The following is a 123,545-nucleotide window of genomic DNA, read 5'->3' as shown; positions in this document are numbered from 1 at the left end:
TCCCCAGCTGGCCGGGGTGAGTGGGGAGGCCACAGCCAATGGTGTCTATGAAGAAGAATGAAGACCCCGGCCTGCTGCTGCCCCCTCCCCCACCAAGCCCAAGCAGGGTGCACCTGCCCCAGGTCATAGAGCACAGGCAGGGAGCCGAGGGGGTGGGTAGTAGGCATCCTGGGGGTCTCCAAGGACAAACTGTCTATTGTGGTCTTGTGGGTGGTGGGGGCCCCTCAGGGCCTGAATGAGGGTGAGGAGGCAGGGGCAGGTGTGGGAGCAGGTGTCCACTGTCATCCCACAGCATTACCCGGCAGGAGGGAGGGGTAGGGCGGGGAGTGCCCCCCAAACATGCCCTGGAACCGGCCTGGCTGGTCAGACACCTGTCCCCGGCTGCTGCTTGTCAGGACCCATCACAGGCCTGAACCAGGCCCTGGGTGAGGGGGGTGGAGGGACCCTCCTGGGGTGGAATTCCAGTCCTACCCCTTCAGGCTGGGGACACTGGGCAAGTCACTTCATTTCTCTGAACCTGTTTCCTTATCCACAAATTGGGGCTACAACCCCCTTCTGTGAATTTTCCAGGCACACGTGAGGCATGGGGCCTGGGGGGTCTCTGGGAAATGTTTTGGGGGCTCAGGCTACTAACAGATCCCCCCCCCCACACAAAGATTGTATCATTCTTCCATTTCATTGTTTCTCTCAAGAAACATTTACTGGGCACCTACTATGTGCCAGAATCATGCCAGGCCCTGGGGACCAGCAAGGCTCCTGTTGCAGGAAGAAGGCAGACAACCCATGGGAAAAGAATGAGCCTGAAAATTCCAGACAGTGGTACAGGCAATGAAGAATTAAACGAAGGTGCTAGAGGGGGACAAGGGCAGGAGGTCAGGGAGACATCTTTGCGGAGGTGACACAGAGCGACCTGGAGGCGGGGCCGCAGCAGCTGGGAAGAGTTGGAGAGTGGGCTCCCAGCAGCTGCCACCGCCAGGCAGACCTCCTTCCTCCTTCCCCCCCAGGGCTGAGTTGGCTCTGCATTTACAGAGGAGCTGCAAGGAGGCCCCTCCGTGAGGGCGTCTGGCCTGGGGGGACCCTCCTGCCCTGTTCCCAGGGGCTGAGGCCAGGGGGCAGGTCAAGGGCCAGGCTGGAGGAAATGGGGCCAAGCCCCTAGGGCAGCAGACTCTCCGGGGACGGCTAATATCGCGAGTGCCAGTGACGAGACCCAGTCCAGGGTGGCAGGGGCCGGGGGTCTGGGCCTCCATAAACAGCCACGGCTCGTAAAGCAGATCAAAGCTGCCTGTCCGAGCCCTGGCCACTTCCTGCAGGGCCCAGAGCCCCCAGCTCATGGGAACGGGCCTCTCGGACTCGCTCTGGGGTCTCTGTGGGGCTGGTGGCAGCTCCCTGAGCCTGCCCAAGCCCTCTTTTTCTCACCTACCTCACAAGGGGGCTTAGTGGAACCTCTGGACATGTCCTTTCGTCCTCCAGTTTTGACAAGAGTTTGGCTTCTGGAACCGCAGATCTGGGAGTTCTAATCCCAGTGCCGCCACTGGGTGACCTCAAACAGTGACCCTCACCCCATCCCACCAGACTGTCCTCAGCCCTCAAATGGGGCTAATGACGGTATCTGCTGTGGAGTTATATTATCTAATTTATAATTTGTAATTAGCGTTGATTGCTTATCTAATGATAATTCGGTATCCGCAGGCAGCGGGACTGACAGGTCTGACGAGCAGAAAGTCCCAGTCCAGGCACCTCGGCAGCTCCTTCTGCACAGGTCTGGGCAAGGAGATGCCCTGGAGGTGAGGATTTCTAGGCCAGGTGGAGGTTGGTCCAGCCCAAAGCCTGAAGTCCAAGGCCCTGGGGGGAAGCAGCCCTTCCCAGGCCTCAGGGCCCTGGGGTGGGGGGCTCCAGGACCAGAAGGCCAACACGGCCTCCCTCTGCCCTGTGCAGCCCTCCCCATCACACTCTCAGACGGGGCCACACCGCATAAAACTGCTCTATACTCCCCCTCCCACGGACAGGACTGCCTTTCTTGGGTCTTAACATGCGCTGTATAAAATACAGACGGACCCGGTCTGTCTCCCCCACAATTATCAGCTTCCTAAGGGCCGGGCTGTTATTGTTTTTTTTTTTTCTTCTGTTTTGTTCCTAGCTGCACCCCACCCACCCCCGGGGGTTCCTAAAACAGTAGGTGCTTAATAAGTATTTGTGGAATGCTTGAATGAGTGCTCACCCAGCTCCGGGAAGTATGCTCTATTGTTATGTCAATATACGAAGGAGGAAAGTGAAATCCAGCAAGGCAGTAAATTGGTGAGTTGCCCAAGATCTCAGACAGCTGGGGAGTGGGAAAGTCAGGGCCGTGGTAACAGCAGTATTGGCAGCTAAGGCACATTGAGCACCTACTATGTGCCAGGCACTGTGATGGGTGTTGGAATAGAAGTGGAAGTAAAAAGCCAGGCACATAGGAAGTGCTTTCTAGGGGCCACTCTCGGAATTCTCAGTGGGATTGTCCATAGAGGAGGGGACCGGTACACCCATTTCACAGATGAGGAAACTGAGGCTGAGAGGGATTAAATAACTAACCTATTCCAAACAACAAGCCCGGTTTGCTGGGCTGTGTTCTGGACCCTGGCTTTACATTCAGCATCTCTCAACTTTACCACGTCATCTATTATACTTTCCAACAAAGAAACCGCACTCTGAGAAGCAACTCAGTGTCTGTGGTAAGATGGCATGAGGGAGCTTGAGCTCATTTCCAGGCTCTGTTCCAGGACCTGTCTGCAGTGGGAGGCGAGCAGGCCCAAACAGAGAGGCCCATTACACACTTGATGCCTCAAAGCCAGAGGACCCTCCCTGGTACTTTAGTTCCCCCAAGTCTCTATAGGGTCAGGGGCTCCCCCGACCCTAGAATAGAATGGGCAGGTAGCTTCTTTCCCATTCATACTTGGGTCTCCCATGGTCTCTGGGCAGGGAAGTGGGGGGAGGCTGAAAAAGTAGTGGCAACTGTGCTGTGTGACCTCAGGCAAGCTGCTGTGCCTCTCGGAGCTACCAGTCTCTATTAAATCCATGGAGTCTCAGCGTGCTGAGAAGGCTCCAGGCTGGGATCTGAAGCCAGGCTCTGGGGAGGAGTGAGGATTACTCATAGGTCTGGCACCCGAAGGCACCTGCTCTCTGCCTGGAAGGACCAGGGAGAGATGATACTCACCTTCACCCCTGCCCTAGGCCTGTTTCTCCCTGTTTCCTGTTAGTGCTCTGCAAGCCCTCAAGAGATGGGGCCCAGTCCTGTCCACTGGTCCCAGCTAACCTCTTCTGGCCTGCCCTTCATCACTAGGAAAGAAAAATGAAGCACAAGGAGGCCACATTCTGCAGACCCCGAGTCCTTAGCCGTACCTGTCCTGAATCTTCTTTACTCCCCCTTCTCCCGTGGCTGCTTACCCTGTGATCCTTTCTGTCATTCTATCCCTGCAAGTCAGCCAGTGTCCCAGCTCTTAGAGAGTGGGAAAGCGAGGTTCAGAGAGGTACCTGGACTGGTCCTGAGTCCAAGGAAGCCAGGACATCCTTCCCAGAGGGCCGCACGGGGATCTCTCTGAAGGCCGGCCTTCCCTGTCATGCCCCTGCCTAGGGTAATAAGGCTTCTGCTAAGGGAGCAGGCACAGTGTGCACTGTCCCCCCATTTTACAGGAGAGGGAGCTGGGCTTCAGAGGAAGACAGCCACCTGCCTGAGGTCACATGGCCAGGAGATGGCAGAGCCTGTGACTACAGAGGGGGAGGGTCTTGTCCAAGGCCATGCAGGCCCCTATAGGGCCTAGATTCCCACCGAGGCTGGTCTGGTGCTGAAGAGCCTTCCCATGGCCCCAGTGGGGTGGGGGTGGGGGCACCGCCTGGCATTTCGTATTGGTTTGGGCAGGACTTGGGCAAGACCTGAGTGAGAAGCTGTGGGGAGACTTCCCATGGCCCCTCCTCGCTCTCAGACAATAACCCGGACTGAGGGGCCAAGCCCCCACCTTCCGCCAGCATGCAGTTGGGGGGCAGAGGCTGGAGGCTAATGTCCTGGCTTCCAGGTCTTTCTCCCTCATTGTCTGTCCTTGCCCCTGTCCCCCCACCCCACCCCAAAGTACCTGCATCCTTGGGAGTCTTCTTCTTCTTTTTAAAGATTTTACTTATTTGAGAGAGAGAGAGAGTACACTTGTGGGAGGGAGGAACAGAGGCAGAGGGAGAAGCAGGCTCCCCACTGAGCAAGGAGCCTGATGTGGGACTTGATCCCAGGACACTGGGATCATGACCTGAGCTGACGGCAGACACTCAACCAACTGAGCCACCCAGAAACCCTGAGTGTCCCTTTCTTGCCATTCAATGAGTAGACTCGCCAAAGTCCAGGCCCTCAGAGAGCACAAGGTCATGACCTTGGAGAATCACTTCCCCCTTCTGAGCCTCAGTTTCCTCTTCTGTCAAGTGGAGTCATTGCAAGGGTAGAATGGGGAATGCCAGCTCAGCACTTTGGGAACTCCACTGCCCCGAGGGAGGGAGTCATCAAGGTCCTGACACTGACCTGATTCGGTTTCCCAGATGGGGAGCTGAGGCAGTAGAGGTCAGGGGACCCACACAAGGACACAGCCAGCGGAGGGCTCCCCCCTGCCATTTCCTAAGAAGTGGCTGTGCAATGTCAGGAAGGCATGTGATAGTGTCGGACACCCCGAGTTCAAATCCTGGCCCCGCCACTCACTGTGTGGCCTCAGGCAGGTTACCCTTCCTCTCTGAGGCTCAGTTTTCTCTTCTGCAAAATGGGAGAAAACTAACCTGGCGGCAGGACTTTTGAGCTAATTCAGCATGTGAACCCCTAATGGCAGAGCCTGGCACCCAGTAGACCTTCAGTTCGTGGTAGGTCTTCCCAGAGGAGAGGCTGTGCTGGGCCGTCTTGGCTCCATGGCTGGAGAGGGTCAGGAGTCCGGCTAGTGTGGCTGGCCACTGACCTTCTGCTCTATGTAAACAGGATCCAGCCCTTCTGCTTCTCCCCCGCCCCTGGTGCTGGTGAGCTGACTGTGGCCACTGCCCTTTCTTTATGCTTTCGGGTACTTGGCCCTGCTGGCCTTTCCTGCCACACCCCAACCATGCTCGCTCACTAGCGCTGTTCTCCAACCGGGCCCCTTTTGCTCCTCTGTTCTCCCAGCTCACTCCAGCCTCAGGGCCTTTGCACCTATAGGTCTCTCTCCCTGAATTCTCTTTTCCCCATATTTCCTCCTTTTTTTTTTTTTTAAGATTTTTTATTTATTCATCTTACTGACAGAGATCACAAGTAGGCAGAGAGGCAAGCAGAGAGAGAGGAAGGGAAGCAGGCTCCCTGCTGAGCAGAGAGCCCGATGAGATGAGATGACGCAGAGCTCAATCCCAGGACCCCGAGATCATGACCTGAGCCAAAGGCAGAGGCTTTAACCCACTGAGCCACCCAGGCGCCCCCATATTTCCCCTTCTTTAATAGAGATTTTATTTTTAAGTTCTATCATTAGAAACTAAAATAGGACCTAGAATACTTTAGACATTTAATAGATATCTGTCCCATAAATAAATGAATTTTAATTTCTGATCTAATGTAACAGTCTTTGTTTTCCAATAGAGCCACTCAACCCATTTTTTATTTACGTGGGTATGTTTGGTCTCTTTTCTTCCTCTCTTCTGCTTCCTGTTGACTGGCTGACTGACAGACTAAGACTGAATGAATGTAGCCGAATCCCGTGATTGCTGGGACAGGCTGGAGACGGGGGCTTCTCCAAGCTGCCCTGGGCAATCCAAGGTAGGAGGAACATGGGACTGACCTGGGGAGACCCTACATTCTTTTTTTTTTAAAGATTTTATTTATTTATTTATTTATTTAAGTAATCTTTTTGCCCAACGTGGGGCTGGAACTTACAACTCCAGGGTCAAGAGTCGCGTGCTCTACCGACCGAGCCAGCCAGGCGCCCCAGGGACCCCTCATTCTTGCAAGTATTTATTCCACAGCTCTCTGTCCCCCAGATAAGGGCTTATCTTTGTCTCAACCAGCGTCCCTCACCCCTTCCCTCCCACCGCCACCCCCACTTCCCTGCAGGAAGTGCCAAGCTTATGAGTCTGGATTCTGGAGCCAGACCTGCCTTCTCGTCCCAGGTGCCCTGATCCCCGGTGGTGGGGTCCGACTTGCCCCCCACATGTCAGGTGGCGCCGGTGGTATTCACTTCCTGCCGTGACGGCGTTGAGAGGACCGATGGGCACGATGCAGGGCCGAGGGCTTTGCACGGCACCTGGCTCGGAGTGCGTGCTGGGTAAGCGTCAGAGGTGACTGCACCATTGTGTTCTCGTACCTCAGTTTCCTTCCATTGTACAGGAGGCCCTTGTCACTTCCTGGTGGGCACCTCAGGTTCCCGCCTCAAAGTCTGGAGCTAGAGGACTGTTTGGTCCCCCGTCCCCTGTCCTTCTGCCCCAGCCCCAGAGAGGGTCGTTTTCCAGGTCTCGCGGGGTTCCCCAGAGGCCTGCCTGACCACGGGAAGGTGGGGAGAGGAGTCAACACCAACATGTGGAGAGCAGTTCATTCCCACCCCATGGTCACACCAGTGTCATCTCCATCGCACAGATGGAGTAACTGAGACCTGCCGGCTCATTAAATCCCCAGACACGGCCTGTGCACCTACTGTGCGCGGGCTGTGCTGGGCCCTCTCCCATAGGGCTCACAGCCCAGTGGGGAGGACGGAGGACAGAAAAAGCAACACACCCTGCAGGATTTAAATCAATGGTCTTGCCCTGCTCCTAAAAGTTTCCCAGAGAATCTTCCAGCATTCCTGAAGGGGTGGGGGGCACCAGTCCCTTTGCACAAAGGAGAAAGTGAGGCCAGAGAGAGGCCTTCCCAGGCAGAACCGCCAGCTCTGGGTGGGGCAGCCTTCCTGCCTCTGCACCAGCTGGTGCCCCGAGGGAATGTTCTTCCTCAGCCACTGGCTCACGCTGCTCAGGCGCCACTTCCTCAGGGACCCTTCCAGGCTGGGAGGTCGAGGTCAGGCCCTGACACTCTTGCTCAGGGCCCAAGGCTTTCCTCTCCTATAACCCCTTCCCTGCCCACTCCCACTGCTCTCCCGGCTTTACCTGACACGGAGTAGGTGCGCCATCCACAGGTGAACCGGCCCCTGCAGGGGCCCCTCGTCAGGGAGACACTATGCCCCCATGCCCCTCCCCTGCTGCTGCAGGTGCACATTGCCGGGAACATGTCTCCTCCTCGTCCACGGCTGCACTTCTGCATTTCGTCTGAGCGATGACTGCATTGCTGACGAGCATCGTCTTCTCTAGAACACGAGCTTCCCAAGGATGCGGAGCCCTGCCCGTGCCCTGCGCCGTGTGCGCCTGCACCAAGTACAGGACCTGGCCCACAGCAGGGGTTAATCACTCTCTGCAGAAAGAAGGAAGGGAGGGAGGAAAGAAGACAGGGAGGGGTTGCAGTTTACTTATCCAGCTTTTCATTCGTTTATTCAGCAAATGCTTACTGGGCTCTGACTGCAGGCTAGTTTGGGGACAGAGCATGACCAACACAGACACAATTCCTGCCCTGGGGACCCTGACTTTCTGGTGGCTGCAAACAATTGTGATGTTGGTGGTGGAAAGCGCTATGGGGAAAGGGAGAGCGGGAAGGGCTGCAGACAGGGTGTCTGGGCTCCTGGGAGGGGGCTTCTGGGAGGAGAGGGCAACTGGCAGAGGCAGGGGCAGGTCCCGGGTTCCCCGCCCCCAGCTGGCAGATGCGGGGCTGTCGTAACTGTGGGCAGCCCGGGTTGCCAAATGCCACCACAGCTGCGTCACTGAGAGCCGGGAGGGCTGGGTGGGGGGAGGCGGAGGCGGGGGCGGGGACTAGGTGGGCGGGGCCCCCACGCCGAGCGCGCTTCAGGCCCAAGTCACGCAGAGCTGGGGCAAAGCCCGCCGGATGTCCACTGTTAGTCACTCTGCGTATTGCGGCTGCATGGACCATTGTCAACATACCTGAGTGTCGCGTTCCCGCTCCGAGAAAGAAAACGTGGCAGAAACCACGGAAGACCCTGTGCGTGCCTTGCCCCCCTTCCAGAGCTGACTTCATCCCGAATTTGGCGTGCATGACCTCGTGTGTGATTTCATCATGTTACTTTCCTGGGTTTGCTCGGCGTGTCCCTGGGCAAGGCACTTACGCCCTCTGGGCCTGGGCTTGCTCCTCCGTGTGATGGGAGCAACCACACGCGCCCTCAGAGGACCCGTGAGAATCCAACCCGCTCCTCCGTGTCAAGTGATCAGATGAGAGCCTGGTGCATCGGAACTCATTCTTGTGGTGGAACACCAAGGCCGGGGGGATGCAGACAAGAATGTACCCTTTAAACAGGCTCCCTTGGGGCGCCTGGGTGGCTCAGTGGGTTAAGCTGCTGCCTTCGGCTCAGGTCATGATCTCAGAGTCTTGGGATCAAGCCCCGCATCGGGCTCTCTGCTCAGCGGGGAGTCTGCTTCCTCCTCTCTCTCTGCCTGCCTCTCTGCCTGCTTGTGATCTTTCTGTCAAATAAATAAATAAAATCTTTAAACAAGCTCTCTTGTGGGGGTGCCCGCCGCTGGCTGCTGTGGTGGTGTGAGGTGCCAAGGCTCTCATTCTGGTTCATTCTGCTCCACTCCCTGTGGGGTCCACTTCCCCCATCAGCCTGGAAAACCCAGGGTGCAAGCCTGCCTTGTTCTCTTCTGTCACCCCAGCTCCCAGCCCAAAGTCTGGAGACTCCCAGGATCGGTTTGTGGAGTGAATGAAGGGGACTCAGTTTCCTCATCTGTAGAATGGTTCTCATTGGAATGAGAAAGTGCCTGATGCACAGTAGGTGCTTTGTAAACTCTTTATTTCCTCCTTTCCCAACTGTACCCCCTCTTCTCCTCCCCCTGGGGCTAGTGCTGGAGCCCACTGCCCTTGGGGCAGCCATGATGCCAACTGATCCTGGCTTTCATGCATTCATTTCGGCATGCATGCATTCAACAGTTGTGTGTGTGTGTGTGTGTGTGTGTGTGTGTGTGCACCTGTTGTGCTCCAGACTCTGCTCTAGGATCTGGGGATTCAGAAATGAATCAAACAGGCAAAAATCTTCATCTTCCTGGAGGTGACATTCTGTCAGGGAACATAGCCATTGGACAAGAGTGTGACCCAAGCTAAGATTCGCTGGGGCTGGGCAGGGAGAACCAGGGGGAGGCTCCTGCTTAACCCAGTCTGGAGGTCTGGGGAAGGTGGTGAGCCCAGACCAGAGGGTGAGAAGTTAGCCAGTTGAAGGGTACAGAGGCTGTTCCAGATGGACAGACTGTGCAGAGGGTGAGGTGGGCCTGGCGATTTGGGGACCTGTCTGTGGCTTGGCCTGGATGGAGGGGAGGGGAGCGGGGGTGGGACCTTATCCTGACAGGTGGGTGGTGATCTGGGAGAGGCTTGGCTGGATGTAGGCTTCACAAGTTTTGCTCTGGCTGCAGCATGGGGCCTGGACTGGAGAGGGGAGGCTGGAGGTGGGAAGATGAGAAGGGAGGCTGGAGTTCTGTCCACCCATCAGAGGAGAGGAGGCAGGCAGGCTCAGATGTGCTGGCCCGCATCCGAGTTTCCCTGGAAATAAGCCTGGGTTGTGGCTGCTGATGAGGCTTCCCCTGTCCTCCCAGGGGCCTGGATCAGGCGTCAGCACACCTCTACCACGAGGACAATTGGACAATGGCCCTTGGGCCTCTGATGCTAACCCCCGTGACTGGCCAGAACTTTCGGGGAAAGGACCCCACCCCCCAACTCCGTAAGCATGACGTCCTACCAGCATGTTCACTGCACAGTTGCCACCAGCCCAAGATGGAAACAACCCAAGGATGCATCACCCAAGGCCTCATCAAATTCACCAGGATCCATCCAGACAGAATATTCTGGAGCCCTGGGAGAGGCAAGATGGTACAGAGCTTTGGAGCATAGACCTGGGAGCCTGACAGCCTGGGCCTAAATCCTAGCTCTTCCAGTCACTGCTGTGGTACTAGGCAGGTGCCTTGCTGCTCTGTGCCTCAGTTTCCCCACTTACAAAATAGGGACGATGAGAAGAACAGAGCTCTTAAGATCAGCCTTATGGCTGATTAATTAATCCACGTGAAGCATTTGGAATTGTGCCCGGGACATAGTAGGTCAGAGGTACAGAAATCTTTGGTGCTATTATTATTAACATGATGATTAGCGGCAGTCATGTTAGAAATACACATAAATCCAAGGGAGAGAAAAGGAAGGGGCAGGACAGAACGTAAAGTGGGCTGCTACTTGTATAAGAAGGCAAGAAGAGTAAGTAGATGGTGTGTGTGCAAACACTTGCACCATTGCAGGAGACCCAAGACACTGGCCACATTGAATTCTCTGGTCAGAGGGAGTAGATACCTGGGAGGAGGGGGTTAGGGACCCGGACTTTTCACTCCACACCTTTCTACCCTCTATGCTGGTGTGTGTGTGTGTGTGTGTGTTTCCCCTGTGAGCTTGGTTCAAAACCAAACACCAGAAAGCAATTCTGCAAGAGGTTTTCTTCGGGAAGGCCCCAGATCCCCCCACCCCCATCCTCCCCAGCCCGCCCCCGCATCCTGGCCTGTGTGTGGCCCAGTCTCGACACTGCTGGTTTTCAGAGCTCTAGGCCTTGGAGCAGGTCCGAGCTGGAGTGCCCTGCAAGAAAAGGGGCTCCTTGGAGACCCCCAGAGCAGCCTCGGCTCCGGGTGGCGCGGGGTGTGGGGGCTGGGGGGGGTCCCGACCGACTGATGAGAACTCCAAATGCTCCCCAGCCCGGGCTGCTAATCACTTCCAGATTGGCCGGGTCAGGGCCAGGGCCGCCGCCGCCTGGCTCCATAAACAGCCCGTTGCTCCAGATGGTGGCTGGCTCCAGCCTGGCGAGCAGGTTCACGGGGGACTGGTGGGGGGGTGGCAGCAGGTGGAGGACCCCCACCCCGTCTCAGTGGGGCGGGGAGGCTCCAAGCAGCCGGCCTCGGCTGCCGCTCATCCATGCTATTCTGAGTCAGGGACGCAGGGCGGGAAGGGGCTGCAGAGCTTGAACCCATTGCTCAGAGGAGAGAAACTGAAGTACAGAAGGGTCAAGGGACGGTTCAAGGTTGGCGGTAGACAGAGGGAGGGGCTCCTGAGGTTGAAGCTGGGTTTGCTTTGTCTCTGTGAATCTGGCATACCGTGGGGGCATGGTGAAGACCCAAGGAGGGAAGGGAGGTCGGGAGGGAGGGAAGGAGACCAGGAGGCATGTTGCTTCCTACGTTCAAATTCTGGTTCTGGATATTACTCCCTGAGCAAATAAACTATTTTTGTTCTCTGGGCCTTAGTTTCTTCATCTGTAGAATGGGGATGGCTGGAGTTCAGAGTTCAGCAGATTGTTGGAAGGGTCAGGGATATGGCTCCTGGGAACTGCCAGGCTGTGTACGGGCTGCAGACATTGGCTCAGTATCCCTCCCCTTCTCGGTGATAGGCCTTTGATTCCTGCTTCTGAGAGCACAGTGGCCTCCTCCAGGAAGCTGCCCGGACAAACCCTTTGTGCCAAGCACTGTGCCCTTCCCATGGCCGCTCTCAAGTAATCTCCCCGCGGGGAGCCCTGCTCTGACCCCTCTGCAGACGAGGGGCTGGAGGGTCAGGATCTCCCTGTGCCATCGTCTCCGCCTTCTCGTCCTGTCAGTGAGGACACAGGGCATCACGGAGGCAGCGGGACACGGTGAGGACCTCACTGCTGGGAAGAGGAGAGCTAGGTGTGCGCTAGAGCTGTTTCTCCTAGTCACAGGGTGCCCATCCCAAGTCAGGAGACCCGGACGCTTCTCCTGGCCCTGCCCCCTGACCCGAGAGCCCACATTGTGGACAGGAGGTGAGGACCCAGGCTGGCTGTTGCCTTGGTTGGTTCTGGGTTGTGATCCCCCAGAGAAGGGGAGGATCCCTGGCCTGACCCCGTGTCCCCACACCAGCCTGGAGCCCTGGCTGGGCAGTAGCCCCGTCCCAGGGGAGCAGGCTGCAGGACAAGTCCGGGGGATGATCTCCTGGTGATGATGCCTCCCTGCTCCGTGGAGCAAGGACCCAGATCCCCAACCACTGAGCGCCCGTCTCTCACTCTCTTAACCTATGCTCAGCCCAGGACACCCTCTGTGCGGCTTGGCTGAGCAAGTGACCAAGCAATCATACTTTACGGGCCTGGCACTCTTGGGAGCAGTGAACTTACGGTAACTTTAGAACTCACATAAGCCACTGCAGGAGGGCCTCCTGTTATGCCCATTTTACAGATGCGGAAATGAGGCTCAGAGAGGTAGAGAGCCTTGCTCAGGATCACACAGCTGAGCTGTCCTTCGAACCCAGGCCTTCCAGCTCCAGAGCACACTCTCTTAACCACAAGTCCCCACTCCGAGGGCAGAAAGGGGCCTGCTGCGAGCTGGGCCCCTGGCAGGTAGTAGGTGCTTTTCCTTGCCTCCCTTCCCCCTCCCGCCCCATCGTCTAGTGCCTGGATTCAGATTTCAGCCCAGCCTCGAGGTCAGCAGCCCGTTCTGCCCTGAACAGGGAGGAATGTTCGTGGTGGCCTCGGCCCGGGTCCGAGAAGAAAGGCAGCCTTGTGGGCGAAAGGTGAGCCGCTGGGTGGGCGCGGGCGTGTTTACCCAGGGCTGGGCGTGCGGCTCAGGGTGGCGTCGCTGTCAGCCGCGCCGGCTGCCCCGGGCCTGTGCTGGCCTCCAGATGTGGGCTGGCTCCAGCCGGCCGGGCCCCCCCACCCCATGCACAGAGGGGCTTTATCAAAAGCGGCTGTGAGGAGGCCCGGGAGGCCGCCTGTCTCCAGCCTGCTGGCTCCGAGCCCTGGACCTGCAGAAGCCAGGCCAGCCGCACACGGGCTTTTGTGCCCGGGGTCTCTGTCCGTGCCACCGCCCGGCCAATCTGCTGTCCTTGGACCTGGGGGGAGCCCAGGCCAGGGGTGTAGCCCCCTTTCCCAGGAAACCAAAGCTCCAGGAAGAATCCAGAGGGATGGCGGTTCAAGAACACTTCTTTTCCATGCATTTTTCTGCATCCCTAAAGGGAAAGGTAACCCACACAGAGTAAAAAAGTGCAAAACTCAGGAAAACTCGAGGGGCGCTCAGGGAGCAGCCAAGGGGAAGGCACTCGTGGGAAGGCTAAATGGCAGAGCAGGATGGCGGTCCCCTTAGCGGGGGGTGAGTCACGAGGACGGCTGTTATCCCTCGTGGTATTTCCTTTCTTGGGGTGGGAGTGGGGCCGTCATTCTTCATGCTTTCTTTGGTGGCCGGAACTACTTTGCATTAACAAATAACAATAAATGGAGAACAAACTACTTTGCATTAACAAATAATAAATGGAGAACACATCGGACAAACAAAGACCCTTTACTTGGAGCTGTCTTCTGATACCTTCTAGAGCTTGCCCAAGAGCCCACAAACAGATCCACGCACATTCCCTTTCCGATTTCATTTTCATTTTCCTAGTAGTTTTCCAATAGGCACTGCCGGGTGCCTGGTGCTTGCACTTAACAGCCTGTCCGAGGCTGCCCACAGCCTCGGGCCTTTTCCCAGCTGTGTAGTATTCCACTGGGGTTGGGCTTGCAGTCATTCTGAGGGACCATGCCGTGGTGAATCCCTCCCGAACTTGCACCTGTGTTTGGGGGCTTGGGAGTGTATTCTGGAAGCTCAACTCTTAGGAGGAGAGCTAGAGGGTAAATGCATTCAGTGTTCTGAGAGCTACGGCTGACTGGTCCTCACTGCCGTGGTCCTCTATGGTCTCACCAGCAGTGCAGCCCCACACAAGGAAACTGAGGCACAGAGAGTCAGCTCTTCTTAAGGGCAGGCAGAAATAGCTTCCTGTGAGTCTCTCCCAAAAAACACACCAAAACACCCCTCTCTTGGTTTTGTTTCTTCCTGATTGCACAAGAGAAGCATGTCCTTTGCAGAAACTTCAGGAAGTACAGAAAAATCACAGCTAGAAAATAAGGCTCTGGCCCTCTCTGCCGCCCACTACCAGCCTCTCTGGTGCACTATCACAGTCCCTCCCCTCCCCCCCTTCTCCCTGCTTCCAGCCTCGTTCCCCCTCTGTCCCTTACGGGCTAATAGGGATGTTTTGCACCCCTTCGCCGGGGGACATGTGGCAGTGCTGGGGACATTGTGGGTTGTCACACAGGCAGAGGGGCATGCTACCGGCATCTGGTGGGGGAGGCCACCACTAAACACCGTCCAGTGCCCAGGCTGGCCCCGGGACAGACAAGCATCCGGCTCCAATGTCAACAGTGCCCAGGCCGAGAATCCCGAGTCTGGTGCCGTCTGTCCTGTGCGCAGATCTTCCACGGCTCCCACCTCATACAGAGGACAGCTGAGTCCTCCCAGCGGCCACGAGGCCCTGTAGCTCATGCCCCATCGCATCCCTGCCCTCTCTCTCTGGGCTCCAGGACAAGCTCCTCCCAGGGAACCTCCATGCCCCCCACCCCTGTCTCTGTCAAGTGTCACTTCCTCTGGGAGGCCTCCCTGACCTCCCTATTTAATATCTGCCCCTCCCTGATCCTTTCCGCCTTCTTTCTCCCTGGCACTAGGCTGTGATGTCTTACGGGCTTGTCAGCCAGGCTCCCCACCCAGAAGACCAGCTCCAGGAGGGAAGGAGGGGGAGGGCTGGTCTGATGCAGAGTGGCCCCTGGGCACCCCGGGGGGACTCAGCAGAGGCTCATGGATAGGACAGCGGACCCTGCAAAGTCCTGATGTCTGGGCAGCAGCTGGGGACAGAGGATACGGATGCTGAAAGTTGGCCCCTGGGGTGGAGGCCCAGAGGGACTCGTAGGCCCCCAAGGCCAAGGCTAGTATTTCTTCCACCTGGCAGCCCACCTGAGTCCCTCCCAGCAGCTGTGCCCTTGGTCCTCCAGGCCCACCTCACCCAGGTCCTGCCCTCATTACACCAAAGCTTCTCTCACCAGGGACAGCAGGAAAGACGGAGGGGACTCCAACATTAATGGAGCACCAACTGTATGCCCCACTTGGACTAGGCAGCATGGGGATTGTATCTCAGTGATTTCCTGGAGGCCAGGGGTGGTGACTTAACCATCTCCCTGTCCTCGGGGCCTAGCACTATGACATTTATGGAGCACCTACTGTGTACCAGTGACTATACCGAATGTACCTTCCTGCGGGAGAGAGAAATACTGGACCGCGGATTTAGGGAGGGAGAAAGCCAGTGCACTTTTCTATGGCCGCTTCTAGTTAAATTTTCCTTTTTAACAGAAAGCAATCTTTTTCTAAATAAATAAAGAAATCTCAAGTAAAAAAAAGACAACCCTACCACCTACTGATGCTGGGAGGAAATTCAAGAGGCCTTGGAGCCCAGAGGGGCTGCCTGGGGAGCCAGGGAGAGTCCTCCAGGAGGAAATGAGTTGTAGCAGAGGCCCCAGGAGGTGTGGGCAGGAAGAAGCCCGTGGGAGGCTGCTGCTCAGGACTCGGGGAGGCAGCCGGGCGGCTGGGGTGCTGATGGTCCGGCCCCTTGCTGCGTGTCCCTGAGTCCAGTGTTTCTTGGTGGAGCTCATCGCAGCCTCGTTCCTGCGACTGGGTTTCTGTCCCTCCGGGGCACTCCTGCACTGGGACTCTGTGAGGGCAGAGCCCACTCTGTCTCACCCACCTGTTTGTCCCTAGGGCCCAGAGCTCACAGCAGGCACCAAAACACACATCCTTCCAGAAGCTCAGAATGTGTTTTTTTTTTGGAAATCAGTCTTTGCAGGTGTCATAAGTTTAAGGACCTTGAGACAAGATCCTACTGGATCAGGGGTGGGCCCTACCTCAGGGACTGGGGTCCTAACGAGGACACACAGACACATAGAAGGTCATGTAGAGACGAAGGCAGAGACCAGAGGGATGTGTCTATGAGCCAAGGGACCGCGGGAGCCCCCGGGAGCTGGGACAGGCAAGGCTTCTGTCCTGGAGCCCCCGAGCAGGCACGGCTCTGTCGACCTGGGTTTCTCTTGTTTTAAGGCACCAAGTTTGGGGGACCTGGTTATGGTTGCCTCTGGACACTCACAAAGTTTGCTCACACAGACGAGCCCGTGAGTGAAGGAACACTCTAAAAGCAGCTTGGGTGGTTGCTCCTGGCCAGTTTTGTGTGGTGAGGTGACTGTCCTCGTCCCCGGTGACTGGGTTTGCTTCCTGGGGTGCCTGCTCAGGCTGTGGGGCTGGGGAAGCTGGAGGCGGCCCAGCGAGGGAGGGTGTGAGCATGGGGAGCTGCTGAGCTGACATGGAAATCAGGTCGTGTAGACATCACCTCTCCCCCATCCCCAGAAGCCCACGTACATACCCCGTGTGGACCCCCAACTTCTGAGGGCCTCACCCCTCCTGAGGCCTTTCAGATTTGCTACAGCAGGTGCTTATTCTCAAATATGGACTCTCTTCAGAATGTGCACCCAAGTCACTCTCCTCAACTCCAGGTAGAGCCCAGAGCCAGGCTGTCAGGAGGGAATTTCTCCACCTGCCCACCCTTGGTCCTTCTGCTGTGCCTCTGGAGGTGAGATGACTTGTGGAGAGACAAAGCTGGTCCTGGGCTGGCGGGGCACCTGGCCCGTAGGTGCTTACTAAGACAGTGGGCCCGGCGTCCTGCTCTCCCAGAACCCAGCCTTAAATCCTAAAGGGAGTTAGCCCTTCCCAGCCTCGGACCCCTTCAGAGCCCCAGTCCCTGGCCTGTGCCCTGTCCAGTGGCCCCACAAAGCCACTCCACTCCCAAGGAGCTCAGTATCTTTAGAAGGACCATAAGACGCCTGAAATCAAAGCAGGCCGCAGACATGGAAGGTTTTGAAGTTGGTTCAGGGCAGGCGGGGCTGAGGAGCCCCCGGCGGTCTTGGCCCCTCTCTGGGAATTGGGGTAAAGGGGGCCCCTGGCAGGAAAATGGTGGCCAAGTACAAGGGGGCATTTGTCATTTTAGCAATCATCTGAATTCTAGCAAAGACCTATCGTACCAAGTTTTAGAGAAGACAATGGGGAAAACTCAACTGGAAAATGACCCTATTCTGGTGTTGGAGACAGGGAGGGAGCCAGCGGTTGGGCTGGGAAGCAAGGATCTTCGTCCCTCCCCTGCCACTGACTTGCTGTGTGACGTCAGGCAATTTGCCTAATCTTTCTGTGCCTCAATTTCCTCACCTGCCAAATGGGAGATCATCATGTCTCTCTTGAAAGGCTGCGGTGGGGGGGACCTTCCTGATTCTGTGTGACCTGCTGGCCCAGCCCTGGGTATGGTTGGCGCTCGGGCATGGACGCTGTCACTGTCATTTGTCCTAATGACACAAACATCAGCTTCTCCTGAACCGAGGGCCTCCTACACACTGGGCCCTCGGCAGGCATCGTCCCACCGAATCCTCCCATAGTCGCAGGGGTGGGCGGAGGCATCGTGTGCACCCCCTGGCCGCCACTGGGGACCAGAGAGGAAGGACTCCTGCCCGGGGCACGCAGCAGGTGGAGCTCCAGGCTGCGACCCCGAGCCCTGTCCTCCGGTGGCACCGTCGGTCCTCCTCATCACTTCCCTTCAGGAAATCTGGGGAGCTAACGGAAGCAGAGAAAAGCCCCTCATGTTCCCATGGGCTGGAGCGGGGCCTCTCCACCTTGCACTCTGGACATTCCGAGCTGGGTCATCCCCTGTTGTGGGGCTCCCCCACGAGGGGTCTTCAGCAGCGGCCTCTGGCTTCTGCCCACCAGAGGCCGGCAGCTCCCAGGAGCTGTGACTGCTAAAAGCGTCCCCAGGTGCGGCCACAGGTCCCAGAGAGGAGGCAGCCTGCTAGCAGCAGGCCAGGAGTAAGGGTGTTAAGTGTTGGAGTGTTTCCTCCCTGTCTCCACGCACGCACGCATGCACGCACGCACACAGACACACTCACAGTAGATGAGCTTTCAGCCAAGTCTTACATTTTCCTATAAAAATACAGCTGGGTGACAATCACGCATGCCTTTGGCTTTGGCAAATCCATCTTCTTGTTGGGGGGGTTAAAGATGGAGAGTGGGATGGTACGTGAAGGTTGGGGTGACTCTGGCGCCCATGAGCATGAGCAGGGTGGGGGTGTGTGCCTGTCCGCTGGCCTGGGTCGTGGGCCTCTTGCTGTGCCGAGCAAACCAGAAGTTCAAAATCTAGGCTTTCAACCCACATGCTCCTAGATCCCCTGCGAGGTGTGGCCAAGAGCCGAGTGGATTCTGGGGTGGAGGGATGGTGGGGGGCGGGGTTGGGGGGGGGTGTTTGCAGCCTCTTACTGGGACCTCTCTCAGGGGTCACTGTGACCACACCTGGCGGGGGGGTGCTCTTCTCCCTGACCCTACATTCCCACTGTGGGGTTTTCAGGAACTTGGGCTAGCAGGTGCCGCGTGGAACCAAGTGCTCAGTCAGCAGAGCCTGTTCTGTGATTTACCTGAGCAGAGCTTTGGCTGGGGGTGCAGAGACCCCTTTCCCCCGACAGCCCACAAGATTTGTCCCCGGCTGGAGGCTGGGGTCGGACTCTCTCTCTTGTCAGCCGGAGTGTCAGGGGCCTCAGCCCAGTGGATCTGGTTCCGGGCTGGGGGTGACCAAGGGCTTGGCGTTTCTCTCCTAGGGCTGAACTCCCGGGTGTGACGGGGGGCCACTCAGAGCTCCCAGTCACAGTCTGCAGCCAGGCTGAGGCACCAAGGCTCAGGGACTAGCAAACTGCTCAAGGTCACCCAGCATGCTCTCCTCTCTCAGCACCTCGGGGCCCCGGGGGGAGGCTGGGGTCCAAGGGGCACCAGGAGCGGCAGGAGACAGCGGACTTCCTCTGACAATCATGAAGGTCTCGATTTCACCTTCCATAAAATGGGTTTGGTAAACAGTCCCTGCCTTAGGGCTGGGGGAAGAGAGTTTTGTGATGTGCCCAGCACACAGAAGATGCTTGTCAGGATCTGACTGTTCCTTAGTCCCTGGGTCACCTGAGCACTGCCCCAGACTCCGTCCCCTCAGGCGCCCAGAGGGAAAAGCTCTGGATGAAGCCAGTTTGGGTTCAGATCCCAGGCCTGGGGGGCTGCCCCATACTAGCAACTTCACTTCTCTGTCTCAAGGTCCTCATCTGTAAAATGGGGACACCAACAACATCATAGCACAGTGGAAAAGAAAAGGGATACTGAGGGTTGGGGTGGGATGTATTTAGTCCGCGCTGAATAAACAGACCTCACCCCTGGCCGAGCGGCGACAAGCATCCTGGTGGGGTGGGGGGTAGGCAGTTAAGGCCGTGGGACAGGTTGGAGGTCAACCTGGTCAGAGTGACTCTCACTTTGTGGCTCAGAGCTGTGTGATCTTGGGCTAGTCACTCAGCCTCTCGGGGCCTTGGTTTCATCCTGTTAACATCAGAAGACCCCAGGGCCATGCAGCAGAGGGCCGAGTGGAGCCTGGTCTAGTCCCAGCTATGCTGTGGCTGGTGCTGGGCTGTACCCATAAGGAGAGGTGCGGGACGCCAATGGCTCTGGGCCCCCCACCCCGGAAGGCTTATGCCTGCAGGAAGGGGACCTGGGCCTAGTTTGAAAGCACGAGCAACTTTCCATCCAAGCTGCTCCTGGGAAGCTCACACTTGGGCCTTAAACTCCATTTCTTTGCTGCCCACTGTGGCATCTGTCCCCCGCCCCAGCATCTGTCCCTACCCCAGGTCTTCACTTAGCTTTGGACACACCAGCCTCCTTGATCCCTCTGTCGGGAGTTGCAGGCCGTGTAGCGTACCCAGTGCTGAATGACTTCTCCCTGCGTCCCCAGACTGACCCCCGGGGACAGAAAAAGGCAACTCCAGCTTCCTGGGCTGGGCCCAGGTCTGGGGGTCTCTGCTCCTCTCCCCTCCCCTCTGCACCCACGCCGTGGGCTCACTATCTGATCACTCTGCTTTCCTTGAGTCTAAAAGGCCATGGAAAAAGACTGGAGAGATGAACAATGTGAAAAGATGTGCGCCCTTGAGTCAGGGACGTGTGGTGTCCAGCATCCAAGCACTCCTCACCCAGTCCCCTGGGACTGCCTGTGGCAGCCCCATGCTCTCCTCCCACCTTCCCCACCCTAGTCCATCTCTGTCACCTCCCTGTCCCCTGCTTTCCAAGCTCACCCTCCACGGTCCATCCTCCACACGCAGCTAGAGGGACTCTGTGAAAACCCGAGTCACATCTTGTTCCTCCTTTGCAGTTTCTGGCTCCCTCAGAGAAAAAGGCAAATCTTGACAAGGTCCTGCATGACGTGCCTCTTGTCACCAGACCTCCTCCTCTCCCTGATCCCCTCCCTCCCTCTGCTCCAGCCACACCAGCCTCCTGGCTGTTTCTCTAACAAATCAGGCATGCTCCTGCCTCAGGGCCCTTGCACTGGCTGCTTCCTCTTCCCAGGATTTTCTTCCCCCAGGTATCCACATGACTCACTCTTCTTCAGGTCTTTGTTCAAATGCCACCTTCTCAAATAGCAGGTCTTTCCTGCCCCAGCCAATCACCCCCATCCACCTACCCTGCTTAATGTTCCTCCACAGCACTTATCACCAACCAATATTCTACATAATTGAATTTTTACTTGTTTGTTTCTTCCTACCCGGTTCCATGGTCCCCACTCCCAGAATGTCAGTTTCACGAAGACAAGTGTTTCCAGCCTGTTTTGTTCTCTGCTACATTCCCTGGGCTGGGGCAGAGCTTGGCACACTGTAGGTTTTCATTAAATACTTGTTGAATGAATAAATTTGGAGGACACGTCCCTGGGTTATCTGGGAAGCTTTAGGGAGATCTGCGATTGGGAATCCCCCTGTAAACTGTGGAGGGCAATATTCCCGAGACACTACGGCTGGGTCAACATGTTCTCAGCTGGGGTTTGTGGGAAGGGGGCAGCTCAGGGTCCTGGTGTTTACAGTCAGGTTCCCAGAGATGGGCCCCGATCAGGGGCCAAGGAAAGAAAGGGAGACAAGGGGACTCCTGGGTCTGGCTTTAGGCCTCTGACCACAGTGTCAAGTTTGTGGAGAGAAAGATCAGGAAGGCAGTGGGTTCAGCGTGGCAGGAAGTGGCCGGCCCAGTCTTCTGGCCTGAATTATCTGGGAAGAAAAATAATCACATTCCAAGGAACCCATGGCTTGGGCGCCGGAGCCACTTGTGGGGGTGGGGTGAGGAGGTGAGGGGTAGGGCTGGCCTGGGTAGGTGGTGGCCCTGCCTGAGGCTCAGAGAGGTCAAAGAGTCAGGTCAGGGTGACCCCAGATGGCTAGGATTTATACTAGGCCACAGGAGGTGCCCCCAGATTGTGAATGGCTGGGACATGGCAGCCAGGGGGAGGGGAGACCAACTGCTGTAGGCTGGGGTGCAGCTGGGGAACCCTGCAGCAGGCTAAGCTGCCACTCCACACCAGGCAGTGTCCACTCCCATCCCCCAGACCCTGGTGGGAGCAACCGGGTCTATAGAGGGGGCTACTGCCCTTACAAGCCACCAATAGGGCCTGAAAAACCTGATGGCCCTTCCTAGGATGGTCCCAAGGCCTGGACCCAGGGAGAATGCCTGAAGTTGGTAATAATAGTAATGATAAGAGCTTGTATTGTGTTCCAGACACTTTCCTGTACTGTCTCATTTTACCCTCTCATCACCTCATGAGGAGGTCACCCCGTTGCCATTGCAGGTCCCTAAGGACCTGTGGGGTCTGCCTCCATCTCAGTCCTACCGCCCAGATCCTCACACACTCTCTTCCAGCCACTCTGGCTTCCTTGCTGTTCTGTCGTCCCATCAAACTCATGCCAGCCTCAGGATCTTTGCACCTGCTGTTCCCTCTGCCAGTTCTTTCTCTAATCAGCACTCAGCTCAGACCTTAGAGGTCTTCTCTGACCACACATCTAAAGCAGTTCCCTGTCCTTCCTCCTATCACATGAGCTCACTGTACTATTTTTATTGACCCAATTCAGTTGTTAAATTATCTAATATATTCATTATTTCCTTACTCTGCGTCTCCCATTTCCAGTATGACAGCAGTGTGAGGGCAAAGGACTCTTCCGGCCTCTCCTCTTCCGCACACCCAGTGTCTGGTGGAGAAGCAGCCCTGCCAGCACGCACTGAACGAACAAGCGGACAGACGTGGCTGCTCTCTGTGCGTCACTCATGACTGGGCGCGCCAGTGAAACTACATTTTTAGGAAAGGTCCCATTTCACCCAGGCTGGATTCAACGAAGATGGGTGGGGAGTGCTGCTGTGGCCCCCAAATCACCGCCTTTCTCTGAGGACAGGGCGATGCTCCTGGAGCCTCCTGCCCACTCTGGCCCAGGGAAGTCCGATGTCAGCTCAGCTGCTCCTCCCTACCTCGTGCCCCTTGACAAGTCCACGTGGACTCTGAGCCAGTCGTAGAGCATAGAAAAAAGGGCTCAGGCTACTGATGGGAGGATGTCTGGGGCTGTGGAGGGAGCCGGACAGCCAGAGGGAGAACTGGAATATCATTCCCAGCTGGGCCAGGGCATGTGTGGGAGAGGCCTGGGATTGAGCTGATGAAACCAGAGCAGGAGCCGCTGAACTGGGTCTGTTCATTTATTCCTTCATTCTTCACTGGGCATCGCCTCCCTATGCCCAGCGCAGGGCCTACCACGGCAAATCCGTGTCTACTTCTCCATCCGTTCAGGCACTGTGGACTTTTAAGGTGATGATGCGACATACATCTTCCTACCCCAGGGCCTTTGCTCTTGCTGTTTCTTTCACCTGGAACTGTCTGCCCTTCCAGGTTCTGGGCATGCCAGGCCCTTCACATACTTGGGAGTCATTTCCTCAGAGAGGCCCTTTCTGCCCAGTGCTGCTGCCCTTCTGTCCCCTCCATTTACTTGGGTATGTACTTAATGCTTCGAAAATGACATTGTCTGTTGTCCATCTCCCTCAATCAAACATCAGCTCCACGAAGGCGGGGATCTTTGTTTTGCTCCCTGCTGTGTCCCCAGCGGAGTGGTCAGCACAGACAAAGCACTTAGTAAATGCTTGTTGGATGAATGAACGAATGAACCAGTGAATGAAAGCTCTTCTGGAAAAGCTCAGGGATGGGGGTGGTTCCTAACCCAGAGGACTGGGGTGACCTGCAAACTGGGGCCTGGAGGGAGCCTGGGGGGCAGGTGCGGAAACAGAGGGACATGGTGTTATCTCAAAATACCTTCCTCCAAGGCAGCATTAAAAGTTAGCTCAGAGGTGGCAACTGGTGATTAAAAGTACAAAGTGGGGGGGCACCTGGGTGGCTCAGTGGGTTAAAGCCTCTGCCTCTGGCTCAGGTCATGGTCCCAGGGTCCTGGGACCGAGCCCCACATCGGGCTCTCTGCTCCACAGGGAGCCTGCTTCCTCCTCCTCTCTCTCTCTCTGCCTGTGTCTCTGCCTACTTGTGATCTCTGTCTGTCAAATAAATAAATAAATAAATAAATCTTTATTTAAAAAAAAAAAGTAAAAAGGGGGGAATAAAGCCTTTAATCCATTGCCATCACAGAAATTGAGATATTTTACTAAATCTGGATGTCTGGGTTCTCTCTTGAAAAATCAAAAGATGTGGCCATCCTGAGCCCACACTCCAGGGGCGAATAGGTCAGGCTTCCAGCTCACAGCAGCCCCTGACGGGCCCTTGAGGCTTTCGGGTTTGTGACCAGAGGCTACAGGAGTGTAGCTGGCGAGCACTAGGGGTAGAGCTCCTCCAGGTACAGGGGAGGAGGTTGCACACCCTCTCCCCGGGTTTCCCGCAAAGCCCCTTCTGGCAAATGCGCAGAGCCCAGCTCAGAAGTGGTTCCTCCCTGACACATCTGTCCCTGGGGCTGGACGGGGACCCGAGGTGTGGCCCGCAGAGCTCGGGGCGGCGGTCCGCGGCGCACGGGCGCCCTCTGCTGGCCACATCAGGAGTACAGGTCTGAGCCAGGATGGGGCACCAGGGGCCTGGAGACCTGGGAAATTTGTTTGTTCAGTGTTCAGTAGCTAACTCACGTTTCCTGGGGGTTTGCTGTGTGCTGACTGTGAGAATCTCACTACACATAAGACTTCTGGTAAGCCTGTAGGGCGGATACAGAGAGGTTAGGGAGCCAGCCGAGGGCCACACAGCGGGCCGACAGATGAGCCGGGGCTGGCCCACCCGACTCCTGGCCCCGGCCCTGCCCTGGGGTCCAGTGAAGCAGACATCATGAAAATCTCACCTCCACTCTCATTTCCACCGGTTCACCATTTCCAAGCTTCATTGGGAGCTGCCAAACTCAGCCGCGCCCTCCACCCACTCAGCCGCCCACCCTACCGCCCAAAGGTCATTTAGTGAGTTCACGGCAGAGGTGGCTGAGGCGTCACAGGCCACGAGACACACAACGCCCCCGCCCTGACCCATCGTCAGTGGCCTGGAGAGGAAGGCGCAGCTCTGGGGAGCCATTCACGTGCTTACTTAATGCGCTCTAACTTCAGTGAGGGAAAGAGGAATAACCATCAAATCAGATGGTTAGAGATTAGTGACTGCCAAGCACAAAACACAGTCGGGTGATGTGGACAGAGAGGGATAGGGTCTGGGAAGGCCTCTCTGGGGAGGACACACAGGAGCTGCTGGCCCGGACTGGGGAGCCAGCCGCACAGAGAAGAGGGGAGGGCACTCTAGGCTGGGTTTCTGTGTGGGGACGGGGGGCACAGCTGAGAGCCCAGGACGCTGGCAGTGGCTTGGGCTGGGAAGGTAGTGGTGCATGTGAGAACTGGCTTCTGGAAGGAAGTTTCTTAGTGCACCCACTCCCTGGCTTGGGGTCTGTGCTTCTCTGAGCACCGCCAGGGGGCAGGGCACATCAGAACCCCCCCCACCCCCCACCCCCCCGCCTGGCCCACGCAGCCAGCCCCGGGTGGGGTCAGGAAGCTGGGCCGCTGGCCACGTGCCTGTCTTCATCCCTATTCACTTACAGGATGGGTGGACAGGCCTTGAGCAGGGACTGAAAAGGTCCCCAGCTGACCACAAGGGAAGGGTTTCCAATTTGACCTCCTCATACCACAGGGCCCTTGATGGCTGGTGAAGGGGGCCACCCATCAGCCAACCTGCCAAGTACACCAGACCCATTGGCTCATGCTTCAGATGACTGTCTCGGACAGTGAGAACTCCTTTATGTAAGACTCTCAGAAATCAGTCGGAAAAAGGAACAAAGAGGACACGGGGGCGGGGGAGGAAAAAACAGGACTTTCCAACTTGAGAAGACACAGCCTCACACATGAGAACATGCACATGAAACTACGGGATAGCCTCTCGGTTCCGAGATGGGAGGCGGGTGAGAACTGGCCCGTGCCAGGGAGCAGCCGGGGACCTCACGGTATGATCAGAGAGGCTGGGAGGGGGACACCTGTCCCACATTGTAGATGGAAGGCGGGGTGAGTTGATATGTCGTTGGGAGACAGCTTGAAAATGACAGAAAGTGCCCCTGTCCGTGGATGGAGAAGCCCACTCCCAGCACTGGGCTCCACAGATGGGCACCTACACACACACACGCCTGTGCGCGCGCGCGAACACACACACACACACACACACACAACCACACCCATGCGTGCACTAAAAACATCAGAGACACCTTTGTGTCCACCAGGGCCATGTCACCCGGGTGAGGGCACGCCGTGGACTGGGTGTTCAGAACTACACGGCTGTTTTCCCTGCAGCCGCCCCGTGGGGATCTTGAGAGACCCTGTTTGGAAGGAAACATCCAGGGGGAGAGCACAGGGGGAGAGCGGTTACGCGAAACACAATGGTGGGGAGGAGCTACGGGGAGAGGACGAGGGAGCACGGGTCTGCACATGCGAACTGGACCTCAGAGGGACCCACAGCCCAGGTGCTGGCCTGGAGAGGATGGGGTCGGACGCGGGAGAGAATCTCACTTCCTTTCTAGTCCCTGTTTGAAGTTCATTCTAGGCCCAGGTACTCTCTTTCGTTGAGATGGAAGTGGGAGTCTCCAGCTCAGGTGTGCGGAGTGTCCTTCACAGGCGATGCCATGTGCTGTCTGTCCTTTGCCACCAGCGCGGCCGCCTCCTCTGTCCTTATCACAATGGACAGTACACCGCTTTGCACCAACTAAACGCTTTCATACCTTAACACTTCTGGATTGGGGCATTCCTTAGAAGCAGTAGGGTCTTTCAGAAAAAAAATATTTAATTATTTGACAGAGAGAGCGACAGAAAGAGCGCGCGTGCGCGTGCACAAGGAGGATGAGCAGAGAGAGGGAGAAGCAGGTGCCCCACTGAACAGGGAGCTGGATGCGGGACTCGATCCCAGGACCCTGGGACCATGACCTGAGCCAAAGGCAGACACTTAACGACTATGCCATCCAGGCACCCCAATCAGTAGGGTCTTACACTTATACCTTACAGCATTTTTTCTTGGTGGGACATAAAATAATGGTACATCTCAGTGGACTGCATTTGGCACAGTTAAACCTGGGTCTGTGTCCTATGGGTCCTACAGCAACTCTGATTTCTTAGAACCTTTCACCTGTGCCACAGGTGGTGCTGCCCCTGCTCCAAGGACCCATGGTATGTCGGGGGGGGGCAAAGGTCACCATGATCTTGGGAGGGCCAAGGTGGAGCTGGTGACACGAGCCGTAGGTACGCAGAGCTCCCCCGTGGCCTGCCAGCTGTCTCGGAATTGTGTGCTACACACGGAATAAAAAGGTCAGTCAACACACTAGTGCTGGGAGATTCCGCAAAGAAGTCTGCATTCACGGTTTGTCTTGCCAATCAAGGAGCTGCCATTCACGGAGCCCACATCCCTGGCACACGTACCTGTCTCCACCCACCTGCGAGCCATCAGGCACATACCTCAACTCCACCGTGTGGCCTGCGCCTTCTTGTTCACAGTGAGACATCTGGTGGCCGCAGTGAGGTTGGCTCTGGCACGAAGACCTCCCTCCTCCAAGGTCACCTCCAGCCAATGTGAGGCGGCTTGGACTACAAGCATAAGCAGGTCACCTCATGTCACCCCAAGAAAGCCTTCAAGGTATGTCCAATGATCGTGTGCACAGCTCGGAACTGCGCAGTCTGCATAGCCCCCGCCCGGCACAGGATGACTCGCAGGCTGGAAAGAAGATCTGCTTTCACAAGCTGCGCATTGTGTTCCTCGTCCTTAGATTTCCTCCTCTGCTGAGTAAGGAAGGGGCAATCCCTAATGCTCTGTCCCAAGGGCTTCTGATGATGCAGTAACACAGAGCTGGCACAAGACGGGGAGGGAAACGTCGCTGAGCGTCCACAAGCTCCCTGGGGACCAGGAGGGAGCACAAAGGGCCAGAGGCCAAGCAGGGAGCCCGGATGGCCGGGGTGGATGGAGCAGCAGCACACGGAGTCTGCGCCATTTACTCGACACCATCACAACTAAAGGCACCAGGGCCCCAGCGCTGCCCCCAACCAGAAGGCTCCAGGAACTTTCCCAGCCTGGCCGAGCAGAAGCTCAAGAGCCCTGCCCTCATCCCACGATCGAGGTCCAAGGTCATAGGTAGTAGAGACCCACCAGTCTGCTGCTGGTGTTATCAGGGGCATGCTTCCTCTCAGATCACTCTGAAGACCTCCATGCACCCCCACACCCTGCAGGTCTACACGGTGAAGAACAAGAGGGTCTTCCCTCAAGAGCAAAGACCTGGTGCGCTGGTGGGGCCCGGAGGCGTGTGAGCGGAGGCCACCCGAAGCAGCGTGCTCAGCCCCTCAGCTAAGTGCTGCTTCTCTGCCCTAAATTCAGGCCCGACATGCAGACCACCTGTAAACCCACCAGCAACAGTGAGGGGCAAATCACATGGCTGGGGGGCATAACCACAGATCAGACTCCGTTATCACAAGATGGTTCTGGGCCAATCTCCACAAGCTCAGAGGTCAGTTCTCTGTCACGCACCAAGAAGCTGAGAAGTGCACACTCCAGCATTTCAGATGGCTCGTTCGTCTCTCTGGAGGTCACACGCACAAGAGGGCTGCCACCTTTAGATTTGCCTTGGGGGTTTTCCAGCAGCATTTTGAAATAATTCTAGAACTTCCCCTGTCCTTTCCCTCCCTCAGGGAAGCTAGGACTGAGTGCGGAGAGCCACAGCTGGAGGGCAGGAATTCACTCCGGAGGCCTCCTAGGGACCCACCTGGCAGAATTTCAGGCAGTGCCTTCTCCGAATGGCCTGGTAGAAATAATCTGGCTGTACCCGGATACCAGGTTCTGACATCTGAGCTGGCCCCAACAGCCACAAAAGAATGGCCTGGCTCCTGCCACAGGACACCAAGGTCATGCCTGCTGCTGGTTGGGACCACAGCAGAAGTTCAAATCCTGGATAAAAACAGCCACAGACACATGTCCACCCCATACACAGTAGGCAATAGATAAACTGTCCACTGTCAGGCAAAAATTTTGTCTCAAACACCAAAAATCCACGTGAAAGTCCTATTTTTCCCTTCCCAATAGACTCCTAAATCCAGCTCTAAGTAGGTACTAGAGGGGACTTAGTAGTTGGGAGTCTACAAAGCTACTTAAAGCAAAGACACCCCCCCCACGCCGCCCCCCTTTGCGCCATCACCTCGCCGGATGGGGGTTGGCAAACTGTGGTGCACAGGCCAAACCTGGCCCACTGACGGTCTGTGCACAGACCCTTGGTGAAGAACTATTTTTATAGAGGAACATTTACAGCAGATTTGATAAACCAGGAATACTAACTTTGAATTCCAGTAAGCAAAATGTTATCCTCTAAAGAAAGAATTCCATTCTTCTCATTGGTTGAGCTGTAACGTTAGAAAAGAACTATACTCAGTTACTCGATTTTTGAATTCCATCAATAAACAATTTTGTGGAAATCCGTTTTCTCACTATATAAATATTTACACAGTACCTTCAGTTTTGCCTCTTGGCCCACAAAGCCCAAGTACTTACTGACTTAGGCCCTTGGAGGAAGGAGGTTTGCTGACCCCTGGTTTAGGACATCAATTTGAACCCCAAAGCATCGAAGACATCAAATTCTGTTCCTTAATTATATGCCAAGAGGAAGAAGGGCACAGCTTCTTAAATATTAACGCACACTTTTTTTTTTATTATATTAAAATCAGGCAATGGTCTGACAATAAAAAGGCTGCGTATGGAATACTGTTATGTTCAACTTTACTTACAGGATGTTAAATCCTTAGAACTAAGGTATCCCCCAGAAAAAGATTAATGGAAACATCGATTGCTTTTCAGACTTGATAGTTGCTGCTTCAAAAGGTGGTTTTATATAAACACTAAATTAAAAAAAAAAAAAAACCCTTTAGAACACAATGAATCGCTTTTATTTCGGTATGCATCCACATCTCAGCATTTAGTGGTCCTGAACAGAAAAGTGGAAAAATGCAGCAATTTGCCAGGAAGTCAAGCCCGCCAATTTTGGGGATCTGCTGTGCACACCGAGTTCTTTCTTAATCCCTGCTGAGGACTGTGAGAAGCAGCAGCACCAAAACCAAAGTATGCACCGAATTCAAGGTTCTTTTTTGTTCCAGTTGTCAGATTCCAAACTAGACCCCAGTGGATGGTAAGATGACCACATGAGAACCCTGTTTAAAACTTCTTCAATTTTTAAAAGCAAAAGCAATTACAGGAAAAGAAAACAATTCATTCAGAGGGATCATGTGTGCTTACAAGTGTCTTCTGTGGCCTTTCTCCAAGTTTAACCACCAAGCACTTCGAGAGCTGGCAGGTCTGAGTACCCCTGGTGACTGTTCTTTTCACTTTATCAAAACCTGAGCTAAAAAACCACATCAGCTGACGATGGCAGCAGAGGGTGGCAGGGCTGAGGACCCAGTATTCATTCCCAGGCTGGTGGAGAGTGAGTACATATGGTTCCAAAACTAAACGAGGGAAGTCAGAGACTCTTTTCCAACCTTACCTGATGGCTTCTGGCCAAAGCAAGGAAGTGTCGTGTAAAGTGTTGGGTGGTGATGGTGCAAAAAGGGTCTTAAGGAGGAGAAGGAAAAAAGCAGCACCCCTCGATTAAGGTGGGGGAGAAGATATGGGGAAAGCCCTGAATTCCTCACCAAAGGCCAATTTCAGAGGGGAGCAGAGGGGGTTACAATCTATGCTTCGGCCAAGGGCGGTCACGGGAAGTAGAGAAAGGATGATGGCTTGGAGGGGTAAGGGCATCATTTAAGACTTAAAAAAAAGAAACCAGGGGGCAGCTGGAGCACCCCCGCACACCTAGCAGTAGTCCCACAGGCTGCGACCTGAAACCTTCATGCCTACTCTAGCAAGCCACCCCAGGCTGGACGAGCTATTGCAGGGTCGGAGGGAGGGAGGCAAGGGGAGGAGAAGGGGAGAAGGCAGAGACCCCAGGCCATGAAATCAGCAGCAAGGTGATTGTGTGATGTGTCATTTCACAGTTGAGTTAGATGTGCCCCACCGGCTAGGATGGGAATCAATTTAAATATACTTTCTTGATCCCAGAAGTTCAACTATGTGGACAGTGGTTACACTTGACAGGATGATTTGTTATAGCACAACTTATATATTTCAAATGGACAAAAAATTAGTATCGTTTACAGTATCTTAAGATAAATTGCCTTTGAATGGGAGCTTCCTTTCCAGTACTTTGAGGTCTACAAGACGTATCTAGAAAATGTACTACTGTGGAAAATGACTGCTTAAATCGAATGGGGGAGTGGGGAGGGCCTGTGGTTTTTCTTTTTGATTAATTGCTGTAACACTGTCCTTCAGGCGGCTGAGGGAGTTTCATGTTTTCTTTAGACATCATTAGGCGCCGGAGCTCTTGCAGGACAACTTTGATGCTATATGAATTCTGCCATTTTGCTAGCACTGATATGGCTCTTGGGTCCACCTACAAAAAGGCAAACAAAAAACTGTCAGGCTCTCAAACAAACGAATCACTATGGAGTAAGGCGGCAGATAGGATTCAATGCATTTTTCAAGTTGAACACGTCCATCACCTAATGGTATCTGATGGGCAGAATGAGCTGCATGATGCCCTCCCCCCAGGTCAGTTTGTGTTTCCCTGTTTGTGTCCCAAACAACCCTCACTGTTTGGGAGAAGGAAAACAATGGTTAAGTAAAGCCACCCTCAGAGAAAAGGGCCCTGACACTCGGCAAGAGTCCAGCTGGTTCTAAACAGTGACCTGCTCTCCTGGACCGGCTGCTGCCACTGCTCAGGGCTGGCCCCTTCTCGACTCCACATCCAGATGGTGGATACTACCGATGCACAGGGCAGTAAGGAGCAAAGGCAAGCGGTGGCCCAGATCCACACTCTCGTGACAAGGATCTGCCTCCGAGTCACACTCTCTCAAGTTAGTGCAGCAATTCCCAAAAGAAGTCTCCCAAAGCATGGGTCGAGTTCTGGGTTCAGGACTTTTGTGGAACTCAGATGCAAGAAACTGAACACACAGCAACAAGGTTCATCTCTTTTTTCTTTCAAGTCTTCTCAATATCTCACAACAAAGGCTTAGCTCACGTGATGCTAATGTGTGAAACCCTTACAATGCTTGCTGATCCCCCCTCTGAATAAGACAGCAGGTCTCAAAGGCTCAAAGCCTTTGGCAAGAAACCTGTGGGGGAAGAATTGACTAACATCACTCTTGATTTTGTAGTATTTACTGTTGCCATTACTGCCTTCTTCGGACAACTGAGACTGCTTTTCCATTTATAGTAGTCAAAATAAATTTAAAAAGCAAGGCCATTAAAGGGGAAAACCAGCCTATACCATAAATAAGGCTCAGGAAGTCCAAGTATGACCCTGGGCAGGACTCCGCACCTCTGTCCCTCAGGCCCCTCCTCCCCACCTCAGGAGGGCCCGTCATGAAGACAGAATGAGCTCCTCTCCCAAGCGAGCAGCAGGGGGTTGGCCGGGAGTGAGTGTGGCATAAAACGATGATTTAAATACAGTTGGGGGACAGGCCCTCACCCCGAGTCTGCCTCTGTTCATACTGCAGTACATTTCAGCATCAAACAACCACAAAATATAGGGGCTCAGGGCCACAGCGCCCCTGACGCTTAAGCACAAAGCATTTCTCAACCAAAAGGAACAAGTGTGGGCAGGAAAAACAACTTACCACTCCATTAGAACTATTAACTCCATTCATATTAATTTTTGTTACAAATCTTACAAAGGGGGGTGCTTCTGGGTATTTAGGTCCACATTCTATTTTAAGGCTGTATATTCGGTTTTCATAAATTGTCTGGAAAAAAAAGGTACAGAGACGTCAGGCAATTACAAACCATGAATTCAAAAAGGCAGATCTTTTGAAACCCCATTTCTCCCTGTCTGCAGAACTGGCGCATCTGCTTCCTTTGTACAGAGTCTACCCGTTCGTTACCTGTGAAGTTAGCAGGAACTAGTTCCCACACTAGTGTCTATGAACTCTTGGGGGATACAAAGACGATTTAAAACTGTATCACTGAAGTTTCAAGTTTAAGTCCAATCAGGTGGACTTGTTTTTGCATTATTTCTCTACTTTGCAGACCTGTCCTGTGCTCTGGGCAACGGTGTGTAAGGGGCCCTCCTTACTCTGGGAAGCCACACCAAACGTTTACTCACGCCAAGGTCATCCGCCAATGCATTAACTAGCGCCAAGTGCAAAGCACAGGCCAGGTGGCTCTTTAGAGGAACTTCAGTGTGAAACACAGGCAGGGGGTGCGGGTGCACATGCGGGAGCCGCTTTCCCACCTCCTCGTCCCTCTGGGGCCGTGTGCTGCACCATCTCCCCCCGCAGGCTTTACATCCGCCTGCGAGGCTACAGGCATGTCGTGGGTGAGGTGGGGAGCCACGGATGCCAGGCCCGCAGAGGAAAAGACCATCCTTCAAACGCCAACCGGGGCTCTGTCGAGAAACACCAGGAAGTCCAATCCGCCACGGCAATGAACCTTCTCCCTGTAACTTCCACCCGATGAGCAGCAAAACGCACTGTCACCAGCAGGTTGTTCCGTCTGCCTAGAGCACCTGCCCCACCTGAGCCGCCACATCCATTGAGACGCAGTTCAGCCATCATACGGGACAGGTGAGTCCCCCACTTTCTGTCCTATATGAAGTGGCTATGTTATTAGTTACATGTCTAAAGACCACCCTGAAAGGTGAGGTGTCTGATTAGTCTGGCCCCCTCGCAGGCAGAGGCCACGCACCCTCCAGTGGGTCCCGTTCTCGGGCACCAGGACTCCCGCTTTCCTCAGTGCCTCCTGCACAAGTAATGGCTCCCACGTCAACAGCGCCATCTAGCGTCTTTGGGGGAATAAATTACAGAAGACGCGACTGAAATCCTTGAAAACATTACGTCTAAACGGTGGTCTATGCCTAAGAAAAAGACAGGAACGTATTTTAAGATTCAGAAGGCATTCATCCTTCACATCCACAAACCTTTCACATCCACTTAACAGGGACTCCAAACTGTGACAAATCTAAACTCAGTTTGGATTTCCACCCACCCTCAACCTGCTCTTCCTCTCTTCTTCCTTTATAAATGGCACTACCACCTAGCAGTTAGTTAAAGCAAAACACAGGAGCCAGTCACAACCCCCTTTTCTCTTACCCCCCACCTTCTAATCAAAAGAAGTCTCAGCTTCCACCTCCAAGAGCGATCCCACACCCACCCACGTCCCTCCACCACGCCCCTCCCCTCAGTCACCCCAGGTCGCTGCTCTCGCTGCCCCCCTACATCTGTTCTCCACTACAGCAGCCTGACCGATCTCTCAATACCAAGAACTTGGGCGCCTGGGCGGCTCAGTGGGTTAAGCCTCTGCCTTCGGCTCAGGTCATGATCTCAGGGTCCTGGGATCGAGTCCCGCATCGGGCTCTCTGCTCAGCCGGGAGCCTGCTTCCCTCTCTCTCTGCCTGCCTCTCTGCCTACTTGTGATCTCTGTCAAATAAATAAATAAAATCTTAAAAAAAAAATACCAAGAACTTAACCCCTCCGATGGTGGCTAGTGACCCGAGAAGGAAGCCCACGTCCTTGGATCAGACCCTGCGCAGCCCTGCCTTCCTCTCTTTTCATTCTTCCTCCTCTCCATCTAGCCCCCAACTTCTATACCGTGGGGCCCTGATACCAGTTGCCGTTCTGTGTCCACCCCGCAGCTCTCTGGCTCAAGGACACCTTCTTCTCAGATGTCCTCCTGATCACCCACCTGAAGTCTCCTGTCAGACCTCCCCCAACAAACTGAGAACAAGGAGGGCAGAGGCCTCAACAGGATTCTCAAATGCTCCTTGACTCACATATGGCTCTTCACTAGTTTATAAAATGAACAGTCTGTTGCAACTAAGGTGCTCCCTCAGAAGACCAAAATTCACTCAGTTAATACAAGAAGGAAGCGACAGGGATCTATGGAAAATATGATAAAAGGTCTATCCTCAGCATCTAGCACAGTCTCCATCAGCAACTCTGCACTTGGTCATATCTGCTGACTGCATGGATCCCAAGTTCATCCCTGGACATCCATCTTACATTCATGCTCAATGGTTTTGTCACATAAATCAGACAGAACTCCTTATATAAAATAGTCCCTGGGGGTATGGGCTTGTGGTAAATATCAAAATCAGTAAGTCTTTTTAAAAATATTCGATATCACATTTTGGAGGTTCTGATGCAGCAATGAATTCACCTGCCGGGATGTTCTGTGGCTTATCGGTCTCGAAAAAATTTCACTCATCATTCTAAGTTACAAAAGCATCAAAATGGTTAAGCATTAAGGTGAGCAGCTTGGTGACAGGATTCTGATTAGTACATATATTAATGTATGTTATTATTAATGTACTTACTACTTTGACTATTATTAATGTACTTATTACTTTTGACACTATGAAGTCTAATTTTATTTTTTTTTATTTTATTTTTTTAAAGATTTTATTTATTTATTTGACAGAGAGTGAGCACAAGTAGGCAGAGCAGCAGGCAGAGGGAGAGAGAGGGAGAAGCAGGCTCCCCATCGAGCAGGGAGCCCGATGCGGGGCTCGATCCCAGGACCCTGGGATCATGACCTGAGCCGAAGGCAGACGCTTAGTGACTGAGCCACCCAGGCGCCCCTGAGGTCTAATTTTAAAATGTGCCTCTATGACTAAGTTCTTAGAAAGCAAAAAGGAAATACTAAATTTTTGACCACTGATGTTCAGTTGACAAATTCACAGGAACATAGTAAGAAATGCCTCAAGTCAAGCAAACATAAAGATACCTTAAGGATCATTAAAAAGGACAAAGCAAGACTTTTGTAGAAAGTGGGAAAATGGTTCTGGTTTTTTGTTTTGTTTGGTTTACTAGTGCTCCAGAGACCTGCTAATAAGGTTTCCCTGAAGAAAGGAATTGTGCCTGGAGAAGAACGGCTAGAACATTCTGTGGATGAGGGACACTGCTCAAGATTCATTATTTGATCATGAAACACTGTCCACTTTGTTGACACGGCTAGAGCTTCATGGGGCAGTTTGGCAGCGCCTATCAAAATGTGAAACAGGCATGCTTAAATCAGAAAGGCTATTTTGAGGAATTTCCTACAGCAGACTTGTATTTCTGCATAAAAATGTGAAGCATTAAAAAAAAAGCATTGTTTGCAATAGCAAAAATAACTATAAACAATTTAAATGTCCACCTGCAAGGGACTGACTGAGCAAACATGGCACATTCATAAAACTGGATACTTCGTAGCCTTTTCAAAGGCTGAGGCCCAGATACACACAGGGAAAGACCGACAAAGACGGACAAGACATGGGTCTTGGTACAACCAGCCAGTTGCAGAATATGTACAACCTATAAGAGCAGAGAGACAGACACCCCCTTCTAACTGAGGCTATGCAAATGTGCACACACGATGTTTCATCCGCTGGACACTACAGGCCCGGAGCCTAATGATGACAAACACTTCCTGGGCCTAAAATATACACATGAGAGAATCCCAGCTGAATCATGATGAAAAACGTCAGATAAATTCCAATACAGACACTCTACAAAATACCTGACCAGTGTGCTTCAAAACTGTCAAAGGCAAGAAAAACCTGAAATTGTCACAGCCACAAAGAGCCCAGGATACGACAACAAAATATAATGTAGTATCCTGGATAGGATTCTGGAACAGAAAATAGACACAAGGTAAAAACTGAGAACATCTAAATCAGATACGGACTTTAGTTAATAGTAAGGCATTAATATGGGGCCACTGGTGACAAAGGTACTATCCCAATAGAAGATGCTAACAACACGGGAAACTGGGGGAGAGGTACACACGGAACTTTCCAGACTACCTTTCCGTCTTTTCTAGAAATCTGAAAGTATTATGAAATAAATGTAGTTTTAAAATGTAGGATATGAGCAAAGGAAAAAAGGTACTGGTTGCAAAAACGAGAAAATCACAAACTCTCAGTATATAAAAAGGTGACTCAGGTCAACCAGATGACCGCTCCTCAAGCGACATCTTCCACAGGTGTGCGTAACTTAGGTGTGCTGTCCAAGGTTGGCACGTGCTGTGTGAGAAGGAGGGGTGAGCCCCTTAAAAAGTGAGAAAGTCTATATGGCTCTGGATGAAGACGGAAGAAAATGCATGGGAAGAGCCATCCAGGAGGTGGACCCGATGCGGCTCACAGTCCACCTGGAGAGCGGGCATCTGGCAGGCAGGGATAAGCCAGGACACGAGACACAGCACTAGGCATTTTAACAGCAAATTTAACATAGGGAATTGGTTAAACAGGTGTCACTGGGCTGAAAACACCCACTGCTGATGCCAGGGGGAAGGACCATTGCCAGAGTGGTGGAGAAAGAACAGGCGAACAAGCAGAAGCAAGTCCCTTCTCTTTGCCGCTCGGGCACTCTGCTGTGTCCCTGACTGCAGGAACCTAATAGGGCACCAGCTGGCAAAGGAAAAATGTAGTTCACAGAGTCCCAGCCCTAGCATCCAACAGCAGAGCTGAGGAAGTTGGGTGTGGAGCTTAAGTGGCTTAAGCTCCCCCCCTTAAGTGGCTTCTGCAACCCCCCCTCCAGTGACAAGACACAATTTTCCTCTGTACCGAGCCTCTCCCTCTTGCCAGTCAGGGTATCCTGCTGAATGAGCTACCAGACCTGTCTTCAGGCAACATTAACTATTCATTTCTCCAAGTCAATGCTTGTGCCACTCAGAATGTTCTAGAACCTGACAACTAAATGTCCAGTTAACCACCCAATCCTCATATAAAATTCAAAGGAGAAAGGAAGTACTTATTCCTTTCCATTTGCTTTCTGTTCCTGTCACGTCAGCCTGCATATGCCCCCTCATCTAGGCCATGAGAGCTGCTCTGGTTTCCAGCGTCTTTCAGTGTCCCCAACATTGTCACTGCCTCCTGGGACAGCTTCTCCCGGTGCTCGGCTCTGATGGCTGTGCCCCCCATGTCCTCCCAGCGCCAGGGCTAAGTTATTATTTCCTGCAGTGTTATCTCTGTGGTCCCACAGTGTGCCTGCCTGCTTTTTTAGTCCAACACTAATTTGATCAACTTCCTATATTAAATTCTCTCTGTTGAAATACCTAGCATCGTTTCTCTTTTCCTGACTAACACAAAGAGTTAAGGGGAACAGAGGGAACTTCTTACTTTACATACTCTATATTGTTTGAGACTTTATGAGGATATATTCATGTACCAGATCTGCCACATAAAGCTGTTTAAAAAGACAGATCAAGATGCAGTGACATGGAAAGACATCCACCATCTGTGAAGTGAAAAAAATGAAGGTGCAAAACATTGTGTACGGCAAGGTCTCATTTTTATTGCAAAGGCTATGTGCTTATGTTTATGTCCCCAAAGCAAAAGCCAGTAGAAACACACTCATTCTGTGGGGAGTATAATGAAATGGGGGAAGGATCACTTTCCTTTTACCTCACACATTCCTGTAATTATGTTTTGTTCTTAAGCATGCGTATAGTATTTTTAGATAAGTATGTGTAAAAACACACCCAGGCTCTAACTCACACCTAAAAACATTATCTTGGACAACCCAGAGACACAAACATTGTTTCTCAACCAAGGCAATTTCTGCCTCGGTTTCTCCCTTGAGGGATGTGGGAATTAGGAAACATCTGGAGACATTAATGACTGTCACAGCTCAGGGAGGGAGGTGCTACTGGCATCTGGTGAGCAGGGACCAGGGGTCTTGCAAATCCCACAATGCACAGGATGGCCCCACAACAAAGAATGATCCAGCTCAAGATGTCAGTGGTGCTGAAGCGGAGACACTACTCTGTAACCTGGCTCTTCTTAGCACCTCTGTGGTCAGAGCAGAAATAATCCACGTTAAATGCTGCAGACAGCTGGATTTGCCTGGATTTTGCAAAGGGCACTTGGATGAGAAACTTACTTCTAGGTTTGGAGAGCTTGTCTTCTTAAAAAAAAAAAAATTTTCTTCAAAAACTAACACACATATGGTAAAAAATAAGTTTCCTTTCCACCCTCGTCCCAGCCAGCTAGATCCCTTCTGAAGGCAACTGTCGTCCCCAACTTCTTTCCTATTCCCCCAAAAGTACTGTAAACACAAAGAAGCATGAATGTATGTATGACCCTCTTCTCCCCCACCCCCCAAACTCCGGGGGCAGCATTTCCTATACTACTTTGTACCTTTTTTCACTTAAATATCATGGAAATTATTCCATTTCAGCACACACTAAGCTGTCTCTTTTCAGCAGCAAAACAGTACACACGATGGTCTCCTGAAAGACACTGACGTGGTTTCCGGTATTCCAAATGCACAAACAGCCATTTGGGCAACACATTAAAAAAAGCTGAGTAAATTCCGAGAATTGCTGGGTCACTTTTGATGGAGGATTTTCTTTTGAGTTATACAGTTATACAAAAATCCAATAGGCAGATGAGTTATTAAGTGTTCTATTTAGATATTTTAATAATTATGTTGCTATTTCAGAGGCCCAGCATATGCCTTGTAGGCTAGTCGTTAAGCGGACTGGTCACAGGAAGCACCTAGAAGCAGACAGTTCTTTTTACGACTTTGTTTTTAACCTTGGGGAGCCAGAGCAAGCGTAACTACAAGGGTGAAAAACCAGTCAGCGGCAAGCACTGGTGAGGGTGTGGAGAAGCAGACACCCCCATGGACTGCTGGTGGAAATGGAAATGGTACAGGCGCTTGGGAAAACAGCCTGGCAGTTATTTAAAATGTTAAACATAAAGTTACCATATGATCCAGACGGTTCCACTCCTAGGTATACACCCAAGAGAAATGAAACCTTATGTCCACACAAAATCCTGCATACACATATTCACAGCAGCATTATTCATAATAGGCAAAAAAAAAAAAAAGGAAAACAAATCCAAATGTCTATCAGCTAGTTTATGGATGAAGAAAATACGGTCCGTCTACTCAATGGAATACTATTCAGCCGTAGAAAGGAATAAACAACTGGTAAGTGCTAGGACATGTATGAACCCTGAAAACAGTAAAAACTACCACAAAAGACCACATGTTGTGTGATTCCATTTATAGGAAATATCCAGAACAGACAGATTCATAGGGACAGAGAGTAAATGAGAGGTTGTCAAAGGTGAGGGAGTGGGATGAGGGACAGATTGGGAGTAACTGCCAATGGGGAAGGAGGTTTCTCTCTGAGGTAGTGAAAATGTTCTGAAATCAGTGACAGTTGCACAATTCTGAATATAATAAAATCCACTGAACGGTACACTTCACAAGTGCAATCTATAGTAAGTAAATTCTACAATACATGAATTCCATCTCGGTGAAGCTACCACACACACACACACACACACACACACACACTACAACACATACATGTATGTGTGTGTATATATGCCCACACATGTAAATATACAGAATGTATGGACAGCCCCTTGCATACTGTGACCACTCACTAAAAGGGAGAGCCCTGCGGAAAGAGTTAAAATGAAACTCAGGGTAATCCAAGGTGTTGTAGGTAGAACAGAGTATTTTCAATGGAGTTTGGTGGTTCGTTTGTTTAGGGGTATGGTTCAGTGGTATTTAGTATTCACAGTGTTGTACACTGCTTCGTTGTTAATTTGTTAGAACCTGAACATCGATCTGCTAATGAACACATCTACTGAACAACTACCCGATGCTGTGTCATTTCCAGGTGCGAGGGAGAGTCAAGGGAAGAGGGTTCTCATCCTCAAGCCACCTAACCCGTTCTTAGGCAGAGAAGAAAGGCAGTGAAGGAGGCCATCAGCAAACAGCGGGCTTTCAGAGACGGCAAGAAACGATCTCCATGAAGAAACAGAAAGCTTTCTAGATCGAGTTTTCCCCAGTATTTAATAGATCCAGAAATCCTGGTTTTCAGAGATTTTTTTTTTTAAGATAAAGAAATGAATAAAAATAGTAAATTGGATTTTTTTTTAAAACCCAGAAAATAAAACCACAGGGTCAAAGATGATTCAAGAAGTAACATTAAACAGCAAAGCCAGTCATTCACTGTGAGCGTTTATGACGGTCCACGATGAACAGTAGATTTCCTAACAGTTAATGAGCATGACCTTCCTCCTTGTTTCAGACGGCGCCACATCCCACTTGTCTACTGCCCCCGGAGCTGGTGCAGGGCCTGTGCACGCAGTGAAAAGAGTGCATGGCCGCCATCATCTTTAAGCACAAGCACACACAGGAGAGGTCCTGCTACATTCAGGCAGAATCTCCCATAGTCTGACACAAGCGTCATATTATGGGAATCCATTTCCTTACTCCTACCTCATATTACTACTTAACATTCTGGGTAATTCTATAATGGGAACAAATGAAAATTCGAAGTCTAAACAGAAAAGAGATAATGCAGCATAAGGTTAAGAGCACAGGGTATGGAGTCTGAACTCCTTTGGGAATTATCAGGTATGTGACTTTGGGCAAGTGACTTGACTTCTCTGAGTCTGTTTCCTCACCTGTAAAATGGGATGTGACAACACAATAGTAATACTAATGCTACTAACAATAGGTTCTCGAACAATAGGTTCTTGTGACAATTCAATGACTTTTCTTGGGGGTTTTACTATGTACACTAAAAAGTTAGCTAGCACTATGAAGTCTGGGAACCCTCACAGATCACGAAGCTCTAAAAGAGAGGTCAATTTTCTCCTCCCCGTTGTCTCTGTCTTCCATGCAAAGGCCTCTGGGTCTCACGGTGCCTGCAGGAGACCAGGGCCAACCAGGCAGGCAACAAGCCTTTGCTGAACAGCTGATGAATTAGGACATGGGCGCGTGGCAGACCGGGAAACTGCGAATGAAAACCATAGCCATGAAGGCTTTCCGAAGTTCGTTTGGACACGGTCTTCGGAACGCTGGCTGTATCTGAAACCTGTTATTGGATAAGCCCACGAATTTGTTCTGCAGTGCACGTGAGGGTACAATGACCTCACAGCTCCCTGCCTCCACTGCCATGGAAATTCACACTAGGAGTCTAAACAGGTTTTTGCTTACCATGTAGAGGGATTAAACAGCATCAGAGGAGGTTCAAATATATAAACTGAAACTGGTCAGAACAGAATAGCCACATTTCAGAAAATATACCATTGGTGAGTTTTTTCCGTGATAAGGCTAATATTTCTTAAAAGGAGGCACAGTGAATTTAAGACATTGACATTTATAGCCGTAGCTCGACGCTTACTCTTGGAGGCCCAATTATCATCCCTGTCCATCTTGTAAGTGTCATGTCTTCGTCATCTTCTAGACCCCAGCTAACTGTGCCATCTCCTACTCCTTTCTGGCCTTCTTCCAGTTCTTCCAACAGTCGAAAATTGCGAGGGACTTTTACTCCTAAAATAAATGGAAAGAAATTCAAGATACTAGCAACTCCAGGGGAACCTATAAGCCTAGATCTAGCTGCTCGTTATTACTATGTGGAAATAAAGATACTGACATGCAAAAAAAAACCTGGCTCAAAGTTGTCGTCCCGTAAACTTGCTTACAGAGCTTCCGGGACCGAGCAGCGTGCCGACGAGGAAGGGTCGTGGTTTTGTTTAAGGTGAAGTGACCACTAAGCCAAGCCTAGAAAGACCATGCCCCCTCCCCCACCAGGTCCCGCAGCTTCGATAAACTTCATCAAGAGCTTGTGTCAATATGTTGATCAATTTGGGTCCACAACAGATGAAAACCACCAACACCGGTTTCATGAGTAGCAACTGCCTCAGAAGAGAAAAGGCTCCTGCTTTTGTTTCATTCTTATTACATGTTTTTGAGGCTAAGGGTGTGTGCATTTGTTGGAATGATGCTCAAACTACCTCAGGAGGAACAACCAGCCGCGATAGCCACAATGAAATAAACACAGTATTCTCTTGATCAGCTAAGAGTCAACTGAAGGCGCCAAGGGTAACATTTTCAATTATTCAAGCCATGGTTTCTCTCTTATGAAAAAGCCCAAAGAGAGCAGTTGGTTCTCTGATTTACTTGTTTCTAAAAATTCCAAAGCCTGGCAAGTAGCTCGTGGAAGAAATCACACAAACACATCTCACAGGTTCAAGCTACTATACCTGAGTTCAGATTAAGGCTTGAGCCATTTCTGGGTGTTTTCCAGAACAGAACCGAGGCATTGGGGACAGACAGGGACGAGGCTGTGCAAGAGCAGGGAAAGCAACTCTCTTCTTGAGCTTGGGCTCCGAGCAACCCTCCCAGGAATGTTCTCCCAGCCAGTCCTGCCTGCCTCTCTCTCCCCTCTTCCACCTGCCTCCCTGGCAGTTGAACTATAACCTCTGGGGGGAAAAAACTCAAATTCAGACAAATTATATGCTCTCTTTTGCCCTGAATGCTGAGCCTCCGTCTGGCCAGACTCCCTGAGGTGAGCAGCACTTATCACGTAGCCGTGGAGAAAAACTCACTGGAGGGACTGCAGACTGGGAGGTGGTTCCCAGGATCTATCAGTGTTTCCCAAGGTGGGGCTCCTGCTATTATTCGTTCAACTGGAGTAAATACCAGAGCACCTGCTCTGTGTCGGGCACTTTTCTAGGCAATGGGGACTAAGCAGTGAAAAAACAAAAATGCCTGCCCCCAATGGAGCTTACATGCTAGTGGGGACATATAATCACAGAACAGAAATACAGATCAGAGACGATGACAGCTGGTGGAGTTCTGGAGCAGGGAGCAGTAGCTCCATTTTTAAACGGGGAGATCAAGGAAGGCCTTACTGTGACCAGGTGTCCTGAGGTCCTGTCCCTAACCTGCGTGAAGGCGCATGACCTACGCAGAGCTGAGGGGAGAGGCTTCCAATGAAGAAACAGCAAGTGCTCAGACCCGCAGGTAAGACCTTGACTGGGATGTCACAGAACAGCAAGATCCCAATTCGGCTAGCAGCGGGCCAGTGAGAGGGAGGAGCAGGGGATGGGTAAGGACTCCAATTACTGATCTGAGAAGACGGTGGGGTTCCGAACAGAGGAGTGGTGGGATCTGACTTGCTTTTTAAAAATAGGATCTCTCTGACTGCTGTGTACAGAGAGAGGTGAAGGGAGCTTCGGCCTACTGTAAAAACCCTGGCAAAAGAACATACTGGCTTGGGCTGGTGAAGGTGGTGAGAAGGAGTGCAATTCCAGATATTCGGGAGGTACACACCGTTAAGACTTGTGGCCAGACTGCCTGAGAAGCACGAAAGCAGAGCAGTCAACTACTCTGGCTTCCCGGCTTTTGTCTGAGCAAGTGGAAGGGTGGAGTTGCCAGTGGTAGTTACATGAGAGGATTTTAGGTGGTGATAACTGAACACTTCACTTGACAGTTCTGTATTCATTTTTTTTTTTAAAGATTTTATTTATTTGACAGACAGAGATCACAAGTAGGCAGAGAGGCAGGCAGAGAGAGAGAGAAGCAGGTTCCCTGCCGAGCAGAGAGCCCGATGCGGGACTCGATCCCAGGACCCTGAGATCATGACCTGAGCTGAAGGCAGAGGCTTTAACCCACTGAGCCACCCAGGCACCCCTAATTTTTTTTTTTTTTAAAGATTTTATTTGACAAAGAGAGACACAGTGACAGAGGGAACACAAGCAGGGGGAGTGGGAGACAGAGAAATAGGTTTCCTGCTGAGCAGGGAGCCCAATGTGGGGCTCAACCCCAGGACCCTGGGATCATGACCTGAGCCGAAGGCAGAGGTTTTTTTTTTTTTTTTTAGATTTTATTTATTTATTTGACAGACACAGACAAGTAGGCAGAGAGGCAGAGAGAGAGGAGGAAGCAGGCTCCCGGCTGAGCAGAGAGCCTGATGCGGGGCTCGATCCCAGGACCCTGGGATCATGACCTGAGCCAAAGGCAGAGGCTTTAACCCACTGAGCCACCCAGGTGCCCCTCTGTATTCATTTTTAAGAATAATTTAAGGTATCTACGGCCATACCACGCTGAACGCGCCCGATCTCATCTGATCTCGGAAGCTAAGCAGGGTCGGGCCTGGTTAGTACTTGGATGGGAAAATAATTTAAGGCCAAGTAATACTATACTAACTTCCCATGTACAATGATGGTATGGTAAAAAAAAAATTTCCTTTTAGCATAAATGTAAGCAAACGAGTCGGCTGACTGAAGGTAAGAGTAAATGACACGGACAGTACTTTAAAGGAAACAGAATAAACGGGAATGCATATTTGAACGGCTCATTTGTAAAGCACTGGCATAATCTAAATAGTCAACTGGATTATTCGGCTATACTGGCTTGCGTTCCTCAGCAAACACGAAACTAAAGGATGTTTGTGACGTTATAAACAAAACACCAGACAATACAATGTCTTTCGTCCAGAGAGAGAGTTAACTCTGAATCTTTACTAATCCTAAGTAATTTGCCTGAGCAGTGGAGCAGGGAGGGGCATCACTGTGGAGAGCTATGGCTATTACCACTGTTTAATGTAAGCCTGCACTAACGGAAATGAGTACCGAAGGAACACAATCATACAGAGAGGAAGACTGATAAATGTCAGATGGTGTAACAGGTGAATTGTGTCCTTGCCCATTCATAAGCTGAAGCCCTAACTGCTATCACCTCAGAATGTGACAGTATTTGGAAATAAGGCCTTTAAAGATGTGATTAAGTTAAAATGAGACCACTGGGGCTCCTGGTTGGCTCAGAAGGTAGAGCATGTGACTCTTGATCTTGGGGTTGTGATTTCGAGCTCCATGTAGGAGGCGGAGTTTACACACACACACACACACACACACACACACACATATATGTATTTTTAAAATCTCTTAAAAATATATAAACAAAAGGGGCTTCTGAGTGGCTCAGTTGGTTGACTGTCTGACTCTTAATTTTGGCTAGGGTCATGATCTTGGGGTCCTGGGATCGAGCGCTATGTCGGGCTCCTCGCTGGGTAGGGAGCTTGTTTGGGATTCTCTCTCCCTCTGACCACCCCCCAAACCCCAACCCTGTGCGTATACTTTCTAAAACAAAACAAAACAATACACACACATAAATGAAAAATAAAATGAGTCCATTAGGATGAGCCCTAATCCAATCTGACTGGTGTCCTTATAAGAGGAAATTTAGACAAAGAAACAACGGATGCAAGAGTGCACGGAGACAGAGTGTGTGAGGACACAGGAGGAGGACAGTCCTCTGCAAGCAAAGGGAAGAAATAAACCTGTTGACACCTTGAGCTTGGACTTCTAGCCTTCAGAGCCATGAGCACATAAATTCCTGTTGTGTAATCCATCCAGTGTGTGGTACTGTTACAGCAGCCCTAGGAAACTAATGCAGATGCTAGGTGACATTTTAAGCAGCTTAACAAAGTTGAAAAGGTTAGAGACGGAGAAGGTAACAATGGTTATCTCTAGGTGCAAGGATTATGGGTGATTCCAACCCCTTTCCTATATTTTCTTTTTAAAATCATTTTATTTTTTTCATCATGATAAGTGTACTCTTTAATCCCCACCCCCTACCTTTTCTGTATTTTCTGATTTCTTTTACCATGATCTCATTATGTGCAAAACAAAACACTCAGGAAATATGCCAACTATACTCTAGACAAGGTCCTATGTCTGGGCTTTCACATTGACTGTTCCCTCTGCCTGGGACATGCTTCCCCCAGATACCTATCAAGCTCCCTTACCTTCTCAGGCCCTCATTCATATGAATAGGAATCTGACTTAATGGTTTTTTAAGTGACTAGTTTTAAGTAAGTGGTCCATATTTTTTAATATTATTAAAACCTGTTCAAGACAAATGCACAATGGCAAAGTACAACAGTTACCATAGCTGAGCCCTTTGAACAGAAGCTGTGTGTGTGATTTCTATTTCAAGCTGCTCTTTTTGGAAAGATGAAAAATGTGCCTTCTTGTGTCAGTTATTTAAATCAGGCTGGATTAACTATTCCTGATAAGACTACCTCTCTTATAAACTTAAGCAAAATGTTGAGGCTGGAAATATTACCTCTTCATTAACAAGCAGATCTGATACGGGAATCCTAATCCAAAGATCACAAGCTCATTGTATTAGTTTCAAATAGTAAATTCAAGTTATATTCTTCTGATGTTTGATTTCTACTTGTGAAATAGGGAAAAAATATTCTATTATTTAATTCTGTACTTCCAACAGTCATTTCTACCGGATTAGACATTCAGTTAAAGCCCATGTACACAACTGAACCAAAGAAATAAAGGGTTCCACTTATCTTAGGTTCACATCTGGAACAATTCAGAGCACCACACAGGACAAAGCAATGCACAGTTCTCGCAGTAGTGACATTATAGGATCATTAAATTTGATTCAAGTTATAAAACAGGATTCAGAAACAGTTTAAGGGGTGCGCGGGTGGTTCAGTTGGTTAAGCATCCAACTCGATCTCAGCTCAGGTCTGATCTCAGGGTCATGAGTTCAAGCCCAGTGTTGGGCCCCATGCTGGGCATGGAGCCTATTTAAAGAAAAAAAAAAAGTTAAAAATAAATCAAAAACTCTGGAATGGCTAATTATCTATTAGGTTGTCAAAAAACATTCCAAGTGGGAGTTGGAACATACATATAAATATTGGAATAATTGTACCATATACTGATGAATTACAATAAGCATTCATTCCATTTGAACAGCAGTTCTCAAGTTTTTCTGGTCTCAAGACCCCTTTATACTCTCTTAAAAATTATTGAAGACTTCAAAGAGCCTTTGTCTATGTGGGTTATAGCTACTGATATTTGCCAAATCAGAAGTCAAAACTGACACATTTAAAAAATATTTAATTCATTTAAAACTAATTACAACAGGGGCGCCTGGGTGGCTCAGTGGGTTAAGCCTCTGCCTTCAGCTCAGGTCATGGTCTCAGGGTTCTGGGATCGAGCCCCACATCGGGCTCTCTGCTCAGCAGGGAGCCTGTTTCCTTCTCTCTCTGTCTGCCTCTCTGCCTACTTGTGATCTTTCTCTCTGTGTCAAATAAATAAATAAAATCTTAAAAAAATATAAACAAATAAATGTTTAAAAAAAAATAAAACTACAACAAATCATCATGTGTTCAGATAAATAACCTATCTTATGAGATAACTAGTTTCCAAAGAACAAAAGAAAATTAGTGAGAAGAGTAGGATAGCTTTACAAATTTTCTTTAATGTCCGGCTTAAAATAGGGAGTGTTAAGAACCGAGGTAAGCTGGAGAATATATATCCTATTCAAAGGGGACAGTCAGGTGTGCCTGGGTGGCTCAGTGGGTTAAGCCTCTGCCTTCGGCTCAGGTCATGATCTCGGGGTCCTGGGATCGAGCCCCACATCTGGCTCTCTGTTTGGCGGAGAGCCTGCTTTCCCCTCTCTCTCTCTGCCTGCTTGTGATCTCTCTCTCTCTCTGTCAAATAAATAAACAAAATCTTAAAATAAATAAATAAATAAATAAAGGCGACAGTCACTCCTTTGGTCTGACCAAGTATCTGTGGGTCAATTTCTGCTTAGGAACCATCACTATGTGTGGGGACACCTAATTGTTCTCAAGAATCTCTTTGATCCCTAACATCCTAGATTTAGCTCAGAGAGTTCTTAAAAACTTTTTTGTCAGAAGGGTAAGATTGATAACCACTATGCTAATCTGGCATGGGGTGGTTAAGTACTCTGCTAACCTTTATTTAGCTAAATACTGAAGAATTTAAATCCACAAACTCAACAGCTGGGAACTGTCACTCTGAATTCATTTTTACTAAGACTTAAATTTTTTTTTTTAAGATTTTATTTATTTGAGAGAGAGAGAGAATGAGAGAGAGAGTGAGCATGAGAAGGGCGAGGGTCAGAGGGAGAAGCAGACTCCCTGCCAAGCAGGGAGCCTGATGTGGGACTCGATCCTAGGACTCCAGGATCATGACCTAAGCCAAAGGCAGTCGCTTAACCAACTGAGCCACCCAGGCGCCCCTAAGACATAAACTTTTATTTTCACTCAAAAACGGACTAAAAGCAGAGTTTGGAGAATAAGAACAGCTAGCAGAAATCAGGAATTATAAAATTATGGAGTGGTTCATTCAGTTTTTTCTGATATTTACACAGGAGTGGCTAATGAGCACCTAGTTAAGTGGTTTACTGAACTCTATTTGGTAAGGCACTATTCTGGGGTTAACCATGTTTAATGTGTGTAAAACTGAGCTCACTCCACACTTTTGAGCAAAAAAAATCCACACGTTTCAGGCCTGCAAATAAAGTTTGCTAGGAGGGGTGACCGCCTGGGCGACTAGTCAGTTAAGTGTCTGCCCTTGGCTCAGGTTGTGATCCCAGGATCCTGGGACTGAGCCCTAATTCAGGCTTCCTGCTCAGTGGGGAGCTGACTTCTCCCTCTCCCCTCCACTGTTCTCTCTCTCTCTCAAATAAATAAATAAGATCTTTAAAAGAAAAAAAAGTTTGCTAGGCTTTTTACCTGCTTGTCAACATTTTCCTATAAATTTGTCGGTAGCATAAACGTTTACAACTTCTTTCTGTGCAATAATACCCAACACTTATCCAATACCATGCTAGACCTTCGAGGGGCTAGGAAAGAAATAAAAACAGAAGTCTCACAGCTGAAGTATAAAGTCTCACTATGAAAACAAAATACACACGCAAAAAGGGATACACATACAACGCTCAGTAAAACAGAAAAGTCTCAGAACTGGATGACAGAAATACCGCCTATCACAAGGCAATGAAAGGGTCCAGGACCCCTCCGAATTTGATGAAAGCTGGAGGTGGGGCCTTGCTACCAAGAGGGACCAGACTTTATCCCCAGGGTCTCGATGCTCCAAGTAGGCCAAGAGATAAGGTGAATATCCTGCGTAAGGCTCAGGGTGGGCAGGGAAGGAGAGGCCAGGTTAGGAGTATGCAACCAGCGACGTCTCAGGATGCAAAGCCAGAAGCACCTGCTTAGAGCAAATATTATGGCAGAACATCTTATCAAGGCGCCAGGCGGTGGGAAACTGAAGGAACGTTAAGAGGGGCGCCTGGCTTAGTTGGTTAAGTGTCTGCCTTCGGCTCAGGTCATGATCCCAGGATCCTGGGATTGAGCCCCACGTCAGGGTCCCTGCTCTGTGGGGAGCCTGCTTCTCCCTCTCCCTCTGCCTGAGGTTCCCTCGGCTTGTGTGCACTCCTGCTCTCTCTCTGTCAAAAAAAAAAAAAAAAAAAGGAATGTTAAGAGACTTAAGGCAGCACATATCAATTTGCATGACTGTGGCAGTGGTTCCCATTCTTACCATGTGAGAAAAAACTGCTGGCCTGTACACAGCAGGCTTAACATAAGTATTTGTTGAAAAACCCCAAATTGGAGGTAGGGGGGAGAGGATAAAAAGGTATGCAAACTCCATTTGGTAAAAAAATAAGCACAGGGGTGCCTGAGTGGCTCAATCAGTTAAGTGCCTGACTCTCGTGGAGCCTGCTTAAGATTCCCTCTCTCTCTCTTTCTCTCTCTCTCACTCTGCCCTTCCCCCCCCAAAAAACAGCACAAGGTCACTCATGCTTCCTTGTATGAAATAATGATCTTTACATGTCACAAACACACAGTCATGAGGACACCCACCCGGTCTACCATTCCATTATTTATTTTTAAAGATTCTATTTTTAAATAATCTCTATACCCAACGTTAAGGCTTGAACTTGCAAACCCAAGATCAAGAGTTGCTCGCTGTACTGGCTGAGCCAGCCAGGTGCCCCATTATCATTCCAATTTTCAAATGCTCGTCAGAGCAATGGCTAAGTTATCTCCCACACAAAACAACCAGAGTGCATGCTAGAAAAAATTCTGTAATCTCTCCACAAAGGATTAAGAGCAAGACCTGGGAATCAAGTCCCAGCTCCACAGTCTCCTAGCAATCTAGCTGTGTGACTCTACCAGCTACCTCGAGGCTCAGGGAAACAGGGATGCCATCACTCCCTGACGCTATGGGTGTCAAGAAGAACTGACGGGAGATAAAACCTGTAAAGCGCTGTGTGTAATTCCTGGCAGAGTAACTTTTCTATCGCATCCCTTTCATTAGCACATTGTATCATCCATCGTAAAATAAAACCCCCAACCCCTCGCCTGATCCCATACTCTCCCCAGCTACCATCTCATTTCTTTGTTCCTTCTTAGCAAAAAACCTCAAAGGGTTTTTTCTTGTCTGCCATTCTGCACCTTACCTGCACCTGTCCTAATCATCCTTTCTGTCTAGTCACTCACCAAAACTGCTCTGGTCAGGGGCACGAGAGGACCCTCTAGCAAAATCCTGGGGCAGATTTTCAGCCCCAATTCCCACTTCCTAGCGCTCCAGTGGCAATTTCAGGGGCTTCTCCGAGCCTCAGATTCTCTTTCTATCTCACTGACTCCTTCGTCTCACCTCTTTAACCTCCAAATACTGACGGCCTGGCCTCAGGGCATAGCCCCCAGACCTTCCCCTTTCTGTCTCTTCCATTCCCCCATCCCCAGGCTATTTTACCAAAACCAAGGAGGCCGGTAGTAACTTTACAATTTACATTTCCAATTAACTGCCTCCCTGACCTCTCACTAGTTTAGATGCCTACAACCTAAAACACTTCCAAACAGAACCTTGTATTCCTTAAAAAAAAAAAAAAAAAAAAAAAATCTCCCAAAACCACCCACTCCTCTATCTCAGTATATATGGCACAAACATTTACCGGATTGCTCTGGTCAAGTACCTTGGGGTCAAGATGAGAAATCTTTCCCTTACCCCCCCATACTCAGTCCATTTCCAAATACATTCCAAATATGGTCATTTTTGCCATGTCCACTGTGATCCCTGTAGTCCGTGCCCCCCTCAGCGTCCTAACTGGTTGCCCAGCCTATTGGCCAATACCTACAGTCTCGTCTCCGCGGTGAGCTTTTTTAAAGTAAGTTTGCTCCTGTCACTCACCCAGCCCTCCACTGGCCCACCCAGCACACACTGGAGCAACACCTGCGTCTCCAGCCTTTCCTGTCACCCACTCCCTTGCTCCTTGTCCTCCCTCGGCCATACGCCCCTTCTTTCAGTTCCCACATGAGCTGGCAACCTCACTTTCTGCCTCCCCTGGGATTCTCTGGATGGCCGGTGGGGTGGTTCTCTTACTCCTCACTAAGGCTGGACTTCCCATTCCCTTATCTTGCTTTGCTTTTCTTCATCGCATTGGCTACCACTTGACATTTTTAATACATTCATTTCTAATTATTAGTTGTCTATTGTCTCTCCCAACTGAACATAAATAAGTTCCATGAGAGTGAAACTCCGCTTCTTCTGTTCACTGCCAAAGCTTCAACCCCACGAGGAGTGCTTTGCCAGCCTCTGTGCTCAAGCGCTTGCAGACTGAATGAATGGGTGGCTGGGTGTTAGCGAAGGATCTTATTTTGGAATGAATAACACTCCATGTCACAGAATTCTAACTCTGGTTTATTTCTGAAAATACAGCATGGAAACATTCATAGCGCTATTAAAAGAAAGCCATAGTGTTAGAAAGATTATGGAAGTATGGATTAAGTAGCCGAAGGAAAGTTATACACTGAATTCTGAATATCTTGGGAAGAAGCAGAAATCTTAATTTAGAAGCCAGGCAAAGGTCTTCTTGGAGCGCTCCTCCCCCACATCCCTTTACCCTCATGCAATGTCTGTGCTGGACCTTTTCTTTTTTCTTTACATTTTATTTTCTTTCATTTTTATTGTCTGACTCACTCTCAGAGCTTCTCGAGCTAGAGCTGTGACTCATTCAGTCCTGCCTCCCCAGAATCTGATGTGTTACCTGGCATACAATGGTGCTCAATAAATGTTTCCTGACAGGAGACACAGCACTAGCTCTTCCTTTCCTACTGTAAACTCTAACATGGTCTACTGTGGCCAAAACACTGAACACTGATACCACGTAACTGAGAAACCTAATGTCTTTTATTTTTTTATTTTGAGATCATTAAAAACTGATAACTAATTTTATTTTTTAGTCAAGTATGATAGAGACTTTTAGGGAAATCTACATTTTTTTAAATGACGGAAAACTGTTTTGTTTTTTTTTTAATCCAAATCACACAAGCCAAAGGATTCTTCACTACAAGATGACCTTTGTTTCATAAAATATATATGAAAGCATGTTACTGATATTCTACACCGTTTAGAAACTATATACAAAGTTAACACATCAATATTTTCTCCAAAGCAAGTGCATTTAACTCCACATGGTTTGACTACACCCTAGTGCTAGAACTTCAGGGGCTATCCAGGGACACAAATCCAAATACTGGTGGAGTTCCGGGGCGCCTGGGGCTGGCTCAGTAGGAGGACTGTGTGACTCTTGACCTTGGGGTTACAAATACGAGCCTGACACCGGGTGCAGCGATTACTTAAAAATAAAATCTTTTAAAAAATATGTATTACTGGAGTTCAGAGATCCTATAGACCTCGTATCAGTTACAAGTTAGGACTTCATCCCATCCTGAATGGAGAGCATAAGCTTAAAATGATGATACATTAATTTTAACAAAAGATCTCCGTGAATATACTTAAAAATTAAATCCACACATGTCAAAGAACAGAAGCGTAATAGGTCAGAAAAACTTAAGAATACTCCTTGTATGTTTAGTTCCTATGGCACTTTAATCCACTAAATCAACCTGAATATTTGTGCGTGAATCTTACACCAAAGGCAGCTAGAGAAGCAGCTTCAAGAGACAATACAGAGGATGGAGAAACGAACTCTTGTTAATCTTGGTAAACTATTAAAAATTTAATGATGGAAATGTTACGATAACTTCACCAAGGTGCTAAGATATCACAGTAGTCCAATATTTTTTAAAAGAAAATATTCGTCCTATGTAATTTCAGAATTCTTTCCAGAAAGATTTTTCCTGGATCTGTGTCAGTATCAAGAGTCAGCCAGTTACTCTCCTGGCTAAGTATAAGCTGAAAAGTTAGCAGCTGCAGGATATTACAAAGAAAATATGACAACCAGGTTGAAAAAGCATGAATATTTGATAGGGTTTTACACCATGTCATAGTAAAACACTTAATGCAGTAATTGGAGACACAGCAACAGAGTAAAGTATTTGTGGTACAAAATGGAGGTGAAGCCCTTTAAAACACCTTTTGGGAAAGTCATAGCCACAAAGCAGCAGCTCCTATAGCACCCCATCCTGGAAAACCCCGGCCTGGCTGAGCCTCACAGGTTTTCTCTTGAAAAGAAAGTTGCAGTTAAAACTGGTCTGGTTGCCCATTTAAGGAAGACTGTGAACTAGGAGTCTGGTGCTACTCCTGTTTTGGAAAATAAGGAGGCCTGAACTGTGATGCACCAGCTTCAATGTTTCTGAAAAGTAGCTATAAAGTCAGGAGCAGGTAACTTTTATTCCTGAGCAACTGCCAAGGGCAGTCTGGCTGCATAGTTAGTGCCTGCCCAGAGAAGCAGAATTGTTCTCTCCTCTACAGCAGTCATCCTCCAAGTATGGTCCCCACACTTGCAGCCTACACATCCCCTGAGAACTTACTAGAAATGTAAATTCGCATGCCCCATCCCAGAACACAACACACTACACAACTACAGACCCTGGAACCCTAAGGGTGAAACCCAGCGACTAAGCAAGCAATCCCAGAGATTCAGACACTAGTTTAAGAGCTGCTGATCTAGGGGAAGAGTGGCAATCTGTCTTTACAGCCCAGACGATGGGACAACAAAGAGCTGGGACAAAATGTGAGATGCTGGGTTTTTCTGACACTAGGGTGACCAAGGACAAGGACCAGATTTTCTCTGACGGGGGCAGAGACAAAGAATAAGATGTGGGAACTGGTATCAGGACAGTTAGGGAAGGAGAGGACAGAGTTAAGTCTAGCTAAAGTCCCTCTAGAAATACCACCTAGTCAGGACAAGAGCTTTCCTTATTGAAAGGCTGAAGAGTCACTCTTGCTTCTGCCTTATCAGATACATTGTTTCTCTAAATATGTCAAATTTATATATTTGGCTACATCAAGGTGAGACCTTGGATTAATTCATTGCAAAACTCAACAGATATTTACAGAGCAGGTCAGGGACTGTGCTGGGTGCTACCACATAGTAGTGGAGGACAGGAAAAAATCCCGCCCTTGTGGAAAAGCACAGAAAATACGCAAGAGAGCAAATAAGAAGGCTTCAGATAAGGGGAGTGCTTTAGAAGAGAACAGAAAAGAGATGTGATAATGACTGAGAAGACTATATTGAATGGGGTGGTCAGGGATGTCCCTTCTGCAGAGCAGAGACCTGAAGAACGGGAGGGAGATCATTCCCAAAAGGGTTAGAGCAGGAGCAGAGGTGTGCGAGATACCACGTGAGGTCTGGGGGCAGGCCCCAGAGGGCCTTCAGGGCCCCAGAGAAGAGAATGATCTGATTCAAAGTGCAAGGAGATTTGATTCTAAGGGCTTTCTGCAGTGGAGGGGCAGTTTCTGTTTTCAGTCTGCAAAACATCATTGTGCTTCCTCTAGAGAATGAACTGGAAAAGGGTAAGACTGGAAGCTGGCTTCTGCAGTCTTTCAGAGAGATGGTTCTGGTCCGGCAGGAATGACACTAGTGGAGAGGCAAAGGAGGATTTAGCATCTTTTGTTGGGTTTTACCTACCAGACTTGTGATGGATGGATGTGAGGATGAGCAAAGGACCCTTTCTAAGCACCTCGACTATCCACCTGTGAAAGAACTAATTGGCCAAGTTGGAAATGTCGACAGACCTGCCAGAGGCTGAAGGAAGGTGAGATGCCTGGCTGGAGAGAAGGCAGTGGGGGTTGGAAGAATAATAATGTGGCCAAGAGCACATGCCCTGGGGCAGAACTGTGCTGCACCCTAGCTCCACAAGTCACCGGGTCTGTGCCTCAGTTTCTCGCCTTCACGGCAGGTACCTGTCTCCAAGCACTGCTGTGAGGGGCGGGATCACTGAATTGAGTTGAATACACTGACTAGCGCATAGTAGGCCCTAGAAGTACACTTTAAAAACAAGTTGGGGGTGCCTGGGTGGCTCAGTCAGCTGGGTTTCCAACTCCTGATTTCAGTTCAGATAGTCATCTCTGGGATGTGAGATCAGGCCCACATCAGGCTCTGTGCTGGGCGTGGAGGCTGCTTAGGATTCTTTCTCTCCCTCTGCCCTTCTCCACCCTCTTTAAAAAAAAAAAAAAAAAAAAAGTCTGACGAGCTTGCACGTAAATGAAGATAAGGCCCTACTCCGTAAATGACAGGAGGGGCCCCAAGCCTATCGAGTACTGACTTCCTTACAAATGGACTTCACTATCACTGGACAGCAGGTTACCCAGAATGAGACAAACAGTGGCCGGGGCTGCTATAAAAAGGGTCCCTGTGACAGCTGGCAGACTCCTCTCATTAAAGCCCTTTCTCTCACCAAGATTAAACACTGCAATACCTACGAAGAACCGATCCCCCAAACCCATGCCTTTCCAGTTCTTTCCTAAGGCGCTGGAGCAGGCTGGAGAGGGAGCTGGAGCCAGACCCCCTGGGCTCTAGTCCGAGTGCCGCCACTCAGCCACCCATCTCCCTCAGTAATACTGTGGGGACAAAACTGACTCCGGTTAGCTCACTGGGTTGTGGGGAGTTGGATGAGATGACATAACAGGTCAGTCAAATTACCGGGAAACTTCACAGTGTTTACTTCACCAAATATACTGTTCTGTACTTCACTGGGGCCTTTCAGAATCAAACAGAGGATTCCTGACTTTACATTTTGTATTCCACTTTTATCAAAGTACTGTGGCTACAATTCAGGTGAGAGAGAAGGGGTGGGAGAAAGAGAATGCGGTGGAGTGAAAAGCATGGTCTGAAAGCTACCACGAAAGAGAAAATCAAAATCATCAAAAGGAACCTTAGGAATCCCTGAAGAGGGCAACAGGTGGTATGGACCGACCTCCGTCCCCGGAGCTGGCAGCTCTAGCGGAGCACTGAAGAGGAGGCAGCTCTCCGGCACGGAGGCCCGCGTTGTACAAAAGGCAGCTGGCTACAATCAGCACAAGACACTCACATGGTGAGACACACAGGAACAAGACCAACTTTCCAGACTACAGGTTCTTATCACCGGTCTCCAGCTCTCTGGAACACCCTTGAATGGAATGGAAAACTGCTGAACCTCCACTGCGGCAGGTTCAATTTGCACATGCCGACTGTGGACATGAGGCCACTCCAGTGAATGCAAATTTAAAGTCAGGCCCAGTCAGGGCGGCTTCTTTTTTTTTTTTTTTTTTTTTTTTAGGGTGGCTTCTTATGGCACTCAGGTCTCTGGTTAACTGTCAGGGAAGCCTGTGGGGTACTGGGAGAGGGGAAGGGCCTGGCAACCAAGGGCTTGAGGTCCTGCAATCCTGGCCAAGGCGGGAGGAAGTTACCCATCACAGCACCAGCATCCTGATGGATTCTCGTGGGCTTCTCCCAGTCCACTCTCTAGGGATCTATGCAGAGTTCATGCACTGCAGAACCAAGGGAGGTGGCAAGGTGTTGTACCCAAGTGTTGAAAGTAGTGACCATTTAAAAACAACAACAACAAAAAACCCCAACAACAACGAAGGCCAACCCTTTATAGGAATTCAGACTTCAGAGCTGTTTCCTGGCAACTAGGGGCACAGGTTAAGAAAGTGGTTTGTTCTAAACCTGACTAAGAAAGGCTTCAGGGTCCCTGACCAACCTGAAAGACTTCTCAGGGTTAGAAAGCAGAGGCTTGAATATTTGTTTCAATTTAACCCAATTAAGGCCCTTCTGCTTCCACTCTAGGCACTCTGCACTCCTTTATTACACAGGGGCACAGGTCAGATCCGCTCACTCCCCTCTTTTTCTCTCTTTCTTTTTTTTTAAGTAGCTTCATGCCCAACACGGGGCTCGCACTCACAACCCTGAGTTTGAGTGTGGCAGGCTCTACCAACTGAGCCAGCCAGGCACCTTGTCATTCCCCTGTCATTTTCAGACTCATTCATTCAATAAATATTTAGAATGTGTACTTTATACCAGCGAACTTGATGGCTTCCCTTCACACTTAATAAAATCCAAAGCCGTATCTCCCTACCTCATCTCCTTAACAAGCCTCTCGTGCACAGTAAGGACTTTAATCTGTTCTTTCAACACACTAAGCTTGGTCTTGCCACAGGCCTTTGCACTCACTGTCCCTACCTCCCCTGCCTATGATACACACTGCAAGTTTGGCTCCTTCCATCATTTACATCAGTTCAAATGCCATCTTCTCAGAGAAGCCTTCCCTGATCACCACTCCACACACTCTTTATCACATCACACAAATTTCTTCATAGCACTAATTTCTACCTGAAATTGGCTTAATGATTTACTCCTTTAATGGCTTTCTTACTGACTAGAATGTAAGCTCTTCAAGGACAGGGGCTCTGTCCATCTTGTCCACTATTTGCCATGGGACAAAACAGACCCTCAATAAATATCTGTTGAATAAACAAAGGACTTTCTGGAAGCCCACTATTTAGAGAGCACCTTAAAGCCGGTTCTATGTTATCTAAACCATGCCAAGTGCTCTTGACACTAGACAGCAGCTGATGGTGTTTTATCTGACCACATTAGCATTTATGAAGCATTCATCCATTGGCAGGGCTTCAAGAAGTTAGAATTAAGTAGCTGTTACAACAGATTGTAGGCAGCCAATCTCAAGTGACTGCAAACAGGGCTGAGTTGCAGTATGACCATAATGCTGGCTGCCACAGGCACACTGTACCCTCACTTCACAGCAACCTGGCAGGGGTGCTATTATGGTGAGAAGTTTCCCACAGCAGTCTGGCCTGACTCAGACTCTCTCCTCTGGGTCAGTATCTTAAAACATGAATTGACTCAGCACTATTCTGGCTAAAACCAAAATCTAGGAAAAGGATATGTGGTTTCCTCTATCCCTCATGGGGGACCCCACTGCTTGTGACAGGTCACTTTGGTCTGATCCCCTACAGCCAATTCTACTGCCACTCTAACAAACGGCTGGCTCCCTGGGATATGGCAGGAGCAACATCCTGGAAAGATGGGACTCCCTTCACTCTGTTCCCTTTAGGTCACCAAGCCTCCCCCAACAGTGCTGATGCTGTGGCCTTAACCAGCCAGAGGATTTCAGCACCTAGGCTGGTGGCCCTGTTGGCTTCCTTCATCAGCGGTCACCCATCGTCACCCTATCTGTGAGGACCTCCTTGGCCAACATCACTGCAAGGCACCTCAGGGTTCAGCCTCCTCGCCATAAGGAGGACACTTAGTCTTCCCCCAAAACTTGCACTTCCAGAATCTCTCCTGCCTTATTGGCCCCTCCGGGGGATCTCCCCCAGCCCATCTTTACCCCAGCCCCCTCAAGAAGGCCATCTAAGTTCATCCCCTGATGCCCATTTGTGGAATATTAACTCTTGAAACAGACCCTTCAGGATTTGATCCTCTGGCCCATCTTAGGAGTGCAGTAAGGAAATCAAGTTTCAAAAAAAAAAAAAAAAAAAAAATATGCTGCTTCCCTTAACCTACGAGGGACTGGAAGAACTTCCCTCTCCCAAAGTATAGCTCCCTTATTCCCTCTTCCGCATCCTGGAGATGGGGGTTTGCTCAGCTTTCCTGCCCCAAAGTCATCCAGAGTTCTCATTTCATTTGTTCCTCTCCCCATGCCCATCCACTCGAGGGGGATCTTCTGAGCTGAACCCACATATCTTTTACCAATATCCGAAGGAATGCTAGGGAGTGACAATCTCCTTAAAACAGACACTTCTAGGCTATGCTTCCTTCATCCAACAGAGGAGATTTTTCTCCTCTAAAAGAAAAATCTCTGAAACAGGACCTTTTCGCACTCTCACTTCTTGGAGCTTCTATCAGTTGACCCTCCCGCTCCAGACACACACCTTCAGGGCTCCTAGCTCACCAGTTCTTCACCTAATATCGAAAGCTTCCACTACTACTCCACTCAGAGCTTGCCTCCTAAAACCCAACATGTTTATTCAAATAAAAGCCTGATAATGACGAGGTCATTTCCTCTTGGAATCTAAGAGATCGTTTTCTCCCTTCTCACTTATCCTGCAGAGATGCCCTTAATCCCTCTTCCCCAAAAAACAGCCACCCAAGACGCCCCCTTTCCAATCAGCATAGAGATTTCTTCAGCTAACCCCATCCCCCAAACTAACGCTGAAGCCGTCCCCTTAACCAATGGAGGATCCTCGGTCACCCCTTGAGATCCTGTTTTCTTCTCCCATCCATCCTAAGGGGTTCTCTGAAGTCCCCGCCAAACGGACATCCTGAGGCTCCCCCCTGGCTCGGACCTCTAGCATCCAGTAAAGGACTCTCATCCGTTTTGGGGACCCTTCTCATCCCCCTAAGAGACCACTTGAACTCCCCCGAGCAGCCAGCCTCGGTATCCCCAGGAGTGCCTCTAGACTCGCCTCTCGCTAGCTCCGGCCCCTCCGTAGTGCCTTGGGGCCCAGTCCTTCCTCACAACCCGGCCCTCACACCGCCCGGGGGAGCCTGTGGGCCCCACCGCGCCGCCCACAGGACCCTCCGGCCCCCGCCCGTGCTTCCGGCCACCGCCTGCTCCTCCTCCCCACTCAGGCCGCCCGCCTCGCCACCGCGGAGCCAAGCGGACAGAGGCAGCGCAGAGGCCCTGGTCCCGCTGCAAGGACCTTTGCGGGTCCTCGGTCCCTGGCCCAGGCCCGCGCCCCCTTGGCCAGCCGGGCCGGCTCCCCAGCTCACCCGAGCCCGTGGTGGCTGCCATCTTGCGTCGCTGTCGCTCGAAGGCCGGCCCCTTCTTCACCCCCCCAACCCGTCCCCTGCCCCCTTCTGCGCAGGCGCGCACGCGTGCGCACTTGCCGCCTCTGACGCCCGCTCAGCGGACCCCGCGACCCGTTGCCGGGAAGGTTTTTTTTCCTGCTTTTTCAGAGGAAGGAAACATGATTTGCGTGCGGGAGGGCCCAGCAATCTTCATGTCCCTCCAGGCTGGGATGCGAAGGAGATACTGAGGTGCTTGATGAGAAAGGCAGGGGTGATCAGACTTGGAAGGACGCTGTTGTGAAAGACACAGAAGAAAAGAAACATTAAAAAATATCTCCTGTTTCGCTTCGGCCATTTTCCTATCTAGTTGGATCCTCACAGTATCTCTACCAGGTAGGGATTAATGTGAAAAATGAAACTGAGATGGGGGGCGAGGTTCAGCGATTTATCTAAACTTAGCTGTTAAATGGCTGAGTCAGAATTTGAACCCACTCCAGATGCTTCCGAGCCAGAGAAGGTTTGTTCTGGGGCATTAAGATGCCAGGGAAAGCATTCACTCATTCATTCATTCACTCATCAATCCATTTATTCATCCAAAGAAATACTAAGACCTACTGTATGCCACATGCTGTGCTAGGTCCTGGGAATGGATATATATACATCAATGAAGTCTGCTCTTACAGGCTTACGTTATAGTTGGAGATAGAGAGCTAGTTAACAAAGAAGTAGGAAAGAATATGACTGTGATAGGATAGAGAGTAAACCAGGGAAGGGGCAACGGGGTGGTCAGGGAGGGCCTCCTAAAGTGGTCCCATTTCAAGAGAGACTGCATGATTAGGAGGTAGACGGAACAGCATGTGCAAAGGTCTTACAGACACATATTTGCAAATATATGTTAAATCCAAGAAGGGACTGCTCCTTTATCATAAATGGTCTAAGAAGCCCTGATACGGATGTAGAAACAAGCTGAGAGAGGTGAAGGGACTACCTCCAGGTCACATAGCTGAACACTGGCAGAGGAAGGATGGGGACTTTGAGTACAGAGGAAAAAGGAAATGGGAAGCCCTCATCCAGCACACCCAGTGCATCACCTTGTCTGACAGTAGCGCCTCCTAAGCATTTCTCAGCTCAATCTATTTCTCCCACTTAGGATAGGCTGCTCTTGTCTCCTACTTGGGTGATCCCAGCAGCCTTTATTCTTGCCCCCATAGTCCAATCTCTCTATGGCAGCCAAAATTTGCTCAAAACAGCCTTCAGTCAAATCTTTCAGTGGCTCCCCATTTCCTTTCGATAAAATACAGACTCTCCAAGTTGCATGGCCATAGAATTAACATCCAACAAAGACAATGATCAGATTGAAAGGAGACCTTGTATAATCTTGCCAGAACAATGGGACTCTTCAGGGCAAACCACGGTGGACAGCCCCCCAACCAAAGGCCATGGACCTAGGGCCATGACCAGTGAGGCCACTGAGATATCTAGGGCTTTCACTTAAGCCTCATTTAAGGAAACTTATCCTTAGGTCTCAGCTCTGCACCTGTATGATCCTGCAAGTGAATGCTTTCCTAAAATTTGCACCCTGGGTGCCTCTTTCCCCTGTCCTTGGCATAGCCTGTACCTCTGGGACTTGCCTGTACCTCTCCTTTGCTGACCCTTTTCAAGTCCTCTGCAGTACATGCCCTCTCCCTCCTCAGGGCTTTTGCCTGCTATTCCCACTCTTCAGTTCTCAGATCCAGCATCACCCCCTCTGGGAAGCTTTCCCTGATTTCTCCAGATCCAATTTAGTTATAATTGACTCTCCAAGTGCCACATGTGTCTCCTTCCCAGCATTGGCACCAGGGAATCATCGGTAATCTGTGTATCACATGATTCAAGTTTATCTTTGAAAAACACAGAAAATATTTGCCCTGGAATTTGGATCATTGTAAAGCATAGGGTGACAACTGGGAAGCATTTGGACTCCTAAAGTAAGACTCACCTCTGGAGTGAAATTTTCTGGATTCCAGGGCTCTTTCACCCTTCCCTTTGCTGTGTGATTCAAGCAAGAGATTTGAATCTCTCTTGGCATCTGTACCCCCTCCTGAAAAGATGAGTGATAGTAGCCACCTCAAAGGGTTGCTGGAGAGATAAAACGCTTTGGTAAAACCCTTTAGCACAGAGGGAGGAGGGACACTAGAAACAGCTGATATTTACCAAACCCTCATATCCAGTTTTTAATCCTCACAACTGGATGCAGCAAATTCTAGGGATATCCCCATTGTAGAGATGAGTAAACAGACTCGGAGCTAACTGGAGGAGTAAGGATGAAAATGCAAGCCACTTATCCACGATGCTCGTAAACGTTTACTCGGATAGATTCCTTGGTTCTCGTAGGGAATTTCTGGCAAGCAAAATTGACAGTAGAGCAAATTCCGTGCGGAGGACCTCGAGGGAGGAACAGGGTAAGCCCGACGTCCGGGGGCATGCTGGGTATTGTAGTTCGGCTGCGTCGCGGAGCCTACCGGGAGTTGTGGTCCTCCGCGCCAACGCTCCCTCGGAGAGGCTCCACCCCTCTCTCGGAAGTCACAGCAGGTCCCCAGAGCCAGATTCCTCCGGTGTCTGCGCACCATCTCCACCTTGCGCTGGAGCCGGTAGCTTCAGCTGCTGCGGCCAAGAGTCCGATTTATTGGATTGTTGGGAAGATTGAAATGGTTAATGGAACTAAAGAATTTGCAAAAGGCCTTGACAGAGTGAGCGCTAAGTATTAGCTACTATTTTTCTTATTATTTATTTCTTATGATTTAATCCTCGGTGACCCCTGCAAAGTTAGCTTTTGTCATCTCTGTTTGTCAGATAAGGAAACTGAGGCTCAGAAACGTGAGAATGCTTTTCCAGGGTCACATAACAAGGAAGGAGTAAAAGGTTTGGAATTCAGTTCTCTTAACCCTGGGGCACCTGCCGTTTCCTCTGTGGAGCCTGGGAGGTTTTGAGCAAAGCGTGGGTGGGTTTGCATTTTTACAAAGTGCAGCCCGGCTGCCTGGAGAAGAGTGATTGGGCCGCAGCAAGATTGGAGGCGGGGAGTCCGGAGAGGGGGTGAGTTGCGCGCTGTTGACGGCGTGCGCACGGCAGCTGGTTTTGTCGAGGAGGCCCAAGGGCCAGTTCCAGGTGTGAATCCGAGCCAGTCCCTGGCACGGCCATTTCTTTTTGCCAGGGATTGGTCCAGGGGTGTGCCTGTCACCTAGTTCTTTCTAGTCAATGAGTTGAAGAGGGGCCGTGTTTGGAAAGTTTCCCTCCCTTGAGACTAGCTGAGAAGAAAGCTTTTTTGGTCCCCATTCTTCTTTCCTAAGGAGGCTGTGATGGTTGGAGCTGTGGCAGTCCTGATCCAGAAAACCTATACTTAGACTATAGATGTCCACAGAAAGATGTCAGGAGGTAGGACCACCCATGATGTGGTGGAGCTGCGGAAGGAATCCTGCAGCAGTTTCCCTACAGTTTCTTTCTTCCTTCCTTCCTTTCTTTTCTTTTTTCTCTTCCTTTCCCTTTCTTCCCTCCCTTCCCTTCCTTCCCCTCCCCTTCCCTTCCCCCCAACATGAGGCTCAAACTCAAAACCACAAGACCAAAAGAGTCAATTCCTCTTCTATTGACCCAGCTAGGCACCCCAACTTACAGGTTTCTTAAGACATGAGATAAGTCTTCATTGCTTCAGCTGCTCTTAAAGGTGGGTTTTTGTTACCTACAGTCAAAAGCATACCTAATAGCTGGCACAGTGCCCAGTGAAGAGTCACAGACGCAGAATGTCCACAGTGTTTATTCAAAGACTCTTCTCAACAAGGTGGGAAAACATCTGGGCAGTTTGGGAATCTCTGTGATGTGAAACGCATAAGTAGTACATTCAAAATGTAAAAAAAAAAAAAAAAAGCAATACTTTTTTTATAAAACCAACAATATTATTTTTTTTTTTAGAACAATACTCCTCAAACTTGACTGTGCACACAAATCACTAGGAATCTTGTTAAAATGCAGATTCTGATTGTGTGTTTGGGGGTGAGGTCTGTGCTGCGATTTCTAACGTACTTAGGGAATGCACAGATCACACTTTGAGTAGCAAGCTTGTCAGTAACATTGTATACATTTTATGTTTATATTTCCAATTTATAGGTAAGAACCCCCCCAACCTCCTGCTATAGCATTTATAATACAAACTGCAGAAAGTAAAGGGGACAAATTGTTGACAGAGGAAGAAAGGTCATGGGCATCCGGAAGACGGAGAGTCAAATGCCTGGGGAGGGGGTCTGTGGTTGATGGGATGTGGGAGACACATTTGCTAATGACATTTCGTGGCACATATATGGAATTATGTCCCTCTGGACTGTGTCTGAAGTGTAGCATTAAGATGTTTTATCTAACATTTGATGGAGTTGCTGAAGTCTACAGCCCAAAAGGGATGGGAGTGGGTAGGGTAGGGGGTCATGGTGCAACCCATTTATTCCTCTCTTGATGGACATCTGAATTGTTTCTATTGACTTTCTTCCTATACACTTTATTTTATACTGTCTGAATTTTGTATCATCTGTTACTTTTGTGGTCAGGGAAAAATAAAGAAGAACCAGAGGTCTGGGGCGGCAGGGTGGGTGGAACTAAAGGCTGAGTTTCCCTAAATTATCAAGAGCCCTTGCAACTCACGGTGAAAAAAACCATAAACACTCCAAAAGAAAGATGTTAATTGGGGTGCCTGGATGGCTCATTGGGTTAAGCCTCTGCCTTCTGCTCAGGTCATGGTCTCAGGGTCCTGGGATCGAGTCCCACATTGGGCTCTCTGCTTGGCAGGGAGCCTGCTTCCCCCTCTCTCTGTGCCTGCCTCTTTGCCTACTTTGTGAGCTCTCTCTCTCTGTCAAATATATAAATAAATAAAATCTTTAAAAAAAGATGTTAATCATAGCAAACACATACTATGTTCCAGGAATGTAGGGTTTTGCATATATTAATTAATTTAATCTTCATAACTATCCTATATATTCAGTACCATCATTACTCCTTCTTGTAGATGAGGAAACAGAGACACAGAGATGTTTAGTAACTTGGCCAAAGTCACAATCTTGTAAGTGGCAGAGCCGGGGTTTGAACCCCAAGCTCTAACCACTACTACCCCGCTTCGCAAGCAAAATAAGAAAAGGACATGTACAGAGTAAGGACATGAGATACTCGATCTCAGTCAACCCATTGCATTTCAGTGATTCTAAGATGTACGTTTTTGCATTCAAACATCTCTGGAATCAGGATGCATCTTACAATCAATGATATCTTAGATTCAGTGAAATAGAGTAGGAGAAATGCAAATTAAAACCACCTATCAGATTGGCAAAGAACAAAAACACTTGATAACACACTGTGCTGGCAGGGGTGTGGGGAACCTGGCACTCTCCAAAGTTGTGAGTTGGAAGGTAGTTTGGCCTATGAGCTATCCAAACGGAACACAGACATCCTGGGCCCAACAGTTTGGTTCCTAGGACCTGACCCCTCAGGTCTACTGGCCCTCGTGAACAAAGACTTAGATTCTCCTGTGCAGTTCTTATTATCCAAGATTAAAAACAACTTCAGTGTCCAACAGAAGATGAGTTAAAACAGGAAAGTCCATTCTGAAGTTGGAATGCTACACAGCTGTCAAAAAGAGGAAGGAAGCAATCCATAGAACACTGTCTCCACAACACAGTAAAAAAAGGCAAATGTGGAGCTGTGTGTGTAATATTCTACCTATTATGTGAAAGCAGGGGTGGGCGTGCCTCTCTGTCCGAGGGACTCCCAAGGGTCTTGTTGCAATAATGGCCTCTGGGGAGGGAAACTGAGGGCGTGGAGAACTCGAGTGGGAGCAATTTACTCTTCACTCTAGATGATGATGATGATGATGATGATGATGATTTGTAAAGGGCCAGATAGTATTTTAGGCTTTGACAGCCATTTGTCTCTCAACTTTGCCTCTGTATTAGATAATATGCAAATGAATGGGTGTAGCTATATTCCGGGAAAACTTGACCACACACTGAAATTTTTAAACTATGTGTTAGGGGATACTCTTTTTTTTTTTTTTTTTTAACCCCCTTTCCCCTCCAACCACTTAAAAAAAATGCTTATGGGGCCATAGAATGACAGGTGGAGCAGCTCTGGGTCCCTGGAGCTATTAGCCGACCACTGCTCTAGATCCTTCTGTACTGATTCTTACTCTTTACCTTATGCAGGCATTACCTATTAAAAAATATTTGGGGCGCCTGGGTGGCTCAGTCGGTTTAGCGTCCAACTCTTTTTTTTTTTTTTTTTGGCTCAGGTCATGATTTCAGAGTCATGAGATCGAGCCCCATTGTTGGGCTCCGCGCTCAGTGCAGAATCTGCTTGAGATTCTCTCTCCCTCTGCCCCTCCACCTGCTCACCCTTTCTCTCAAATAAAATCTTTAAAAAAAAGTTTAGAGGGTAGAGATTTTTAGGTTTATCAAGGGGGTGGAGTTAAAGTTGGAGATAGGAGCCCTGCCCAGACCCCCACTAGCAAGAAGCCAGCACAGAGGGGAGTTGCATGACATTCCCAGCCCAGCTAGAAATACATGTTTGCCCTGCACTGCTTGCTACCTGCCCCACTCCACCACCAGATAGCAGCACAAATCCACCGAAAAGCCGGCCCTCCCCGCACCGGCTGGGAAGCTGATGGCAGAAGTCGGCCCGTACACCTGTTTTATTTTGCCTACCATCTGTTTAAAAAATGGAGCCAGCCTTTTAAAAAAAAAATCTGGATTTCTGGTTCCTCTTTAATCAGCTGATGTGAGCAGCAGCTGCTCTCTGGGCCGCAGGTCCCCAGGGCACCCAGTCCTCAGTGTCAGCTGCTCTTTCCCATCCTGCCGTGTAGCTATTTTCTCGCCGGGGACACATTTCTCACTCGCCACCTGCCGCCTCACCTCCATCCCTCCGCTGGGGCTACAGGCCGGTGGTAAAGTAGAAGGGCTTCAGGGCAAATTAAGGCTCTGGTCCCAGCCCTGCCACCTATCAGCTGTGTGACCTTGGCCTGTCCGGTGACCCCAGTGTCTCAGTGTCCACCTGTGCAAATGGAGTTCACCTCTCAGGTTCAATGCACGGAGCGCCGTGGAGTCTGGCATGTGGTAAGCGTTCAGTGGATAATATTTTCCCCTGCCCAGCCCTCATGCGCATTTGTCTGCAGTGCCCACCCTATTCTCACAAATGACCCCCGGGTCTTGCCAAACCTTAAGACACAACCACCTCCTCTCAGCTTTTCAGTTATAGGAGTTAATCAAATTTCTTTAGCTATTTTTACTTATTTTCTGTTACATATGATTGAACTCTGATTCCCCTTTTGTGATCCCCTCGGACAGTAGCAAATTAAGTCTAGCGGTGGGCAAACTTTAAGGAAAATTAAGTTATGGGTCACATTTTTAAAAAAGCTTTATGATCACTCTAAAGAGTATTTTATCATCTCTGTCCCCCCCCCCCGCTTTTTTGGCTAGTATTGCAAAAACTAGCCCAGACTAGATACTGATTGTAATGTCTTTATGTTCACTACTGAATCTCAGTGCCTAGCACATGGGAGGTGGCTTATAACGTCTTTTCAGTGGATAAATGAACAAGATACTCATTTGTCTAAAATGTCTAGTGTCTCCCAATTTCCTCAGCCTTGAGGCTCCATGTAATAAGTCCCTAATTTTCCAACCATATCTTCCACTTTCCGAGTATTCACTCTAGTCCGGCCCACTGTCTTTTAAAAACCTCAAACTTGTTCTTGCCTCAGGGCCTTTGCACTTGCCATCCAGTCTGCCAGCCTCTTCCCCCAGCTGGCTCCATCTTCTCCCACAGGTTTCAGGTTAAATGTCCCTCCTTGGAGAGACCCTCCTTGACCACCCTGCCAAAGCTACCCCACCCTGCTTTTCCAATATGATACATTATTTTTTATTTTCTTCACAAATCACCATCTGAATGTACATGTGCATTTATTTATGTTTATTGTCTCCTCGGGAGGTGAACTCCACCAGGGTTAAGTCCTGGTCTGTCTGTTGACTGCTGTGTGCCCCAGTGTCCAGGTCAGAGCCCAGCACATGCCAAGAACATCTGCTGAAGGAATTCACTAATAGGGATCTGCCTTCATCACTCTACCCTCATGATCTCCTGCAGGAAGAACATTCCTCATCCAGCTGTGGGTCCCCTCCAAAAGTGGAGCAGATGGCAACATTGATTCACTGTCTCAGGTGACGAAGCTCCCATTCTGAGCCCAAGATGGGAAGCGGGGAGCTAGGAATGGGATAGGGGTGGGGCCTTACCTTCTAGGATCCTTAACCACCCCCCTTCCCCACCAGCCAACCAGGAAACACGAGGCAGCCGAGGATAAGTAGACTCTTGCTGCTTTGTTATAAATATATTATGTACATCCAAAACATGACATTAAAATATTACTCCGTGTTACAGAAAAGATATTAAGGCTTTCTATTATTTACATTAAACAAGCAAGCACCTTTAAAAAAAAAAACAAACAAACCAAAACAAAAAAGCCCCTTACTTCCTTCTCGGACATCCCCCTAGCCAGAGGGGACTCTGTATTCCCTTCCCAAAGACCAGGACCCTTTGCAGGGGCTGCGCTCTGTGAACACATCCTCTGATTAGAAATATCAGCTCTGGCTGGAATCCCATGGGCAGCTGGGGAGGGGACAGGGGGAGGAGGCCCAGGCTTGGGCAGCGGATTCCTGCCTCTTCTGGCTGGCTACCCTCAGACGCTTGCTGCACTTGGGCCATCCTTGGGTGGACAGGCCAGGCTGAAGGTGGTGCCTGGGGCAGCTCCTAGACCGCTGGGGCAAACAAGACAGAGAAGACAGTTCCATGGCCCCAGTGCCAGCCACGATGAAGGGCTGCCCAGTGAGACGGGGGGCCTGGAGGAGGGAGTGGGTGAGCTTCCTCTCTACCCAAGGAATGGCTGGCAGGGTGGAGCTCCTTTTTCTGCAGAGTCAGGCTTGGAGACAGAGCAGCTCAGGTGGCTGGGGAGGGGCCCAGGAAAGAAAATGAAAAAAAAAAAAAAAAAAAAGGAAATGAAAAATCAGTGGCTCAAGTATTCTGTGTCACAAGGGGTGGGCTGGGGGGTGCCCGGGCCCAGCCCAGGAGGCGTCCTCTCCATCTGGAGGGGTCAGCACGAGGAGGCTGGAATTTGGCAGATGGCTTCGGTTTAGGGGGCTGGGGAAGGTTGGCAATAAGGTGGCAGGCTTGGAGGAGCTATTTGATCTTCTGGGCCCATTTCATGTCGTCTGCCCGAGGCTTCTCGCCAGTCAGGCCCTGGATGAGGTCCTCCAGGCGTCGCCAGAAGCCCATCTTTTCCAGAGGGTAGTTGAGCCAACCTGCAGTGGAAAGAGGGCACCAGGGGGTTGAATGGGAGAGCAGCAGTCAAGGAGAGGGAAGGAAAGGGCTGGCTTTGCTTGGGGCAGGAACACTGAGGAGTAAGTCTGTATAGGGCGGGGGACAAGGGCTGACCAAGGAGTCTGGGGATGGGGACCTCCCACTAATGGGCTTCGGGGCTGCTCAGACATGCCACTGTCCTCTCACTCATTCACTTTCTTACCCTGTGCTTAGTATGTGCCAGGCACAGTGGCAGCGTTTCTTATCACTGGGCTCACCTGCCACCTCTTCCAGGAAGCCTTCTTTGACACATCACCCTCTTTTGTTTTGTTATAGCTTTTATGATAACCTATAACCGTTCTCCACCTTCTAATTCACCACCTTCCCATGTTGTGTTGGTTTTTCTCTGCAACTCCCAACTAGAATGTCCTGCTCCACACGGCAGAACCCCCAGGTTTTCGCACTGGGGATCCCACTGGCGCAGAGTAGATGCTCCAGAAATACTGCTTACAATCCCCCTTTCTATTACAGCACCCCCGCCGCCCCCAATCATGAGGTAGGTACTATTCATCCCATTTTCCAGATGTGAAGACTGGCTTGGAGTGGAGTCTCCCGAGTGGGTGGCCAAACCAGGAGGGATCCTAGGCCTGGCTGAGCAGTGACCTGATCTCCTCAACAGCCTAAATTCTAACCCCTCCCCCTGCCCTTAAAGAACATGACTTTCAGACATGCAAAAAAATATTTCTTGTGGTTCTCCACTCTGCCTCCAGAAAGGCAACGCCCCCTGCTCCCTGTGCAAACCAGGAGCTGTGCCTGATCCGGGCCCTCTGACGGAACAAGCACCTGGCGCCTGCCACAGTGCCATTCACAGCCCAGCGGGGGAAGGTGGCACATAAGGAGGGGGCTGTGGGCCCCATCCTGTGGGGGAGAAAAAGGACACCCAGTGAGGTCTGTGAGACTCGTAAGAGCCAATGCCGGCCTGACTTGCTGTTGGATGCCGAGAGCAGCTCTGCCACACCTAAGTTGGATGCCGGCTGGCCCTGGCAAACCGGCTCCGTTTACCTTTGGTACTAGTCCGTGAACAACCAACGGCATGTGGGTCTCCCGACTGTTCCTCAGCCACACCAGGCATGCTCCTGCCTCAGGGCCTTTGCACTTGCTATTCCCTTTGTCTGAACTGGTCTGTCCTGACTTGGCTGCCAGGTCCCTCTCACACTTGTTTTTGGATTCCTCACCTCCTTCTACGAATAGCTACTTCTGCTTCCTCACTCCATGACTCTCTGCCCTTCACCTTGCTCTGCCCCCCGTGGGGGGGGCATTTCTCTTATCTAGACTCAGTCATCTCCCCTCTCCTCTGCCCCCGATGCCCTTCACTCCAGCCACACGAACCACCTTGCCGTTCCTCAAACCAACAGGCATGTGCATTCTTCCTTTAGGCACTTTGCACCTGCTGCTCCCTGTGGCTTGGTGCGCTCTTCCTTCAGATCTGCACTGTTTTGTCCCCCAGCTCAAATGTCACCTTCTCAGGGAGGCCCTCACCGCCTTCTCTCAAGGGTGAAGGCCCCCATTTCCTTCTCCTACCCTTTGCTTTGTTCTGCTCCAGAGCAGTTGGCATGGTTAAATGTACTACTTACGTACGGTCTGGCATGTCCCCTACGAGAACGGGAACGCCACCAAGGCAGGGATTTGTGCCCGTGTCTGTTTAGTGCCGTGTTCTAAGCCCAGGACAGTGTGGGGCACACGGTGGGTGCTCAGCAAGTATTTGCCGGCTGGCTGGCTGGAATCCCAGCCCACGAGGTGGGAGGGGGGAGTGGGGAAGGTTGGCTCCCTTGCACTGCCGTGTCCTCTGCACCTGGACTGCTCGGAACATAGTAGGTCTGTGGTGTTGTAAGAGCAAGTTCCTGCTGGACAAGGATTCCAGCACCTCACCTCTTCCTGTGACCTCTGCCCTAGTGACCCCGAGGATGGAGCCACAGCGGGGGTGGGGTGGGGATGGCCTATTCCAGGTCACCCCGCAGCCGCACCTGTGGTGATGCAGAAGTAGGTCTCATGGGGGGAGACGTGGTGGATGCGGTGGTGTTTGCGTGGCAGGATGATGTGCCAGTCCTGCAGGAGGGTGACCCAGCGTGGCAGCCCAAAGTACGTGTGGGACCACTTGTGGATTTGGTTGGTGAAGGTGCCGAAGATGATCAGGCAGAAGACGAAGCACTCCCAGGGGTACTGCGGCTCCAGGGCTTCTGTAGGGCGGGGAGAAGGGGGTGCACACAGGGCCACAGGGTGGTCACAGGGCGGGACCACCACCAGCCTGGCCCTCACCGCTTGCCCTGGGGCAGCTCCCTGGCCTCTCCCTGTCCCCCTGCCCCTGCCAATGATCTCAGGCAAGTTCAGACTCCCCTCTGGGCCTCAGTCTTCTCTTCTGTTCAGTGGGCAGATAATGGAGTCAGTGGATGAAAAAATTACAGATGTGGGCTCTGGAGTCAGGCAGAGCCGGCTTCAGTCCGTGCTCTGACATTTCTTGGCTATATGAGGTTGGGTCAGTGCCTCTGCCTCTTTGAGTCTCAACCTTGTCATCAGTAAGATGGGAGTAAGTCTTTGTCCAGGTTCCCTAGAAGCAGAGCCTGAGACAAGGGTTCACGTGCTCAGAATTTATATGAGGAGGAATGGGAGAGGCGTCCTCTGTTCAGAAAAACATCTGAGGGGGTAAGGGAAGCAGTGGGAGAGCTAAGCAGTGATGGGGTTAGGGGAGTCTTGTCTCCGCCTGATCCTGGGTAGCAGCTCTGGAGGGTTAATGGCTTCGTAGAGTTGGTCCCACCCAAGGTGAGAGGGCTGGTCGTCTGTAGGTTTTTCCTGTCACTTTAGGCTTAGGCTTTATTTATTTTTATTTTTTAAAGATTTTTATTTTATTTGACAGAGGGAGAGATCACAAGTAGGCAGAGAGGCAGACAGAGAGAGAGGAGGGGAAGCAGGCTCCCCACTGAGCAGAGAGCCCGATGCGGGGCTCGATTCCAGGACCCCGGAATCATGACCTGAGCCGAAGGCAGAGGCTTTAACCCACTGAGCCACCCAGGCGCCCCATAGGCTTAGGCTTTAGACTTATCCCAAGGGGAGAGGTGGAACCTGCTCTGGCAGTTCTCAGAAGGGACAGCTGGGAGCAGCCACCACTCATGGCAACTGGGGGATGGGCGCCTGCTTGTGTAAGAGGATACCGGCGGGCACTGCAGCGGCCACTGTACCACAGAAACTCCTCACATCTACCCACAGAGGGAGGGGCTGCTCCAAGGATCCACAAGGGGTCAAGTTGTTAGAATAAGACCTGGCACAGGTAAAGTACTTACCAACCCCCCCCCCGGCCCACCTGACAGGTAACTGCCGCTCACTGAGGTGAAAATGACTTTCTTTCTTCCCCCAAACAGGCGGGGAGAGATCAGAACTCAGAACTTCCTGAGTTCACAGCCTGTATTCTCTTTACTATGCCAGGGCAGCCAAGCCAGCGGCCCTCAGGGCCTGGCAGGCCACGCCCTGGAGCAAGGTGGGCCAGGGGTTGGGCAGCAGGGGGTCATGGGGACCCTCTAAAGATGGCGGCCACGGCTCCTGCCCCATGAAGCCAAATGGGAACAAGGACCCAGGATGGCCAGAGCAGATTGTCCAAGAGAAGCTGGGAACACAGATTTTTATATACTCCAATTTTACAGGACGGTAACTAAAAGTGTTTTCTAAGGTTGCAAAGGGACTCTGGTCCCTCCGCCGGCTGGTGCACTCACCGGGGCCCTGGGTGCGGAACTTGTAGGCCATGTTCAGCAGGGGCAGCAGGGTCACCAGGCAGTTGTCGCCGTTTGTCTCGATGAAGTCGTGTCGGGTGATGGCTGTGGGGTCGATGTGATGCTCTCGGAAGGGTCGAATGAAAGCCTGGGGTGGGGGTGGGGGCCAGAGACGGGACAGATGGGACCAGTTGGCCTGTGGCGGCCAGCCCCTCTCCACCACCTCCTGTGCAACCAGACTCAGGCTCGCCTCCTGGCCTTTGGGATGCCAGAACATTCCACCATGCTGCCGACGCGGAGCCCACCCGGCCTGAAGGGTCCAGGCCTCAACAGCTTTGGCAGAAGACAGTCCTAATTGACTTGGCGGGGACCTCAGGATGGTACTGCCTCCTGAGGGCCTCAGTCTCCCCCTCAGGGGTGGGAGGGGAGTCGCAGACGATTTCCACCCTTCTTCCCCACTCTGATACAGTTGAGGACGCCTCTCACAGTGGCAGGCAGGCCTCCCTCTTTTTCTCCCCACGGCCACACCCCTCCTGGTAACCGTCTCCCCATCTTCCTCTTGTATTGGTACATGCTGTTCCGATAGGGCTGACCAACCAACCAACTAACTAACCCCCTAGTTAAAAGTGAGCACGAGATCCTGGCCTGGCCAATCAGAGCATTTCTCCGCCACAGTGCAGGACAGGGATGGGCATGTGACCTCCGCTGGGCCAGTGGGAGGGAGCCATGGGACTTTGGCTCTAACTGTGGGAAAGGAGAGTTCTCCTTCCACCGACAGGGCCAAGCTGGTAGGATGAAGGAAAAGCCTAGGTGACAATGAAGCCAACAGAGAGTAAAGCGGAGGGAGCCGTGGAGAGAGAAAGAATCATGAGAACATGGTATGACTGGACGGCTGGGTCTGTCCTACTGGACCCAGCAACGCTTTACCTTGGTTCCACTCTACTGTTCAGTTACATGAATCACGACCTTTGGTTAAGCCAGCTTGTACTGGACTTTGTCACAACCAAAGGAACCTGACAGAAGGTTAAGTTCAATTAAATGAACAGTTAGGGACACCAGGGCTGGCAAAGGAGAACAAGACGTGGCCCCCAAATTCAGGGGGTTCAAAGCTTTCTGACTATCCTAGGCTTCATGCTTTTGCTTCCAGAAAATCCCAGGGGGTTTTCTAGTCTGTTCTCGTCCCAGAGGAGGGGCATGGGGTCAGACTGGAATGACGGTGTCTTTCATACAGGGAAATGGGAGGCTCCGAGACGGAGGGGCTCTCACCCAAGGTCAGACAGCCCAACCCCCTGCTAGGTGGCAGGGCTGGGTCAACAGTACATACCTTCCCCACAATGGGCAGCTCCACAGAGCCCCAAGTGTCAGCTCCCCAGTGCACCAGGCCAGACAAGAAGTCAGCAATGAGAGCTCCTGCAACTGTGGACAAGAGGAGGGTGAGGTAGGGGTGGGGGACCCCAAGGGAGAGACCTGCCCTCCACCCCACAGTAGGGAGCCCCTTGTTCACTCGCCTGCTTGCTCACTCACTCATTTGTAATGGGGGGGGTGATGTCCCTTCTCTACTTGGGTTGCTTTTTCCCTTCTGAATGGAGCCTTAGAGTGTTACACCAAGTTTACTTGCTCTGCCCAGGGGATATGTGGGGACTCATTTGCTAGGTGAGTCTGGAGGACATAAACTGGGTATGAGCAGATCAACTCAACTTTGGCCTGTTAGGAGCTGACTGCACGCTTCTCTCTGGCCCCCAGGCACTAGAGGGAAGCCTGCTCTGTTCCAGTGCTGCCAGTGACTAGACGGAAGTATCCTTCTGGGGTCTGCTGTCGGCAAACACCTCACGTGTAGACGGGAGCCACGCCTTCCTCCCCAACCTGGCTTTTATCACAATAAATGTCACGATTTGGTCTCTGGCAGCCTTTTCCTTGACTTTGTTCTCAATGTGTTTGGGACTGGACTGGGGTTCCCTCAAAGACACCAACACCGTTCACTCACTTGAGGGCTCAGTATAATACAGAGGTTAAGAGCTGTCAGATCTGGACTTAAATCCTAGCTGTCTCTCACTAGCTGTGTGACGTTGGGCATGATACTGAACCTCTCTGTGTCCTAGTTTCCTCTAGGTGGATGGGAATGGTCATCACACAAAAAAAGCAGCTGTCATTTATTGAGCACTTTTGGTACCAGACACAAGCTCTTTGCATGCTTGATCTCAGTGGGTCCCCACAGTCTGTTCCAAGTTGGTACCATCCTCACGCTCTCCTTACAGAGGCGGAAACAGGAGGCCTGGAGAACAGAAGGGACTAGGCAGAGGCCACAAAGATGGCAAGTGGCACAGCGGGGCTCTTAACCTGCCTTGAGGTCCAAATCTACTTCCCCTGCACACGGGGGGAAACTGAGGCAGGTTGGCCCACTGCCTGTACAAGGGAGCACCCCAGTGCCGTCCCCCATTACTCTCCCTGCCCACTGCCATCTCAGCCCTCCTGGCTTATTCCCTCTCCCCCTGCACACCATCACATGCCTCTGCATCTCTCTCTCTTTGCATTTGCTGTTCCCTCTGCTGGGAATGTTCCTTCCCCAGGTGTGGCGTGGCACACCCCTTCACTTCCTCCAGGGCTTTGTCAAACATCTGCTGGAGACACCTGATCTAAAATTATCACCACCCCCAGCTCCCAGCATCTCCTGTCTCCTTTCTTTCTCTCCAAGCACCTATCCTCTGTTTGCTCATGGTCTCCCTCGCTCAAGAATGTCAACTCCACAAAGGCAGGGGTTTTAGACTTTAATTGTCCATGGCTTCGTCCCAGTTCCTGGCCCTTAGTAGGGGGTTCGGTAAGCATTCCTGGAATGAATCAGCGCAAACCACTAACTACAGTGGTTGGCACACAGCAAGCAGATCAATCATTCTTCAATCATTTTGTCTATCAAGCACCATTTGGTGAGGACCTACTGTGTGCTAAGCTCTAGAGCCAGGGACTCAGCAGACACTGAGCTCACTGTCCCCTGGAGCAGGGCAATAGGAGGGGGTGGGGGCAAGCTGTGAACCATGCAGGCCACGAATGCAGTTTTGAGTGGCAGTACAAACCCTTCCCCTCTTCCTCCCCAGGCTGGTTCTTCCTGTGAAATCTTCTGAGACACACCAGGAACCTTTTAGGGGTTCTCTGAGTTCTTCTGGGGTCCTTACCTCCTTGGTGACAGGGGACCAGGGCCTTGGGACACTGTGGAGGCTGCAGAAAAACCCCTAGGTGCCGTCTAGGCTGGGCAGTCCTGCTCCTCGGTGACACCTGGGCTAGGGGAGCGGGGAAGGCTGGGGAGACTAAAGCCAAGGGCTTCTTTTTTTTTTTTTTTTCCTTTAAAATTTTATTTAGGTCTAGGGGCGCCTGGGTGGTTCAATTGTTAAGTGTCTGCCTTTGGCTCAGGTCATGATCCCAGAATCCTGGGATTGAGCCCTGCATCGGGCTCCCTGCTCAGCAGGAAGCCTGTTTCTCCCTCTCCCTCTCCCTCTCCCACTCCCCGTGCTTGTGTTCCCTCTCTTGCTGTCTCTCTCTGTCAAATAAATAAATAAAATCTTAAAAAAAAAAAAAGACTTTATTTAGGGCTGCCTGGGTAGCTCAGGCAGTTAAGTGACTGCCTTCAGCTCAGGTCATGATCCGAGGGTCCTGCTCCTTGCTCGGCGGGGAGTCTGCCTCCCCCTCTTCCTCTGTCTCTCCCACCCCCCCCACTTGTCCTCTCTCTCTCTCTCTCAAATAAATAAAATCTTTATTTTTTAATTTCATTCATTTATTTGAGAGTGAGCAGAGAGAGGACAAGTGGTGGCGGGGGGAGGAGGAGGCAGGAGGAGAAGGAGAAGCAAACTCCCTGCTGAGCACAGAGCAGGACTCATGGCTTGATTCTAGGGCTCCGGGATCATGGCCTGAGCTAAAAGGCAGTCGCTTCACCCACTGAGCCACCCAGGTGGCCCCAAGCCAAGGGCTTCTGCCCTTGCTGCTCCCCTATGTCATACTCCATCTCTCCCTGAAGATCCCCAGCGGGGGGAGGGGGGCTAGTCCTCCTCGGCTCGGGGCAAACATCACCCCAGACCCCTGGCTAAAGCCACCTTCCCAGGCAGGTGCTGGGTCACATCGCCCTGCTTTATCTGTCACGGCACATCCTTTTTTCCTGCTGGGCCGTATTCCGTAGTCGGGATGCGCCATGGGGCATTTTTAGCTGCTGGACGTCTGGGTGGTTTCCAGGTTCATCTGCTAGGAGTCGAGGCTGTGAACGTTCACACGCAAGCCTGTGGGCAGACACGTGCCTGCACTGCCTCGGGGGCCAAGATGCCAGCTACGTATTTGTTCTCACTCAACATTTATGGAGTACTTACAGGTGCCAGGCCCTGTGCCAGCACCTTAAATGTTTTATCTCTCTTAATCTCTAAACTGGACCAAGGTTAGTCCTAAGCCGGTTACACATCTTATCTCCTTAATCGTCGTAAGCATTTAATCCTTACATATGACAAGAATGATAATAATGAAAATAAGAGAAAAACAATATTTATGATAGTGGCTAACACTTACAGAACTCTCCCTGTGTGCCAGGCCCCACGTCAAAGATGTTAAAAATGGGGGTGCCCGGGTGGCTCAGTGGGTCAATAAGCGTCTGCCTTCGGCTCAGGTCATGATCTCAGGGTCCTGGGATCGAGCCCCGCATCGGGCTCTCTGATTCTCCCTCTCCCTCTGCTCCTCCCCACTGCGTGTATGCGCGCTCTCTCATTCCCATAGAGGGACATCCTATGAGATACCAGGGCTCCTCAAAACTGTCAAGGTCACCAAAAACGAGGAAAGCCTGAGAAACTGTCACAACCAAGAGGAACCCAAAGGAACATGAGAAATAAATGTGAGTGGGATCCTAGATGGAATCCTGGAACAGAAAAAGGCCACATTGGGTCGAAACTAAGGAAATCGGAATAAACAATGGACTTTAATTCATAATAAATGTATCCGTATTGGTATCTTAACTATAACAAATGTACAGACACTAATGTAAAATATAAGTAAGGGCAACTGGGGGCAGGGGCTGTGTGGGAACTCTACGTACTCCCTGCTGATTTTCTGTAAATCTAAAACTTTTAGTAAATAAACTGTTTTTGAAAAACTGCATCATCTTAGTTCACGTCCACAGCGATGGGGCCCAACCCATCCTGACTTTTCCAGACTCGGAGGGAAAGGGCAGTTGGGGCTGCAGGTGAGTAGCCAGGGACGATGGTGAGGACAGTTCCCAATGATGCTGAGCCTTCACATCCCGGTCTGAGAAATGGGGACGTTAATAGCACTTAATTTCCTTAAGCATGATCAGTTGATGAACTGGGCTGATGCCGGTAAAGTCAGTCACTGGGATGGTTAACGCTCCCAGGAGTGGCCCTAGTTAGTAGCTTAGGTGTTACCCCCCTTCCCCAGGCCTCAGTCTTGTCATCTGTCAAATGACCAGCACCTGGCCTTTGCAGGCCCAAGCAGGGAGGGATGTGTGCTTTGGACAGATGTCAGGAATTATTTTTGGAGAGGAGCACACCCCATCCTGAGGCTCTGTGAGCCCCGGGCCTGTGCAAGAGGCTGTTTTGAGAGCAGTGACTCCAGGACTCCTGGCCTGCTGCCTGAAGAGGCTGTGATGGGGGCAGGGGTGGCTGAGGCAAACACACAGGGCGTCTTTGTCCCAGTGTAGGAGGCAGTAGCTGGAGCTGGCTCATTCTGGGGGCAGCTTGGGGCTGGTCAGCACCTCATGTGTAGGACACTGAATAGGGTACAGGACTCATTCTAGGCTACCCTGACCCACCAGGTGGGGCCTTCATGTGGCCACAGGTCGGCCAGCTATGCCTTGTTAGTCCCCTCCAATTTCAAGGCCTGGCATGGAGACAGGGAGAGCAGCTAAGACAGATGTGGTCACACCTAGGTGGCTCAATTGGTTAAGTGTCTGCCTTTGGCTCAGGTCATGATCCCCACGTCCGGGGATCCAGCCTGCATCAGCCTCCTTGCTCAGCAGGGAGCCTGCTTCTCCCTCTGCCTGCCACTCCCCTGCCCGCTCTCTCTCCCGCTGACAAATAAATAAAATCTTAAAAAAAAAGAAAAAAGCCATCAGCTGAAGGCAGGCTCCTCCATAGGGGCCTGGGCCAAATCCCGGCTTCACAAATCCCGGCTTCATCACCTTCATCACCTTTTCCCAGGTTTCAGCTTGACTCCTCACCTGACCTGAGGCCAGGTAACCTCAGACTTCAACACCAGTCTTTGCATTCACTGTGTTCCCTTGCCTAGAACGCCCTCCCCTCTACTAGTCCGCCAGAAACTCCTACTCAGTCCTCAAGGGCCAGCTCTCTAGCGCCCACGCTCAGCAAACAACTCAAGGCTCCCAGGGACGTTCATTTGTTCACGCCTCTGCTGAGAACAATACTGTCCTTGTCAAGGTCACTGATGGCCTCCATGTGGCCAAATCTGGTGGTCCCCTCACTGCTCGATCCTGCTGGTTTGCTCTGCGGCCGCTCCTAGTGGACCCCCAAATCTTCTGGAGACACATTCTCCTCCTGCCTTCTGTTATCCTGCCCACCCCCTTGGCTGGCTCTTCTTCCTCCCCCGCCAGCCTGGAGGCACCAGGGCCTTGGGCCTCTTCTCGGCCTGTACCAGCCCCTGGGGGCACTCCGCCAGCATCTGAGCTTCAGACACCTCTTCTACTGCGAGGACCCCCCAGATTTCTATCCCTGGCCGCCTTCCTGGACTCCAGACTCAGATTTCCAACTTTGTGCTTGGCACCTTGCCCAGGCTCTCAGGCAGGCAGCTCAAGCATCCCCCACCCCCCAGCTGCCTCTTCCCACCTTTGTTAATGGCCACCTCGTCCCTTCCATCCAAGCCTGAGAATTGCCATGGACAGGCCCTCCTCACCTCCACCACCGAGCTGACGGGGCACTCTGGCTGCTTGCCTCGCACAGCTTGCCGGAAATCTGATGGTTTTTCACCACCTCCACTGCCCTACCCAGTCTGGGCCACCATGCTTGCCTTTCTCCAGTCCTCCTGCCCCCATCCATCCTCCCTGCAGCTCATCAGTGGCCCCTCGTGGCCCACAGAACAAAACTCCGAGTCTAGATCACAGTCCTGCTGTCTACACACCCCTCCTCCCACCTCTCTGAGCGGCCACCAACTACTTTTCCTCCGATCAGCCTTCTTCAGCCACATTGGCTTCCTGTAGGTTCCCTGGACACACACCAGCCTCTGGGCCTTTGCACCTGCTGTTCCCTGCGACCCCTCCCCCAGATACTGTCTAATCTCTTCCCTCACCTCCTTCAGGTGTCCTAGCAAATGCCACTTTTCCAGAAAGGCCTTCCCTGCCTGTTCTCTTATCTTTGTTTTGCTTCCCAGCATTGCATCATCGGTCTGTGTTTATTAACTGGGCACCTTTACATGCTTCCGCCTCTCCTGGTTTCCGGGGCCTGCCAGGGGCACTGGAGCCTCTGGGGAGATAGTGCTGGGCCAGAGGCAGGCTCTGCAGACTGGCATGGTGCCTGGCCTCCTGCGTGTTAACACACAAATCAGGGTGGCTACTTAAGTCGATTAGGGACTGTGCAAACATCACTATCAGGAGATTGTCTGCTCTTATCACCCAGAGGCAAAGGTGTGGGATGGGGGAACTGGTGTCACCTGTGGTGACTGGACAGCCAGAGAGCTCCTGAGCCAGGGACTGGAAGCTCTGATCCCAACCAGGGAAAGGAGGTGGTGACCTGCCTGGGACACACACCAGGGCTCTGACATGTTCTCCTCCAGGTGCTAACCGCAGGCTGGACGGCACCGCTGGGAGAGGCTGTGGCTTGAGAGCCAGGCATGTCTGGGCAAATGACCCCAGACCCCAGCAGCTGCTCCGGGGAGGGCCAACTGGCAAGTCACCCAGCCTCTCAGAGAACTGAGTTGAAAGCGCCCAGTGTGCGGCTCGGTGCACAGTAGGCCCTTGGGAAATATCCACTGCCCAGCACAGTGGTGCGTCAGGGGCCACCTCCCCACCTCTGCTCTGTCACCAGTCCCTGGGCAGCTACACGCAGCTGCACTTCGGCCTCCGGCGGCCTGAGGAGGCAGGAACCCTGAGCAGCCCCAGTACAGAAATGTTGAAAACAAGGCCCAGAGACGCAAGCACACCCGCCCAAAGCCCCACAGCCATGGGACAGGAGAGCTGGGGCTGGAACCCAGGGCCTGCTCGTAACCACCCCCAGATGAGGCAACAGGGCTCACGCCAGCCACATTCCTGCCCCTGAATGCAGTGCTTGGAGGCAGACAGGCTGCAGGGGAGGTCCCTCTCACCCCGGGGCAAAGGGGACATGTGTAGCTCCCGAGAGGGGCCCAGGCTCCCCGGCACCTGATGGGTTAACTCCCTCTCCCCCAGCTGGCCCAGCCCCCAGCACAGGCCCACCCTACCGCACACCCAGATGGCTCTGTTAGCCAGCCTGAGCACTATTGGCTTAGGCGGCCAGAGTGTTTTTAATGAGATTGCAGGAGCTGAACACTTGGGGAGGGCCAGGAGGACGGACCAAGGGCACAGCTGCCCCCTCTGCCTGGGCGCCTGGGGCAGGGGAGGGGAGGAGAGCCTGAGTTTGAGGGCAGAGGGGAGGTCAGTGCGCAGACAGGAAGGAAAGGAGTCCCCCCAGGACCTGGGAGTGGAGACAGTGAGTGAAGAACTAGGTTGTGCTTCTGGCTTGGGGTGTGACGCCGGCTGGGCCTTCTCTGGGCCTCAGTTTGCTGGTCTGGAAAATGACAAGTGTGGCATCTGACTCCCCAGCTGTGGACAGGGGAGGCCTGACCAGTGGGAAACATGGGCAGGTTCTGTAAGTTGCGGCTTGCTCATTCCTTTGTTCCCTGATTCAGTAAGTATTTATCGAGTACCTACTGTGTGCCGGGCCTCCTGCTGGGGGCTGAGCCTGCAGCAGGGAACACACAAGAACGTCCGCTCTCAGGGATCTGAGATTTGAGTGGAGGGAGACAGGTACTGAGCAAATAAATACACTGTATAATGGAGTATGTTGAGGGGATGGTGTATGGTAGGGCTTCTATTTTTGAAGGGTAATCAGGGAGAGCTTCCCTGAGGAGGTGACCTCTGAGTAGAGTCCTGGATGAGGAAGTGAACCAGGTAGGTGTCTGTGGGAAGAGAGTTCCAGGCACAGGAACAGCATGTGCAAAGGCCCTGAGATATGAGTATGTCCAAAAGTGCATGGTGGAGACACAATGAGGCGGCCTGTGTGGAGGGAGCAGAATGCCCCAGAAAAGAGCAGAGGGAGATGGTGTCTGAGGAGGAACTGGGGCCAGGCAGTACTGAGGAGTCAGTGTTTTATTCTATGTATACAGAGAACGGGGGGTGTAGCGTGACTTTACCGACGATCTAATGGGATCCTTCTGGCTACCAGTGAGTATGAACAGTGGGGGCAAAGGGGAAGGCTGGACACCAGGGAAGAGGCTCTCACAAAAGTCTGGGAAGGAGAGGCCAGTGGCTGGACCAGAGCGGGGAGAGTGGAGGTGGAAGGTAATGTTTGGATTCCGGGTACATTTTGAAAATAGAGCCAAGGGGCGCCTGGGTGGCTCAGTCGGTGAAGCGTCTTCCTTCAGCTTAGGTTGTGATCTTGGGGTCCTGGAATCAAGCCCTGCACTGGGCTCCCTGCTCAGTGGGGAGCCTGCTTCCCCCCTCCTGCTTCCCACTTGTGCTCGCTCTCACTCTCTCGCTCTCAAATAAATAAAATCATTAAAAGAAAGAAAGGAAGGAAGGAAGGAAGGAAGGAGAGCCAAGGGCATTTGCTGAGGGTCTCGATGTGGAATGGAAGACAAAGAGAGGAACTGAGGCCGATGCCCAGGGCTTTGGCCCAAGTCAGAGGAGGAATGGGGGTGTCACCGAGACAGAGGTGGGGTTCCCATGGCATGTCCTTGGTGCACATGGGCATGCGCACAGCAGGTGGGTCCCTAACCCCTGAGGAACCCGAGGCGGGCAGAGAGAGGGACCCCGGGCACTCACCGACACCCAGCATGACGAGAGGCGTGTGCTCCCAGCGGGCCAGCAGCAGCAGGTGGACCAAGTTGTGGGCGATGAGGCTGAAGCACAGGACCACGCAGCACCACTCTTGGAAGCGCTTGCCTGCGGGCACAGGAGGCCGGGGGTGAGTGCAGGCTGGGTGGCAAAGGCCGCGGGGCTGTGGACCGAAGCCAGGCAGAGCCGGACCTGTACGAGCGCTCCTGCCACGGTCACAGAGCCTGATGCGCCAAGCACAGGCTGAACGTAGGTGCTGCTGTGAAGAAAAGATTTCACAGACGAAGTCACAGAGGCCCAGAGAAGTGGAAGAGTCTGCCCAAGGCACCGGCCCACGAAGCAGGCCTTGCACAGGCCAATTCTTTGGCGGACGGGACCAGAACTTGTCTCCTGGCCCTTGTGGGCTCTCCGTGGACACGCTCCAGGGGACTTTAATGAGCTGAGCTTTTTCTGACATCATGGCATCACTTGTCCCCTTTTGTACATAATTACTTGGAGGTGGAGGCCACGGACACCTTTTAACCTCAGAGGATCAGATCCTGCCCAACGTCCACCAAGGAGGAGTCTAACAAGTCACGGGTTTAGGAGAAATGGGCCTGGTCATCACTTCTAGGGCTCCTGCTGGGAGCAGGGGGTTCTGGGAGCATGACACAAGAGAGGAGGGGCCAGGCACGGGACATGGAGTAAGGTGGGCTGCGCGGGGATCGTGGAGTGAGGCCCCCATGCCCTTTGTGAAGGAGGGTCACTAACGGGCAGCCTCCTGCCAGGTGGGAGTATGGGCCCAGAGTGCCCGAGCTCCTAATTCCCAAGAGAAGCCAGAAATGAGGACATGGGTGTGAAATCTCTTGAAATTTCCTGCCACATATTTTTTAAGATTTTATTTATTTGACAGACAGAGATCACAAGCAGGCAGAGAGGCAGGCAGAGAGAGAGAGAGAGAGAGAGAGAGGCAGGAGGAAGCAGGCTCCCTGCCTAGCAGAGAGCCCGATGTGGGACTTGATCCCAGGACCCTGAGATCATGACCTGAGCTGAAGGCAGAGGCTTAACCCACTGAGCCACCCAGGCGTCCCTCTGCCACGTATTTTTAAAAGGCATGTGAGCTCAGACAAGTGGTTCACTCACTGCAGCCCTATCTGTGGTGTTTTTTCAGGGGTCCCAACACTGCAAGTGGCCAAAGCACGGGGGATCAGCCAAATTAATTTGGTCTGCGGCATCCTTGCAGCCAGCAAAAAATGCCTGGGCGGCTGTCTATATGTGGACACAGAGGATGTCAGGACATACTGTTGAATGCAAGAAAGCCAAGGGCTAACCAGCAGCCATTTATGCAAGAAAAGAAAAAGCTACCTCATCAAGACTGGCTTTCGCTTACTCCCCTTGGGATTTTGTGTTTGTGAATGCACTCCCCTATCAAAAATCTTCCGTAATTGCAAATTAAAATTAAAAAAAAAAAAAAAAGGGAAGGAAAACATTGTGTGGGCGGTGCAGACTGTGCTCTAGGACCCCTGGGGATATTGTTTTCCCAGGCGGCTGGTCCCAAGGGCATGGAAGACCCTTAATGATAATAATTTTCTTATCATCAGTGTTTAACATCTACTAAGCAGTTGCTCTGTGTCAGGTACCTGCTGAGGTGATGCCATTTTGCAGGTGAGAGATCAGAGGGTCAGAGTGGTCCCAAGGAAGGAACGTAAGGCTGTCCAGCTAGTCAGCTATCGACTAGGACCCTACGGCCGGGCAGGTCCTTGTGAGTGATTAACAACTGAAGGGGACACGGCAGAGAGAGAGGGTTCCTCCTGTGTCTGTCCTCTCTTAATGCTTGCTATTCCCTTCACTCCCTTCTGACCTGGAGAGACTTTGGCAATGCGCCCTTGCAGACCTCGGCCTGCAGCCTCCACCCCCAGGAGGCTATCCATGATGCTTCCCCTGACTCTTGGACTCTCCCGGCATAGGGCTGCCTCTATGACATCCACCTTCCCCGACCCGAATGTGAACTCAGGAGGCCCAGGACCATGTCTGGCTTGCTCACCAGGGCCCTGGCACAGAGCGGATACTCACTAAATGCCAGTGGAATGAACAAATATCTAACAGAATCTTAGAGGACAACTGCCAGGCTTTGTCTCTGGGTGCCCCTCACCGAAGCACCTTAGAAGAGAATATCAGGCATTCCACTGCTCCTGAGAGGGAAAAAGGCTCAGAGAGAGAGAAGGGCCTTGGCCAGGCCATACAAAAGCAGGCTGAGCCCCGGGCCAGAATCAGAACAGCGGCCCTCCCCTCCCCTCACCCTGTGAAAAGACTGAGGGTCAGAGAGGAGAAGGAACATGCCCAGGGTGGCATCCCCTTGGCACCCCCTCATTCAGATGAGGACACCGAGGCCCAGCGAGGGCGAGGACCCGACAGCAGTCCCACAGCAGCAGAAGTAGCCTGGAACCTCTCGCGTCCCACTTCTTAGTGGCCATTTCCCTTGGGCCACGTGACCCTGTTGCTCCAGCGGCCCCTACCTGGGGTCACTGTAATCTGGCCCAGCACGGCCTTCCCCTTTCTGGTTCCTGTTTGTGGCCCAGGCCCGGGACTCGGAAGCAGAAGCCCGCAGGGGGCAGGTGGAAGGGGTAAGGAAAAGGGCATTCATCCACGCCAGCCTGCCTGCCCGCCCCCCGGACTGCAGGGACAGCAACACAATGGAGTACCAGTAACGATGGCCGACACACACCGAGGCCTAGCACAGCCGGGGTGCCGGGGCAGCCCACGTTAGAGATGCCGCAGACCAGTGCCCTCCAGCATATTCTGCTCTCGGCTTAAAAGAAAGAAAAAAAAAAGCTACATTAAGAAAAAAAAAATCAGCTACAATTTCTGATTTCCTGCTTCCCTTGAGAACACAAGGTTCTGGGCACCCCAGGCCTGAGCAGGAGGGGCTGGCCACCCCCATCGAATGGGGGCAAGAGCTCCTGGTTCGGCCCAGTCTCTTCTCTTTCCTGTGGCCTCCTACTGGGTGGCTTCCTTTGGGGGCCTTTTTCACCCGGAGACCAGGTCACTCCCTCAAGTCTCAGTGCTTCCAGGGATGAGCTATGTAATCTCACTTCCCAGGTGAGGAAACTGAGGGTAAAAATTTTCAGCGGGTAAAAATTTTCGGAGGGTAAAAAATCTCCATTTTCAGCGGGTAAAAATGAAGAGCTGGGTTTGGATCCTGGGCTTGTTAATGGGACACACATTAGCCTGGATGTTTGGAGCTCTCTTAGTTCTAAAGAGCGCCCAGCTCTCTCCCTGTGTCTTGGAGAATGTCCCTGAAATCTGATTAGTCCCCAGCTAAATGCCATCCATCTCTGGCCTCTAGAATCCGGAGCCTCCCCAGCCTAAGGGCTTCTACTTTGATCCATACAGAATACATCTGTGGGGTGCCTGGGTGGCTCAGTGGGTTAAAGCCTCTGCCTTCGGCTCAGGTCATGATCCCAGGGTCCTGGGATCGAGCCCCGCTTTGGGCTCTCTGCTCAGTGGGGAGCCTGCTTCTCTCTCTCTCTGCCTGCCTCACTGCCTACTTGTGTTCTCTGCAAATAAATACATTAAAAAAAAAAAAAAAAAGAATACATCTGTAACACTAAGTGGCCTTCACTGAGCACCATGCCCGTGACAGTGGCTCGGATGAGCTCGGCCAGCCCTCGCCATACCCTTTGGGCTGGGGACCATCTGCCCTGTCTTACAGAGGGAGAAATGAGGCCTGAGAGGTGAAAGGACTGGTCCAAAGTCACAGCACGGACAGCCAGCCTGGCAGGGCCTGCGAGGGGGTATAAGCAGCATCACTATATAGATGGGCAGACTGAGGTCCAGGGAGAGAGAAGGGCTTTGGTTAGGACACAAGTGCTTGGGCCACCTCTAGCAGAGTGCTGGGCCCTGTTTTCCTGAGCCAGCCCCTGGCTTGGCCAGGGTCCATGATCTGGGCTCCGAGTTATGGCAGTGAATGCCTGTTGGCCTGTTGCGTGTGGTGGCTGTGGACGGCTGGGAGGAGCAGGGAGGCCAGGCGCCAGGCCTCGGCCATCTTTGCTTTCCTGGGGGCAGGCCTCAGCGGCCGAGGGCTTGGCATCAGGCCCGACTCTCCTCATTTCAGTCAGACAAGCCCTGAATAACCTGCGCTTCTGATGGCCCTTGGCGTCGGGGAGATGGGGGGACAGAAGGTAGAGAAAAGGCAGGAACCGGAGAGAGTCAGAGGAAGAGACAGAGGCCAACAGATGCGAGAGAACAGGAATCAGAGACACAGAGAAATAAGAAACGGGGAGACAGGAAGAGAGGAAAAACAGAGACGTGGAGAGATTACAGGGAGACAAGGAGAAAAAAGACAAAGAGTGTAGCCAGAGAGGAGAGACAAAGAAATGGAAAAAGAACGAGACTGAGGGAGAGAGAGAGAAAACTCAGCCCAGAGTGGCAGGGACCAGGCCTGGCTTGGGAAGGGGCCCTGGGTCTCTGGCTTCAGTCAGGTCCATTTGGGGGGACTGAATCTCTGCCCTGACCCCAAGCTGAGAGATCCTGTATGCCCCAGGGCCAGAGGTGTGTGTAGTTAGCCAGGGTGGTGTGACCCCTGAGGGCCCACCCCTGGAGCCCGGAGCCCCTGATACGTGGCACACACACACAACCAGGTTTCAGTGGGTACCTGCTGGGAAGCTGTGCGAAGCCTTACCCCCAGGCTTGCCCACGAGGCCTGCCAAGCCTGCCAGGGCCTTCGCAAATCCTGGCACAGGGCAGGCTGCTGCTTGAACCCCGAGCCTGGAGTGCAGTGGGCTAGGGGACCCTCCATGACTCCCAGGACTCACAGGACCAGGCCCCCACTTCTTGGCCAGACACTTGGGGCCCACAGGATAGGGCCGTCCCGCCACCCCGTGCCGCCCCAATCAGACTACTCACAGTTCCCCACAGACACCAGGCCCACTCGCTCTCCCGCCGGCCCTGCACACATGCTGCTCCACTGACCTGGAACACTGGGCCTCTCCTGCACACCCACCCTGGGCTGGCTCCCTTCCACAGTGAAGATTAAGAACACGGAACCTAGAACATCCCCCCTCCTTCCATCAGTGTTCTGGTTCTAGCCCTGCCGCTGACTGGCTGTGTGACTGTGGGGAAGGCTCTCCTCTTTGCTAAGCCTCAGGAAACGTCTTCAGGATGGACAGGGGGCCCATGAAGTGCCAGGCAAATCAAACACAAGCAGTCCTGGCCTTGCTGACCCTGCCCTCTGGGAGGGGCAGAGGCAGGCTTGATCCCACATGGGACAAGCATTAGGAGGAACACATGTAGGGGTTGGGCCATGAGGAGGCTACAGAAGGTGGTGGTGGTGGGGAAGCCTCAGTTTCCTCCCCTAAAAAATGCAGTTAGCACTGAGGGCACACCTGAGACAGTTGTAGTGAGGATGAAACGAGATCACATGAAGGAAACGTCCCGCACAAACAGTGCTAAAGAAATCTCGATTATGTTAACTGCCTTATTATTGCTGCCAACTGTCACGTTGCCAGTCCATCTCTGGCCCCAAGAATATCAAGAATTCAGTCCTGGAACCCAGACGCTTCTCCTACTCTCTCCTTGCTCATTTTTTCCCAGCCCATGGGACTCCTTGGCGTTCTACAAACACTCTGGGCATGCTCCCACCTCAGGGCCTTTGCACTTGCTGGGGCCTTGGTCTGGACCAATCCCTCCTCAAATATCTTCAGGCCTCCCTCCCTTCACGTCTGTGTTCAAATATGACTCATTCAGTGAAGCCTTAACTGGCCCCTCTCTAAAATGTTACTGCCCCCAACAACATTTCACTTCCCCCTTTCCTGCTATATAATTGCTCCATAATGCTTGCCACCACTGGGCAAGGGATCTCTTCTCCTTATTTACTGGGCTTAGTAAAATGCCAGTTCTATTTTTCCTGTCTTATTCACTGCTTTGCCCTCGGGGCCTAGAATGGAGACCAGGACAAAGATGCTCCAGACATATTGAGCCTGGTCTCTCTTTTTTTTTTTTTTTTTTTAAGATTTTATTTATTCATTTGACAGAGAGAGAGATATAACAAGTGGGCAGAGAGGCAGGCAGAGAGAGAGGGGGAAGCAGGCTCCTGGCTGAGCAGAGAGTCCGATGCGGGGCTCCATTTCAGGACCCTGAGATCATGACCTGAGCTGAAGGCAGAGGCTTAACCCACTGAGCCACCCAGGTGCCCCAAGCCTGGTTCCTCATTTCATAAGTCAGGTCCAGAGAAGGTAAAGGTACTTCTGCAAGGCCACACAGGAAAGGAACAGAGACAGAGGGAGGGAGATCTATGAAATTTGGAGAAACCAGTCTGACCAGTCTCCTGCTTCTCCACTCCTCACTCTTCACCACCTGGCCTCCTTCCAGCTCTGAGTCAAGAGGACAAAAGGCCTTTACTGAAGATTTGGGGGCATCTGGAGGCTTGTCTGTACTCTCAGAGCCCTGCATGGCTGTTCTTCAGAGGGTGAAGGGCATTTGGGGGAAATCAGAACCAGACAAAGATGCAGTCATCAGGGGAATGGAGAAAGGATCAGTCTCTTGGGGGAGCTTAGAATCCCTGAGTATGATCTGGCTGAAAGTGAGTAGGGTTTACTCAGGTGGGCAGAGCTGGACACCAAAGGAAGAGGCCTTTGAATCCTTAACCTGAGTCTCAGATGGTGAGTCTGAGGACGAGAGAGGTGCAACCCCTTACTTGAAGACTCACAGGAAACCCCAGCCTATTGGGGGAGCAATAGGGAGCACCTACTGCATGCCAGGCACTGCATCAAAGTGGACGATCTCATTTCCTCTTCCCCCAAACACTACCTGAGGAACAGGTAAACTTTACTTTATTATGTCCATTTTGGAGATGAGAAAACTGAGGCTCAGAGAGGGAAAGTGGCTTGGCCTGGGTCACACAGTAAAAAGCAGTCAGGATGCCAAGCCCAGACTGTCCCAGGGAGTGCAGGAGGTTTTAGGTCCATAGGCTAGGTGCTTTGGGAACAAGCTAAAGAAACTACAGTATCATGTGCCAGGTACCCAAGTCACTAAAACAAACAAACAAACAAAAACACAACCACACCCAGAGCATGGAATTGCAAGTCCATAAAGGGCCTCTGGTGACCTAGGACTCAACAAGAAAGCAAATGCCCAAAGGTCACACAGTCGGCAATGGCAGAGATGGTATGCAAACCCCAGCCAGTCACGGTAGAAAGCCAAAGGTGGTAGTGGAACCATGCCCACCCCAGGCAAGGGCTGTGCATGGTGGCTGTCCCCTGGCAAAAGATGTCAGAATGTTTGACAAACAAAGCTTGGTGTGATGGCGACATCAGGGTGGAGGGGCCTCCTGCGGCTCCCAGTCACCTGACTCTGGAGTTCTCCATGGCACTTCCTTAACCCCTAGGGGCAGGCCACCTCCCCCCACCCCCCGGCCCCCCCCAGTGAGATTCCTTGGGCTCTATTGGAAGTCAGAGAAGGGTGGTGGAGCCGGTGCTTGCTGGAGCATAAATGGTAGGCACAGAGGGAAGGAGCCAGGGCAGAACAGGCGGCAAAGGTCTCTAAACTGTCGTAGGGTTTGGAGAATGGAGGGGGCTGATACTTGCAATGGGAAAGGGGCAAGGGCTGGACTTGCGGCTTGCAGATGGGAGGAGCCTAAGCTAGAAGACTTACAGTGTCCTCACCACTCGGGATACCGGGATACCGGGATACCGGAATAGAGTGAGAGCGGAGGCTCCTCTCTGCTGGGGGAGGGGGTGGTCTGTGGCCACTGAGGCTCTAACCAGAATAGGGCTTGGGGGAAGGGCGGCGTCTGGGGCGCTAGGTAGCGGGGAGTCCCTAAGTTGCGGTTCCTAGAGCAGAGAGGCTGACGTGCCCAGATTTGGTGGGTGAGGTCACTGTTTGCTGCCCAGGCCCTGGCTGGAGCACAGATGGGGCCCTAGGGTGTGAATTCCGGATCTGAGGAACCTGGGATGGGATGTGACTTATAAGAGGCCGGGGGGGAGGGCGGGTAGAGGGAGTGGCAGTGCAGGCAGCAGACGGGCTGCCTAGGATGGGGGTCGCCAAGTCTAGGGGCGCTCTTTGCAGCCGCGGATGCTTTGAGGCTAGGATCCGGATCTGGGGGTCCGATGGGAGCTCTGTATGTGGCCCGGGGAGCTGATATGGCAGTTCCTTGATACAGGGATTGTCTGTGCATCTAGAAAGCCCCGTGCCTGGAGCTCTGCCTGGAGCTTGGAAGGGGCCCTGGGGTGGGGTCTCGGACTTGGGGACACTATGTGCAAGTTTAGGAGCCAAGACTGGAGTTCTACATCAGGGTCCGAGACTGGGGTTCCGATCTGGGGAGCCCGGGGTCGCTGTCCGCAGCCCGGGCTGGTGACTGCAGGCCCAGAGCTGGGGCCCGGAGGTCTTACCTGGAGAATAGAGCGCGGCCAGTTCGCGGGCCCCGGCGTGCTGCGCGCCCCAGCGCCGGCAATACGCCGCCTCATCCTCGTCGAGCTCCGGCTGCTGACCCGGCCCGTCCTCGGCACCCGCCATGGCCACTCGCCCGGCCCGCCCTGTGCGCTCTGCTAGCAGCAGCGGCGGCGGCGGCGGCGGCGGCGGCAGCGGCGGCGGCAGCGGCAGGGCCGCGGAACCGCGGCGAGATCACGCCGCCCAATGACCGCTCAGCGCCGGGCGCGGCGGAGGCGCCGGCGGGGGCCTCGCCCGGCCGCGCGTCACAGCCAATTGGGGACCGCGCCGGGGCCGCGATGGCCAATCAGCGGCCTCCGAGCCGCAGCCAACCGCGGCGCTCGGGAGGCAGGAGCGCAGCTGGGCGCAGCTGGGCACGGAAGCGTGGGGCGGCGGCGCGTCCCTCCCGGCAGCGATCCGCCCCCGGCCGGGGCCCCTTGCCTGTCCCGCGGAAACCGCGGGCGCGGCAGCACCCCCGTCGCGCTCGGTTTACCGGCCTGTGTAATGGTCCGAGGTCGTGCGCCGCCGGACCCAGAAACGGGCGTTTCTTCAGCATGCACTGTCAAGCGGCTCCTGTGTGCAAGGAGCGCGAGTGGGGGGCGCTGGGCCGGGGTCAGGGAGCCCGCGCTTGTTGGACACTTCGAGCAGGGCTCCCTAGCTGGGGTTCTCTCCGCCTGGGCTAGCTTCTAGAGCCCTACCGCGTGCAGAGGTGACGAGGACCGTGCGTACACCTACTGTCTGCCAGCAGGTGTTGAACGCCTGGGGAGGAGAGCCGTCATCGAGCCTGACCCCCAGCACCTGCTGTTCTCCCGAGGGAGAGCACAGTAAACGGATGAGAATGACCTTAAGCGTCCCTATAAGATTTGGTGAGCGCTTAGTATCTGTTAGACGCCGGGCCAAGAGCTCATCAACAGCCTTTCATTGACTCCTAATAATCAGTGATGTAGCCTCCTCAGAGTCCCCTCCTGACTTCCCTGCTCAAAGTTGCTCCCTCCTCCAGTCACTGTGACATCATCAAGTTTTGTCTTCACAGCGCTTGTCATGGGCAATGAACTTGCAGTTCATGTGCCACCCACCGGAAAACCAGTTCCTCAGGGCCAGGGTTTGCTTTGTTCACAGCCGAATCCCCATGTCTGGATCGGCATAGGGCACGTGGTGGAAGCTCAGTAAATGCTTGCTGAGTGAATTAAGGCTCAGCCCAATGCTTTCATTCAAATCCTTTGCCCATTGAAGAATTGGATTATTTGCCTTTTTATTGTTGAATTGTAAGAGTTCTTTATGTGTTCTGGACACTGGACTCTTACCAGATACACGATTTGCAAGTATTGTTTCTCATTTTGTTTGTTGTGTTTTCACTGCTCGCATAATGTCTTTTGATGCACAAAAATGTTTTTACTTTTTTTTAAAAAAAGATTTTATTTATTTATTTGACAGAGAGAGAGATCACAAGTAAGCAGAGAGACAGACAGAGAGAGATGAGGAGAAGCAGGCTTCCCGCTGAGCAGAGAGCCCGATGCGGGACTTGATCCCAGGCCCCCTGGACCATGACCTGAGCCGAAGGCAGAGGCCCAACCCACTGAGCCACCCAGGCGCCCCAAAAATGTTTTTACTTTTAAAAAGATGTTTTTACTTTCGATAAAGTCCAGTTTTTGTGTTTTTTCTTTCTGTGTGCCCTAGGTGTTATAGTTCCATATTCTTTTTTTTTTTTTACAACATCATCATATTCCATTGTGTGGCAGGGCCATAATTCATTTAAATAGTTGCCTATTGAATGGACAATGGAATGGAATGCCTATTGTTTCTGTCTTTAGATGTTGTCAACTATTTATGCAACGTCACTGTTGCATGTGAACGTAGATCAAGATGACACACTCTTGGACTGGGATCACTGTGATAAAGTTAAATGTCTTTGTCATTTTAGCAGATATAGAACAACCATCATTAGGTAGGTGGATACTGGGATTAGAGTCACATGCTAGGGCACCTGGGTGGCTCAGTGGGTTAAGCCTCTGCCTTTAGCTCAGGTCATGATCTCAGGGTCCTGGGATCGAGCCCTGTGTTGGGTTCCCTGCCCAGCGGGGAGCCTGCTTTCCGCCTCTCTGCCTACTTGTGAGCCCTCTCTCTGTCAAATAAATAAATATATTTAAAAGAAAAAAGAATCACATGCTAATTTATACTCCCACAGCTGTGTTCAAGAGAGCTTGTTTCCCACAGCCTTGCCGACAGAGTGGGGCTTTTTACATCAGGTTAAAGATTCAGCCCTTCAATTACACTAAGCACATTTCAATAGTCACCTGTGGCAGGTGACAACCGAATTGGACAGTACAGATGTAGAACATGTCCATCATCACAGAAAGTTCTGTTGGGCACTTCTAGTAAAGAGTTGTGCAGTTATCCTTACTGTGCATTTTAATAGGGTCTCTCTGGCTGCCTGCAAGGAATGGACTCCAGGACAGTGCAGAGGCACGACACCAGGAAGAGGTGACCACGACAGCTCAGGTAGGAGTGGATGGAGGGTCAGACCAGTGTGATTGTGGACGTGAGGGAAGTGGTTGTTTCTGGATGTGTTTTTGAAGGTGGAGTGGCCAGCATTTGCTGGTCCATGAGATGGAGTGGGGTGAGGGAAATAGAAGTTTCAGGTTCCTGGTGCCTGAGCCACTGGGAGGATGGAGGTGCTGTTGACTGGGTTGGGCGAGAGCACAGTGGGAGCACGTTGGGGGAGCGGGAGAGAACAGCAGTTCTGTTTTGGGCATATTGTGTGTGAGGTGCATGCTGGCTGTTCTGAGCAGAGATATCAAGTGGGCATCAAGTTGTTTTTCTGGCCTTGAGAATGACATGCGCTTTTGATCACCAAGTTAGAGCAAAGTCAGTAAGGAGGAAAGAGGCAGAATCACGTGCCTAAGGTGGGACTGGGCGGACAGTGCAAAGGTCAAAGGCAGTGCTGGGCAATGGAAGGAGCTCAGCCCTTGAAACTTGGAGTCTCACAGCTCTGTTTCTGAGCCTATGTAGGTCCGTTTTCCTTTGTTAAAAGGAAAGAGAGGGTGTCATAGGCTTTCATAAGGCTCACAATGAACACAATGACAGGTAGGGAGGAGACATTGCAGAAAATTGTTCATCACCTCCCTTGTGTGCTATACTTGACTATGATGTGTTGGGACGAGATCCACACCCTCCCCTAACATTCAAGGCCCTGCTAATCTGGGCCCTGCGGACTCTTAAGCCATGTCTCTTCACATCTGTCAGTGTCATCCTGCTGCTGGGCCTTAGCACTTGCTGTACCTGCTTCCTGGTGAACTCTCTCCCTGGAGAGGTATGTGGCTGGCTCCTTCTCCCCCTTGCAGTCTCTCTTCTCCAGTTCCTCCGAGCTCTGAGACTCAGGCTGCAAAGCTGTCCGAGATGGACACCCCCACACGGTGTCACAGTGTTGGGGGATGGAGCCCCTGCCGGCTTGCCTCAAGTCACGTTGATCTGGATGGCTCCATTCACTTTCATCAGATCTTTACCGAGAATTGCTGTGGGCCAGATACTATGCAAAATGCTGATGGTACAGCAGCAAACAAGACATGTGGGGGCCCTATTCTTAGATTTGCAAGCGGGACAGACAAGAAACAGGTAAAAAGATAATCTAATTTCAGGTAGGGACCAATGATGTGGAAAAGTGAAGCAGGCTGTGGAGATGGGCGGAAAATGACAGGGAGGACTTCATCAGATGGGGAGCAGAAGGTGTCAGGAAGGCCTCTCGGAGGAGGTGGCAGTTGAGCAGAGACCTTGAGGAAGGGAAGGAGCTGCCAAGAAGATACCCAGAGAGGAAGTGCAGAGGCGCTGAGGCAGGAGCTTGCTTGGTATGCTCAAGGGACAGCAAGGAGGCTTATGAGGCTGGAGCAGAGGGTGAGTGGAGAAAAAGGGGGAAGGTGGGATCAGAGGGGTACAAAGGAGCCAGATCGTTAGGCACCATTTAGGCCAAATAAGTGTTGAATTAATGCATGAGTGAAAGAGGCAGACAGAGAGCTGTGGGAATGCATATGTAATGGCTACCAACCTCAGGATGAGAAATCAGAGATGGCTTCCTGGAGGAGGGGATGCCTGAGCTGACATCTGACGTTAAGTAAGAACTGGCTGGGGGAAAGGGAATCAGGTGAGGTATGAGGGTCTTCCAGACACAGGGACTAGCCTGTGCACAGACCCAGGGGTGAGAGATTGTTTTACTCACTGAATGGAAGAAAAGACAGTAAGCCAGGCTGGGGTATAGCATGAGAGGAGAGTCGCAGAGAAATGGAAGATCCATGGGGGCCTGGGCCTGCTTGGTGCCCTACAGAGAAATCTTGACCTTTCCAAGGGCAGCACCAGGGTGCCCCGCAGAGCAGAAGATCCAATTTGTGCTTTGAGAAGCTCCCTCTAGCTGCCCAGAGGAGGTGGATTAGATGAGGGGAGGGAGATGAATAAGAAGGGTCCACAGGGATGATGGCTGACGGGGCTGGAGGTCAGGGGTGATGGGTGAGGAGGCTGTGATGGGGGCTTGTGCCAGCAGACTTCCTTCTCCCCCGTCTTTATGCCTCCTCTTCAACCTTCTAGGAGTGCTTGTGCTGGGTGAATGTTTTCAGCATCTGCCCCGAGCCAACCCCATGCTGCGGGCTGAGGGACCTGGGGGAATGGAGTCTCATTCCTGAGAGACGTTCCTAGTGACACACAGCGCCCTATGTTAAGGGGAAATGTTTAAGCTCCTGCCTCATGCGTATTTATGTAGGCTCCACACCACACAAACTGACTGCAAAAATGAGCTTCACTCATATTTTCATTTTTACCTTCATTTATTCACCCAGCAAGTATTTATTGAGCAGGTATTACAAGGCGGGGCCTGCTCTAGGTGACAGGAAAGAAAGAAGACAAAAATCTCTGCCTCCTGGAGTTGACAGGCGGGGGTGGGGGATAGAAGGGGGAGATGGACAATAATCACTCGTACTAAACTATGCTGACATGACTGCTTTGGGGGAAAAAAACACAACAAAGCAGGGTAAGGAGGATTGGAAGGTGGGAGGATGGAGGGCAGGTTGACTAGCTAATTACGGAAGCCAAGGAATGTCTCACGGAGAAGGTGATAGACTAAAGATAGAAGGTGAGCAGATTAAAGGAGGGCATGGAGGGAGCCATGTGGGACTGTAGGGGAATAGTGTTCCTGACAGAGCAAAATGCCAGTGCAAGAGCCCTGAGGTGGGAAGGAGGCTTACTAGTTTTCATGATTGACTGAATGTGTGGGCTCTTAAGAAAAAGTGGGATTAGGATCCACAGGGATCTAGGAAGGTCCAGGTCTTAGCCGGTGCAAGGACCAAGGGCGTCAGAGTTTCCTGGCTGTGAGAAGAGTCTCAGAGATGGGGGGCTGCTGTGCAGTCAGCATGCCAGCTATCCCGCTACCCCTAGATGCCCTGTGTGCCCAGCTGGGCTGCTTGCTCCCTCTGCTAGTCTATGGGAACATCTCCTTTCCATCTCCCCTGTTCCTAGCAGGGCCTCCTACCCGGAAGGAAGTGTCCCATGCTGTGCTCTGGCCTGCTGCAGGCTGTTTGCCAACACCCTGAGGGGGCCTGCCTCCTGGCCCTGCTAGCATCACAGGGAGTGGCTATAGACAGGAAGGCCTCCTTCCCTGGAGGTCATGGCCAGACTATACCGACCAGACGGTGCATGCCTGGGCTATGGCACAGCCATCCTCAAATTAAGCCTTCCTTTCCCCCCCCCCCCCACATTTTAAAGTGTTTTATTGTATGTGTGAGTCATGGGGATGGAGACATCTGCTTCTGGGTGCCCACGCCCATTCCCCTTCCTTCATGGAAACAATACTCTGAATTTTTGGAGGACTCTCTCTTGCCTGCTTTCTCAGCCTGTGGTTTGTATGGGATGGACTCCACATCTCCACATCTTTAATATAAGCCAAGAGATGTCCAGCCACCTGAAACATGGTGATTGGTTCAGAGATGGGTGTGTGACTTCAGGTGGCCCAGTCAGAGTGAATTTCAGGATCCTGCCGTGGAATTTCATGGATCCAGGAATCTGAAAATTTTGGGAAATAGATGCTTTTACCCCACTGGATGTGAACGAGAAAGAAAGTCTCTTCAGAATCTGCTGGCAGCCATGAGGGGGTAATCTTTTTTTTTTTTTTTTAAAGATTTTATTTATTTATTTGACAGAGAGAGATCACAAGTAGATGGAGAGGCAGGCAGAAAGAGAGAGAGAGAGAGAGGGAAGCAGGCTCCCTGCTGAGCAGAGAGCCCGATGTGGGACTCAATCCCAGGACCCTGAGATCATGACCTGAGCCGAAGGCAACGGCTTAACCCACTGAGCCACCCAGGCGCCCCAAATGAGGGGGTAATCTTTAAGGTGAGTTCCCTGGAGAAGGGATAGAGGAAAGACCAAGAGAAACCAGGTCCTTGGTGAGATCTTTGAGTGGCTGGATCAAACCTTACCTGAAAGGGGTACCCCCTTTCCAGTCAGCCAGACTTTAAGTCTCAGCCCCACCGCTTGTATGCTGTGTGACCATGGGCAAATTATTTATTCTCTTAGGATGTCAGTTCCCTAATATGGAAAATGGGGATAACAAGAGTATGCCTAGCTTGTGGGGTTGTTGTGAAGATAAACTAATAAATACATTGTGGTTAAAAGAGTGCCTGGCAATAAATTATAGCTATTATTGTTAGCATTAAATAAATACCCAGAGCAAACCTTACCTGAACTGTGTGTGATCTTCTTCTGGACTTCACAGTTATAGGAAACCAATACATCTGTTTTTGTTTTACATCTTCTTTCTTACTGGCAGAGCATAAGGCTCAAGATCAGTGTGGGATTGGGGAGAAAGATGTGAGGGACTGGTGTTTGAAGGTGGCTGTTTCCGTGTGCTGGATATTTTATGTACACTTGCTCTTTGGCCTCATTTTATAGGAAAAAAAGATTGAGGCTCAGAAAAGTTAACTTGCCCAAAGATGAGTAAGATTTCGTCAGGGAGAAAAGGGAGGGAGGGTATGTTTGGCAGTAAGTGTGGCGAGATCAAGCATGATGAAGTGTGAATGTACTTGGTGTACTATTCAGGGAACAGGAGTAATTTGGAGTCCAGGGCATAACAGATTAAAACCATGTTTTAAAAACTAGAATAAAACATAGGTGAGTATGACAAGATCCTTTTAAAATCATAATTTCTAAGATAATTTTATTTTAACAGAGAAGTTGCAAAAATAGTGCAGTAAGCTTCCATATCTCCTTCACTTGGATCCCCCAATCATCAACACTTTGCTGCACTTGATTTATCATTTTCTCTGTGTGTTTATAATTTTTCTGAACCATATGAGAGTCAGTTACAGGTGCAACGTTCTTTTGCTCCTAAATACTTCAGTGTGAATTTCCGAAGAACAAGGACATTCTCATACGTGGCCACGGGTTTGAAACAGGTTTCAAAATCAGGAAATTTAAGATTCACAGAAGATTCTAATATAATTTCTATTATCCATATTCAAATACCACTAATTGTAGCCATAATGACTTGAAATCTTTAGTGACTACCAAGGTCATTGTACCCCTTCCATGGAGAAAAAAATCGCACCTGCCCAAAGAGAAGAAAATCCTTCGCATCCATAAATCTGCTTAAAGAATCTATGCTTAGAATTCCTACTTGCAGGCTCTGTAGCTCTCAAGCAGTAGTTTCCATCCTGCGGCCGCGTTTGACCCCTTTTTGACAATGTCTTGAGACACTTGTGGTTGTCACAGCGGGGGGTGGTGATATGCTATGTCGTCTCATGGGTAGAGAAACCAGGGGTGCTGCTATATGTCCTACCATGCACAGGATAGAGAATTCTCTGGCCCAAAATGTCACCAGTGCTGAGGCTGAGAAGCTGATCTGCAAGCAAGCTGGGGAGAGACACCCCCCTTTGCTGCAACCGGAACACACTCTGGGCTTCTAGTTCACCCCAGCAATTCTGTTTCTCCCCAGCGACCCCAGAAAACCCCCACTCCTATAGGCGTGGGGAGGCCCAGCAAGGCTGTTGATGATCGCTCCAAACTGGAACTAACCCACGTGTCCTATTAGAACAAGACTGATAAAATAAAACCGTGGAGTCACGCTGTGGTCACGGCTCGTCCCTCAGCTCTGTTTGCTCTTCTTTAAGACAGGGCTGGGGCGGGGGGTGGGGTTGGAAGGATGCCAGTTATCTTGGGTCCAGCTGCTACTTTATGACTTGTGGGCATAACTGCTTCTGACTCACGCACAGTTGACGCATTGGGATTATATGCTGACTGGTCTCTCGACTTTTTTTTTATCCGGAGGCTGCCCGGGAATGTCTCCCCGTTGGAATCGAGGGCAGGGCCTCTGCTGAGTCACCTCTGGCCCCTAGGAGCCCAGCTCAGGGTCTAGCTCATTGGAAAGCAGGTGTCGTTCCTTTGGTGCCAGCTGTGTGCCAGGCTCAATGCTCAGTCCACAGGCTCTCACATGGCATGAGCACACTTACCCTCTTATCTCTGGGTTATAAATGAGGACAATAAGGCCCAGAGCCTCACACTGGGGAAAGGCAGAATTGCGATTGAACACAAGATGAATCAAATTCCAAAGTATGGGCTATTTCTAGTCTGCTGCAACTTCTTTCACACGTGGTTGGTGCTCAGAAAAAGTGTGGGTGGCAGGGGGTGGACGATATATTCATTGGTTATAAACCTCGAGTTTTAGCAGCGTGGCAAACTGCCCAGCTATGTTAGCTACTGATTGCTGTTCGAGCCTCCCTTGCAGCAGTATAGGACATGTGACTAATTCTGGTGGAATTAGAATGAGAGCGGAAGTGGCACAAAGTGTTCTGGGTTGTGCCCTTAAAGAGGCTGACTCCTGCTTCCTTTTCTCCACTTCCCACTGGCAGGAATGTAGATGTAATAGCAGTGTTAGGGCAGCCACGTTGGGCCATGAGATGGAAGATGCCAGTTGAAGATGGGTGAGCTATAAGATAGAAAGAGTCTGGATCCCGGGGCGCCTGTGGGGGGCTCAGTCACTTGAGCATCTGACTCTTGATTTTGGCTCAAATTGTGATCTCCGGGTCATGAAATGGAGACCATGTTGGGCTCTGTGCTCAGTGTGGAGTCTGCTTGAGATCCTTTCTCTTCCTCTGCCTCTCCCCCGACTTGTGCTCTCTAAAGAAACAAACAAATAAGTAAAATCTTAAAAAAAAAAAAAAAAGGAAGAGTCTGGGTCCCTGATACCATTAATCCTTCAGATTAATGTAAGAAAGGAAGATGAATTATTTTCTTATCTAGGAAACACTTGTTATTGGAGCCATTCTCGAACAGCATGGATCTGGTATCTCACCAGTGTAGTTGTTAGGTGAGTGGACAGATGATTGAATGACAGAAGGAGCGGTCAGACACAGGTCCGTACACACATAAAAGTGCACAGACCGCCCTTGTGCCGAGGTGGGAGCCTCCGACAGAGTGTGGTGGGAAAAGTCTGTGGCCAGAGGAGCCGGTTTCAGAACTGGCCTTGTACTTGCACACGATCCTGGGTGACCCACGTCTATGGCTCCCATCCTCTGTGGACCCCATCCTCCTCAGCTGTAAATCAGGCTTAGCAAGCTCCTGGGATTTGAGCAATTCAAAGATGTTCACTCCTCTTCCAAAACCATTTCTAAGAATCCATTCCCAGATTCTCACCTTGGAGCTGATGAGCACAGGTGCTAGGAGAGAGTTACACCTTGGTTTGTGGAGGACAGACTTGGAAATATCCTTAAAGGTCATGAGATAAATGATGGCACCTTTATGCTCTGGGGTGCTGACCCTGGGCTCTGGCCACTAGGAACTCTCTGGCGACACCTCCTGGCATAAAGTGAAACTGTAGCCCAGCTTGGCAAGGCACTGGAAATTTCCAGGAGCGGTACCGGAGGGCTTCGAGGGCAGTGTGGGAAGCCGTGGAGCAAGGAGATTTGGAAGGAAGGCACCAAGGTGAGGAGGTGGCCTGGGTTTGATTCCAGCTTCCCTACTTACTAGCTAGGTGAGGGAGGGCACATTGGGACTTTCTCTGAGCCTCCGTTTCTTCTTCTATAACATATGGACCCATGTGCCCATATGGATGTCTAGTGAGGATGTGATGAGAGAATTCATTCATTAGATTAGTTTTTTTTAGAGATTTATTTATTTGAGACAGAGAGCACACGTGAGCGTGTTGGGGGAGGAGCAGAGGGAGAGAATTTCAAGCAGACACCCCACAGTGTGTAGGGCTCAAATGACTGAGCCACTCAGGCACCCCCAAATCTCACTCCTTTTTATGGCTGAGCGATATTCCACCACATGTCTGTAACTTGACTAATTTTATGGTGTTCCCCCTCTGTGTTAAGACCTTAATCCATGTGAAGAGTCTGCCTTTGTTCACAGTTTTTTGGGGGGCCAGTTTCCCAACACCATCTCCTGAAGCATCTTTCCTTTCCCAGGCAGGCTGTGGTCGGCTCCCACCCCACTGCGTTCCCTCGTTGGCCCGTGTCTCTGTGCACCAGGACCCCACTGTTTTATACTGGCATGTGCCTTTTTCAGGTGGTAGGGGAAGTCTCCTCTTTACTATTTTTCTTATGGTTGTGGCTGTCCATGCCACACCCCATCAAATCCTCAGAACACCCTGTACCAATGAGTACAGTCCTTTTCCCCACAGGACAGGTGAGAAAGCAGGCTTCAGGGAGGGAACCTGGCTTGATGAAGTTTGCAGAGCTGACACCTGGCAGAGCTAGGACAAAACCAGGCCTGGGCCCCAGCCCCTAGCCCCCAGCTGCCTCTCCTGCCTATAGGCCACCAGGGAAGAAGGGGGAAGGGACTGTGAAAGTCTGCTATGCTGTTCAACTGCCAGTTTGCTCTCAGATCCCTTCCTTGCCGCAGGAAAGGAAACCACTGTGCCTTTAAGCAGAGAGATTTTCCCATAAGGAATTGGTGACAGGGATGGTGGAGGAGCCCAGAAGTCAAAAAAGAAGGTGTGAAAAAGCTTGGAGTTTCTCAGCAGAAGTCACTGCCACCTCTAAACTGGAGGGAGCAAGGGAGGAGGAAATGTGACGGTAGCCCAGGGGCTGTGCCACTCAGCAAACCCAGAAACACATCGGTAGGATAGAGTTGTGAGCCACTGTTAGTTGAGCATTTACTATGTGTCAGGATCTTCCGCTGGGATTTTACATGCAGTCTGTATACACCAGATGCGGCTCCTTCTGGCCTCTTCTCAGACCTCCTCAGACATGCCCTCTAAGAATGCTGCCACCAACACAGATCGAGCTCCCGCTTTATTTTCCTTTATCGTATTATCAGTACCTGAAATGATCCCATACGCGTGTTTGTTGTCTCCCCCGACCTGCCCTGACACTAGACTGTAAGCCCCATGAGGGCAGGACTCAGGGCTTGGTGTATCTCAGAGCCTGGATAAGATTCTCCATCTCCCACATCATAGCTACTTGATGTTTCTCCAGTAATTAATCTAGGGGAGTCTGAGTGACTCAGTTGGTTAGGCATCTGACTCATGGTTTTGGCTCAGGTCGTGATCTCATGGGTCATGTCAGGCTCTGTGCTTAGTGTGGAGTTGGGTTGAAATTTTCTCTCTCCCTCTCCCCCTGCATGCACGTACACACACACACACACTCTCTCTCTCTCTCTCTAAATAAAATCTTTAAAAAAAGGAAAGAGATTTTGACACATGCTACGACATGGAGAGATCCCACAAGTGTTATGCTAAGGGAAATAAGCCAGACACAGAAGAACAATAATAGGCAGATTCATAGAGACAGAAAGTAGAACAGTGACTGCTAGAAACTGAAGCAAGGGAGTATGGGGAGGTATTGTTTAGTAGGGACAGAGTGTGTGTTGGGGATGATGGAAAGGTTTTGGGTATTGATAGTGGTGATTATGTACAAAATACTGTGAATGTAATTAACGCCACTACATCGTACTCTTACAAATTTTAAAATGATAAATATTATATATACTTTACTCCAAAAAAGCACTCTCGCATTAGTAGAGTAGAATAGAAAGTGACTTAATGCCAGAGGTGAGAAAGGACTTTTTTTTTTTTTTAAAGATTTTATTTATCTATTCGACAGACAGAGATCACAAGTAGGCAGAGTGGCAGGCAGAGAGGGAGAGAGGAGGAAGCAGGCTCCCTATGGAGCAGAGAGCCCAATGTGGGGCTCAATCCCAGGACCCTGGGACCATGACCTGAGCCGAAGGCAGAGGCTTTAACCCACTGAGCCACCCAGGCTCCCTGAGAAAGGAATTTTTAAATTAAGCAAAGTTCAAAAGCACAAGCATAAAGAACCTGATTCAGAAATGGCCAAGGAACTTGAATAGATCTCTCTCCCCTGGAAAAAATATTTTCATACAAAAGGAAGCTAGCGGGGTACATTCTTTTGTGTCTGGTATCTTTCTCTTGGTGCAAGATTTTGTAGGTGGGTCCCTGTTTGCTGGTACGTCTTAAAGCCCGCTTGCTTGAGAGGGAGGCAAGTTTTGAAGTTGAGCATGGGCATGGACAATTGGGATGGGTAATTTATCCTCAAAGCTGGGCTTGGGACTCCCTGCCCTGGCCTTCAGTGACCTCTCAGCTTTCTTTTCTTCTTCTTTTTTTTTTATTTGTTTGACAGAGAGAGAGAGAGAGAGAGAGATCACAAGTAGGCAGAGGCAGGCAGAGAGAGAGGGGGGGAAGCAGGCTCCCTGCTGAGCAGAGAGTCCAATGCGGGGCTCGATTCCAAGATCCTGAGACCATGAACTGAGCAAAAGGCAGAGGTTTAACCCACAGAGCCACGCCCTCTCAGCTTTCCAACCTGCGGGGCTTTCTCGGTTCAGAAAGGCGCTGGGGAGGTTGGAGGCTGGGCTCGACTGCCACCTGGTGGTGATTCTGGACAGTGCACCCACAGATGCGGGCAAAGGCCCAGTGGGGTGGGGAGATGGTGGGTCAGGCAAGTGTTTGGGCCGGGAATTCACCGAGCACCTACTCAGTGTGTGTGTATGTGTGTACAGACATGACCTAGATTGGGTTGACCTGAAGGGGCTGCCGGGAGAGTCAGATTACCCAAAACTAACTCCAGGAGGGGCAGAATGAGATCCTAGAGGCATAAAGGTGGGGAGTGCAGAGCCAACAGGGAGTCATTTGACTTGGGCATTTGGGGAAGGTTTCTCTAGGCATCGTCTCAGCTGCAGGTGGAAAGGAAGGGTGTTGAGGCAGAGGGAACAGCACAGGCCAAGTTGTGGAGGCAGGACCATGCAACGTATGGCTTTCTAAACTCAAAACAAATACGGTAACACATATCCGTTGTGAACATTTTAAAGTTAGAAAGAAAAGGGGTGCCTGGGTGGCTCAGTGGGTTAAAGTTAGAAAGAAAAAAATGTAGGGCTTCCTCCCACCTCCCACATCAGCCCCCAGCCCTCTTCCTGCAGAAGACTGACTTTAGTGGCTCCCACCAATAGGATGAATGGTGAGGCCGGTTTGGGACTTAAGCCTAAAGAAGGCCTGGCATCTTTCATTTTTGCTCTGGGGGAAGCCAGCTACTGTATAAGATATGTGGCTACTGTGCCGGGAGGACCACGGTGGGAGGGAGAGACTACATGATGCAGAACAGAGGGACTGAGGACTAAGCTGGCAGATATATGCCCCAGCTGGCCATCAGCCACCGGGGCCATCCTAGCTGAGGTGTCACACACAGGGGTCAGGGAGTCACCTTGAACATTCCAGCCAGCAGCCGGCCCTGGAGCAGAGAGAAGTTGCCCAGATTTCTGACCCACAGGATGGGGAGCAAACCAAATGGCGATTGTGTTAAGCCACTAAGTTCCGGGGGGTATTATCACACAACAGTATTCAGAGCACCCCGTGCCCTAGGCTGCCCCTGGTTGCCAGTTTCTGGTGGCCCTTCCATTGGGAGAAGCCTCCTCAAACACACGCAGGAGTGAATTCCTGCATCTCCTCTTAATTCTGTGGGGTTTGCATACCACACCTCCCGGCCCACCCTTGGCCTTCTCCTCTTGAATGGTCTACTCCCAGATCTTGGTTCTAGATGTGTGTTGTTCAGTGGAGTACCCACTAAACACAGAGGCTATTTAAATGTAATTAAAATGGAATAAAATAAAAAATTCATTTTCTCCATCACATACTAGCCTCAAGGGCTCCCTGGCCACGGGTGGCTTGTAGCTCCCATATGACACAGCACAGATGTAGGACATTGCCATCGTCCCAGAAAGTTCTATGGGACATTGCGGGTCCAGATCTTCTCCCTAGGTCCTCTCCCTCATCACTCAGCCCCAGCAGCAACATAGTGTTCCCCAGTGATGGGCGCCCCTGATGCTGTCCACAAGCTCCTGCTATGACCATGTCCATTTTTCTCGATGCAGCTGTGAGTATCTCTGTAGTATAAATGCTCAGCCTTTCTGGGCTCAGCGACGTTTCTGGGCCAAATTACAACTAGAGGTTCGACCATTTAACACGGCCACTAGACGTTTGTAAGAGTGTTTGTTTTCTCGCACCATCAACTCTACGTATAATGAAAAACATTTTTTCTTTAACTAATGGCCAATATTTTCAAGACAAACATAACTCGACCAGGATCCTGCTTCGCCACATCCTTCTTTTACTTCATTGGGCCCTTGGGTACGTTTCCATGTTGACATCTGAAGATCTGCCCTGTCCTTTTTATTAATTTATTTTTTAAATTGTGGTAAAATTCAGATAACATGAAATTGACCATTTTAATTATTTTTAAATGCACAGTTCAGTGCCATTAAGTACATTCTCACTGTAGTGCAGCCTTCACCAACATCCGTCTCCAGAAGCTTCTCATCACCCCAAATGGAAACTCTTTCCCCATTAAACAACCCCCCACCCCTCTGGCCCCTGGCCCCTGGCATCCACCATGCTACTTTCCGTCTTTATGAGTGTGACTGCTGTCAGGAACTCATGTAAGTGGACTCATACAGTATTTGTACTTTTGTGCCTGGTATATTTCACTTAGCTTTGCGTCCTCAAGGCTTATCCATGTTGTAGTATCTCTGAATTTCCCTTTAAAGGCTGAATAATTGTCGTATGTAGAGCCCGTATTTTGCTTATCCATTTATATATTGATGGACGCTTGGGTTGCTTCGACCTTTTTGGCTGTTGTGAATAACGCTGTCATGAGCATGGGTGTGCATGCGTGTCCTCAAAACCCTGCTTCCAGTTCTTTTGGGACCTACAGCTAGAAGTGGAATTACCGGATCCTATGGTAGTTCTATTTTTAATTTTTTTGAGGAACCGCCATACTGTTTCCAACAGTGGCTACACCAGTTTGCATTCACACCGACATTTTCTCCGTATCTTCACCAACACTTGTTATTTCCTATTTTTCTGGAGAGTAGCCATCCCAGTGGGTGTGGGGTGGTCTTTCGTGGTGGCTTGGATTTGTGTCTCCCTAATGATCCGTGACGTTGAACATCTTTTCATGTGCTTATTAGCCATTCACATATCTTCTTTGGAGAAATGGAAATGTCGATTTCAAGTCCTCCCCCCATTTTTAATTGGGTTGTTCTTCTGTTGTTGAGTTGTAGGAAGTTTCTTACATATTCTGGATATTAACCTATCAGATACATGATTTGCAAGTATTTTCTCCCATTCCTCAGGGCTGACTTACGACTCTGTTGATTTTTCCCTCTGCTGCACAAAAGTTTTTAATTTTGACATCGTCTGATTTATCTACTTCTTTCTTGTGGGGGTCTGTGCTTTGGGTAGTCAAATACTGTATCCTTTTAAATGGCCATGGAGCGGTGCATGTGGAGTGTGGCTGTCTCATAATTGAATCTATCAGCAAATCCTGAAGTTCTACTTTCAAAAAAAGATTCGGAACCTGACCCCTTCTCTCACCACCTCCACAGCCACCCTGCTGGGGGAGTGTCCCATCAGCTGCTTGCATGGACTGTGGTTACTTCCTCCTTGGGCTCCCCGCTTTGGCCTTGACTGCTAGTAGCATCCACCCCCTACCCCCCACTTGCAGCCAGAGGGATTCCGTTAGAACCCAAGTCAGATCCTGTTCCTCTTCTGTTCAGAACTCTCCATGGCTCCCAGCTAACCTGGAGTAAAAGCCAAAGTCTGTTTAGTGCCCCACAAAACCCTGCATGATATGGCCCCCACTATTTCTTTCTTCCTTTAAAAAAATTATTTATTTATTTGAGAGAGAGAGAGAGATTACAAGCAGGGGGAGGGGCAGAGAGAGAGGGACAAGCAGACTCCCTGCTGAGTGGGGAACCCGATGCTGGACTTCACCCCAGGATCCAAGATGACCTGAGCTGAAGTCAGACGCTTAATGGACTGAGCCACCCAGGCACCCCTGGCCCCCACTATTTCTTTTCTTCCTACTGTTCATCTACTTCACCTACAGCAACTGCATGGGCCAGGCACGTGATGTTCCCCCTGCGGGGCCCACCCTCCCCACAGCTATCTGTGTTCATGTTTTTGCTCCAATGTCACCTCAGGGAGGCCTCCCCCGACGTCCCTAATGTAAAATTAAAATCCACCCCCCCATTCCCTTCCTTTGCTGTATTTTTCTCCAGGGTATTTACCATGATCTAACACAATGTATATGTTACTCATTGACCTTGTTTCTTGTTTGTCTTCTCCAAGGGGAACGTCAACATCATGAAAATAGGAATCGCTCTGTCTTGTTCTAGGGCACAAGCCACTGTAGGTGCCAAAAAATATCTGATGAATGACTAAGTGAAAATGAGCACTTTTTGTCTGTAGACATTGGTCCGTTGGACATTTTAATTTCTTTCAGTAGCCTGCTTCTGTCCTGTGGGTATCTGTCCTAGCCCAAATGCGGACTTTGGTATCCCAAAGCAACAAGATTTACTTAAATCACTCCTGCATTCCCAGAGCCCGCCACATGGTGGCAGCATATGCACAGACAAGTTTCACCAGCAGGCCCTGACGGTCTCCCAGGACTCCAAAACTCTGGGTCCCAGGATATTTGGTTTGACAGCCCTCAGGGATCTAATTTCAGCCCCAATTGGTAAATGGGGAAAGTGAACTTTAAAGAGGAGGTGTCGTGGGGAAAGTCTGGGAATCAGGGGTCTGGCTTTTCAGTCTGGCTCTTTTACTGGTTCCCTGTGATCTCGGGGAAGGTCTGAACCCTTTCTGGACCTGTTTCCCATCAGCCTACTTTGTGAGGCTTCCATGACTGACCAGGGTCAGGCCCTCTGGGAGGCTGAGGAGATGCACTCCCATGTGTCATTGTGGGCCAGTGGGAGGGGCAACTGCTGGCTCAGAAGGCCCAAGACAGAGGGATATTATCACCCCACTCTACAGACCAGGGACTGAGGTCGAGAGGACACACTGGAGTGTCCCCAGCCAGGAGGGTGCAGAACAGGAACCAAGCCCCCCATTCCAGATCCACTAGAGACCATCTCTGATGGTTTCTTTTTCAGACTTATGTTTCTACCCGCCAGCTGATTTCTACCCACTGCGAACACCTTTAACCGTTCTCCATCAAGGGAGCGACACTGGGACTCCCTTTGGGCAAGTTGCCTTGGTTTTCTCCTCCTGAAAATGGGGCCGAGGAGAAGCTGTAGAGGCTGGGAGAAGGGATTTTGAAAGCAGTTTGGGGGCAGAGGAGGGTGTATCCGGGTAGGAAAGATCCTGTTCCTCCACAGCCCCCGCCTGGCTCCTGCCCACACTTACAGCCACATAGGCCCAGCCCACGGGTTCTGGTTTTAAAAGAGAAGCTGAAAATTGGAATTTTGATGTGAAGTCTCCTGATTTTTAAATGTTAGCAATAAATTCATTAGAAAAAAAAAAAACACACAATAAAGCAAAACACCAGAGAGTCACGCTGAACATATTTCTAGGTTGGATTTGACTCCTGGCTCCCGAGTTGAGACCTTCTCCCACCCCAGGCTCCTACAGACACTTAGGTGGGATGGTAGCTGGGAGAGGGCATTGTGGGTGATGTCAGGTGGAACCTGGGTTCTGGCCTGTCCCTGGCACAGAGCCACGGGGCGTGCTGGTGGCCCCTGGGCCCTAGTGGTTCCGTGCCCATCAGACCCTCCTTGGAGGGGAGGGTGAGTGTTCACGGTGCGGCAGCGGGCAGGGCCTGTTGAGCAACGAGGCTTGTAAACACAGGCCTTACGTCACCTGAGCACACAGCTTCTGTGCCCGCACCGGGGGTGGCACTGCGGTGGCCGTGGACTTCTCCGTCACGCCAGAGTGGGGAATCTGGAGCAGGGAAGGGCGGGCAGCAAAAGGCTCAGTGTCTGGTGGGTAAAGTCCATCCTGGATGCCAACCAAACAAGACCCTGGTAGGGAGAGTCTGGTTCTTGGGGGCCGGTCACCAGGATTGGGTTGCCCCTCCACTCACTGTGTGACCCCGGGGCAGCCTCCTCTGGGTCTCAGTTCTTCCACTCAGAAAATGGGGTTCACATCCCCAGACCCATTATGATTTATTATAAATCCAAAGGGGGAAGGTGAGCCTGGAAAGGCTTTAGTCCTTTCCCCCCCTTAAATGTGACGTTGGCCTCAGTTTCCTCATTTGTAAAGTGGAGGTAACAGGATCTGCTTCCTGTAAGTTATCAAGAGGGTTAAATGAGTTAATACAAGCAGAGAGCTTAAAATGTGGATCAGAGAGGGTGGAAGACGCTTGAGGACACACAGCAAATCCTCTAATGAGCTTCAGAACCCCCGATCTCACTGCAGTCTCCCCAGAACCCTGATAGGTGTGTGTGTGTGTTGGGGAGGGGGTGCTGCTGAGGCCCAGAGAGGGAAACCATCTTGCCCAAGGTTACACAGCCCAGCACATGGACTTTCTCCGCTTCCTCATACATTGAGTATTTTTCCTGTGTCAGGCACTGTTCTAGGCATGGGGCACAGCAATGAACTAAACAAAAATCCCTAATGGGGATGGTATGGGGAGAGGACAGTGGGGACAGAAAGCCATGTGCATAATGGAGACAATTTTGATTGTAAAGAGAATACAGGAACGTGAAAGAAGCCACTGAGGGTCTGTGACTTTCGGTGGGAAGGGCTTCTTGGAGGTAACCTTTGGGCTGAACCCTGAGGAGTTGTCTTGGGCAGAGCTAGGGGAACAGAGTTCTTGGTCCAGAGGGAACAGCAGATGCATTCACCACTGGTAAATTTTGGTCATGCCCAGGCAAGGAGGTCCAGTATTCACAGGCTAGCCCTCATGGAATGGGCAGGCTTTTGCAGGGGTGGAGACTGAGGTAGACTGGACAAGTAGGATAATGGTAGCTGGTGACAGGTTGGGAAGGAAATTCACTTGCAGGTGGGGCCAGGAGGGCCTCTTGGAGGTGGTGTGAGTGTCCCACTTTGCTGAGCTCTGAGCGTCCCACTTTGCCGCTTGGAAGGCCTGGCTGAGTAGCCCAGGGGCCTCAGATCCCTCCCTGCCCCAGAGGCTGCTGGGAAGGCCCCGAAAGCCAGTGGGCACGGTCAGTGTTTCATCCTGTTCTTCCCTGCTCCAGCCACCCCCCAAGGGCGCTTGGAGATGTCATTTCTCCAGCTCTCTGGGGCGGAGGTCACCCCAGCTCAGCAGATAACACTGAAGGTTGAGCAATGCCTGCCTGCCCGCCAGGGCCAGGGCTGGGGTCAGTGGGCCGGGGGTTATCCCCAGGCAGGCTGGGAGCTCCTGCCTGGGCAGCCTGGGCTGGGAGTGGCAGAGGGGTGGGCCCAGGGAGCTGCCCAAATGGCCTAGGAATGGGGTTGGAGAGGGCGAGGGGCCCCCTGAGCCCACGCAGCCCACTGTTCCAATCCAGGATGGGCCACCGCCTGTCTTCCCATCTGTGTACCAGGAGTAGCAGAAGCATCCTCCCGCCAGGGTGGAAAAGTGAACCCTGGGGCCAGGCCCACCCTCAGTACAAAGTGGGGACTTGGTAACAATGGGGGAAATCCCTTCTCTCTCCTGCATGGCTCTCGGTGGGGTCTGGCTTGACACCCCCACCCCAGCCTCAGAAATAGGTTTTTTGGTCTCAGGTTGGCAAATAGGTCCTTAGGGTGCCCTGACAAGAGCTCTGGAGACTGGAGGGTGGGGGGCAACGAGGCCCTGTGACCCTGAGTGTCTTAGTAGCCCCCCACCGGGGCTGCTTCTTACCCTGTGTGTGTGTGGGGCGGTGGCTTCTTTCTGATGTGCCTCCCAGAGTGGACTTAAAAATGAAGCCTTATGTTTGGGAATCTGTGGCGTAGACAGTAACACAGTTAATAACCGTAACGGCACCTTCATGGACGGAGCTTGGAGAAGCGAAGTGACTCGCCCAAGGTCACATCGTGTGGCAGATTCTAGCACCCCCGCCCCCTTCCACCTCCTGGGCCCGGGTCCGGGTCGGGTGGGGCCAGAGAAGACCCAGGTGTAGTCTAACGGAGAGGGCGGGTCCGATGGGCGTGGCTAGGGGAGGGGCGCAGTCGCAGCAGCAGAGACCCGGGTGGAGTGCTCCCTTGAACAGCCCATTATGCCCCCCGACCAGGGTCCCTGTATTGGACGGGGCTTTAGGAGGGGAGTCTCCATCGGCGTGGAATCCCCTCCTTCCGAGAGCTGGGGATAGGGGCAAGTTTGGGGGCGGGGCCGCGCCCGGGGTCACCTCTCCAGGAGCCAGAGCGGGGGCGGGGGGGTCTGGGGTCTCCGCGATCCGGCATGCGAGCGTCTTCTCCGTGGGGCGTCCGGACTGGGCACCGCGGATCCTGAAGCCACGGCCTCCTCCAGCAGGGGGCGGGCGGCGGCCGTGTTTTGGGTGGGGGAAGGCGATCGCGTTGCCCCCTCCCCGGATTCGCCTCCCCCTCCAGTACAGCCTCCAGCCCAGAGGGGGCGGTCCGGGGGCGGGGTCGCGCCTCCCCCTTTCGCTTCCAATCCCGCGGCGGCCGGGTGGGGGTGGGCAGGGGGCGTAAGGCCGCCCCCTGGGGCCCACCGACCCCCGAAGGCGCACTCCTGCTCTCGGGTCTGGCCGCCGTGCCCAGCCGACGCCCTCCCGGGGGTCTCGGGCTGCCACACCGCGTCCCGGCGGCGGCGGGAGGGGCCGGGGAGGCTGCCAGCGTGACGCAGCCGTTGCCATGGGCCGCCTTTATAAATAACCGGGCTCCGGAGAAACTTTAGCGAGTCAGAGCCGCGCACGGGACCGGGAAGAGGACCCACGCGAGGGTCCAGCCGTCAGCCCCCGCACTAGTAGCGGCCACCCCGGCGGCAGCAGCAGCAAGCAGCGACACAGCGGCGACAGTTCGGAGCCAGGAGGCCGCGCCACCTGCGGGCCGGCCGGAGCGGGCAGCCCCAGGCCCCCTCCCCGGGCACCCGCGTTCATGCAACGCCTGGTGGCCTGGGACCCAGCATGTCTGCCCCTGCCGCCGCCGCCTGCCTTTAAATCCATGGAAGTGGCCAACTTCTACTACGAGGCGGACTGCTTGGCTGCTGCGTACGCCGGCAAGGCGGCCCCCGCGGCGCCCCCCGCGGCCAGACCCGGGCCGCGCCCCCCCGCCGGCGAGCTGGGTAGCATCGGCGACCACGAGCGCGCCATCGACTTCAGCCCGTACCTGGAGCCGCTGGGCGCGCCGCAGGCCCCGGCGCCGGCCACAGCCACGGACACCTTCGAGGCGGCTCCGCCCGCGCCCGCCCCCGCGCCCGCCTCCTCCGGGCAGCACCACGACTTCCTCTCCGACCTCTTCTCCGACGACTACGGGGGCAAGAACTGCAAGAAGGCATCCGAGTACGGCTACGTGAGCCTGGGGCGCCTGGGGGCCGCCAAGGGCGCACTACACCCCGGCTGCTTCGCGCCCCTGCACCCGCCGCCCCCACCGCCGCCGCCGCAGCCCGCCGAGCTCAAGGCGGAGCCGGGCTTCGAGCCCGCGGACTGCAAGCGGAAGGAGGAGGCCGGAGCGCCGGGCGGCGGTGCCGCAGGCATGGCGGCTGGCTTCCCGTACGCGCTGCGCGCCTACCTCGGCTACCAGGCGGTGCCGAGCGGCAGCAGCGGGAGCCTGTCCACGTCCTCGTCGTCCAGCCCGCCCGGCACGCCGAGCCCCGCCGACGCCAAGGCGCCCCCGGCCGCCTGCTATGCGGGGGCGGCGCCGGCGCCCTCGCAGGTCAAGAGCAAGGCCAAGAAGACAGTGGACAAGCACAGCGACGAGTATAAGATCCGGCGCGAGCGCAACAACATCGCGGTGCGCAAGAGCCGCGACAAGGCCAAGATGCGCAACCTGGAGACGCAGCACAAGGTCCTGGAGCTCACGGCCGAGAACGAGCGGCTCCAGAAGAAGGTGGAGCAGCTGTCGCGCGAGCTCAGCACCCTGCGGAACTTGTTCAAGCAGCTGCCCGAGCCCCTGCTCGCCTCCTCCGGCCACTGCTAGCGCGGCCCCCGCGCGCGTCCCCCTGCCGGCCGGCCTCCGCGCTGCCGGGCGCGCCGCGGCCGCGGAGACTCCGGGAAGCGCCCGCGCTCCCGCCCCCGCCCCTGGTGGCGCCGGCAAAACTTTGGCACTGGGGCACTTGGCAGCGCGGGGAGCTCGTCGGTAATTTTAATATTTTATTATATATATATCTATATTTTTGTCCAAACCAACCGCACATGCAGATGGGGCGCCCGCCCGTGGTGTTATTTAAAGAAGAAATGTCTATGTGTACAGATGAATGATAAACTCTGCCTCTCCCCCTGCCTCCTCTCCAGGCGCCGGCGGGCGGGCCGGTTTCGAAGTTGATGCAATCGGTTTAAACATGGCTGAACGCGTGTGTACACGGGACTGACGCAACCCACGTGTAACTGTCAGCCGGGCCCTGAGTAATCGCTCAAAGATGTTCCTACGGGGTTGTTGATGTTGTGTTGTTGTTGTTGTTGTTGTTTTTTGGTCTTTTTTTTTTTTTTTGTATTATAAAAAATAATCTATTTCTATGAGAAAAGAGGCGTCTGTATATTTGGGAATCTTTTCCGTTTCAAGCATTAAGAACCCTTTAATAAACTTTTTTTTTTTTTTAATTTTAGAATGGTTAAAGGCCTTTTGGGGGCAGTAGTTGGCTTTTGATTTTTTTTTCTTTATTTTTGATTTCTATGATTTTATATTTGCTTTCCTCGAGTCGGGGGGGGGGGGGGTTTTTTGTGTTGGGGGGGGCCTGTTAATTTTGGCATTTTTGGTGGTTGGGGGGGGGTGTTACAGCTGTTTCTTTTTCCTCCCCTCCTCTGCTACTCCCTCCATGGTCTGTGCTTGGAGATGGGGGTGCCAGGCTTGTGGGGGGGAGGCAGAGGAGTGCTGGGTCAGCCTCTCAGAGTGACTCAGCGCCCTTGGGTGCTGAGGAGGAGTGACTGGGAACCCTGCTTGGGGAGAGGTCTGGGGCCGCCGGCTGGTCCCGAGTGCCAGGCTTGGGTTCAGGGGGGTCTCTGTGACCTCTGTACAGTGTTTGGGGATCGGGCCAGTAGGCCACATTATGTAGGAGAAGAGGGTACAGGTCTTGGTTCTGTTGAGCCCAAGTTGGGGCAGAGTCTTTTTGGTGAGTGTAGTTGGGCGGGCTGTTTAAAAAATACTTTGTGTGTATATATTTATTTTAAGAGGAGCCTGGGTGTGTGGGCGAGCTTGTGTTTGTGTGTCCCTGGCCTGCGGGAGGGGAGAAGCTGGGCCAGGTGGAGGGAGGTGGGGGAAGGGTTCCTACATTTCCTTTCCCCTTCCTTGGGGCGGGAGGTTTACCAGCTTGCCTTCTTTGCCCAGGTGTGGACACCCAAGTTCCAGCCTTACGTGCTTGCTCGTGGTGGCTGAGCCCGGTTTGAACCTGGGACCACTGTCTCTGATTCCCTGGGACAGAAGGGACCTCTGGCGAGTCTTCTGCTTCTCTGCCCCCTGATACCCTCCTACCCCTCTGCACTGCACCCCCACGGCCCTTCCAGCCCTGGGCAGCACTCCTGAGAGCTGAGGATGGACACGGAGGGCTTAGTGTGGGTACACGTTCGGCATCCCGCCGGGCCTGGCACACAGGAGGTATTATATAAGCGTTTGCTCTTGTTATTATTTTTTGCTGGGAGGTTCCTGGCATTTGGCAACCAGTCTTCAGTGTAGCGAGAGTGTGGTGAGTGCCTACCAGGGGTCGGGTGTCCAGTAAGTCCTGGACCTAATGCATTGCATGTAAGCCTCCCAACAACCTTGGCACAGGTGGGTACGATAGGCCAGTTTTTAGAGCCATGGAACAGACTTTTGTTACATCCCTAACGGTACGAAAATGGTTTGGGGTTCCCCTGTCCTAGGAATTCAGGGGTGGGGTCAGATGGGTGCCTCAGAGAGTGGTTTGCCAAGGGCCTGGGACAGCCTGGGGTAAGGAGACAGCTGCTGGTATGGTGGTTTTAGAAGAGGACATGCTTTTCCCCTCCTTTTCCCTCTGGGGGCCTGGATGTGCTTTTGCTGTGGGAGCCTCGGATAAGGGGGGCAGAGATAACAGCTCCTACAGTCAAGGAGCTGAGGGGCCAGGCAAACTCCACCCCTCTAACCCCAACCTTTTGTTTGTGGCACGGGGGCTGGACGGGCACTGGGCACAGAAAATCTCACTTTGGTCCTGGGCCTCCATTGTCCCTCCCACTCCCCAGCAGGTCTCCTCTCTGTCCTGGCTGGGCGGGTGACTGGTTGGATCCCTGGGCCCACCAAGTCAGTCAAGTACCAGCAGCAGCACCTGGGCTCAAGGGCAAAGGCTGGGAGCCCGATGCCAGGGAGGGAGGGGGCTCAGTCCTGCTGTGGGTGGGGAGGTCATGATTCAGAAATGCATCTTCCCTATCCCACTCTCCTCTTTATCACTGAGAGTTGGCTGGTGGCTGCTGCTCCAAGGTGAGAGGGGAGCCGCCCAGCCACATGGTGACCCCAGGCTTCCTTTTCTTGAGCACTGTCTTGGAGCCCTTTCCACGCTCACATCTGGATATAATCTCCAGAAACACTCCAGGGAAGGTGTAATACCCATTTTATAAAAGTAAACTGCGGCCCACAAGAAGTGGGGTTAGTGCTCAAGGAATGAGGTGAAGCCAGTTTCAGAGTTGGGTCTGACCCCTAGGTCTCTGAGGAAAGCTTGGCGTCGAGAGCCTCTTGTGATCCTAGCCTCTTTCCCCAGTCCTGAGCCCTGCCTGATGACTCCTTGCCTGGCCCCAAGTTCAGGTACCCCCAATGCCAGAGTTAAGTGACTTGCACACAGTTTCATAATTTGGAAGCCAAAGTTAGGGGACTTCACCCTGAGCCCATCTGAAGAAGGTTGGGAAAAAGCAGGTTGAGGGCTCTGCTGGTGGTCTGGGTGGCCTGGTGCAGGAGTGCTGTGGACAGAGCTGTGCCCAAAGGACTCTGGGAGATGTCATAGGTGAGGAACAGCCACTTCATGGATCACAAGGCTAGGAGGACTAAAGGCTTACAGGGAGGAGGGAGGAAGCCATTCACAAGTCAGAAAACAAGGGAGTAGGCTGGGGGATGTGGGGGCAGGAGGCCAGAGACGAGCCTCGAGGAATAGTAACAACAGCGTGTGTGAGTTCGGTCCTTACGATGGGGAAAGTGCCACTCCAAGGCCTTGGCTCAGATGGACTTGCTGGATCCTTCTCTCTGCCCAAGAAGGCTGATTATGTTAACCACAGACCCATTTAGTGGGATTGACCACTGAGGCTAGCTGGGAGCCCCAACCAGTGTTTGCTTAGGACAGGAGAGTTGACGAAACACATTCATACCTCCCAATCTTAGGCAGTTGTCCCACAGCCTGGTGATTTCACCAGGGAGAAAAGTGGGTGTCCAGAGTGAAAGCTGGAGACACTGCTGGCTGCTTGCCAGTTGAATTACCCTGGCTGCCTCTTGGAGGCTGTGGCTTTGGTGATGGGCATTTTCCTGCCAAGCAGATAGGCTCAGAGAGGGGAAGGGACCTGTCCAAGGTGGCACAACTGAGAATGTGTGAGTTGGGGTAGGAAAGAGAAGGGAGTCTCCTCCGTGGAAACACTTAAAGGTGTCCTCCTCCCCCGGAGTCCCTGGGACCATTTTGTCTTTGTTTCTGAGATAATTATCTGTCCAGTTACTTTTTCCATTTATTTGGCAAGCATTTGCTCAGCACCTTTTGGGTGCCAGGCCCAATGCTTGGGGCTGGGGACATGGTGACCAAGACAGAGGTGATGGTTTATAGGGAGAGGCAGACACTAAGTGTCCACTAACTAGAACAAAGTAATGACAGGTGGGGACAAGGGCTCTGAAGGAAGGAAAGTGGGGCAGGGAGTGGCTGGGAGGTCCAGGAAGGCCTCATAGGAGGCGGCATTCAGGCAGACATCTGAGCCAGGTGAGGTGTGAGGGGGACGGGCCTTGGTTTATTGGGCATGCGCATGCTGTGCTGGGTGTTATGGTGTTTTATATGGCTTTTAGTCCTACAGTAACCCAATGACTTAAGAGCTGTTTATCATTCCTCTTCCTCAGTTGGGGAAACCAAGGCACAGAGAGACGGAGTCACTGTCCCAACAGCTGATGAGTGACTTGTGTGACAATTGAATTCATGTCTTACCTTTGAACCTGAGAATCTTTCTCTTCCTGTCTCTGCCTGTGGCCCCAGATTTGTCATTTGCTCTGTTTTCCTGTCCTGCTCCCCTCCCCCATCCTTTCCTGGCCTTCTAGGTGACCCCTGAGGGAGTCCCAGCAGTTCCAGCTGTCCATTTGGCTGTCCCTCCTTGAGGGTGTCCAATCTTGTGTTGGCTGTGGCCATGTGCACGGGAGTGATGGAGGCTGGGGCTGCTGGGGAGACTTGGAGCTTCCGGGGTCCCCACCTGTCAGAGTTCGAGCCCCTCCTGGGTATCCTCGAGGCCGAGGCGGGGGGGGACCTGAGGCCCTGAGAGGGGATATTACCTGCCCAGAAAATAGAATGGATATTAGAATCTGTACCTGTGTGAGCCCCAAGCTTAGCCATCACTGCACTCTGGGGGGACAGATGGACAAACCTCGATTTTACAGCCTTTGAGGGTTAAGATGCTCGGGCCAAAAAAAAAAAAAAAAAAGTTCTGAGCTTTGTCCCTTACTTGCTGGATGACTCTGGGCAAGATGCTTGACCTCCTTGGTCCTGGGTATATAGTCACGTACTTAGTCAGTCAAGCAAGCACCTACTGTGGGCTGGTACAATCTCTGGGCTTCTGGAGTTGACACTCTGGTGTGGGAGAAAGAAGAAAATGAAGGCGCAGGGGAGTGGTAGATGGGGACAAGGGGTGGGTGTTTCGAGAGCATTCCAGGCAGAAGGAGGAGCAAATGCAAAGGCCCTGAGATAGGACGGAGCTCAGTGTGCTGGGAAAGAGCAAGGAGCTGGCCTAGGGTTTGAGGGAGCCAGGGGCGACATGGAGAGAGGAGAACCGAGGGGTGGTGGGGTCCCTCACACACAGCCGTGGAGGCCAGCATGAGGCTGATGGAGGTTGTTTGGAGGAGGAATGAGTGGGTGTCCCTGGCAGGGGCTGGCACCTGGAAAGCCCTTGACAAGTTTGTTGATGGGATGGAACAGGCCCGTCAGCCTCAGAAGGAGGCAAAGTGCAGTGGGTGAAGGGCATAGGAGGCCTCCTGCCCGGGGCCCAGGAGATCTCATGGGTGAGCAGCCTCTGACCCAGGGCCTGGAGCCACAGTGAGCTGTTCACCAGGCAGGAATGAGGGGAAGGGCATGCCAGGAAGGGGTACCGGAGGAGCAAAGGCGGGGAGCCAAGAGGGGGAGAGTTCCTTGGGAAGCTCTGACTGCAGAGGAGAGAGCACGGGGAGGGGGACGTGGGCCAGAGGGGAAGAAGGCCAGGCTGGAGAGGGAAGTGGGGCCTGGTCTCCCTGAGGCCTCTGGGATGGGAGTCTTGGGGGGGTATGCAGGAGGCTGGACCCCAGGAGAGGTGTTTTCCTTTTTCTCTGATTTCCCAAGCAATGCACGATCCTGGTGGGAGGGTTGGAGAAGGCAGGGCATCAATAAAAGAAGGAGACGGAAAATTGTCCATCATTCCACTACCGGGAAATAAACCCCATTAACACTTGCTATGTGGCCTTGGACAAGTCACTTTACCTCTCTGGCCTCGGTTTCCGTGTTCGTAAAATGGAACAGTAGTACCTGTCTCGTAAGGTCGTTGTGAGGAATTCACACGTGAATCCATCAACGTGTTCAGAGCAGTGCGAGGGCGCAGTGAGCGTCAGCCGTCATCGTCATTAGTAACAATCTCGTGACCGTTTTGGTGGGTTAAGAGCTCTGGCGCTGGAATTTGGCTCCCTACATTCTAGTTCTGAAACCCCCACTTCCTGGCTGTGTGATTCAGGGCAAGTGACGGCATCTTGGTGTCCCTCCGTACTCCCTCTCTGTGCTAAGAAGATAATGAAGTTCCTCATGGTGTTCTGGAAAGATCTGACAGGTAAATCCATGCAGGGCAATGGGAGCGTGAGTTCTGTTTGCAGTTCTTTCTTCCCAGAATTGTCACTTCATGTGTATTTTTTTCTTCATCCTCGCTAACATTGCCTATTTGATAGTCGCTCCCTCCTTCCTTAGCAGTGGGACCCTCTAGTGTTGGGGGCAGGTAAGAGACTACATTTCCCAGATTGTCTTGCAGCAAGGGATGACTAATGAGTATAAACAAAAGTTTAGGTGAGGTTTCCAGGAAAGCTCTGGGGGTGGGGGGGGTTGCTGATTCAGCTACGAGGTACAGTTCCTTTTGCCTCCTTCCTCTGCACCCTTTCCATGCCCCCCACCCCCCACTTCTTCCTACTTTCTGCCTGGAGCTCAGATACGATGGCTGGAGCTTCAGGGGCTACCTTGAACCATGTGGCAAACATGGAAGCATGGAAGCCACCTACTGGGGGTGATGAATCTAGAAGATAAACATCACATGGGTTCCTGATGGTAGTGCAGCAGCCACACCGGTCTTTGCCTGCCTTGCTCTGGACTTACTTATATGATATAAAAAATAAAAATAAAAACAATCTTACAGAGGTCTCTGTCATTTTGGCTCCGTGTCACTGGCAACTGAAGATATTTCTAACTGACACATTTGCCTGAGTGGAATCAACTTGTGTGGAATGGACAGACTCTCTTTTGCTAAGCCCAGCAAGGTCGAATCCTGGCCCCAGTACCCTCTACATGCAAACCACCAAGGAGGTCCTCAGTTTGGAAGCAGAGAGGGGCAGTCCCTGCTGCACAGCTCACAGAGCATGGGGAGGCGGTGCCAGGATCCGACACCCCACACCACCCTGAATAACCCCTCCGCCTCGTGCTGCCGCTGCCACCACCTGCTCCAGCGAGCCCGTAGCCTGCCGGGCCTGGGAGGCACCTTTGCTAGCCTGTCTGGGGCCAACGCAGCTGGGATCTCTATGGCGTGAGTCTGGAGGCCAGGGAGCCAGGCTGGGGAAGCTTTTATTTTTATAGCTGTCACCAGATCCGTGCCTCACAGGCCCTAGCCCTGGAGCCCTGGCGAGGACGGAGGAGGTCAGGGAGGAGGAAGGCTCCTCAGGGAAACTGGTGGGTGTGGATCAGTAGGCCCTGGAAGAGAGAACACTGGGGCAGGAGTCGGGACTGCCAGGACTGCCTGACTCAAGCCAGATCTCAGTCCTCATGCTGAAACAGGGCTGGTCATCGAGCGCACCTTGCTTGTGCTCCTGGGGGCTGGTGAGGGACATACAGATAATGGGGACCCTTTCCTTTCTTTAGTCTTGAAAGTCAAGCGCAGAGCATTAGCTAACCCCTCCTTTTGGTTCTGAAGATGCTACCAGTCCTTGCAAAGCCCACATTGCACTTTTGTTTTATCTCCCCGCTTCATTTCAGCTACCCACATCCACCCCCCCACACTTCTCACGGCCCCCACCCCACTGGGGTTGATATCTGTCCTTATATACATGCGTCTTACTGTTTCACGTCTCTTTGCTGAAATACGCACACACAGGAAAGAGCACACGACATAGGCAGATGGCTCAGTGGTTTTTCCCTGCGTAGACTCACCGGTGGAATCAGCATGCAGATCAAGAGACAGGCCATTCCAGCAGCACAAAAACCCCTTCTAGTACCTGTACCCCTTCTAGTTACAGCCACTCCCATCACCACCTAAGTGGAGAAAGGAGAAATCATTATCCTGATTTCTAACAGCAGTCTTGCCTGTTTGTTTTTTTAGAGAGGAAGAGAGAGAGGGGTAGAGGGAGGGGCAGAGAGAGAATCTTAAGCAGGCTCTACACCCAGAACAGAGCCAGACATGAGGCTCCATCCCACAACCCTGAGATCATGACCTGAGCCAAAATCAAGTCAGACACTTAACTGACTAAGGCACCCAGGCATCCGCAGTTTGCCTGTTTCTACACTTTATATAGATGGATACACAGGGTATGCATTCATTTGTGTCTGATTTTTTTTAAAGATTTTATTTATTTATTTGACAGATAGAGATCATAAGTAGGCAGAGAGGCAGGCAGAGAGAGAGGAGGAAGCAGGCTCCCTGCTGAGCAGAGAGCCTGATGTAGGGCTTGATCCCAGGACCCTGGGATCATGACCTGAGCCGAAGGCAGAGACTTTAACCCCCTTAGCCACCCAGGCGCCCCGTGTCTGATTTTTTTTAAAGATTTTATTTATTTATTTGACAGAGATCACAAGTAGGCAGAGAGGCAGGCAGAGAGGGAGAGAGGGGGAAGCAGGCTCCCCGCTGAGCAGAGAGCCCAATGTGGGCCTCAATCCCAGGACCCTGAGATCATGACCTGAGCAGAAGGCAGAGGCTTTAACCCACTGAGCCACTCAGGCACCCTGTATCTGATTTCTTTTACTCAGTATTGTAACTGTAACATTAATCCAAATTGCATGTATCAAGGTTTGTTCCTTTTCCTTACTGCCTAGAATCCTACTGCATGATGTACCGCAACTTGTTTACCCATTTTATTACTGAGAGACACTTAGGTTGTTTCTAGCTTTTGACTCTTTGGAATTGGGCTGTGATGAACATTATAGAATACATGTCCTTTGGTGAACGTAGGTACACATAGTACACATAGGAAATGCTGTGAGGATGTGAATTCCTAGTAATGGTATTTAACCCTAGATCTTTTTTAAAAATTAATTAAAAAAATTTTTTTGTTAACATATAATGTATTATTAGCCCCAGGGTTACATGTCTATGAATCACCAGGTTTACACACTTCACAGCACTCACCATCGCCCATACCCTCCCCAATGTCCGTAATCCCACCACCCTCTCCCTACCCTCCTCTCCCTGGGAACCCTCAGTTTGTTTTGTGAGATTAAGAGTCTCTTATGGTTTGTCTCCCTCCCAATCCCATCTTGTTTCATTTATTTCTTACCTACCTTGCCTCTCGACTTCCTCATATCAGGGAGATCATATGATAATTGTCTTTCTCTGATTGACTTATTTCACTCAGCCTAATACCCTCTAGTTCCATCCATGTCATTACAAATGGCAAGATTTCATTTCTTTTGATGGTTGTGTAGTATTTCATTGTATGTATGTATGTGTGTGTGTGTGTGTGTGTGTGTATCACATCTTCTTTATCCATTCATCTGTTGATGGACATCTAGGTTCTTTCCATGGTTTGGCTATTGTGGACATTGCTGCTATAAACATTCGTAACCCTAGATCTTATTCTTACTTTTTTTCAATTTAAACTTTTTTTCTTAGTCTGTTTGGGCGCTATAAGTTTTGAGTGCTGTAAGCTGAGTGGCTTGGAAACAACAGAATTTTATCTCTCACACTCTGAATACTGAGAAGTCCAGGATCAGTTGGTGGCAGATACGCTGTCTGGTGAGGACCTGCTTTCTGATTCTTATATGCTGGGTCCTCACATGGTGGAAGGGGTGAGAGAGGTCTCTGGGGTCCCTTTTATCAGGGCACTAAACCCACTCATGAAATAACCCTCACACTGGGTTATTTCAACGTATGAATTTGGAGGACACGAACATTCAGTCTCTAGCCTTTTTTGTTTTGAAAAAGATGTCACATATATAGAAATGTTATAAAAACAGTATAAGGAACACCTTTTCCCCTGAATTATTTAAGAAAGAATAGGAGCACCTGGGTGGCTCAGCCAGTTAAGCATCAGACTCTTGATTTTGCCTCGGGTTGTGATCTCAAGGGTGGTGAGATCGAGTCCTGCTCCGGGCTCCGTGCTCAGTGGGGAGTCTGCTTGGGATTCTCGATCTCTCCCTCTCCCTCTGCCCCTCCTCCTACCTCTCCCTCTCCTAAATAAATAAATAGTTAACCTGTTGCCTTATCACCCCCTGATA

At 51.6% G+C, this 123,545-nt stretch overlaps 3 protein-coding genes across 5 annotated transcripts; 1 reads left to right on the top strand and 2 right to left on the bottom strand.

The window, feature by feature from the left end:
• Positions 1 to 28,919: 28,919 nt before the first annotated feature.
• On the bottom strand, positions 28,920 to 59,931 carry UBE2V1 (ubiquitin conjugating enzyme E2 V1). Of its 2 annotated transcripts, XM_032878989.1 has the most exons (4): positions 59,860 to 59,931; positions 41,453 to 41,601; positions 31,939 to 32,064; positions 28,920 to 30,713 (listed from the first exon to the last, which is right to left on the bottom strand). In XM_032878989.1, exons 1-4 carry the CDS (start codon positions 59,879 to 59,881, stop codon positions 30,567 to 30,569), a joined length of 444 nt encoding a protein of 147 aa, XP_032734880.1. In that variant the 5' UTR covers positions 59,882 to 59,931; the 3' UTR covers positions 28,920 to 30,566. The 2 variants fall into 2 exon arrangements, with proteins under 2 accessions (XP_032734880.1, XP_032734881.1); XM_032878990.1 differs by lacking the exon at positions 31,939 to 32,064.
• An 8,835-nt stretch (positions 59,932 to 68,766) lies between these two features.
• Positions 68,767 to 91,532, bottom strand: LOC116880142 (transmembrane protein 189). 2 transcript variants are annotated; one of them, XM_032878987.1, is made up of 6 exons: positions 91,350 to 91,532; positions 82,972 to 83,091; positions 74,308 to 74,399; positions 72,987 to 73,131; positions 71,250 to 71,462; positions 68,767 to 69,227 (listed from the first exon to the last, which is right to left on the bottom strand). In XM_032878987.1, exons 1-6 carry the CDS (start codon positions 91,471 to 91,473, stop codon positions 69,106 to 69,108), a joined length of 816 nt encoding a protein of 271 aa, XP_032734878.1. In that variant the 5' UTR covers positions 91,474 to 91,532; the 3' UTR covers positions 68,767 to 69,105. The 2 variants fall into 2 exon arrangements, with proteins under 2 accessions (XP_032734878.1, XP_032734879.1); XM_032878988.1 differs by lacking the exon at positions 91,350 to 91,532 and adding an exon at positions 87,868 to 87,958.
• A 20,760-nt stretch (positions 91,533 to 112,292) lies between these two features.
• CEBPB (CCAAT enhancer binding protein beta) lies at positions 112,293 to 114,214 on the top strand. Its single transcript, XM_032878986.1, has one exon. The coding sequence runs from the start codon at positions 112,664 to 112,666 to the stop codon at positions 113,702 to 113,704; it is 1,041 nt and encodes a 346-aa protein (XP_032734877.1). The 5' UTR covers positions 112,293 to 112,663; the 3' UTR covers positions 113,705 to 114,214.
• Positions 114,215 to 123,545: the final 9,331 nt, after the last annotated feature.

Source organism: Lontra canadensis, unplaced genomic scaffold, assembly GCF_010015895.1.
Source record: "Lontra canadensis isolate GAN:19392208 unplaced genomic scaffold, GSC_riverotter_1.0 scaffold65, whole genome shotgun sequence".
NCBI lineage: Eukaryota > Metazoa > Chordata > Mammalia > Carnivora > Mustelidae > Lontra > Lontra canadensis.
This window is presented reverse-complemented; position numbering and strand designations above follow the sequence as displayed.

Coding starts and splice junctions, on each gene's coding strand:
- CEBPB (XM_032878986.1), top strand. CDS start 112,664: ATGCAACGCCTGGTGGCCTGGGACCCAGCATGTCTGCCCCTGCCGCCG.
- UBE2V1 (XM_032878989.1), bottom strand. CDS start 59,881: ATGGCAGCCACCACGGGCTCGG. Junction 41,602..59,859: donor GGCAGCCACCACGGGCTCGG/GTGAGCTGGGGA, acceptor CATTTATTTTAG/GAGTAAAAGTCCCTCGCAAT. Junction 30,714..31,938: donor TTAATAGTTCTAATGGAGTG/GTAAGTTGTTTT, acceptor GCCTTTTTGTAG/GTGGACCCAAGAGCCATATC.
- LOC116880142 (XM_032878987.1), bottom strand. CDS start 91,473: ATGGCGGGTGCCGAGGACGGGCCGGGTCAGCAGCCGGAGCTCGACGAG. Junction 74,400..82,971: donor TCTCGTCATGCTGGGTGTCG/GTGAGTGCCCGG, acceptor TCTTGTCCACAG/TTGCAGGAGCTCTCATTGCT. Junction 73,132..74,307: donor AGCTGCCCATTGTGGGGAAG/GTATGTACTGTT, acceptor CCCCCACCCCAG/GCTTTCATTCGACCCTTCCG.